The 120,942-nt window shown below is 40.8% G+C and overlaps 5 protein-coding genes across 10 annotated transcripts; 3 read left to right on the top strand and 2 right to left on the bottom strand.

Moving 5' to 3' along the window:
- Nucleotides 1-9,790: 9,790 nt before the first annotated feature.
- LOC133555130 (caveolae-associated protein 2-like) lies at nt 9,791-33,418 on the top strand. Its single transcript, XM_061904643.1, has 6 exons — nt 9,791-10,112; nt 22,721-22,865; nt 22,961-23,058; nt 23,821-24,081; nt 30,307-30,459; nt 30,532-33,418. The coding sequence occupies exons 1-6, from the start codon at nt 9,888-9,890 to the stop codon at nt 30,820-30,822; spliced, it is 1,173 nt and encodes a 390-aa protein (XP_061760627.1). The 5' UTR covers nt 9,791-9,887; the 3' UTR covers nt 30,823-33,418.
- Nucleotides 33,419-36,764: 3,346 nt separating this feature from the next.
- arl11 (ADP-ribosylation factor-like 11) lies at nt 36,765-53,297 on the bottom strand. The gene is made up of 6 exons (XM_061904645.1): nt 52,934-53,297; nt 41,465-41,530; nt 41,284-41,399; nt 41,041-41,218; nt 38,774-39,301; nt 36,765-38,533 (listed from the first exon to the last, which is right to left on the bottom strand). The coding sequence occupies exons 1-5, from the start codon at nt 52,961-52,963 to the stop codon at nt 39,173-39,175; spliced, it is 519 nt and encodes a 172-aa protein (XP_061760629.1). The 5' UTR covers nt 52,964-53,297; the 3' UTR covers nt 36,765-38,533; nt 38,774-39,172.
- A 9-nt stretch (nt 53,298-53,306) lies between these two features.
- eef1b2 (eukaryotic translation elongation factor 1 beta 2) lies at nt 53,307-61,340 on the top strand. Its single transcript, XM_061904644.1, has 7 exons — nt 53,307-53,466; nt 56,654-56,776; nt 56,829-56,964; nt 58,211-58,277; nt 60,767-60,892; nt 61,077-61,144; nt 61,221-61,340. The coding sequence occupies exons 1-7, from the start codon at nt 53,387-53,389 to the stop codon at nt 61,305-61,307; spliced, it is 687 nt and encodes a 228-aa protein (XP_061760628.1). The 5' UTR covers nt 53,307-53,386; the 3' UTR covers nt 61,308-61,340.
- A 1,253-nt stretch (nt 61,341-62,593) lies between these two features.
- zdbf2 (zinc finger, DBF-type containing 2) lies at nt 62,594-95,868 on the top strand. Of its 6 annotated transcripts, XR_009807276.1 has the most exons (11): nt 62,595-62,743; nt 71,750-71,846; nt 75,859-76,016; nt 81,788-82,259; nt 82,380-82,502; nt 82,565-82,866; nt 84,189-84,327; nt 84,391-85,322; nt 85,414-85,448; nt 95,365-95,431; nt 95,521-95,868. XR_009807276.1 is itself a non-coding variant. In XM_061904641.1 (9 exons), exons 2-9 carry the CDS (start codon nt 71,751-71,753, stop codon nt 85,201-85,203), a joined length of 2,037 nt encoding a protein of 678 aa, XP_061760625.1. In that variant the 5' UTR covers nt 62,594-62,743; nt 71,750; the 3' UTR covers nt 85,204-85,782. The 6 variants fall into 6 exon arrangements, 3 of the variants coding, with proteins under 3 accessions (XP_061760625.1, XP_061760623.1, XP_061760624.1); XR_009807277.1 differs by lacking the exons at nt 95,365-95,431; nt 95,521-95,868 and adding an exon at nt 87,722-87,845; XM_061904641.1 differs by lacking the exons at nt 95,365-95,431; nt 95,521-95,868 and having other exon boundaries at nt 62,594-62,743; nt 82,565-82,588; nt 82,655-82,866; nt 84,391-85,782.
- dytn (dystrotelin) lies at nt 87,660-114,181 on the bottom strand. Its single transcript, XM_061904646.1, has 14 exons — nt 114,169-114,181; nt 111,672-111,752; nt 111,401-111,599; nt 108,240-108,325; nt 108,088-108,167; nt 107,945-108,016; nt 100,767-100,930; nt 100,561-100,672; nt 99,226-99,344; nt 99,041-99,167; nt 95,504-95,556; nt 95,281-95,422; nt 88,917-89,319; nt 87,660-88,844 (listed from the first exon to the last, which is right to left on the bottom strand). The coding sequence occupies exons 1-14, from the start codon at nt 114,179-114,181 to the stop codon at nt 88,726-88,728; spliced, it is 1,770 nt and encodes a 589-aa protein (XP_061760630.1). The 3' UTR covers nt 87,660-88,725.
- Nucleotides 114,182-120,942: the final 6,761 nt, after the last annotated feature.

Raw genomic sequence — 120,942 nt, 5'->3', positions numbered from 1 at the left:
AGATAGATAGATAGATAGATAGATAGATAGATAGATAGATAGATAGATAGATAGATAGATAGATAGATAGATAGATAGATAGATAGATAGATAGATAGATAGATAGATGGATGGATGGATAGATAGATAGATAGATAGATAGATAGATAAATAGATAGATAGATAGATAGATAGATAGATAGATAGATAGATAGATAGATAGATAGATAGATAGATAGATAGATAGATAGATAGATAGATAGATAGATAGATAGATAGATAGATAGATAGATAGATAGATAGATAGATAGATAGATGGATAGATAGATAGATAGATAGATAGATAGATAGATAGATAGATAGATAGATAGATGGATAGATAGATAGATAGATAAATGGATGGATGGATAGATAGATAGATGGATAGATAGATAGATAGATAGACAGATAGATAGATAGATCAATGGATTGATAGATAGTACTTTATTGATTATTGATTTATTGACTATTGATTTATTTATTATTTATTTATTGATTCCTTCAAGAGAGTTCCCTCAGTTCCCTCTCACTATGTTAGTGCATGCTGTCAAATTATTTACAAACCCCGTTTCCATACGAATTGGGAAATTGTGTTATATGTAAATATAAACGGAATACAATGATTTGCAAATCATTTTCAACCCATATTCAGTAGAATATGCTACAAAGACAACATATTTGATGATCAAACTGATAAACATTTTTTTTTTGCAAATAATCATTAACTTTACAATTTGATGCCAGCAACATGTGACAAAGAAGTTGGGAAAGGTGGCAATAAATACTGATAAAGTTGAGGAATGCTCATCAAACACTTATTTGGAACATCCCAGAGGTGTGCAGGCTAATTGGGAACAGGTGGGTGCCATGATTGGGTATAAAAACAGCTTCCATGAAATGCTAAGTAATTCACAAACAAGGATGGGGTCACCACTTTGTAAGCAAATTGTCGAACAGTTTTAGAACAACATTTCACAATGAGCTATAGCAAGGAATTTAGGGATTTTACCATCTACGGTCCGTAAAATCATCAAAAAGTTAAGAGTATCTGGAGAAATCACTGCGCGTAAGCAATGATATTACGGACTTTTGATCCCTCAGGCGGTACTGCATCAAAAACCGACACAAGTGTGTTAAGGATATCACCACATGGGCTCAGGAACACTTCATAAAACCACTGTCAGTTACTACAGTTGGTCGCTACATCTGTAAGTGCAAGTTAAAACTCTACTATGCAAACCCAAACCCATTTATCAACAACACCAAAGAACGCCGGGGCGGGCTTGGGTGGGCCCGAGCTCACCTAAGATGGACTGATGCAAAGTGGAAAGGTGTTCTGTGGTCTGACGAGTCCACCTTTCAAATTATATTTGGAAACAGAGGACGTGGTGTCCTCCAGAACAAAGAGGAAAATAACCATTCGGATTGTTATAGGCGCAAAGTTCAAAAGCCAGCATCTGTGATGGTATGGGGGTGTATTAGTGCCCAAGGCCTAGGTAACTTACACATCTTTGAAGGCGCCATTAATGCTGAAAGGTTCGTACAGGTTTTGGAGCAACATATGTTGTCATCCAAGCAACGTTATCATTGACGCTCCTGCTTATTTCAGCAAGACAAATGTTACAACAACGTGGCTTCGTAAAAAAAAAAAAAGAGTGCGGGTACTTTCCTGGCCCGCCTGCAGTCCAGATCTGTCTCCCATCGAAAATGTGTGGTGCATTATGAAGCGGAAAATACGACAGTGGAGACCCCGGACTGGTTCGACAGTCAAAAACTCTACATAAAACCAGAATGGGAAAGAATTCCACTTTCAAAGCTTCAACAATTAGTTTCCTCAGTTCCCAAACATTTATTGAGTGTTGCTAAAAGAAAAGGTGATGTAACACAGTGGTGAACATGCCCTTTCCCAACTACTTTGGCACGTGTTGCAGCCATGAAATTCTAAGTTAATTATTATTTGCAAAAAAAAATAAAGTTTATGAGTTTGAACATCAAATATCTTGTCTTTGTAGTGCATTCAATTAAATATGGGTTGAAAAGGATTTGCAAAACATATATATTTACATTTAACACAATTCCCAACTCATACGGAAACATGGTTTGTAAAATGAGAACATAAACTAGTTTAATAGTTCCATAATTTTGCTATTATGCTCGCAAGTCCTCTATACAACATCAATAACTTATTTAGCTCCTGCTCAGCCTTGTTCTCAAGTCAACATGTTTTTAAAGGTTGGACAGATGTCTTCCTGTGTCGGTCCTTTGTCCCAATACTCTCATATAGACGTCTGCTTCTTTATGATCACTTGGCCAGAACATTAATGTTGTTTTTTTTGCAGAAAAAAGGTACACAAGTATTTCATTGATTGCTGTATGCGTTTTAAATAAAAATTGCAAATAAAGAATACATTTTGAAAAATAGAATAAAGGGCAACGTTGCAAAGGTAAAAACGAAAGCGCTGTGGAAAAGAAAGAGGCTGTAAAAATAAAACAACGAGGCACAATAGGAAGTATTAAGTATAAACTAAACATTGTTTTTTGTTGCTTTGTCAACTACATAGTTTGCTAGTCTAAATTTGTATGGTTTCTTGTGCAGTGCTTGTGTTTATTCTCCTTACCTGAATGTAAGATGTATGATTCAACCCATGCTTCATCATTATAGTCTATTTGTCGTTTATTGTGTAAACATGTTTTTTGTTCCCGCTGCCTTTGTTTACACACAATGTCTACATACTGTGTATAATGTCTCATTGTCACTTAATTTTGTATTTAATTTCCTGCTATTCTGATGTGTGCCAGAACACATGACGAGTGTTGATTTAAAGCAAATCAGGTGAATCATTCCCAAAAGGTGACCAAAGCTACTGGGTCGAACTTATTTACTCTAACAGTATTGTTTGCATATTATATCATGTCTATCTAATAATATTATCTTCCCAGAAACTGCATGTGCATTGATGTCCTCTGTATGCAATAGTGATGAATAAAGTGACAATACAGGTATGTTGTTCTATTGAGCTAAAACAATGTATGGTATGACTGTCAGGAAGTTACCGCTAAGTCTATTGTGCGACTTCCTTTTTGTGAATGCATGCAGTATGAAATACTTTCTGCTGCTCTGTTCTGTACTAGAGTGAACACAGTTACAACAAATAAATAGCACATATATGTCTTTTAATATAAAAAGATAACAACTGTTTCCACAGTCTTCTACAAAGGATCCAATTAAGCCATATCACTTGTTTGAAAGTACAGATAATAAAAAAATATTTAAAAAAAAAACACTTTTATTGACGCTGACCTAAGGTGGCTGCTGTTATAATTAAGTATCAAAAGTACTAAAACTAAAAATTTACTTGAGTATAGAAAAAGTAGCCTATTACGAAAAAGAAAAAGCGTTAACATAAAATTATTAGATAAATGAATTACACAAGTATATATTGTTTTTCAATTACCGACATTTTAAAAAGTCGTTTTAGTTTTCTCTTTCTGTGTGGAGTATGAAATGTTCTTTTGTATGATGTCACAAAACAACAACCAATCACACACATTCTTCTTCTTTTTCCTTGGAATGACTGCCGTGTTTCTTGCAGCCCTTAAGGTAACATGCAGTGATGATGCTCATTGGAAATGTCTTTGAGTAAATGTATCCACTTTATTTAGAAAATATACTAAAGTACTCGTAAAAGTCGGAACTGGAATACATAGTAATATGCAAAACATTAAAAAAAAGACTTAAGTAGTTTACAACACAATCACTCTGTATCTTATGTATGAATAAATAAAGTGTACGAGTAAAGAATGAAACCCGGTTTCTAAAGCAAGTTTTAAAAGATGTGTGGGACTACTTTCTTTCCATATGACTTCATGTAGAAGGCATGAAGGCGAGACATCCCCCAGCTCTGTGTTGTCATGGTAACAGGCGGAAAGATATTTAACTCTTTCCCCGGCCTACTTGACTGTAATAGGTCTTTCCTATCCTACTAAACTATTGAACTTTCTCTCACACAAGGATATGATTTAATACTTCGATTTTCTTCTGCGTCTTAATGGATGGATGGAAATCATCGATTATTTAAACAATCGCAAATGTAACATTTATCTCAAGAATATTTAACCAATCACAATTATAAGATGCATAAAACAGGCAATAAATTGTTTAATAAATGTAGAAATAAACAATTGTATGATATACACTTTTGCGTCTGTGTTGTCATTAATTTTCAGCCATATTGCCGTAATCTTAATTACAGTATAAAAGTGTCACTAATGTGCGGACATAAAATATGCAAATATAACATACATATATCATTGTTCAGGTTTAATTTAGATATGCCTTACAGTAATTAATAAATGAATGACAAACAATACATTAAATCCTTGATAATTAAAAAATTACTAATTTTAGAAATGAAACAAATGAATGAGTACAATATGAGATGACGATATGAATTCAAAAATAATACAATCATACATTAAAATTTCCATCCATCCATTTCTACCACTTGTCTTTTTTGGGGTACCATCTGCACTCGGGCGGGAGGCGGGGTATACCCTGGAAAAGTCACCATCTAATCACAGGGCCAACACATCCATACAGTTTCGACCGCTTGTCCCTTTCGGGCTTGCGGGGGGTGCTGGAGCCTATCTCAGCTGTATTCGGGCGGAAGGCGGCGTACACCCTGGACAAGTCGCCACTCCATCACACGGCCAACACAGATAGACAACATTCGCACTCACATTCACACACTAGGGCCAATTTAGTATCCCCAGGTACATGTCTTTGGAGGTGGTAGGAGGCAGTCATGGGGTGAACATGCAAACTCCACAGAAAAAGACCCTGAGCCCGTAGATCAGACCCAGGATCAAACCCGGGACCCAAACTTGTTTTTGCATTATTTAAAAAAAATAAATTAACGTTTATGACAATCTTTTCCAAAACACAATATAGAATGTGAGATATAACAAGATAATGCATGCATTTATCATTTGTTTTCAAAACGGTTACAGAAAGTGGTACCCCCAAAATTTACTGTGGCACCCAATTTTTGTGACTTGATGGGGTCCCTGGGACCCCATTTTGAAAATTCCTAGCATTAACACCGATGGAGTATTGGTGCGTGCAAAATAGCAGCAGGCGGCTGTGGCCTGCAGGCTGTTTCTAATACTAATCAAATATCATCCCGGGGGCCATAAATAATTCATTGCTTTTCTTGGACTACCCTTGTTTTAAAGCATTTAAAACACATCTAATGTTTTGCTTGCCCTGTATTTTTTTATTCATTCTAGTTCTGCACTTTATTTTTACATTTTCTTCACTCTTAAATTGTCAGAGTTAGTTGGTGACGAACCCCAAGATGCAGAGAAGGAGGCAGGCATGGAGTGAGAAAACATGATTTAATTTAAAACACTAAGACAAAAAACAAACAAAGGGTACAAACAAAAAGCGCGCACGTGGGTGGATAACAAACAAAGAGAGCGAGCATGGGAAGTAGAAAATAAACGGAGCTTAGCATGGAAGCTAGCAAAAAATAAAAAGGGTCTAGCGTGGAAGCTAGCGAGTAGCGAGCAGGAAAACAGAAGTCGTAACGTGTAGCACAAAACAAACTGGAGGCAGGGAACAAAAAAACAGTAAGCTACAAACATCTAACGGATATAGCTTACCGCTACGCTGCAAATACAAGACACGGCAAGACACGACACGACAGGAGCGACAATACAATACAATAATCCAGCCCTGACTGGAAGAACAAAGCAGGTACAAATAGGAGCGGGCTGATTGACACCAGGTGTGGCCAGGTGCCAATCAGCCGCAGCTGAGGAGAATCAGCGCTCAGGGAGAAACACAGGAAACAGACAAAATAAGAGTGCTGACAGGAAACAGTACACACACACACACATGAAACAAAGACAAATGCAGAGGGAAAAAATGAAACATAGACAAACTGTCAGGGACAACCCTGACATAAATGCTGTTAAACATTGACATTTTAATTATGTAAAGCACGTTGAGCAATTGTGTATGAAATGGGGTATATGAACCACAACACACTCAGAGAGCACAGACCACTCCTAAGCCCTCTGTCCCAATTTCAAAATCTTGAATCCAGGCAGTGACCTGTCACCTCCAAAATATAATCCTCTGTTGTTCCTTATCCCATTTTTTATATTTTCTGAAATTCACATAAAAAAGTGCCCATACCTTTTTAGTGATGTTGACAACTCACTAAACCAGTGTTTTTCAACCTTTTTTGAGCCAAGGCACATTTTTTGCGTTGAAATCATGAAAAAGCGAAACTCAAGTTAGAACTAAAACGTTGTTGTCGCAATTGTTGTATATGACTTTAAACCATAACCAAGCATGCATCACTATAGCTCTTGTCTCAAAGTAGGTGGACTGTCTTTGATTGATTGATTGATTGATACTTTTATTCGTAGATTGCACAGTACAATACATATTCCGTACAATTGACCACTAAATGGTAACACCCGAATAAGTTTTTCAACTTGTTTAAGTTGGGGTCCATGTTAATCAAACTTTTTTGCTGTTTTCCTGTGTATTGTGTTTTAGTTCTTGTCTTGCGCTCCAATTTTGGTGGCTTTTTATCTTTTCTTTTTTGGTGTTTACCTGTAGCAGTTTCATGTCTTCCTTTGACCGATATTTCCCGCATCTACTTTGATTTAGCAGTCAGGAATAATTGATTGTTTTTATCCTTTTTTTGTGGGGACATTTTTGATTGTCATGTCATATTCGGATGTACATTATGGACGCTGTCTTTGCTCCACGGTAAGTCTTTGCTGTCGTCCGGCATTCTGTTTTTGTTTACTTTGTAGCCCGTTCAGTTTTAGCTTTGTTCTGCATAGCCATCCCTAAGCTTCAATGCCTTTTCTTAGGGGCACTCACCTTTTTTTTTTTTTTGGTTTAAGTATTAGACACCTTTTTACCTGCACTCTGCCTCCCGCTGTTTCCGACATCTACAAAGGAAATAGCGTGGCGGAGTTGGGAGAGTGGCCGTGCCAGCTATCTGAGGGTTACTGGTTCAATCCCCACCTTCTACCATCCTAGTCACGTCCATTGTGTCCTTGGGCAAGACACTTCACCCTTGCTCCTGATGGGTTCTGGTTAGACCCTTGCATGGCGGCTTCTGCCATCAGTGTGTGAATGTGTGTGTGAACGGGTGAATGTGGAAATAATGTCAAAGCGCTTTGGGCTCCTTAAAAAGAGGTAGAAAAGCGCTATACAAGTACAACCATTTAATTTTACCATTTACCTCAGAAACATTGCTAAACTCGGCCCCCACCACCTCTCTCTGATGCCGAGAGGCTCGGCCACACCTTTGTCTCCTCCAGGCTCGACTACTGCAACGCACTTTTTGTCGGAATCCCCAGCAAGAACATTCAGAAGCTGCAGTACATACAGAATAGTGCTGCTAGGATCCTGATGAGAGTGCAGAAATATGACCATATCACACCAACTCTCAAATCCCTTCACTGGCTTCCTGTTCCACTCAGGATTGAATACAAAGTCTCCTTTACTAAACCACCAGTGCCTCCATGGAAATGCCCCCCTTTACCTAAAAGAACTACTCAACCCCAAATCCTCCACACGACACCTCCACTCCAAACAGGCAAACCTCCTCCAACCTCCAAGGACAAAGCTACGAACTATGGGAGACCGGGCTTTCTGCTGCGCTGCTCCCAGTCTGTGGAACGCTCTCCCTGACCACCTGAGGGCACCACAGACTGTGAATGTTTTTAAAAAAGGTTAAAAATCCTTTTTCTTTAAAAATAAATAAATAAAAATCATTTTTTATAGCTATATGCATACTAGTTCTAGCTATTAGGCTGTTCTAGTTTTTATTTTTATTATATTTTTATCATTATTATTATTATTATTATTTTTTTAATACACTGTAGCACTTTGAGGTTGTTTGCTCAATGTAAAGTGCTTTTTACGAATAAAATATATTATTATTATTATTATTACTGATATAGAAGAGTATTACACGGTTACTCTGCCGAGCTCCAGACAGCACCAACACTCAACAACAACACATCATTTGCAGACCATAGTTATTGGTTTGCAAAAACATTTTTTACCCAAATAGGTGAAATTAGATAATCTCCCACGGCACACCAGACTGTATGGTGGTTGAAAATCACTGAACTAAACAACCCAGCCATTACAATACCCCCTGGCAGAGGTCATGGAACTACCGTCCCTTGCCTAAAATAAAATAAATGTATTTTTCAAGCATTTCTCCCGATTTTTCTAGATTTTAAGGACATCCAGCGGTAGGAAATGGATGGATGGATGTTTTATTTTACGATCGGACTAAAACCGATGTGTCAGTTGTTTCCTGTCCTTTGAAATGACTGGAACGTCCAAGTAGTCCTGTATTGCAGTGGTTCTCAAATGGGGGTACGCGTACCCCTGGGGGTACTTGAAGGTATGCCAAGGGGTACGTGAGATTTTCTAAAAATATTCTAAAAATAGCAACAATTCAAAAATCCTTTGTAAATATATTTATTGAATAATACTTCAACAAAATATGAATGTAAGTTCATAAACTGTGAAAAAAATGCAACAATGCCATATTCAGTGTTGACAGCTAGATTTTTTTGTGGACATGTTCCATAAATATTGATGTTAAAGATTTCTTTTTTTCTGAAAAAATGTTTTGAATCAAGTTGATGAATCCGGGCTTCACGGTGGAAGAGGGGTTAGTGCGTCTGCCTCACAATACGAAGTTCCTGCATCCCTGGGTTCAAATCCAGGCTCGGGATCTTTCTGTGTGGAGTTTGCATGTTCTCGCCGTGAATGCGTGGGTTCCCTCCGGGTACTCCGGCTTCCTCCCACTTCCAAAGACATGCACCTGGGGATAGGTTGATTGGCAACACTAAATTGGCCCTAGTGTGTGAATGTGAGTGTGAATGTTGTCTGTCTATCTGTGTTGGCCCTGCGATGAGGTGGCGACTTGTCCAGGGTGTACCCCGCCTTCCGCCCGATTGTAGCTGAGATAGGCGCCAGCGCCCCCCGCGACCCCAAAAGGGAATAAGCGGTAGAAAATGGAGGGATGGATGGATGGAAGTTGATGAATCCAAATGGATCTCTATTACAATCCCCAAAGAGGGCACTTTAAGTTGATGTTCACTTTTATATGTACAAATCTTTATTTATAATTGAATCACTCGTTTATTTTTCAACGAGTTTTTAGTTATTTTTACATCTTTTTTTCCAAATCGTTCCAGAAAGACCACTACAAATGAGCGATATTTTTGCACTGTTATACAATTTAATAAATCAGAAACTGATGACATAGTGCTGTATTTTACTTCTTTATCTCTTTTTTGAACCAAAAATGCTTTGCTCTGATTAGGGGGTACTTGAATTAAAAAAAAATGTTCACAGGGGGTACATCACTGAAACAAGGTTGAGAACCTCTGCTGTATTGTGTGGGATTTTTGGCCCCATGAAAATAATCTTTACAGGGCCCCCAACACAGCGTCAATATTTTCTGATGCTATTTTACATACAGTTATGCATTTTAATGGTATTTTTGAAAGAAGAATAGTTAATTACTTAGTGTCATTATTTTTTCTGTATTATAATTTCATCCTCATTAGGGGCCCAGAGCCCCTCCATCATGGGCCCCTAGAATCCGTCTCCTTTACCCCCCCTTATCTGCGCCCCTGTGCAGAGCAGCCTGGCAGTGCAGGAGTTAAAGTTATGCATTCCTAGCAGGGACTTAGGGCGGAGCTCAGCTCACACAAACACTCAAAGTTTCCACTGTTTTTCCACACTGCACGACTCTCCTGTCCGGCTGCTACTTCCGAGGATTGAGGACGCCGTTCAGGCCCACAAGACTATGGTGACCACTGACCCCCACGAAAACCAGGACCTGGTGGTCCCTCCCCAGGTCCAGGAGCCGTTGAAAGACCAGCAGAACCCAGAGAAACCGACCTTGGACATGGCTGGATTTGACCTGGAGAAGATGGGCCAGGGTCCTGTCAACCCCATCACGGTCCTCACTTTACTGGACAAGCTGGTCAACATGCTGGACGTCGTGCAGGAGAACCAGCACAAGATGGAGGTGAGTGAAGGGTGGGGCCGCACCGCACACTTGTGGTCCGAACTGTGTAAGGGCAGGGGTGTCCAAACTTTTTCCACAGAGGCCCGCAAACGGAATAATTTAAGCATGCGGGGGCCATTTTGATATTTTTCATTTTCAAACCATAACAAAATATATGGAATTTTTTTTTTAATCCTTAGGGCTCCTGTGGAGCATAGAGCAGGGTTTTGTAACCCTTTTTGAGCCAAGGCCCTTTTTTTTGTGTTGGAAAAATGCGAAGGCACACCACCAGCAGAAATCACTAAAAAACGAAACTCAGTTGACAGTAAAAAGTCGTGGTCGCAATTGTTGGATATGACTTGAATGTTGTCTGTCTATCTGTGTTGGCCCTGCGATGAGGTGGCTACTTGTCCAGGGTGTACGCCGCCTTCCGCCCGATTGTAGCTGAGATAGGCGCCAGCGCCCCCCGCGACCCCAAAAGGGAATAAGCGGTAGAAATGGATGGATGGATGGACTTTAAAGCATTGGTTCTTAACCTTTTTGGAGGTACCGAACCCCACCAGTTTCACATGCGCATTCGTCGAACCCTTTTTTAGTGAAAAATAAAATGTTTTTAAAATTCAAGACAAAGTTATATGTTTCTGGTAACACTTTAGTATGGGGAATATATTTTAAGTGACAAAGACCTAATTTAGAGTTATTTGAACACTAGGGGAACATCCATCCATCCATCTTCTTCCGCTTATCTGAGGTCGGGTCGCGGGGGCAGCAGCCTAAGCAGGGAAGCCCAGACTTCCCTCTCCCCAGCCACTTCGTCTAGCTCTTCCCGGGGGATCCCGAGGCGTTCCCAGGCCAGCCGGGAGACATAGTCTTCCCAACGTGTCCTGGGTCTTCTCCGTGGCCTCCTACCGGTTGGACGTGCCCTCGGGAGGCGTTCAGGTGGCATCCTGACCAGATGCCCGAACCACCTCATCTGGCTCCTCTCGATGTGGAGGAGCAGCGGCTTTACTTTGAGTTCCTCCCGGACGACAGAGCTTCTCACTAGGGGAACATATTCTAAGTAATAAAGACTTAATTTAGAGTTATTCGGTTAGGGCAGGGGTCGGGAACCTTTTTGGCTGAGAGAGCCAAGAAGCCAAATATTTTAAAATGTATTTCCGTTAGAGCCATATAATATATTTTTTTAAACACTGAACACAACAAAACACGTGCATTTTTAAGAAAGACCAACATTTCTGGAGAGGTCTCTTATTCTTTGTAATAACATTGTTATTCTGAAGCTAACTGTGGAGGGGGTGTGGCCTGCGGGCCTGCAGCGAAGCGGGGTGTTGCCAGTACCGGCCTTGAAATCAGCGACAGGTGCGTAGATGGCCCACCTGGGCCTTTTTATCTGATCGCCTGTCGCTATGTCATAAGCAGCAGCCAGGAGGAGAGACGGGCTTGGGGCTAGAGACTTATTGAAAAATTGAATAATATTGTAACCCTGAAACAGGCTCCCATGTCAGTGCTTGGTGGTCTGAAGAACCCCCTGGAGGGCAAGCCCCACACCAACCAATAATAAATAAATGACTTCTTACCAACTTCTTGAACATAAAAATGCATGACAATGTTTTATAATTTGAACATTATTTTTAACACTGTGATTACAAGTGGAATTATTATTTATCGTGTTAAGCAATGTCAGCTCAGATTTATCCGAGAGCCAGATGCAGTCATCAAAAGAGCCACATCTGGCCCGCGAGCCATAGGTTCCCTACCCCTGGGTTAGGGTCAGAGTTAGAGGGTTAGGGTTATAAGGCCATGCCGAATAAGGCATTAATAAGTACTTAATGACTAATTAAGAGCCACTATGTTACTATTTTGCATGTCAATAAGCAACTGATTAATGGTGAATATGTTCCCCATACTAAAGTGTTACCATGTTTTTTTTTTACTGGTGCACAAAATGAACCGTGCATCAACATCACCTTGTTCAAACTACAAAACCAACACAGTGCATAGTCTCATAGCAAATTACACACCTGCGAATCAGTCCGCTGTTGCCGTATCCATAATACGCCGATAGGGAAAAGTTTGTATTTACACGATGAGTCAGGTGGGTTTTGACCTCCGCCGAACCCCTGAGGCCGACTCACCGAACCCCTAGGTTTCGATCGAACCCAGGTTAAGAACCACTGCTTTAAAGCATAACCAAGCATGCATGACTATAGCTCTTGTCTCAGAGTAGGTGTACTGTCACCACCTGTCACATCACACCCTGACTTATGTGGACTTTTTTGATGTTTTCCTGTGTATAGTCTTTGTTTTTGTCTTGCGCTCCTATATTTTGGGGCATTTTCCTGTAGCAGTTTCATGTCTTCCTTTGAGTGATATTTCCCGCATCTACTTTGTTTTAGCAATCAGGAATTTTTCAGTTTTCACCCTGTGATGAGGTGGTGACTTGTCCAGGGTGTACAAAGCCTTTCGCCCGATTGTAGCTGAGATAGCCTCCAGCGTCCCCTGTGACCCCGAATAGAATAACCGGTAGAAAAATGGATGGATTATCCTTCTTTGTGGGGACATTGTTGATTGTCATGTTCGAATGTATTTTGTGGACGCCGTCTTTGCTCCACAGTAAGTCTTTGCTGTCGTCCAGCATTCTGGTTTTGTTGACTTTATAGTTCAGTTTTAGTTTTGTTCCGCATAGCCTTCCCTAAGCTTCAATGCCTTTTCTTACGGGCACTCACCTTTTGTTTTTTTTTTTGTTTAAGCATTAAATACCTTTTTTACCTTCACACTTCCTCCTGCTGTTTCCAACATTTACAAAGCAATTAGCTACTGGCTGCCACCTACTGATATGGGAGAGTATTACACGGTTATTCTAGACAACACCGACACTCAACAACAACACATAATTTGCAGACTACAACTACTGGTTAGCAAAAAAATTTTTTTACCCCAAAAAGGTGACATTAGATCATCTCCCACGGCACCTCAGATCGTATCTCAAGGCACATTAGTGTGCCACGGCACAGTGGTTGAAAAACACTGGCATAGAGGGTCTCAGTCACTAAAATGTTGAAAATAAGTCTTATTATTATTTTTTTTAATTTAATGTTTACAGTAAATCTCTATATCAACTTAAGGTTGATATAAAGTAAAACAAATAAGGTTTTATGACTTTTCTGTCAAAGATAACTTTGTTTTTTATCGTAAAACTGAAATATGCAGTATTTAGATAGATAGTACTTTATTGATTCCTTCAGGAGAGTTAATTTATTTAGCAATTAAAGCCCTCAAAGATCAATAATGCAGGACACCATTGATTTTAATTATTTAATATTTTTGAGTAATCACAGTGAAAAGTTAAATACAATCCTACTAAATATATTTGAGATCCAAAAGGTTCTCCACTCAGAAAGTGATACATTTTTGTTTTTTTTAAATTACTTTTAACACTTAAATTTCAAGATCAACTTCCGATATATCTGTCGATTTTAAGTTTGAACTATTATTTTGTTTGTTTTAGTCTCTTTTGTCAAAACTTTGATGCTTTTATATGGCAACCACACAATATATGCAATTTTTTTTCCACATAAAACATTTTAAAGTGATGATTTTTAAATAATAATTCATTATAACAGATTTTTTTGTCTTTTTTTTTCATGAGCAATGTAAAAAAAAGAAAATAAAGGCAAAAGAGAAAAAAAAACTGCCTCCATGGCAGCTTTGTGTCAACATTGCCACTTTTTTCATTAGATTTCACCTCATTCCACTTTTTTTAAAATATTTTTTGACATTTTTGCAATACTATCAATTTTGCAATTTTTGCAGAATGTGTGGCGGGCCGGTAAAGGATTAGCTGCGGGCTGCAAATGGTTCCGGGCCGCAAATGGTTCCGGGCCGCACTTTGTACACCCATGGTGTAAGGGGTCAACTTTCGCAAATGTAAGCCGCAAAAAGTGGATGAAGAACAAAAAAAACACTTGTTTTTGCTAAAAGTCTTGACAAAACTTCTAGCATGTTTGTTATGTTTTATTGCAGTATTCACTGTCAATTGTCAAGGCCACAGAGCCTAAAGCCACTAAAATGTTTTAAAATGGACATTTTTCACATTTTGTCAATCATTTTAAAGAATATTTTTTTATTATATAGATTGTACACGCCACTGCATATATCAGTGGTTTACAAATGGGGGTTGCATACTCCTGGGGGTACTCAAAGGTATGCCAAGGGGCACGTGAGATTTTTTTTTTTAAAACATTCTAAAAATAGCAACAATTCAAAAATCCTTTATTAATATATGTATTGAATAATACTTCAACAAAATATGAATGTAAGTTCATAAACTGTGAAAAGAAATACAACAATGCAATATTCAGTGTTGACAGCTAGATATTTTATGGACATGTTCCGTAGATATTGATGTTAAAGATTTATTTTTTTGTGAAGAAATGTTTAGAATTAAGTTCATGAATCCAGATGGATCTCTATTACAATCCCCTAAAAGGGCACTTTAAGTTCATGATTAATTCTATGTGTAAAAATCTTTATTTATAATCAAATCACTTGTTTATTTTTCAACAAGTTTTTACTTATTTTTATATATATTTTTTTCCAAATAGTCCAAGAAAGGCGCACTACAAATTAGCAATATTTTGCACTGTTATACAACTTAATAAATCAGAAACTGACGAAATAGTGCTGTATTTTACTTCTTTATCTCTTTTTTTCAACCAAAAATGCTTTGTTCTGATTATGTTTACAGGGGGTACATCACTGAAAAAAGGTTTAGAACCACTGATATATATTGTGTTACATGCATGACTCCACACAAGAAGACATGCATGGCCCATTACTGGGTGGGTTCTATTGCTCATTTAAGGCAACATTTATCAGGAAGGAGACAACTATAGTCTCCATATATCCACTGTGACGTGGGACTAGCGGTTACAACGTCAGCGTCACGGTTTGAATCGCCGTTGGAAAATCTTACTGTGGAGTTTGGAGTCTAACCGTGCTTGTGTAAGTTTTTTTTTCCTCCCTCGTTCTAAAAACATGCATGTTGTGTTCATAGTACAGTGGAAATAGTGTGAGCATGTATGCTACTTTGTATATACAGTACATATCCTGGGATTGGCTATTGACCAGTCCAGGGTATGTTTTACCTCTCACCCAAACTCAGCTGGGATAGGCTTCCGCTTACCTCTGACCCCAATGAGGCCAAGCGGTATAGATTTGTAAAAAGTTCTAAATTTGAATTGATTCATGTCTGCCAAATTCTAAATCGATTCAAGGAATTGAAATTCCAATAACTTTGCTCTGTTTCACAATTATGCTTTTGATTAGTAACCTGACTCTCGCCAGATCCTTGTAGTTCGCTGAGCTCCACACAAGGGTCTGCGCTCGAAGGCATTGCAAACTCTTTCCAGATAGCAAACAATAATGAACCAATCAGGATGGTGTGCTGACATTGATTTTGCTGTTTTGTCGAATCTATTGAATATTAATTATTTAAAAGATGACCAGAGAATGGTTTTGAAGGTATTTAATATTGCAAGGATGTTTTGGCTCTTCTTCCGACCGGGTTTGGATTTCCCATTAGCGTCACGGGTTGATTTCGATGTGAGTGGTTGAAGAAGTTCATCATTCAAGATAACGGACAAGTGGTTTATTTAATTACATACACAGATTTTTATACAAGGCCCCGCCTTCTGGCAATGAGCCAATCAGGATCGCTGGGTGGGATTTCATAGATGTGACATAATGCTAAAGCCATACTTGCCAACCCTCCCGATTTTTTCCGGGAGACTCCCGAATTTCAGCCATTTTCCCGAAATTCTCCCGAGTTCCACCTAGACAACAATATTGGGGCCGTGCCTTAAAGGCACTGTCCTTAGCGTCCTCTAAAACCTATCGTGACGTCCGCTTTTCCTCCATTCAAACAAATACACATACTAGAATGCAAGGTATACTTGATCAACAGCCGTACAGGTCACACTGAGAGTGGCCGTATAAACAACGTTAACACCGTTACAAATATGCGCCACACTGTAAATCCACACCAAACAAGAATGACAAACACATTTCGGGAGAGCATCTGCACCGTAAAACAACAGAACAAATACCCAGAATTCCTTGCAGCACTAACTCTTCCGAGACGCTACAATATACATCGCCGCTACCACCAACCCCTTACGCTTCCCACCCTATCTCCTGAATTCGTAGATCTTAAGGTTTGCAAGTATGGCCGAAGCGACTGTTTGATTTAAACAATGGTGGCACGCACCCCTTGCTACTATTACAACGTTTTTTTCGAATTTATTGAATGTAAATTCTTTAAAAGATAAACAGAGAACTTTTCGCTCTTTCATTATCCAATATGTCGGCTGTTGTTTTTTGGATTTCGCGGCGTGGCTCTCTTCAGCATCACGGGTTGATTTTCATGTGAGTGGTTGAAGTAGCACGTCATTCAAGATAACGGACAAGTGGTTTATACAATGATACATACAATAATAGCAATAATGATACAATAATAATAATAATACAATAATAATAATAACCCTTTAGTGGAGCTCAGCGAACTACGATGATCTGGGGAGAGTCAGGTTACCATATATCCACTGTGATGTTGGACTAGTGGTTACAACGTCAGCGTCTCAGGTTTGAATCGCCATTGCAAAATCTTGGTGTGGAGTTTGGAGTCTAACCTTGCTTGTGTAGGTTTATTTCTCCCCCGTTCTAAAAACATGCATGTTGTGTTCATAGTACAGTGGAAATAGTCCGCAGCTGTGAGTGTGAGCATATATGCTACTTTGTATATACAGTACATATCCTGGGATTGGCTGGTGGCCAGTCCAGGGTGTACCTTACCTCTCACCCAATCTCAGCTTGGATAGGCTCCAGCCTATGATTCATGTCGGCCAAATTCTAAATCGATTCAATGAATTTAAATTCCTATAACTTTTGCTCTACTCCACAGTCATGCTTTAGGTTAGGGGTGTCTAAAGAAATGTTCCAGGGTAATCGCCAAGAGCAGGGGGTGAATATTGTAGCGTCCCGGAAGAGTTAGTGCTGCAAGGGGTTCTGGGTATTTGTTCTGTTGTGTTACGGTGCGGATGTTCTCCCGAAATGTTTTGTCATTCTTGTTTGGTGTGGGTTCACATTGTGGCACATATTTATAAAAGCGTTCAAGTTGTTTATCCGTTTACCCTCAGTGTGACCTGTATGGCTGTTGAGCAAGTATGCATTGCATTCACTTGTGTGTGTAAAAAGCTGTAGATCTTATGTGAATGGGCCGGTACGCAAAGACAGTGCCTTTAAGGTTTATTGGCGCTCTGTACTTCTCCCTACGTCCGTGTACACAGGGGCGTTTTAAAAAGTCATAAAATTTATTTTTGGAAACTTAATACCGATAATTTTGAAAACGATATTACATTTTAAAGCATTTATCGGCCGATATTATCGGACATTTCTAATAAAAACACATCATAATTGGGATGCAAATGATGCATGTGAAAGACGGAGCATTTTTTGGGAAGCTGTTTTTATACCCAATCATGGCACCCACCTGTTCCTAGTTAGCCTGCACACCTGTGGGATGCTCCAAACAAGTGTTTGATGAGCATTCCTCAACTTTATCAGTATTTATTCCCACTTTTCCCCAACTTCTTTGTCACGTGTTGCTGGCATCAAATTCCAAAGTTAATGATAATTTGCAAAAAAAATAAAAAATGTTTATCAGTTTGAAGATTGAATATGTTGTCTTTGTAGCATATTCAACTGAATATGGGTTGAAAATGATTTGCAAATCCTTGTATTCTGTTAATATTTACATCTAATACAATTTCCCAACTCATATGGAAACGGGGTTTGTACACATCTCCCAGTACATTGTTTTTGCCAAAACATAAGCTCTTTGGTGGAGGTAAGAGTGTGTTGTGTTAAAGCGAAGCGCGCTACTTTTGTTTCGCGCGTATCCAAGGCGACCGACACAGACTCAGCGGGTCTCGTCGCACTGCACGACGGGAGATCACCCACCAAAAAAATGTTCAACGCGGAACCAAAAAGCTACTTGATACATTCTCAACCCATCCATCTACAAACCCCATTTCCATATGAGTTGTGAAATTGTGTTAGATGTAAATATAAACGGAATACAATAATTTGCAAATCATTTTTAACCCATATTCAATTGAATATGCTTCAAAGACAACATATTTGATGTTCAAACTGATAAACATTTTTTCTTTTGCAAATAATCATTAACTTTATAATTTGATGCCAGCAACACGTGACAAAGAAGTTGGAAAAGGTGGCCATAAATACTGATAAAGTTGAGGAATGCTCATCAAACACTTATTTGGAACATCCCACAGGTGTGCAGGTTAATTGGGAACAGGTGGGTGCCATGATTGGGTATAAAAACAGCTTCCATGAAATGCTAAGTAATTCACAAACAAGGATGGGGCGAGGGTCACCAATTTGTAAGCAAATTGTTGAACAATTTTAGAACAACATTTCTCAACGAGTTATTGCAAGGAATTTAGGGATTTTACCATCTACGGTCTGTAAAATCATCAAAATGTTCAGACAATCTGGAGAAATACCTGCACGTAAGCGATGATATTACAGACCTTTGATCCCTCAGGCGGTACTGCATCAAAAACCAACATCGGCGTGTAAAGGATATCACCACATGGGCTCAGGAACACTTTATAAAACCACTGTCCGTAACTACAGTTGGTCGCTACATCTGTACATCTGGGCCTGAGCTCATCTAAGATGGACTGATGCAAAGTGGAAAAGTGTTCTGTGGTCTGACGAGTCCACATTTCAAAATATATTTGGAAACTGTGGATTTTGTGTCCTCCGCAACAAAGAGGAAAATAACCATCCGGATTGTTATAGGCGCAACATTGAAAAGCCGGCATCTGTGATGGTATGGGGGTGCATTAGGGCCCAAGGTATGGGTAACTTGCACATCTGTGAAGGCACTATTAATGCTGAATGGTCCATACAGGTTTTGGAACAACGTATGTTGTCATCCAAGCAACGTTATCATGGACGCCACTGCTTTTTTCAGCAAAACAATGCCAGGCCATGTGTTAAAACAGAGTGGCTTCGTAGTAAAAGAGTGCAGGTACTTTCCTGGCCCGCCTGCAGTCCAGACCTATCTCCCATCGAAAATGTGTGGCGCATTATGAAGCGTAAAATACGACAAGACCCCGGACTGTTAAACAACTTAAGCTGTACATCAAACAAGAATGGTTAAGAATTAGACTTTCAAAGCTTCAACAATTAGTTTCCTCAGTTCCCAAATGTTTATTGAGTGTTGTTAAAAGAAAAGGTGATGTAACACAGTGGTGAATATGCCCTTTCCCAACTACTTTGGCACATGTTGCAGCCATGAAATTCTACGTTAATGATTATTTGCAAAAAAAAGTTTATAAGTTTGAACATCAAATATGTTGTCTTTGTAGTGCATTCAACTGAATATGGGTTGAAAAAGATTTGCAAATCATTGTATTCCGTTTATATTTACATCTAACACAATTTCCCAACTCATATGGAAATGGGGTTTGTATTTTTCCACTGCTTGTCTGTCCATGCTGCGGGAAGCTGAAGCCTATGCCAGCTGCATTCGGGTGGAAGGCAGGGGTGGACAAATTGCCATCTAAAACCGTCACACAGAAAATATATTTGAAGCCAGTAAGGCCAAACATCAGTTTGTGAGGTATTTACATTATTAAAAGTTATATTGTTAATCAACTTATCTGAGAAACAACATGTCCCAGATTGATATAAAAAATGACCACTGTAGAGGATACAGCTTCCATTAATGTAAAAATTTGTACATTATTATTTTACACTTGTTTAACTGGATGTTTACATTGTTACTTTAAATACATCAACTGTAAGTTATTTTAAATATTTGCTTGAAACAGTGCATGTTCCTACACAAGCATTTGCACTTATAAATACTTGTTTGCAGTCAAAAATATGATTAGAGCATGTTAGCATTATGTGTTCAATTACAGTAAGTGTGTTTGTTCTAAAAAGCGTTGCCTCATTACGGCAAAATTAAACATTCTGGTGGCCCAAACGTTGCCATTCTGTGGTCACTGTAGGGATGGAGTCCTCAACTGCGACACTATGTTCTGTTAATGAGAAGCTGAGCTTGTTTCATACACGACTCATTTATTCCAGTCATCTCCAATTCAACACACATGAGCTAACTTGGCTTACATTAGCAGGTCTCGTGAGGCAAACACCTCACGTGACCTACGATGGCCTAGGATGGAGAAATAAGGCAATTCTCACAAGACCACCACTTTTTATTCACCGACATTCCCAGAGTAAATGAATGAGTTCCTTGAGCTGCCTGACACTTTATACTTAACTTGCTATCTAATGTACCCATTTTAAACAACCTATTCAACATGTTGAATTTTTAATGCATCTAAAGGATGCAAAAATCATTCAATGATGTGTCTTTTTCTCAAACCAAAAAGTTTTATTTTGGTTTCATCCGACCACATGACATTCTCCCAATCCTCAGCTGTATCATCCGTGTATCCATTTTGGTATTTATATTTTATATAGCGCTTTTCTCTAGTGACTCAAAGCGTTTTACATAGTGAAACCCAATATCTAAGTTACATTTAAACCAGTGTGGGTGGCACTGGGAGCAGGTGGGTAAAGTGCCTTGCCCAAGGACACAACGGCAGTGACTAGAATGGCGGAAGCGGGAATCGAACCCGCAACCCTCAAGTTGCTAGCACGGCCACTCTACCAACCGAGCTATGCCGCCCCAACGTGTCGTGTTTGGAGGAAGAAGAATACTGAGTTGCATCCCAAGAACACCACACCTACTGTGAAGCATGGGGGTGGAAACATCATGCTTTGGGGCTGTTTTTCTGTTAAGGGGACAGGACGATTGATCCGTGTTATGGAAAGAACGAATGGGGCCATGTATCTTGAGATTTTGAGCCAAAACCTCTTTCCATCAGTGAGAGCTTTGAATGGTTGACCAAATACTTATTTTCCACCATAATTTACAAATGAATCCTTTAAAATTCCTACAATGTGAATTCCCGGATTTTTTTTTCACATTCTGTCTCTCACAGTTGAAGTGTACCTATGATGAAAATTACAGACCTCTGTCATCATTTTAAGTGGGAGAACTTGCACAATCGGTGGCTGACTAAATACTTTTTTTCCCCACTGTAGTTGAGAGGGCAAGTTGTGTGTTATGTGAGACCACGGGTGTTAACTTTTTGTGTTGGATATAGATTATTTGCATTTCACAAGGCTGTTTGGATTGGGTCGTTAAAATCGATGCTATGCTCTTGAAAAATATGATTGAAGCAAAATGTATTCCGTCATTCACAGGATGGTCACAGGGTTGAAGGTAACAACAAGATGTTTCCCAGGCCAAATTTCTTAACAAACTTGTGACGTCTCGCTGGCCAGAGTGAAGATGCCGGCGAGTCGCACTTCAATCAATCAATGTATTTTATTTCGGCAATCTTCACATAAAACAAAGAACAACAACAAGAAAAGAAAAAAAAAACACTCATTTGAGCAATGATTGAGCCGAAAGGGTGTAGGTTGAAGCAACGCTTATATAAACCTACCCCATCACAACAAGAACAAGGTTCAAAATATATAAAATCTAAAACATGCTTCACATAAATTACTTTTTTTTTTAAACAATATATAAGCAACATATATGTAGCACACGTCTCATATACACAGTTTAACATTTAAATCAAACATATACATTTGTACATATATATATATTATATATACACAATTTATTTAAATTCCATATAAAGTGGTAATATATACATTTTAATACAACCTATATGTATAATTATGAAATCATAAATTGTATTTATATAAATATTATATATTATTGTCTTTCTAAAACAATGTTTGCTCTTCTTTCTTATATTTACTAATGATAAATGATTTTAAAATCTTTTTAAACTGGTTTATGTTGGTGCTGTGTTTTATTTCATCCTTTAAACAGTTCCATATTTTAACCCCTGCTATTGTTATACTCATTCGGTTCTGCGTTGTTCTACAATATTGGATCTTAAAAAGTAGTTCTCCTCTTAAATTATAATTCCCTTCTCTTTGTAAAAATCTTCTCTGTAACCCTGTTGGAAGTAAATCTTTACTTGCTTTATAAATCATTTGGGCAGTCTTGAGTTGGATGAGATCTGGTAGTTTTAAATCAAATGTTTTTATAAATAATCCATTAGTGTGTTCTCGGGGTCCTGTGTTATGTATCAGTCTGATGGCCCTTTTTTGCATTATGAATAGTGGTTGGATGTTCGTCCTGTATGTATTTCCCCAAACTTCTAGACAGTAACTCAAATATGGTAAAAACAAGTGTACAATAAAGAGTGTGTAATGTTTTTTGATTAAGAATGTGCCTTGTTTTACCCAGGACAGCAATACTTCTCGCCACTTGCCCTGCTCACCGTAGTTTGGACACCCCTGCTTTAGATAATAATCCATATATTGCTCTTACATAGTTCACTAAAACATTATTCTATGAACCTCACGGACACGTTTTCATTACAGAAAATATGTTAATGAAAACCCCAGATAGCCTGACGAATTGAATTTGTTTTTAGGCGCACCAGGTTGAGATGGAGGGCGTGGTCCGAGGGATCCAGGCTGACATGTTCAAACTATCCAAGAATCACACTCACACCTCCAACACCGTCAGCAAACTGCTAGACAAGAGCCGCAAACTTTCCGTCACCATGAAGGAGGTACCTTGAAGTTTACTACATTATGTGCATGCTGGATGCCAGGTTACTATAATTGTCACTCTTTCCAAATTATTATTAATGAATGTATATTTCAGGTACGTGACAAGATGGAACGTCAGGGTGCACAGGTTAAGAAACTGGAGGCCAACCACGCCCACCTGGCCAACAGAAACCTCTTTAAAGTCCTTATCTTTCAGGTTTGTGAGCTCTAATTATTTCACTCTTTGTTATCAACTGGCATTTTGCGGGATGGAACACAACCTCATTTGATCTACCGTGGTGTAAAATGCGATTCTGTGATTAATGGAGTTCCTGTGATGGAATGAGACAATGTGTGCTGTTATTTTCTCTGAAGAAACATTAGTCAATGTAATCTCAAATATTATTTGATAAAACATGAGTTCATGTAATCTCTTATTTTCTATGATGGAACATGGGAATGTGTGGTCTATAACTGGGATTTCTCAGGATGGAGATTACATGATCACTCTTATTTTTTTCAAATGGAACATGAGTTCATGTGGTCTGGCATTTCTCGGGCTGGAACAAAAGATCATTTGATCATCAAGCATTTTCGGGGATGGAACAGGAGCTCACTAGGAACCATAAGCCTGGGTTCTCTCACCAATATTCAACATTCTCCAAAATCCTTACAGTCATGCTAATGCGTGTGTGTAAGCTCGTCTGTGCTTCTTTATCAACATTAAATAATTTAATCGACTTGCATTCCTTGGGATGGACCATGAGATCATGTGGTCTGGCATTCCTTGGGATGGAACCAGGAGATCTCCGAGAAGCATAAGCCTGGGTATTACACACAATCCACATTCTCCAAATTCCATATGGCCATGCTAAAACATGTGTATATTAGCATGTGTGTGCTTCTTTAGCACTTACACCAGAGTGATTAGCAGTTCAGTGTTAAGGTGTGTTTGTGGTGCCTGTGCTGTTCCTTACAGGAGGAGAACGAGATTCCCTCCAGTGTCTTTTTGAAGGATCCTCCACCATTCCCTCGTGATGAGATTCTAGAAGAAGGGGAGGAGCAAGCGCCAGGGGTTGAAGGTGATCAGCCCTCGGAGGGTGGCCTCCATACCATCAACTTATCATCTGACGAGGATGTGGGTCTGGAGGAGGATCTGGAGGAGGAGATGTGGCCTCATGACCTGGAGAACATGGAAAAGTCCAGAGCTGAGAAACTGAAACGCTCCAGTTTGAAGAAGGTAAGACACCCACAGGAAGAATGTGTTATATCGTCTCTTTTAAACCAGGTGTAGGAGCCAAAATTTGGTTTTTAGGAGCAATGTGTGTGTGTGGGGGGGTGTGTCTGCTGGGATGAGAGCGTTTCTGGTCGCATGTGGAATGGTTGTGGCTACACGATTTACCTGACAGGAAGTAATTAAAGGCCTACTGAAACCCACTACTACCCACCACGCAGTCTGATAGTTTATATATCAATGATGAAATATTAACATTGCAACACATGCCAATACGGCCTTTTTAGTTTACTAAATTACAATTTTAAATTTCCTGTGGAGTTTCCTGTTGAAAACGTTGCAGAATGACGCGTGTTTGTGACGTTATCGGTTGGAGACGACATATTAGCCCAGCACCACTTACGGCTAAAAGTCGTCTCTTTTCATCGCGCAATTACACAGTATTTTGGACATCAGTGTTGCTGAATCTTTTGCAATTTGTTCAATTAATAATGGAGACGTCAAATAAGAATGCTGTTGGTGGAAAGCAGTGGATGGCGGCTGCCTTTAGCGCTGAAACACAGCCGGTGTTTCTTTGTTTGTTGTGAAGCTTTAACACAGAGCGGTCAAGCAAATATGTTTCTCGACGTCAACCAGCAAGTTTTTGGATGGGAAAATTGTGATATTAAGTAGGCTCTTACCGGAGACTTGAGTGGATTACGCGACCTCATCCTGCACCTCAAAAAGGCAGCTGTGATCTTGGCTCCTCGGCTTCTCTCAGTGTTCACCGCAGCCATCCGACTTTCAGGTATGACTTTATAATCTCACTAATATAATATTACCCCAATAAGCAGATAAGGGATTTTCCAGAATTATCCTAGTAAATGTGTCTAATACATTTTTTTTTTTAGTGCTTCACTCTAACTTTCCTCATCCACAAATCTTTCATCCTCGCTCAAATTAATGGGGAAATCATCGCTCTCTCGGTCCGAATTGCTTTCACTGCTGGTGGCTCACATTATAAACAATGTGAGGATGTGAGGAGCCCTCACACCGGTGACGTCACGCGCATATCGTCTGCTACTTCCGGTACAGGCAAGGCTTTTTTATTAGCGACCAAAAGTTGCAAACTTTATCGTCGATGTTCTCTACTAAATCCTTTCAGCAAAAATATGGCAATATCACGAAATTATCAAGTATGACACATAGAATAGACCTGCTATCCCCGTTTGAATAAGAAAATCTAATTTCAGTAGGCCTTTAAGGACTTGCATTCACCTGTCAGGGCTGGAAATAGGAAACAGTAGAGAGGCCAGGCTTGGATGCCGTACTTTTGTTTACCGCTTTTATACGCTTTATTACACTCTTCATTTTCTGCCATTACGCTTGATTTTTGTACCGTTCATGCCATCTTATTCCTGTGACATATTACATCAACCTCAAATATATGTCAAAGTTAAGCGCGTAATTCAAACTCGAAACCCATCCCCGTCTCTTAGCGACCACCAGGAAATGTGGTCGCAACATCGGTAATGACAAAATTGGGGCCCGCAAGCCAAATTTGGCCTGCAGAGTGGTTTTGTTTGGCCCTCCAAAATTTAATACATGCATATAGACCTATTTAAAGCTCACATAATCATTTACTGTATGGCATGCTTTCAATGCAAACTACTTTCCTTTCACGGCACTACCTAATATATATGGCATTATGGAGCAAAACTACAGTGTAATATTCAGCCTGGTAAAAATTCTGTATTTAAGGACTATCAAACAAAACATGTTAAAAAATAATATACACATGCATTCATTTGCTACCACTTGTCCCTTTTGGGGTTGCGGGGGGTCGATGCATTCAGGCGATAGGCGGGGTACACCCTGGACAAGTCGCCACTGTGTGGAGTTTGCATGTTTTCCCCGTATCTGTGTGGGTTCCCTCCAGGTACTCCGGCTTCCTCCCACTTCCAAAGACATGCACCTGGGGATAGGTTGATTGGCAACACTAAATTGGCCCTAGTGTGTGAATGTTGTCTGTCTATCTGTGTTGGCCCTGTGATGAGTTGGCGACTTGTCCTGGGTGTACCCCGCCTTCCGCCCGCATGCAGCTGAGATAGGCTCCAGCACCCCCCGCCACCCTCCCAAAAAAAAGAGACAAGCGATAGAAAACGGATGGATGGATGTTTGGATAAGAAAATTTAGGGTTTTGGCACTAGCCGCTAGACGAGATCTGACCAATCTAAGCCCGAGCAAAAACTGATGAATTCTACTTGGATGAGAGATGAAACGTCTTCTAAGACAAACCAAACAGTCCAGTTGTGATGGATTTAATACCCTCACAATACAATGACCTGGACCAATGATAGGCAATGTAGCACGCATTTGCTGTAGTGATGACGGCTCATGGCAATCGTGGATGAAAATAATTTTGTTTTGTCGGAAGAATGACTTGCTATGACTTTGGACCTGTGCTTTCCATAATGTAACCTTTTCTTCGTAATTGGCATAATTCGCAAGTTTAAAGCTAAAGGCAGAGTGGAAACACTACCTGGGCGTGGTAAAAAGAGGATTCTGTGTGTGTACAGTGGTGAAAACCCCCCGGGTAACAGCTGAGGAACTACAACAGGACATTGCAGAGGGGGGAACGCAGGTTTCGTCCCAGACAATAAGGCGAGATGAAGGCCTCCATGCCAGAACTCCCAGGCGCACCCCACTTCTGACTAGCAGGCACAAGAAAAATAGACTCCAGTATGCCAAAAATCATCTGGACAAACCCCAAAGGTTTTGGGAAACTGTTCTATGGAGTGATTAGACAAAAGTGGAACTCTTTGGGCCTATGAATCAACGTTCTGTCTGGAGGAGAAAAAGTGAAGCTTACAAAGAGAAGAACACCTTGTCTACTGTTAAGCATGGTGGGGGGTCAATCATGCTCTGGGGCTGTTTCTCTGCCTCAGGTACTGGGAATCTCCAGCGCGTTCAAGGCATTATGAACTTTATTTCTAATCCTATAGAAAACCTGTGGTGGGACTTGAAGAAGGCAGTTGCAGCAAGCAAGCCCAAGAATATGAATGAACTGGAGGCCTTTGCCCAAGAGGAATGGGCTAAAATACCTGTAGATGGTTGCAAGAAGCTTGTGTCCGGTTATGTATCACGTTTGAAGGATGTAATTACTGCCAAAGGGTGTTCTACTAAGTACTAAAGATGCATGTAACTAGGGGGTTGAATCATTTTGTCAATGAGATATTAAGAAAAATGTCCTTTTTTGGTATTTTGTAAAATACAGTGTTACAATTTACGTTGCATTTGTCTAATTGACACATCTTTATTTGATATGACTATAAACAAAATACGGAATAAATGTCCAACTTGCTAAAACACCAAAATTGTGTGGGGGTTGAATAATTTTGATCACAACTGTACATGAAAATTGACCAACTGGGTGAGATTAACAGAATCACAAAACCTTTTAAATTCACCAGAAGCTGCATATAACCAATCACAGTTAAAATCTCCTGACATAAGTGTAGATTAAACTACCCAAAGCTGTTTTAATGATTTAAGCGCCTCCTTTGAAGCAGATGAAGGCCTGTAACACCCAACCACAGTAATATATCGTGATCTTACTTTTTCTACATCCAAAGCCAAACATTAAATTTGTTTACTGATTGACTGGGAAAGAACGATTGATTGATTGATTGATTGAAACTTTTATTAGTAGATTGCACAGTACAGTACATATTCCGTACAATTGACCACTAAATGGTAACACCCGAATAAGTTTTTCAACTAGTTTAAGTCGGGGTCACGTTAATCAATTCATGGTTTTGAAACATTAAATATTGATTTTCACATAAATAGCTACACCCCCGTCTTTTTTTTTTTGGCATATCGGTGCGGTAAACATTATACCCATTAATACTAATGTCTTTCATTGTAATTTAGTAAGCCAAGTTTCTGAAATCAAAAAATCTGCCCCTATATATTTCACTCAAATTCTGAACATCTTTGGTAGTAAGCCCATCCATCCATTTTCTACCGCTTGTCCCGTTTGGGGTCGCTGGAGCCTATCTCAGCTGCATTCGGGCAGAAGGCGGGGTACACCCTGGACAAGTCGCCACCTCATCGCAGGGCCAACACAGATAGACAGACAACTTTCACACTCACATTCACACACTAGGGCCAATTTAGTGTTGCCAATCAACCTATCCCCAGGTGCATGTCTTTGGAAGTGGGAGGAAGCCGGAGTACCCGTCGGGAACCCACGCAGTCACGGGGAGGACATGCAAACTCCACACCGAAAGATCCCGAGCTCAGGACCTTCGTATTGTGAGGCACATGCACTAACTCCTGTTTCACCGTGCTGCCCTTACATTCAAATGAACATATTTAAAAGCCTACTGAAATGAGATTTCCTTATTTAAACGGGGATAGCAGGTCTATTCTATGTGTCATACTTGATAATTTTGCGATATTGCCATATTTTTGCTGAAAGGATTTAGTAGAGAACATCCACGATAAAGTTTGCAACTTTCGGTGCTAAGAGAAGAGCCCTGCCTCTACCGGAAGTCGCAGACGATGACGTCACATGTTTGATGGCTCATCACATATTCACATTGTTTTTAATGGGAGCCTCCAACAAAAAGAGCTATTCGGACCGAGAAAACGACAATTTCCTCATTAATTTGAGCGAGGATGAAAGATTTGTGTTTGAGGATATTGATGGCGACGGACTAGAAGAAAAAAAATTTTAAAAAGCGATTGCATTGAGACGGATTCATATGTTTTTAGAGACATTTACTAGGATAATTCTGGGAAATCCCTTATCTTTCTATTGTGTTGCTAGTGTTTTAGTGAGTTTAACAGTACCTGATAGTCGGAAGTGTACGTCCACGGCCGGGTGTTGACGCGCAGTGTCTCAGGGAAATCGACGGCAGGTGTATGGGCGGCACAAGCTCAGCTGATATCCGGTAAGAAGCGACTTTTTAACCACAATTTTCTCACCGAAACCTGCTGGTTGACATGTAGTCGGGATCCATGTCCGCTCTGATCCACAGTAAAGTTTCACCTCCGTGAATTTTAAACAAGGAATCACCGTGTGTTTGTGTGGCTAAAGGTTAAAGCTTCCCAACTCCATCTTTCTACTGTGACGTCTCCAATATTAATTGAACAAATTGCAAAAGATTCAGCAACACAGATCTCCAAAATACTGTGTAATTATACTGTTAAAGCAGACGACTTTTAGATGTGTGTGTGTGTGTGTAGCGCTCATATTTTTAACAGCCCGTGACGTCAAGCGTACACGTCGTCATTACGTGACGTTTTCAAGAAAAAACTCCCGGAAAATTTAAAATTGCAATTTAGTAAACTTAAAAAGGATGAGTTTCCTCCGCCGTGTGGCGGGGCTCTCCCTTAGAGATAGGGTGAGAAGCTCTGCCATCCGGGAGGAACTCAACGTAAAGCCGCTCCTCCTTCACATCGAGAGGAGCCAGATGAGGTGGTTCGGGCATTTGGTCAGGATGTCACCCGAACGCCTCCCTAGGGAGGTGTTTAGGGCACGTCCAGCCGGTAGGAGGCCACGGGGAAGACCCAGGACACGTTGGGAAGACTATGTCTACCGACTGGCCTGGGAACGCCTCGGGATCCCCCGGGAAGAGCTAGACGAAGTGGCTGGAGATAGGGGAGTCTGGGCTTCCCTGCTTAGGCTGTCGCCCCCGCGACCCGACCTCGGATAAGCGGAAGATGATGGATGGATGGATAAACTAAAAAGGCCGTATTAGATTAGATAGTACTTTATTTATTCCGTCAGGAGAGTTCCTTCAGGAAAATTACAATTTTCAGCACAATCCCATTCAAGATCAGACAAACATTACAGGGAGACAGAACAGGATCGCTGACGGGTCTGCCGGCTTCCAGCGCCCCTTACAAAAGCATGGCATGTGTTGCAATGTTAATATTTCATCATTGATATATAAACCATCAGACTGCGTGGTGGGTAGTAGTGGGTTTCAGTAGGCCTTTAAGACCAGACAATGTTTCAAAATCAGAGGATGTCTGGGAGCATTGAAGCTCAGGTCCAGGATTTGGTTGCAAATTTTCGGACAAAAGAGCAATCAACAGCCTCTGCTGAGCAATTGATTTACTTTGAATTCTTTGGCATGCTGAAGCCCCTCCAAACAGGGAATTTTAGAGAAACACAGACTTTAACTTTTGACAGCCCTAATATACACACACTTAAATCTTATTGTCGTGTGTGTGCAGGTTGACAGCCTGAAGAAGGCGTTTTCACGACAAAACATTGAGAAAAAGATGACAAAGATTGGAACCAAAATTGTTTCGGCTGAGCAACGAGAGAAGATCAAACAGAAAACATCCAGCCTGAAGGTGTCCCCTCTGACCTTTGGCATCAAAAAGGTATGACCTCACCTGACCTTTTGTGACTTTGGACTCTTCATTTGTTGACCTCTAAACTGTGTGTGTCGCCAGCCTCACAACAACTCTGACTCCCACCCTCCTGAAGAACATGCCGACCAGATGAAGGAGATTGCACTCCCTGAAGAGGACATCCGACTGTCCCCGCCGGGCAGCAATGATCAGGAGGTGACCTTTATAGAGGTCCAAAACCAGGCAGCGCCGGCAGAGCAGCAGGAGGAAGAGCCTTCGTGTGTGAACGTCAGCACGACATCTGAAGGTGTCAGTGAGGAGTATGCTATGTCTACTACACTGCCTCAGGATCAGGAATGCAAGGAAGAGCCTTCAGCAGCACTTGAGAAATAAGAGTTTGTTCACATGTTCTGTCAACGCAATGCTAACATGCACACAACACAGCGTCGTCGTATCCTGCACAAAAACACTGGAGCGAACCTAGTTATAAAGTGGTACCTCGGTTTTCGTATACCCCACATTTTTGTACGATTCGGTTTTTGGCAAAAATGTGGGCTAAGATTGTTGCCGGTTTTCGTATGTGGTGTTTTGTAACTGTATGGCCAAACAATCCGTTTTGACAAGCATGGGCGAACTGGGACAAACATCCATCCATTTTCTACCGCTTGTCCCTTTCGGGGTTGCGGGGGGCGCTGGTGCCTATCTTAGCTACAATCAGGTACACCCTGGACAAGTCGCCACCTCAAACATTTTATAACAATTTGTGCGCATATTCAGTATGTGCCGGCTGCCCCTGCAGACATAACTTGTTTCTGCCTTTAGTTGGTTGTGTCACTATAGCTTTTCTTTTTCTATCTCCGAATGTCTTTGCACCACCTATATTTTAGTGAATTGTGAAGTGAATTATATTTATATAGCGCTTTTCTCAAGTGACTCAAAGCGCTTTACATAGTGACACCCAATATCTAAGTTACATTTAAACCAGTGTGGGTGGCACTGGGAGCAGGTGGGTAAAGTGTCTTGCCCAAGGACACAACGGCAGTAACTAGGATGGCACAAGTGGGAATCGAACCTGCAACCCTCAAGTTGCTGGCACGGCCACTCTACCAACCGAGCTATGCCGGTTTCTTTCGTTCTCTACTTTCTCTATTTCTTCCTCCGCTGCAAATAAAAGTATTGATAGAGGTTAGTGCAGGTGCCTCACAATACGAGGGCCCCGAGTGGTCCTGAGTTCAATCCCCGGCTCGGGATCTTTCTGTGTGGAGTTTGCATGTCCTCCCTGTGAATGCGTGGGTTCCCTCCTGGGTACTCCGGCTTCCTCCCACCTCCAAAGACATGCACCTGGGGATAGGTTGATTGGCAACACTAAATTGAATGTGAGTCTGAATGTTGTCTGTCTATCTGTGTTGGCCCTGCGATGAGGTGGCGACTTGTCCAGGGTGTACGCCGCCTTCCGCCCGAATGTAGCTGAGATAGGCTCCAGCACCCCTCCGCGACCCCCCAAAAAAGAGACAAGCGGTAGAAAATGAAAGGATGGATTGAAATGTCAAAAATGGCTGTTCATGGACCCATTATGAATTGGCACCCTGGGAAAACTCCATGATGGCCAATCCACCCCTGGTAACATTGGGCCACGTGTCATCCCACAAATTCAAGTCTCCAATAATCCACTAGGACAGTGGTTCTCAACCTTTTTTTAGTGATGTACACTCTGTGAACATTTTTTTAATTCAAGTACCCCCTAATCAGAGCAAAGCATTTTTGGTTGAAAACAAGAGATACAAAAGTAAAATACAGCACTATGTCATCAGTTTCTGATTTATTAAATTGTAGAACAGTGCAAAATATTGCTCACTTGTAGTGGTCTTTCTTGAACTATTTGGAAAAAAATATATACAAATAACTAAAAACTGTTTGAAAAATAAACAAGTAATTCAATTATAAATAAAGATTTCTACACATAGAAGTAATCATCAACTTAAAGTGCCCTCTTTGGGGATTGTAATAGAGATCCATCTGGATTCATCAACTTAATTCTAAACATTTTTTCACAAAAAAAAAAAAATCTTTAACATCAATATTTATGGAACATGTCCACAAAAAAATCTAGCAGTCAACACTGAATATTGCATTATTGCATTTCTTTTCACAGTTGATGAACTTACATTCATATTTTGTTGATTTTTGAATTGTTGCTATCTTTAGAACTTTTTAAAAAAATCTCACGTACCTTCAAGTACCCCCAGGGGTACATGTACCCCCATTTGAGAACCACTGCATTAGGGGACCAAAGAAAGTTGTGATTCCCAGCACTTTGAAAAGAAGGTGAGAAACACTAATAAAACCAAAAACTCCACTTCCTTCCATGACCGCTAAGAAGAGTTTTCAATTAAAAGTAATGTTAAATTTGAATTTGTCCATTTCATTCCTCATTTGTTATTGAATTTAACACGGTTTTTGCATGCAAAAGTATAAATATTCTCTATCAAAATTGTTTTGTGTTCATATTTGTGGGTGTTGGGAATGAATTAATTGAATTTACATGACCTTTTTTGGAGAACATTAATTTTGTATACGATTTTGGTTTTGGTCAGATCTTTTGGAGCTAATTACTAAGGAAAACTGAGGTACCACTGTATTCATGCTGTTATTAACTAAAGCACTTTCACATTCTCAGCATTTATACACCTTAAAAAAATACTAATTGAATTGAATATTTTAAATAGATCCAAAAACATATACCCAAAACATTACCACAAGGTTCTGACAACATTCCGTAACAGGTTAGGAAATAAAGATATGTATTGTGTGCTCACTTTTCAATGGCTAGCCATGCACCGCTCACTTTGACAAACCAGTTTGAAGTAGTTTAGTTGGCTTTCACTCACACATTTTAACACTTTTCTTACATGTATAAAAAGCTTTGCAACCAAAGAATATTTAGATTTTATTGTACCTAAAAGACAAAAATAAACCATTGTGACTATCACTTGCACTTTCTTGTGTCTTTTAATTTGAAATTAAAGGCCTACCGAAATGAGATTTTCTTATTTAAACGGGGATAGCAGCTCCATTTTATGTGTCATACTTTATAATTTCACGATGTTGCCATATTTTTGCTGAAAGGATTTAGTAGAGAACATCGACGATAAAGTTTGCAACTTTTGGTCGCTAATAAAAAAGCCTTGCCTGTACCGGAAGTAGCAGACGTTGTGCGTGTGACGTCACGGGTTGTGGAGCTCCTCACAAATCTGAACATTGTTTACAATCATGGCCACCAGCAGCGAGAGCGATTCGGACCGAGAAAGCAACGATTTCCACAGGCATGCTTTCTCCAAGATGAATATAAACATTCACCATATGCAAAATATATGAGTTAATTAATTCACTTCACTGAACTATTGGTGAGCATGTCTGCCTCATAGTCAAGAATTTTGAAGGTTTTAATTATTGTTGGAACATGTTAATGTTAAGTTTTCGCCTTCCACATTCCAAAGACATTCAAGTCAATTGTATACTTTAATGAAAAATCTTATTTTATCTTAAGTGTGTGACATAATTAAAACATTCATCTTATGTTAATTGTACAGTATAATACATATATAAATTTATTTTTTTTGTATGTGTAATAAAATCTAAATGGTGTGGTAATTGTAGAGTGTAAGAAAACATCTTATGTTATTTTGATTGTACAGTTATTGTACAGTTTGAATGTGAGTGTGAATGTTTGTTTGTAAATATGGATTCCATATATACAAACATTCACACCGGCCAATCACAGGACACATTCCATATTATGGAACGTGTCCTGTGATTGGCCGGTGACCAGTCCAGGGTGTTACTCACCTCTTACCCAAAGTCAACTGCAAGAAACTCTAGCTCGGCTGTGATCCTAATGAAGATATGTACTATAGAAAATTGATAGATGAATTCATGTTATCACAGATGGTGGTTTCATGAAATATCAAACAACTACATTAATGATAAATTATATCAGACAGTGTGGTTTTCCTAAAAAAACAAAAGAATGTGGATTTTATTGTCTGTCCTTATGGATTCCATTACAGTCAGTGAAAGTTTTACGTTTACATTTGTTCAGCGCAGAGCAATAAAGTGGGATTTCTGTCTATGTTATCTTTCCATACATCAACTGGCAGCTTAGAAATATGAGAGGTAGAAGAGGAAGAATGTATCGTCCCTCAAACATGACTAAATATCTAGTCAAGGAATGGACTTGCCATTAAAAGTACTGGCAATAACAGTTTTTACTGATGATATACTGTAAGTATGTATGTAATGTATAAACAGGACTTTTTTTTTCCTTAAAAAAAAAAAACAAATTGTGTATTGTTCTTGAGTTAGTTGATGCGCTTGTTCCATTCAGTTATTGCTTTATATAAAAAGTGTGATTGTGCAAAAACAATTTTTACGGCGATGAATCCGACACTTTCTTCTGTATGAAGTCTGCATTATACCCGTGGTTTGTTCTGATGTTAATTTAACAAACAACTTCAGAGGTGGAGGTGCGAGTATTAGCAAAACGTATTTCCTGGGCGCATAACAACAAACGTTACTTTCGTCAACAACAGTAAAGGGAATGTGTATAGTGTGTCATTCAGCCGAATAGAATGTCCAAACAAAAATGTTCACATATTGGTGAATGATTTATTTCCTGTACTTTTTTGATTGAGTACAACTGCAAAATAAGCCACCTTGGGGTCAAAGATGTCCAGATCGGTTAAAGCAGGGGTGTCAAAGTCATATACGGAGTGGGCCAAAATTTTAAACTGAACAAAGCTGCGGGCCAAGGGTTGAACAAATGAACCTTTTAATAGGGACCCAAATAAGTTTTGCATTGAATATTAAACAAGCAAGGCTTATATAACTTTATAGTGACATGCAAAATTGAGTTTCAAATTATAATAATAATAATTAAAAAATATCAATGGCATATCAAATAAAATTTAAATACAAATTGAGTGCCTCTTTTCTATTTGCAGCATTCTGAGGTAAATATCAAAATAAACTTTGTCCACAGGCTAATAATAAATTTGAAAATAAAATAACAATAATGAATGAATCAAACATTCAAGCCTTGAAGTAACAAGAGAAAGTGCATGAATAAATTGTTAATTATTGCTAAGTTTGCTACACTGATTTGCTTGAACAATGAATATGAAACAAGCAATAATTATATAACTTAATAGTGCAAAATCAGCATTCAAAAAACAAAAGAAAAAAAATAAATGGTCAAATAAATACAATTTCAATAAAACATTTAATGCCTCTTTTCTATTTGCAGCCTTCTGAGGTAAATATCAACATTACATTTTTCCACAGGCTAAGAAATCTTAAAATAATAATGAGATGGGTGGGGTTGGTGGTGGGGGGCGGGTTTTGGTCGTAGTCAGTGCTGCAACGGGTTCTGGGTGTTTGTTCAGTTGTGTTTATGTTGTTTTACGGTGCGGATGTTCTCCTGAAATGTGTTAGTCATTCTTGTACGGTGTGGGTTCACAGTGTGGCGCATATTTGTGTTAAAGTTGTTTATACGGCCACCCTCAGTCTGACCTGTATGGCTGTTGAGCAAGTATGCGTTGCATTCACTTAAATGTGTGTACAAGTCGCATATATCATGTGACTTGGCCGGCACACTGTTTGTATGGAGTAAAAGCGGACGTGACAGCATATTGTAGACAACGCTAAAGGCAGTGCCTTTATAGTACCGGCGGGCCAGCTCTAATGTTAATGTGATATTGCCTCAAGGGCCAAATGAAATTGTACGGCGGGCCAAATTTGGCCCGCGGGCCAGAGTTTGACACCCATGGGTTAATGCTAGACCAGCGGGATGCGGAGACAGAGGTGACGGCGAGGCAGGGTTGGGAGAGTAGCCGTGCGCAACCCGAGGGTCCCTGGTTCAATCCCCACCTAGTACCAACCTCGTCACGTCCGTTGTGTCACTTCACCCTTGCTCCTGATGGGTGCTGGTTAGCGCCTTGCATGGCAGCTCCCTCCATCAGTGTGTGAATGTGGAAGTAGTGTCTTTGAGTACCTCGAAGGTAGAAAAGCGCTATACAAGTACAACCCACTTACCATTTACGTGTCTGTGATCATGGACGCGGAGTGTACCCACACACATAACAGTCATAAAGGGACGCTAGGTAACACCTCCAACATACAGGTTACACTCGGAATGGTAATTATCCGGTTCTGTTCTTAAGAACTATCCTGGTGAGTGATTACAAACAGCAGCCAAAATCACAGCCTCCTCAGACAGTGTGTAATGGTAATGCATTCAACACAAACAGATGTGATAAACTCCTAGTAGGCCACAAACATTTTTTTTGATTGATTGAAACTTTTATTAGTAGATTGCACAGTACAGTACATATTCCGTACAATTGACCACTAAATGGTAACACCTGAATAAGTTTTTAAAGGCCTACTGAAACCCACTACTACCGACCACGCAGTCAGATAGTTTATATATCAATGATGAAATATTAACATTGCAACACATGCCAATACGGCCTTTTTAGTTTACTAAATTGCAATTTTAAATTTCCCGCGAGTTTTTTGTTGAAAACGTCGCGGAATGATGACGCGTACGCGTGATGTCACGTGTTGGAGGGGACATATTAGCGAGGCACCAAACACGGCTAAAAGTCGTCTCTGTTCATGGTGTAATTACACAGTATTTTGGACATCTGTGTTGCTGAATTTTTGCAATTTGTTCATTTAATAATTGTCAGGCTTTCCCCTGACAGTTTTTGTATGTTTTGTTTTTTTCCTCTGCATTTGTCTGTTTCCTCTGTGTTTAGTATCTCCTGTCTTTAGTTCCTGTCTAGTGCTCTTATTTTGTCAGCTTCCTGTCTTGTTCCCTGAGTGCTGTGTTCCTCCTCAGCTGCGGCTGATTGGCACCTGGCCACACCGTTGCCAATCAGCCCGCTCCTATTTGTACCTGCTTTGTTTTGTGTCAGTTGCTGGATCATTGTATTGTATTGTCGTTGCCACATGGCACTCTTGTCATGCTACCTGTCGTGTCGTTTTGTTACAGCTACTACCTGTCATGCTACATTTTGTCCTGGTCGTCGTAGCGGTAAGCTGTTTCTGTTAGCATTAATTATTTCCAGTTTTTCCGTTTGCTATCCACTAGCTTCCATGCTAAAGTTCCTTTTTGTTTTCTAGCTTCCAGTGCTAGCTCCCTTAGTTTGTTATTCCGCCCACGTGCGTGCTTTTTGTTTGTTCTTGTTTAGTTTTAATTAAATCATGTTTTCATATTCTATGCCTGCCTCCTTCTCTGCATCATGGGGTTCAACAACAAATACCTCCGACAATAATGGAGACTATGAAGAACTATGCTGTTGGTGGAAAGCGGTGGATTGTAGCTGTCTTTAACACCGAGACACAGTCGGTGTTTCTTTGTTTGTTGTGAAGCAGAGCGGTCAAGTGAACATGTTTTCTCTACGTCAACCAGCATGTCTTTGGATGGGAAAATTGTGATATTAAGTCTTACCGGAGAAATCAGTGGATTATGGGATTTCCTCCTGCAGTAGCTGTCAAAAAAAGGCAGCTGTGAGCTTGGCTCCTCGGCTTCTCTCTGAGACACTTCGTGTTCACCGCAGCCATCCGACCTCGGGGTATGTCTTTAGAATCTCACTAAAACACTATTAAAACAATAAGCAGATAAGGGATCTTCCAGAATCATCCTAGTAAATGTGTCTAATTACATCTGAAACGCTCACACTGCGGCCGCCCGGAGCAGTCGCTTTTTTAAAATGTATTTATCTATTTATTTATTTTTCCTAGTTTTTCACTATCAATATCCTAATTCACGAATCTTTCATCCTCGCTCAAATTAATGGGGGAATTGTCGCTTTCTCGGTCCGAATTGCTCTTACTGCTGGTGGCTCCCATTAAAAACAATGTGAATATGTGTGGAGCCCTGCAACTCGTGACGTCATGCGCACATATTTCCGGTAAAGGCAGGGCTTTTCTATTAGCGACCAAAAGTTGCGAACTTTATCGTCGATGTTCTCTACTAAATCCTTTCAGCAAAAATATGGCAATATCGTGAAATGATCAAGTATGACACAGAATGGACCCGCTATTGTGTGGGGCAGCATAGCTCGGTTGGTAGAGTGGCCGTGCCAGCAACTTGAGAGTTGCAGGTTCGATTCCCGCTTGTGCCATCCTAGTTACTGCCGTTGTGTCCTTGGGCAAGACACTTTACCCACCTGCTCCCAGTGCCACCCACACTGGTTTAAATGTAACTTAGATATTGGGTGTCACTATGTAAAGCGCTTTGAGTCACTTGAGAAAAGCGCTATATAAAAATATAATTCACTTATTCCCATTTAAATAAGAAAATCTCATTTCAGTAGGCCTTTAAACTTGTTTAAGTCCGACTCCACGTACATCAATTCATAGTAATGAATGAATGAATAAGTGACATCCACGTGGCTCTTCCCCCTCTGCTTCAATAAAAAAATAAATGTGATGGTAAATGTTCCTTTATACATTACAATCCCGACATTATGTATTTCATATTTACTGATATTAAAACAATCATTCGCTATAAAATGTGTTATGTGTTCATATTTACGGGTTTATGAAACAGATTCATTTAATTTACATCATTCCCTACAGGAAAATGGACTCTGTTTTTATACGATTCTAACCCTTTGAAACAGATTACTAAAGAAAACCGAAGTTCCATTCTTGACTATCTCCATCAGATGCCATTTTACCTTTTCTTGATAAGTTTGGCGACGGACAAGAATGCCTGACGCAGACCAACTCCTTGCAGTGCGCTGCATGCTTGAATCTGCCATTGCAGGTGAGGGTAGTTGGACATTCCAAGCTGCGTGGAGATCTAATTTTGGGGTGGCAGGGAGGGAAAGGGGGAAAGAATGAAAGACTCAGATGAGCTTACAGTCACATAAAAAAGGGTTACCTGGTCCATATTTCATCATCACAACTGTCACTCAGGATCTAATGCTGGATTTACACTTCCGATATACCGCAAGTGTCCAATTAAATGTATGGCTTACATCCGGCCTCAGTGGAAAAAGTTTAGAGACCAGTGTTGGAAATTATTATATATTACTTTGTTTATTTTTTGTGTTTAGTAGACAATTACTCGCCAGCAATTCAGGTTTTATGTTTCATTTAAAAACATTTGTATTTAAAAGCTAAACAATCTCAGTGTAGTTATTTACAGGACCCAAACGGAACAATGACCTTCGAAACGAGGTGCTTATCGCACACTTTCTCCTAAAGAAGTAACTCATTTTTATTCTTTGATGTTAATAAACAAATTATACTATTTGTCTTGTTTTCCAATGACAAATAATTTCCCTGAAACTCTTATTTCATTTATTTAAATGTGTGACAACTTCTTTAAGGGTTTATAATAATAAGAGTTTGGGCTTGGAACACTTAATTTCATCCAATTTCTACTGCTTAGCGGGTGTGCTGGAGCCTATCCGGGCAGAAGGTGGCGTACACCCTGGACAACTTGCTACCTCATCACAGGGACATCACAGACAACATTCACGCTTACATTTTAATTCATTTCAGTTCAGTTTGAGTTTATTTCAAACATGCAAACAATACAATATAATGCATCACATATTTTCAGTTGTTTCATTACAGCACGTCCGAAAAGGAGTACGAAGAAGCAGAACTTATTTAATCCTATCCCTTTTCATATCATAGCAGTTTTATCCCATTTCCTTGTTCTATTTTTGTAACAATACAATGAATAAATAAATAACAAATGAATAAATATACCATAAGTAAGTAAAAAAATATCAAATACATAAATAATAATGATCTCATTTTAAAAAAAGGGTTCAAAATGTTAATCATAATTGTTCTTCTTTGTACTTGTAGTTTGAACAGTCTCTTGAACTGAATCATATTGATGCTTTGTTTGATTTCTTTGCTTAATCCATTCAATAGTTTAATTCTACAGTCAGATATGCTAATTTTCTTTCTTTCAATCAATCAATCAATCAATGTTTATTTATATAGCCCTAAATCACAAGTGTCTCAAAGGGCTGCACAAGTTTTCTTTCTTTAGTTTTCCTCTAAGACTATGTTCCCCTTTTTTGTTGTGAAGAATTGTTGTACATTCTTGGGTAGCAGGTTTTAATTGTTTAATTTCAATATTTCTGATAAAATAAATAACGGGTTTGTATGTTCTCTATATCCAACATTACGTATTATTGTAATTGATCATTTTTGTAACATTGTTAGTAAATGAAGCGCACATTTGTAGTTATTTCCCCATATTTATACACAATAACTCAGATATGGTAACACTAGTGAGCATTCACACACTAGGGCCAATTTAGTGTTGCTAATCAACCTATCCCCAGGTGCATGATTTAGGAGCTGGGAGGAATTCGGAGTACCCGGATCACAGGGAGAACGTGCAAACTCCACACAGAAAGACCCCGAACCCAGAGATCAAACCCAAGGTTTTCTTATTGTGAGGCGGATGCAATAACCCTTGCTTCACCGTTCTGCCGACACTTCATTCAATTTCCATTATTTCCTATGAAATACAATCCAGACGAATAATCTAGAAGTCATAGTGAGTTTTACCTCTTGTATGGTCATGGCATTTGGTTGATCCGCCTTGTTGGCAAGGACCATCAAAGGAACACCCCGTAACCTTTCGTCACTCAGAACCTTCCGCAATGCCTTCTGGGCCTCCTGCATCCGACTTCGATCACTACTGTCAACCATGAAAACCAGAGCCTTGGAGTCATCCAGGTAGTACCTGAGGAAGACGCAAAATAAGGCAGATTAAGAGGAAATGGACAAAAAAATTAAGTACCAGTTTACCTCCAGTTGGGTATCATGCTCTTTTGTCCTCCGATGTCCCAAATTGTCAACGATGTCCTCTTATCTACATTGAAAGATCCAACGTTGAATCCGATGGTTGGTGTCGTGTCCATCACCTGCCAGGTCACAGTCCGGTGACAGCAGTACAATAAAATACAGAGCCACGGAGGCGGACCCTCACCTGTCCAGTCAGAAGTCGAGCCAGAAAAGTTGTCTTTCCAGAATTATCCAAACCCATCAGGATCACCTAATGCACGGGATTAGCATTTTAGCTTCAACACTTATAGATACAACTACAACTGATGTTCTGCTTTGTAAATGTGTTTATTCCAGGCCTGGGCAATTATTTTGACTCTGGGGCCAAATGTTGAGAAAAAAATGTGTCTGGGGGCCAGTATATCTGATTTTTCGGAACAGTAATACAAAACCTCACAATAATGTCTAATTGAAAGCTAAAAACATTATGACAGAACAGAATTTTTTTTTTTTTTACTGAATGAGACACGCAGAATGTAGATGAAAATAAACAATGCGGGATTTACAATATTAACTATGAAGGATAAAACACTGAATATTGACAACATATGAACGTCACACCCCCTCTTGATTGACATATCTTACAATGAAGCGAAACACAACAAAAATGCAACAAACAGCGAAACATATGAACGCGAAGGGGTAAAACAACAAAAACCTAACTACAATCTGATACATCTGATGTATCACAAAGCTTCAGAAGTTTTTTGTAAAAATCTATTTTCGCGTCTGTCCCTGACACCAGCATTTCAGGCTGGCCGCTCTGGAAACACTCTGCGGAAACGCGCCCCCCCACACTGCTCGGTGCCTCGTCTGAATTGCTGTCACTTACATTATTACCATAGTAACTAATTAGATGACCATAGTAACTAATTTGATGACAATAGTAACTAATTAAATTACCATAGCAACTAATTACATTACCATAGCAACTAATTACATTACCATAATAACTAGGGTTATCATGCAAAAGTGCAGATTCCAACCATTAAAATATTTTGTATAGTTGAAGACTTACGGTCATTAGAAGACATCACTGCACGTCATAGTGGCAGCTACACTTTCCATTTTATACATCTAAAAAAATTATTTGGGAATGTCCGGCAGGCCACCTTGAAAATCTTAACGCGCTGCATGTGGCCCCCGGGCTTTAATTTGCCCAGGTCCATCCATCCATCTTCTTCCGCTTATCCAAGGTCGGGTCGCGGGGTTAGCAGCCTTAGCAGGGAAGCTCAGACTTCCCTCTCCCCAGCCACTTCGTCTAGCTCTTCCCGGGGGATCCCGAGGCGTTCCTAGGCCAGCCGGGAGACAACGTGTCCTGGGTCTTCCCCGTGGCCTCCTACCGGTTGGACGTGTCCTAAACACCTCCCTAGGGAGGCGTTCGGGTGACATCCTGACCAGATGCCAGAACCACCTCATCTGGCTCCTCTCGATGGGGAGGAGCAGCGGCTTTACTTTGAGTTCTACCCGGATGCTTCTCACCCTATCTCTAAGGGAGAGCCCCGCCACACGGAGGAGGAAACTCAGTTCGGCCACTTGTACCCGTGATCTTATCCTTTTGGTCATGACCCAAAACTCATGACCAGGTGACGATGGGAACGTAGATCGACCGGTAAATTGAGAGCTTTGCCTTCCGGCTCAGCTCCTTCTTCACCACAACGGATCGGTACAACGTCCGCATTACTAAAGACGCTGCACCGATCCGCCTGTCAATCTCACGATCCACTCTTCCCTCACTTGTGAACAATACTCCTAGGTACTTGAACTCCTCCACTTGGGGCAGGGTCTCCTCCCCAACCCGGAGATGGCATTCCACCCTTTTCCGGGCGTGAACCATGGACTCAGACTTGGAGGTCCTGATTCTCATTCCGGTTGCTTCACACTCGGCTGCAAACCGATCCAGTGAGAGCTGAAGATCCCGGCCAGATGAAGCCATCAGGACCAAATCATCTGCAAAAAGCAGAGACCTAATCCCGCGGCCCCCAAACCGGAACCCCTCAATGCCTTGACTGTGCCTACAAATTCTGTCAATAAAAGTTATGAACAGAATCGGTGACAAAGGGCAGCTGGAAATGTGTTCGACTTACTTCCGGCAATGCGGACCAAGCTCTGACACTGACTGTACAGGTCTGGTTTATTCTATGTAGTTAGACCGAACATTTCACAACATAACTCTCCACTTCAGGTTTTTCAACATCTGCAATTGCCAAGATTTAATAACTGAATTTTGATAAAAACCTTAGAGGGGGACTGCACTTATTTTTTTGCTTATTGCTCACAATCATTATGAAAGACATGACGAAGGATGGATTCAAAAAAACAAAAACATTTAAAATATTATTTAAACGTAAATAAAAGTCAAGGAGAGCTTCACTTTTCCGCACAAAAAAATCCAATAAATAACCATTCAAAAAGCGCCAACAATACTCAATCTACATTTTGTGATTTGAATATTAACCAAGTATTAGTGATATTGTTATTTACAAGCACTAACGCAAACAAACTATTTATAGCGGTGACGTGATCACTTCCGTGTGCCCTTACGTTTACTTTATCGAGTCGTCTGCTGTTTCCTCGCTTCCCTGCTTCCTGTAAACTGATTGTAGATCATAAATCATGCCTCTCCGCTGGAAAGTAGATGTCTGAGAACATAATCCAACAAATTGGGATACTTTGACAGCCATTTAGGATCATCCATCTTCATGTCTTTCATAATGATTGTGAACGATGGGAAAAATTCCAAAAATAAAGTGAAGTTCCCCTTTAAAACCTTTGACAGATTTGTGTGGGGGGGGGGACAGAGAAAAAAATAAATTTTCATGACTTCAGTTTTAATTTTTTAAATAAAATCAGTTATGATATACAGCACGAGCATGTTCAATATAAAAGTAGTTTTAACCGAATTCTACCAAAGAATATTTAACAAAATAGTTAAGCCTAACCCAAGCACTGATGGCAAAAATGTTTCACGGGTAAAGGTGACAGACACAGCGCTTGTGCAACCTGCTAATAACCAGACAATTAGTTCAAGATGCGGCAAGAAGTGTCTTTAACCGTAAGCATAATTAATAAAAACAGACGACTGTGCATGGGCAATATTTTTTCGGATCAGAACATAATTACTTAAGAAATTATTAATAAGGAAATTAATATTAGGCCAATAGGCTACAAAGTGCCGCCCTATTGCCACAACGAGAAGTGCAAACAGCTCAGTTTACAACATTCATAATGTGACTGTGACGTCATTCCCAGCTCCAACTTCCAAGGTAAATGGAAAATACCAAATAACAGCGTATTGACTAACAATTTATTTCAAAGCTAAGCTTAAATCCAATTATCAATTATAATGCTTTAATTTGGTGGCAAATATTATATATATAATAATAGAAAACAAGCCGGGACATGATTGTTTTTGAGCTTTTAGCCTTAATATTGCTATGAAAAGCTGACATGATGTACAGTATTTCTCACAACAGCATAATGCTATAAGACAGTGGTCCCCAACCACCAGTCCGGGGACCGGTACAAGTCCGTGACGTATTTGCTACCGGGCCGCACAGAAAGAATAATTAATTTAAAAACTACTGCATTTTCTCCAAATCAACTTTTGCCTGTCCCACTAAAAACACCAATAAGCTTATCAATACTTTGTCATGCTACATGGGACAATGTACATTAATGGACATATAAAATGTTAATGTGCCAGATTTCAGCCAAATGCAAATTTTTCATCCATCCATCCTTTCATTTTCTATCGCTTGTTCCTTTCAGGGGTTCGCGGGAGGTGCTGGAGCCTATCTCATGTTCATTTTTTTGCTGTTTTTATCTGCCACACTTAGAAAGGCCGTCGGTGAAAAATAACGCATACATTAAACCGATCCCTGGTGGAAAAAAGGCTGGGGAACCCTGCTATAAGACATCGAAATGTCAGCGTTTCAGTTGTTTTACATTAATATGTATGTTATTTGCTCAATTCAAAGTACATTTGCACTACACAAAAAAGTGCCGAGTTATTTTCAATTAACATTTATACAACATTAAACACCTTCCACATCAGCTGGTACTTTACAAAAGCATCACTAAAGTCTTGTACATGGTATATCCAATTCCATTTTACTCTAAAAAGCTTTGATCCGTGAAGGTTAGGTGTGCCTCACAATACGAAGGTCCTGAGTTCAATCCCGGGCTGTGGATCTTTCTGTATTGAGTTTGCATGTTATCCCCGTGAGTGCGTGGGTTCTTGCCGGGTACCCCGGCTTCCTCCCACCTCCAAAATCATGCACCTGGGGAAAGGTTGATTGCCAACACTAAAATGTGAGTGTGAATGTTGTCCGTCTATCTGTGTTGTTCCTGTGATGAAGTGGTGACTTGTCCAGGGTGTACACTGCCTTCTGTCCGAATGCAGCTCAGATAGGCTCCAGCACCCCCCGCCACCTCGACACAAGCGGTAGAAAATGGATGGATAGATGGATGGGTGTAGGTTAGAACGTAAAAAAATATGTTTGTTGGGATATATTATGTTGGGATATAAGTAAGATAATGAAGGATGAAGTTATTAAGAAATGTTTAATATAGATATGCTTAAAATACGCCGTGAAATTAATCATATGTTCTGAGTTTCAGTTGAAACTGGGTGACAGTTGAGGCCGACCACACACTCCTATCTCCAACATTCTTCACTGGTCACTTGGCTTCATTGCCAAGGTCAGAAGGACAAACACCAGATGTGGGGTCGGAGTCCAGGGAGAAAAAAGCAGAGGAATATTCCACACCTTGAATAAAGACACCTCATTGCATTTCTTTCCATTGTGATACATATTGTAAAGAACGCGAGGGGAAGGGCGCGTCCGGACAGGCCTGTGTGTAAGTCGCCGTGGTGTTGATACTAGGGATAGATAACGCTCAGACAAATTGTATTAGAATTGTATCCAATAGGGAACAAATACTTCTGATGTTAAGTTTACGCATCGTGTCCTTTTTAAAAACCTGGCTCCAGATTAAACGAACAAGTAAACAGTTTACAAAGATAACTTTCATTCATATGTTTAAATCAGGGGTGTCCAAACTTTTTCCACAGAGGGCCGCACACGGAAAAATTCAAGCATTTTGATATCTTTCATTTTCAAACCATAACAAAATATATGGATTTTTTTTTTTTAATCCTTAGGGCTTAATCCTCAGTCACTAAAATGTTAAAAATAAGTCAAATTATTATTATTATTATTTTATGCTTACAGTAAATCGCTATATCAACTTGAGGTTGATATAAAGTAAAACAAATAAGGTTTTATGCCTTTTCTGTTAAAGACAACTTGTTTTTTATAGTAAAACTGAAATATGCAGTATTTAAATAGATAGATATATTTATTGATTCCTTCAGGACAGTTCCTTTATTTAGCAATTAAAGCCCTCAAAGATCAATAATGCAGGACACCATTGATTTTAATTATTTCATATTTTTGAGAAATCACAGTGAAAAGTTAAATGAATCCTACTAAATATATTTGAGATCCGAAAGGTTCCCCACTCACAAAGTGATGCATTTTTATTAGTTTTTTTTTTTAACTTTTAACACTTAAATTTCAAGATCAACTTCCGATAAATCTGTCGATTTTAAGTTTGAACTATTATTTTGTTTGTTTTATGCTCTTTTGTCAAAACTTTGATGCAATATTTTTTCCACATAATACATTGTAAAGTGATAATTTTTAAGTAATAATTCATTATAACATAGATTTTTTTTGTCCTTTTTTTTGAGCAATGGAAAAAAAAAGAAAATGAAGACAAAAGGGAAAATAAAATGCCTGCATGGCAGCTTTGTGTCAACATTGCCACTTTTTCTCATTAGATTTCCCCTCATTCCATCCATCCATCCATCCATCCATCCATCATCTTCCGCTTATCCGAGGTCGGGTCGCGGGGGCAGCAGCCTAAGCAGGGAAGCCCAGACTTCCCTATCTCCAGCCACTTCGTCCAGCTCTTCCCGGGGGATCCCGAGGCGTTCCCAGGCCAGCCGGGAGACATAGTCTTTCCAACGTGTCCTGGGTCTTCCCCGTGGCCTCCTACCAGCTGGACGTGCCCTAAACACATCCCTAGGGAGGCGTTCAGGTGGCATCCTGACCAGATGCCCGAACCACCTCATCTGGCTCCTCTCGATGTGGAGGAGCAGCGGCTTTACGTTGAGTTCCTCCCGGATGGCAGAGCTTCTCACCCTATCTCTAAGGGAGAGCCCCGCCACCCGGCGGAGGAAACTCATTTCGGCCGCTTGTACCCGTGATCTTATCCTTTCGGTCATGACCCAAAGCTCATGACCATAGGTGAGGATGGGAACGTAGATCGACCGGTAAATTGAGAGCTTTGCCTTCCGGCTCAGCTCCTTCTTCACCACAACGGATCGATACAACGTCCGCATTACTGAAGACGCCGCACCGATCCGCCTGTCGATCTCACGATCCACTCTTCCCCCACTCGTGAACAAGACTCCTAGGTACTTGAACTCCTCCACTTGGGGCAGGGTCTCCTCCCCAACCCGGAGATGGCACTCCACCCTTTTCCGGGCGAGAACCATGGACTCGGACTTGGAGGTGCTGATTCTCATTCCAGTCGCTTCACACTCGGCTGCGAACCGATCCAGTGAGAGCTGAAGATCCCGGCCAGATGAAGCCATCAGGACTACATCATCTGCAAAAAGCAGAGACCTAATCCCGTGGCCACCAAACCGGAACCCCTCAACGCCTTGACTGCGCCTAGAAATTCTGTCCATAAAAGTTATGAACAGAATCGGTGACAAAGGACAGCCTTGGCGGAGTCCAACCCTCACTGGAAACGTGTCCGACTTACTGCCAGCAATGCGGACCAAGCTCTGACACTGATCATACAGGGAGCGGACTGCCACAATAAGACATTCCGATACCCCATACTCTCTGAGCACTCCCCACAGGACTTCCCGAGGGACACGGTCGAATGCCTTCTCCAAGTCCACAAAGCACATGTAGACTGGTTGGGCAAACTCCCATGCACCCTCAAGAACCCTGCCGAGAGTATAGAGCTGGTCCACAGTTCCACGACCAGGACGAAAACCACACTGTTCCTCCTGAATCCGAGGTTCGACTATCCGGCGAAGCCTCCTCTCCAGTACACCTGAATAAACCTTACCGGGAAGGCTGAGGAGTGTGATCCCACGATAGTTGGAACACACCCTCCGGTCCCCCTTCTTAAAGAGAGGGACCACCACCCCGGTCTGCCAATCCAGAGGTACCGCCCCCGATGTCCACGCGATGCTGCAGAGTCTTGTCAACCAAGACAGCCCCACAGCATCCAGAGCCTTAAGGAACTCCGGGCGGATCTCATCCACCCCCGGGGCCTTGCCGCCGAGGAGCTTTTTAACTACCTCAGCGACCTCAGCCCCAGAAATAGGAGAGTCCACTACAGATTCCCCAGGCACCGCTTCCTCAAAGAAAGACGTGTTGGTGGGATTGAGGAGGTCTTCGAAGTATTCCCTCCACCGATCCACAACATCCGCAGTCGAAGTCAGCAGAACACCATCCGCACCATACACGGTGTTGATAGTGCACTGCTTCCCCTTCCTGAGGCGCCGTATGGTGGTCCAGAATCGCTTCGAAGCCGTCCGGAAGTCGTTTTCCATGGCTTCCCCGAACTCTTCCCATGTCCGAGTTTTTGCCTCCGCGACCGCTAAAGCTGCACACCGCTTGGCCCGTCGGTACCCGTCCACTGCCTCCGGAGTCCTATGAGCCAAAAGAACCCGATAGGACTCCTTCTTCAGCTTGACGGCATCCCTCACTGCTGGTGTCCACCAACGGGTTCTGGGATTACCGCCACGACAGGCACCAACAACCTTGCGGCCACAGCTCCAATCAGCCGCCTCGACAATAGAGGTTCGGAACATGGTCCACTCGGACTCAATGTCCCGCACCTCCCTCGTGACATGTTCAAAGTTCTCCCGGAGGTGTGAATTGAAACTCTCTCTGACAGGAGACTCTGCCAGACGTTCCCAGCAGACCCTCACAATGCGCTTGGGCCTGCCAGGTCTGTCCGGCATCCTCCCCCACCATCGCAGCCAACTCACCACCAGGTGGTGATCGGTAGAAAGCTCCGCCCCTCTCTTCACCCGAGTGTCCAAAACATAAGGCCGCAAATCCGATGACACAACTACAAAGTCGATCATGGAGCTGCGGCCTAGGGTGTCCTGGTGCCAAGTGCACATATGGACACCCTTATGTTTGAACATGGTGTTTGTTATCGACAAACTGTGACGAGCACAAAAGTCCAATAACAAAACACCACTCGGGTTTAGATCCGGGCGACCATTCTTCCCAATCACGCCTCTCCAGGTTTCACTGTCGTTGCCAACATGAGCGTTGAAGTCTCCCAGTAGGACAAGGGAATCACCCGGAGGAGCACTTTCCAGTACTCCCTCGAGTGTACCCAAAAAGGGTGGGTATTCTGAACTGCTGTTTGGTGCGTAAGCACAAACAACAGTCAGGACCCGTCCCCCCACCCGAAGGCGAAGGGAAGCTACCCTCTCGTCCACTGGGTTGAACTCAAACGTACAGGCTTTGAGCCGGGGGGCAACCAGAATTGCCACCCCAGCCCGTCGCCTCTCACTGCCGGCAACGCCAGAGTGGAAGAGGGTCCAGTCCCTCTCGAGAGAACTGGTTCCAGAGCCCTTGCTGTGCGTCGAGGTGAGTCCGACTATATCCAGCCGGAACTTCTCTACCTCGCGCACTAGCTCAGGCTCCTTCCCCCCCAGTGAGGTGACGTTCCACGTCCCAAGAGCTAGCTTCTGTAGCCGAGGATCGGACCGCCAAGTGCCCTGCCTTCGGCTGCCGCCCAGCTCACAATGCACCCGACCTCTATGGCCCCTCCTATGAGTGGTGTCCACTTTTTTAAAATGTTTTTTTTTAATTTTTGCAATGCTATCAATTTTGCAATTTTTGCAGAATGTGTGGCGGGCCGGTAAAGGATTAGCTGCGGGCCGCAAATGGCCCCCGTGCCGCACTTTGGACACTCCTGGTTTAAATGGAGGAAAACTGACACTTTTTCACCTATTGCCAAGGCATTTCAAAATATTTGTTTCTCGAATTAACTTGTCAAATCAACGTGTGTTGTGTGCTTTGTACAAACCCCGTTTCCATATGAGTTGGGAAGTTGTAAATATACACGGAATACAATTATTTGCGAATTCTTTTCAACCCATATTCAATTGAATGCACTACAAAGACAAGTTATTTGATGTTCGAACTCAAACTATATTTTTTTGGCAAATAATAATTAACTTAGAATTTCATGGCTGCAACACGTGCCAAAGTAGTTGGGAAAGGGCATGTTCACCACTGTGTTACGTCACCTTTTCTTTTAACAACACTCAATAAACGTTTGGGAACTGAGGAAACTAATTGTTGAAACTTTGAAAGTGAATTATTTCCCATTCTTGTTTTATGTATAGCTTCAGTCGTTCAAAAGTCCGGGGTCTCCGCTGTCGTATTTTACGCTACATAAAGTGTCACACATTTTCGATGGAAGACAGATCTGGACTGCAGGCGGGCCAGGAAAGTACTTGCACTCTTTTTTTACGAAGCAACACTGTTCTAACACTTGTCTTGCTGAAAAAAACAGGGGCGTCCATGATAACGTTGCTTGGATGACAACATATGTTGTTCCAAAACCTGTATGGACCATTCAGCATTAATGGTGCCTTCACAGATGTGTAAGTTACCCATGCCTTGGGCACTAATACACCCCCATACCATCACAGATGTGGGCTTTTGAACTTTGCGCCTATAACAATCTGATGGTTATTTTCCTCTTTGTTCTGGAGGACAACACGTCCTCTGTTTCCAAATATAATTTGAAATGTGGACTCGTCAGACCACAGAACACCTTTCCACTTTGCATCAGTCCATCTTAGGTGAGCTTGGGCCCAGCCAAGGCGGCGTTTCAGGATATTGTTGATAAATGGGTTTGGCTTTGCACAGTAGTTTTAACTTGCACTTACAGATGTAGCGACCAACTGTAGTTACTGACAGTGGTTTTATGAAGTGTTCCTGAGCCCATGTGATGATATCTTTTACACACTGATGTCGGTTTTTGACGCAGTACCGCCTCAGGGATCAAAAGTCTGTAATATCATTGCTTATGTGCAGCAATTTCTCCATATTCTCTGAACTTTTTGATGATTTTTACGGACCGTAGATGGTAAAATCCCTAAATTCCTTGCAATAGCTCATTGAGAAATGTTGTTCCAAAACTGTTCGACAATTTGCTTACAAATTGGTGACCCTCACCCCATTCTCGTTTGTGAATTACTGTACTTATGTAATTGGTGGTCATTTCCTCTGTGTTGTGTGTTGTTTATGGGACACGACCAACACCATAGGTTTGTCCACTGCACTTTACTGATAATACAGAATACAATTGTCATCAAAAACTTTGTGCCATTGTCGAGCCCCTCTCCCGTTATCATGGACAAAAAGGGCGGGCGTAGTTACATACAAAGTAAAATAAAAACATACCTGATAATACAGAATACAATAGTCATCAAAAACTTTGTGCCATCGTAGAGCCCCTACACAAATATAATAATGAACAAGAAATGAATTAAAGTTCTTAACAAGACAAACTATTTTCTGTCGTCGCATGGATGCCTACCTCTCCCGTTATCAATCAATCAATCAATCAATCAATCAATGTTTACTTATATAGCCATAAATCACTAGTGTCTCAAAGGGCTGCACAAACCACTACGACATCCTCGGTAGGCCCACGTAAGGGCAAGGAAAAGTCACACCCAGTGGGACATCGGTGACAATAATGACCCAGTGGGACGTCGGTGACAATGATAACTATGAGAACCTTGGAGAGGAGGAAAGCAATGGATGTCGAGCGGGTCTAACATGATACTGTGAAAGTTCAATCCATAATGGATCCAACACAGTCAAGGACATAAAGGGAAGTTGGAAGGCGTGTCCAACGCATATAAAAAGACAGGTGTCGCAGTTATTATTGCAGTAGGAGGGACAACGAGACAATGGTTCCACATTGACAAAACATCAAACAATATTCAGGTATTTACATGTAACTTACATAGTTTGTGTAATTATAACAATAATAAAACATTAGAAAATACATTATTTACAAGACGTAATTGACCCTGTTACACTTAAAATTTCATGGAAGCTGCTTTTACACCCAATCATGGCACCCACATGTTCCCAATTAGCCTGCACACCCGTGGGATGTTCCATTTAAGTGTTTGATGAGCATTCCTCAACTTTATTAGTATTTATTGCCACGTTTCCCAACTTCTTTGGCATCAAATTCTAAAGTTCATGATTATTTGCAACAACAAACAAACATGTTTATTAGTTTGAACATCAAATATGTTGTCTTTGTAGTATACTCAACTGAATATGGGTTGAAAATTATTTGCAAATCATTGTATTCCGTTTATATTTACATCTAACACAGTTTCCCAACTCATGGAAACGGGGTTTGTAGTTCAACCTGTGAGTTACCTGCTTAGTAGTTCAATGTATGTCGACCTACGTGTTACCTGCTCAAAATCAATACGTGTGTTACCTGTCCATATAGTTACCTGTGGACTTTTTGTCTGTCCCTGGCCCATAGCGCCTTTCCTCCTCTTGTCTTTCTGTACTTAAAGCGGAGTCCAGTGGTTTCGTTGCTAAATAACACGGCGTGTGTGGACTGATCGACTTCGGGCATATATCTCATAAAACTGGTTTGACGGCATGTTCTTTATCACGCAATCGGTACACAAACTACATACCACATACACTACATGCTGCACTGAAACAGTATACTGTTCATGTTTGACTACAAACATACTTTTAAAAGTCATGAACATTTTATTAGACTCACTATACAGCGTTTTTAAATTGTTTTTGTAGTTCGAAAGGCGTTAAACAATAAACATCCATCCATCTTTGAGGAGGACCCATGAGAAGGAGGAGCCAGCCTTTCGATATAAAATGGCGGCTCTTCGTCTCCCGGTCCTTTCTTCTTCCCCAAAGAGCAGCACTTTGTCAGCATGGGTTTCGGTGATTTGAAAGCGCCCTCCGGCCTGAAAGTGCTGAACGACTACCTTGCGGACCGCAGCTACATTGAGGGGTCAGTGACGGTTACAAAAAGAAAATGTGTTTTGGAAGAACGGGTTAAAAAAAATAGGACAACTTTCTAGCGGCCCTATCCTGCCTAAGCGTGGCTAACCGGTAGCAGCTAATACAAAAAAGAATAACCTGACATGATAACGTCAGTTTAAAAAGCGCAGATATAAGAAAAAAAATATATTATTGCTATTGCAGCTCTAGGGTTTCGCTAATTGTATCTTGTGATGGCTTAACCGGTCTACTGTGAGCCACATGGTGCTAATGACCAGCGATGACTGTCGACATGCTTGTCGCTCATTTACAAACCCCGTTTCCATATGAGTTGGGAAATTGTCTTCGATGCAAATATAAACTGAATACAATGACTTTCAAATCCTTTTCAACCCATATTCAGTTGAATGCAATATAAAGACAAGATATTTGATCCATCCATTTCTACCGCTTAATCCCTTTTGGGGTCGCTGGCGCCTATCTCAGCTACAATCGGGCGGAAGGCGGGGTACACCCTGGACAAGTCGCCACCTCATCGCAGGGCCAACACATAGACAGACAACATTCACACACTAGGGCCAATTTAGTGTTGCCAATTAACTTGATGTTCAAACTCAAACTTTATTTTTTTTTTGCAAATAATTAATCATAGCTGCGACATGTGCCAAAGTAGTTGGGAAAGGGCATGTTCGCCACTGTGTTACATCACCTTTTCTTATAACACTGAAACGCTTGGGAACTGAGGAAACTAATTGTTGAAGCTTTGAAAGTGGAATTCTTTCTTGTTTTATGTAGAGCTTTAGTCGTTCAACAGTCCAGGGTCTCCCCCGTCGTATTTTATGCTTCATAATGCGCCACACATTTTCCGTGGGAGACAGGTCTGGACTGCAGGCGGGCCAGGAAAGTACCCGCACTCTTTTACTACGAAACCATGCTGTTGTAACACATGGCTTGGCATTGTCTTGTTGAAATAAGCAGGGGGGTCCATGATAACGTTGCTTGAATGACAACATATGTAGTTACAAAACCTGTATGGACCTTTCAGCATTAATGGTGCCTTCACAGATCAATCAATCAATGTTTACTTATATAGCCCTAAATCACTAGTGTCTCAAAGGGCTGCACAAACCACTACGACATCCTCGGTAGGCCCACATAAGGGCAAGGAAAACTCACACCCAGTGGGACGTCGGTGACAATGAAGACTATGAGAACCTTGGAGAGGATGAAAGCAATGGATGTCGAGCGGGTCTAACATGATACTGTGAAAGTTCAATCCATAATGGATCCAACACAGCAGCGAGAGTCCCGTTCACAGCGGAGCCAGCAGGAAACCATCCCAAGCGGAAGCAGATCAGCAGCGCAGGGATGTCCCCAAGCTGATACACAGGCAAGCGGTCTATCCTGGGTCGCGACTCTGGACGAGCGGTCCATCCTGGGTCCCGACTCTGGACAGCCAGTACGTCATCCATGGCCACCGGATCGGACCGGACCCCATCCACAAGGGAGAGTGCGACATAAGAGAAAAAGAAAAGAAACGACAGATCAACTGGTCTAAAAAGGGGGTCTATTTAAAGGCCAGAGTATAAAAATGAGTTTGAAGGTGAGACTTAAATGCTTCTACTGAGGTGGCATCTCGAAATGTGTAAGTTACCCATGCCTTGGGCACTAATACACCACCATACCATCACAGATGCTGGCTTTTTAACTTTGCGCCTATAACAATCCGGATGGTTATTTTCTTCTTTGTTCTGGGGGACACCACGTCCACAGTTTCCAGATATAATCTGAATTGTGGACTCGTCTGACCACAGAACACTTTCCCACTTTGCATCAGTCCATCTTAGATGAGCTCGGGCCCAACGAAGCCAGCGGCGTTCCTTGGTGTTGTTGATAAATGGGTTTTGCTTTGCATAGTACAGTTTTAACTTGCACTTAAAGATGTAGCAACCAACATTAGTTACTGACAGTGGTTTTGTGAAGTGTTCCTGAGCCCATGTAGTGATATCCTTTTAGACATTGTTGTCGGTACCGCCTGAGGGATCAAAGGTCCGTAATATCATCTCTTACGTGCAGGGATTTCTCCAGATTCTCTGAACCTTTTGATGATTTTACGTACCGTAGATGGTAAAATCCCTAAATTCTTTGCAATAGCTCGTTGAAATGTTGCTTTAAAACTGTTCGACAATTTGCTTTCAAATTGGCGACAATCGCCCCCGTCCTTGTTTGTGAATTACTTAGTATTTCAGGGAAGCTGCTTTTATACCCAATCATGGCACCCAACTGTTCCCAATTAGCCTGCACACCTGTGGGATGTTCCAAATAAGTGTTTGAGTATTTCTCAACTTTATCAGTATTTATTGCCACCTTTCCGAACTTCTTCGTCACGTGTTGCTGGCATCAAATTCTAAAGTTGATTATTTGCAAAAAAAAATGTTTATCAGTTTGAACATCAAATATGTTGTCCTTGTAGCATATTCAACTGAATATGGGTTGAAAATGATTTGCAAATCATAGTATTCCGTTTATATTTCCATCTAACACAATTTCCCAACTCATATGGAAACGGGGTATTTATTATACCATATATATAACTATACACGGCATTAAAAGACTTAACATATATTATGCAAGCAGGCTTATTAGGCCTGTAAAAAAACGTGACCTTGCTAAGTAGGAAAAGTATTATACTCATATTACCATGAATTGATTAAAGTGGACCCCGACTTAAAGAAGTTCAAAAACTTATTCGGGTGTTACCATTTAGTAGTCAATTGTACGGAATATGTACTGTAGTGTACAATCTACTAAAAAGTTTCAATCAGTCAAAAAGCAGGGTACACCCTGGACTAGTCGCCACCTCATCGCAGGGCCAACACAGACAGGAAATATAAATAACGAATTAGGAAGTTTTTTTACAGATCATAAATACAAAATACATACAAAAAAGCTCAACATATCAGTTGAATGTCCACTTTCATTGACCACATCAATTATGCCAAGACAGATTCTTCTTAGGGGAGGAGGTTGACTACAGTTTCAGGTAATCCAAGATAGGTCGCCACACATCACAAAACTTATGTAATTTACCAGAAATCTCATCTCAGTTTTTCAATGTGAAGGATTTGCACTAGCTCCGTCTAAATGTTTTAAGTTTTGATCCAATATATGAATTAATACTTATCCTTTCCTCTCAGATGTGTTCCTTCCCAAGCAGATGTTGCCGTCTTTGAGGCGATTGCAACACCACCCCAAGTTGCGCTTTGCCATGCTCTCCGTTGGTACAACCATATGAAGTCATACCAGAGCCAGAAGAACAGGTAAAGACTCGCGCTCAGTTGAGATCTGACTCAAACTCACCTCCTATGTCAGTCTTCCAGGTGTGAAGAAGCCTCTGGGACAGTACGGGCCAGCAGGTGTGGCCGACACCACGACGTGCGCTGCTTCTGCTGCGGTGAAGAATGATGACGACGATGATGACGATATTGATCTGTTTGGCTCTGATGAGGTGAGGTAATGCCCAACAAATAGATTGTATTCACCTGATGTCATGTCCATCTCATTAAACAAGCGAGATTTGAAATTGTGGTCAACCGAGCATCTTGTCAAAGCGTTCTGGGTTGCATTTTGCCTTTCTCTAATGCATATTCCTTGTGTTTGGGGTGTTTTAAGCTGTTTGAACCACTAAAATGGCAAAAAGCATTAGATTATTCAGGGTTTCTCGAAAGCTAATCAAGAAATGGCGAAAGACGTTAAAATTTTACTTAACTATGAAAAGTGTCTCACTCCAGTCCAAGGGTGCAGTCCAACGCACAAGCTTAGAGTTAGAGTACCAATGATTGTCACACACACACTAGGTGTGGTGAAATTTGTCTTCTGCATTCGACCCATCCCCTTGATCACCCCCTGAGAGGTGAGGGGAGCAGTGGGCAGCAGCAGTGCTGCGCCCGGGAATCATTTATGGTGATTTAACCCCCAATTCCAACCCTTGATGCTGAGTGCCAAGCAGGGAGGCAATGGTTCCCATTTTTTTAGTCTTTGGTCTGACTCGGCCGAGGTTTGAACTCCCAACCTGGCGGACACTCTAACCACTAGGCCACTGAGTAGGTTGTTAAAGGTTTAATATACTTTTAATGTTTAATATTTCCTATTTAAGTATTATTTAGAAAATATTTATTTTCTTGTTTTAGGGGTCTTAAAACGCCTTTTTGCAATGAGTCTTTTGTAAATTACCAATTTTTTGATTGCACTGAAGGCAGAAATCCTAAATAAAGCTTTCAGCACGCATCGTTGAGATCTACTTGGCCATGCAGTTACAGTGAGCTGTGATTGACTTGTTTCACAACCAGCCAGGTTTTCAGTGTTTTCTACAATCTTTGCATGGTTAACATAATGGGAAAAGGAAAAACACTGAATCAAGGCTATCAAGTGCTATTCGCAGTTTGTTTATAAGGATGTGTTATCGCAAGATGCAAAGTTAAATCTTTAATTTTTTTTATTACTTTTTTGCTAGTTAGCGGTAATGTCAAAGCTCTTTGGGTATTCGGGTAGTATGCACTCTGTTTGCTGCACAGTAGCCGTGTTGGTTTGGTTGACCACCATTTCGATCATCTCCAGGGACAAAGTTACGTGACTGATTACAAGCTATATTTTGCACTAATAAAAGTTGTGTGAATTTTACAAACTGGTGTTTCTGCTGACAAGATTTTTAAGTTAAATTATGCAGGTTACTTATTTATACATGAATCCTATAGGAAGATGCAGAGGCTGTACGGTTGAAGGAAGAGCGCATTGCGGCCTATGCAGCCAAGAAATCAAAAAGTAAGTTGTTTTTTTTTTCTCTCTCTCAGGCTCTGTCTGCCTATTGCAGTTCAGCATTGATGACTTTTGTTAAATGGACTCTTAATGATGATTCTTTCACCATCTTTCGGCTGATGCGTGATGACACTATAATTATCTGACAAAGAGTTAAGGCTGTTTCTCAATTGTTGTACTTAAACTCAATCTTTCGTGTGTGAAAAGTACAACAAAATGCAGTACACTGTCAGTTCTTGAATGTTGCATATTAATGATAACACTGAGTTCCCACCCTCAATAGTTGGCATCTTTATTATATAGGGGAAGGGGAGGGACTACTATCATGATGGCATAATCGCTGCCTCGTTTGAAGCAGAAGAAACATGCAAGTAGGTATGGGTACGAAAACGCCATATTGGCACTGTTGCTGACAGTAACTGTCAGCAAAAGACTAAAAAACTTAAGTTTGCCTCATGTCACTGATAAATTTAATTTAGATATGGGCAGAGTCAACTGTTGTATACCGTTTTTCACCTGCAGAGCATCAGCACTTAAAGTAGTGTAAAGTCAGTTGAAGAACAAGGAGGAAGGGTGGCACAAGTCACCCTTTTGTCACGCACAAAACAATGGTAATTTTTGCAGACTAATGCCAACTACTTCAAACACTGCCAACACTCTTCTTAAAGGCCTACTGAAATGAGATTTTCTTATTTAAATGGGGATAGCAGGTCCATTCTGTGTCATACCTGATCATTTAGCAATATTGCCATATTTTTGCTGAAAAGATTAAGTAGCGAACATTGACAATAAAGTTCGCAACTTTTGGTCGCTAATAAAAAAGCCTTGCCCCTACCGGAAGTCACAGACTATGTGCGCGTGACATCACTGGTTGTAGGGCTCCTCACATAGTTTACAATGTGAGCCACCAGCAGTAAGAGCAATTTGGACCGAGAAAGCGACAATTTCCCTATTAATCTGAGCGAGGATGAAAGATTTGTTGATGAGGATATTTATAGTAAAGGACTAGAAAAAAAAACAGGAGAGGGCAAGTGAGAGCGATTCAGATGTTTTTAGACACATTTACTAGGGTAATTCTGGAAAATCCCTTATCTGCTATTTTGTTGCTAGTGTTTTAGTGAGATTAAATAGTACCTGAAGTCAGAGGGGTGTGGCTACGGGTATCTTGATGCCAGAGTCTCTGAGGGAACTTACGCAGCTGCATGGACGGCGCAAGCTCCGCTGATCTCCGGTAAGAGGCGACTTTATACCACAATTTTCTCGCCGAAAACTGCCGGTAGAAATGTAGTCGGGATCCATGTTCGCTTGAACGCTATGATCCATAGTAAAGTTTCACCTCTGGGAATTTTAAACAAAGAAACACCGGCTATGTTTGTGTGGCTAAAGGCTAAAGCTTCCCACCTCCATCTTTCTACTTTGACTTCTCCATTATTAATTGAACAAATTGCAAAAGATTCAGCAACACAGATGTCCAGAATACTGAGTAATTATGTGATTAGATCAGACTACTTATAGCTTGGATCGGGCTGGAAAATAATGTCTGCTACAATCCGAGACGTCAAACGCATGCGTCATCATACCGCAACGTTTTCAACACGACACTTAGCGGGAAATTTAAAATTGCAATTTAGTAAACTAAAAAGTCTGTATTGGCATGTGTTTCAATGTTAATATTTCATCATTGATATATAAACTATCAGACTGCTTGGTCTGTAGTAGTGGGTTTCGGTAGGCCTTTAAAACTTCACTTCCAGGCTGGTGCTGACCCATCATTACTGCCCCCTACTGCCCATCCTCTGAATCACAGCTCAGAACCCTACACTCGTATTGCTGCTATGCTGTAAAATCTTGCAGATTATGTACCATTGCTGTTTTTCTGTGATAACTGACAATATGTTGTTTGTAATTTCATATTAGTGCAAATAGTTAAATGTTTTAACTTGTCTACACCCGTGTGGGTAGCTCTCGTGTCTTGCCAAGGACATGAAAGCTGCACTGGCATGGCAGAAGTTGGATTTATAACTAAATTACTATTAAATTATTTAGTAAATTAAAGTACTAAATTACTTGAATTTGTAGATCACAAAAATAGTAGTCTTTGAAAAAAAATTTTTTATGTACCTGCTCAGGCATTTTTTCAAAGGTACTGATCAGGCACTTTTACTGTATAACATGTAAATCATGTCCCTAAATTCTTGCGGAAGGTAGATTGTACATTTTTGATGGTTCTACAATTGTGTGAGGACCGATTGTGGGGTTAGCCAAATCAAGTCCAGTGGTTGCTATTCACCATTTAAAGGGAGATAGTGATGTAAGTTTTGTGATCATATACAGTTAATGTTCAATGATAATGGGTTTGGAACAACACTGCAGTCAAAATGCAATCATCTGGGAAGTGCACAGTGTACTGACAAATATTCAATTTGAGACACAGCCCAAGTCCTGTCCTTGTTCTACGGTCTTTTCTATGGGGAAATTACTGTTTTTCTCTTTAGAACCGGCCGTCATCGCTAAATCCTCTATCCTATTGGATGTTAAGCCATGGGACGACGAGACTGATATGGCGAAGTTGGAGGAGTGTGTTCGCAGTATTCAGATGGATGGACTCCTCTGGGGACAATGTAAGTACAAATTTACATTTAACAGATATGCATTCCGGGCTCTTAACATGATGATTTTTATTTTACCATCTTTCGGCTGAAGCTGTGATGATTCTTACATGATCTGAAAAGCATTGATCTGGTTAGGGTTCATTGAAAGTTAAAAATGGAAAAATAAGTGACCCATTAATTCATTGTCCTCTAGCAAAACTAATACCAGTGGGTTATGGTATCAAGAAGCTTCAGATCAACTGTGTGGTTGAAGATGATAAGGTGAGTGTTTGTTTGCATCTGATGTGACCTGTGTTTGGTATCTGACTGTATGGCCTTTTCTTTTTCATTTTTTTAGGTTGGCACAGATATTCTCGAGGAGCAAATCACTGCGTTTGAGGATTTTGTTCAGTCAATGGATGTTGCTGCCTTTAACAAAATCTGAAAAGGAACTTGGAAAATAAAGTATTGAACGTTTTGCTTTTTGTGTGGCATTTTGTTTAGCTTTTACAATGCTAACGTCTTGTGGCATGTATTTAGGATGCATTGCACTGCTAACAGTGATTTACTGCCTACATAATGTTCCTGTCCAGGTAATGACATGCAGCTCATTCATTTCGGAATTAATCAGGAGTACCGTATTTCCTTGAATTGCCGCTGGGGCGCTAATTAATTCAAAACCTCTTCTCACTCCGGAACTTACCAAAGGCATGCATTAAAAATTTGAATGTGATGTAAGCTTGGCCCTTAAATCCTACTGAATAGCTCTTAATCTTCTTCCCTTTTATGCGATTTCAAATTACCGGTATCGAAATCAGCCTCCATTTTGAAAATGATGACAGGGGAAGTGTCACTCGTGACGTCACAAGTTTGACCAGGCGGTAATACTAAACATGCGCTAATTATTTTGCGAAGCAAGTTTGACCGGGCAGTAATTCAAGGCAATATGGTATATGCTTTTAGTTGGAAAGTGACATTTTTGTTACATCATTGAACTGCATTTAATTACCCCTTATGGTTAGTGTCAAATGGTGGAAGAGGGGTTAGTGCGTCTGCCTCACAATACAAAGGTCCTGAGTAGTCAAGGTTCAATCCCGGGCTCGGGATTTTTCTGTGTGGAGTTTGCATGTTCTCTCCGGGTACTCCGGCTTTCTCCCACTTCCAAAGACATGCACCTGGGAATAGGTTGATTGGCAACACTAAATGGCCCTAGTGCAGTGGTTCTTAACCTGGGTTCGGTGAGTTGGCCTCAGGGGTCAAGACACACCCGGCTCATCGTGTACATAAAAACTTCATATCGGCGTATTATGACTACGGCAACAGCAGAAGTCACACCGATTTGCAGGTGTGTAATTTATGAGTTAATGCACTGTCTTGGTTTTGTTCTTTAAACAAGATGATGGTCATGCACGGTTCATTTTGTGAACTTGTAAAAAAAAACTACGTCTTCAATTTGAAAAAGAAAAACTATTTTATTTTTCACTAAAGAAAGGGTTTGGTGCATGCGCATATGAAACTGGTGGGCTTCGGTACCTCCAACAAGGTTAAGACCCACTGCCCTAGTGTGTGAATGTGAATGTGTTGGCCCTGCGATCAGGTGGCGACTTGTCCAGGGTGTATGCCGCCTTCAGCCCGATTGTAGCTGAGATAGGCACCAGCGACCCAAAAGGGAATAAGCGGTAGAAATGGATGGATGGGTTAGTTTCAAACATGGAGCATTTGTTGCCCAACTTCGTGTTAATGAACGTCTGTGTAGTTCTCCTCTTGGCCTGTTAGTGGTAGCAGGTCACAGAATCGCGTGTCAAGTCGCCGAAGAAGAGAGACCGGAAACAGACAGCGCGCGGCGGAAAATGGTGTTGTACTCTCTGAAAGTAAAACAAGGTAAAAGCCTATTTATTTATTTTTCCTCACGAATGGCGACTAAGCGATGGCGTGTTGCTACAACAAACAAGGCACACCAGCCGACTACTACAAGGGTTCGGCACGCATTGAACCACGTCACGTGGTTGCCCCGGGTTAACTTGGCTGTAAGGAACCGACTTAAAGTTGAGATTTATGTTGCGCCGCACGTCCTACACGCCAGCCTTGTTGGACAGTCAGACTAACTCGGAGAAATATGGCTTTGACTCACCTGTCACTGGTCGTGCAGTGGCAGTAGTGCGCTGTTATTTTGTCAAATTCTTCACCGACTTATCAATTTTTATTGCAGACCTTAAGATCCATTAAACATATAAAAACACAATACAAAACCAAAACAAAACACTATAACAAAAACAAAACAAAAAGAAACATAAAGCCCAAATGTCAGTTTCTAACATACAAACATGTGTGCCAATGGTTCCACAGTCCAGATCATGGGTGTCAAACTCTGGCCCGCCATGTAATTTAATTTGGCCCTTGAGGCAATTTCCAATTAACATTAGAGTTGGCTTGGTACACCGCATTCACCGCTAATACTCATACTTGCCAACCCGGGAGACTCCCGAACTTCAGTGCCCCTCCCGAAAATCTCACGGGGCAACAATTCTCTCGAATTTCTCCCGATTTCTACCCGTACAACAATATTGGGGGCATGCCTTAAAGGCACTGCCTTTAGCGTCTTCTACAACCTGTCGTCATGTCCGGTTTTCCTCCTTACAAACAGCGTGCCGGCCCATTCACATAATATATGCGGCTTTTACACACACAAGTGAATGCATCGCATACTTATTCAAAAGCCATACAGGTCACACCAAGGGTGGCCGTTGTTGAGACGCATTTTTAGTGCCGTCTCACCCGGGCCGGGAGCAGGAACACAATTCGTGGAGGCAGGAGTTGAGTCAAGTAGAAGTATTTTATTGAACGCAGTCTGCAGAGAGCGGATATCGTATAGTACACTTGAACAGTAGTACCAGTAAAACCCAAAGCGATCTCATGACAGTTTGCTGTGCATCAGCTTATATACTGTGCCAGTAGTTATCTGATTGGTCAGTCTACTGACTGACGTCTGTTGCTATGTGTCTCGTGTCTAGGAATAATTATGCTGAACTACTCTTGGTTTCCTGTTATGTTCGTTGTTGCTCAAGTATCTGTTTCCTGTATGTGCAGTGTTTGGCACACTGAGTCAAATTGAGGTCAGGACGTTTCCTGTTTTGTTTGGTACACTTTGTACTGTGAGACATGTAGCCTTGTACACTCATTACCGTATAAACAACTGTTACAAATATGCGCCACACTCTGGATCCACACCAAACAAGAATGACAAACACATTTTCGGGAGAACATCCGCACCGTAACACAACATAAACACAACAGTACAAATACCCAGAACCCCTTGCAGCACTAACTCTTCCGGGACGCTACAATATACACCGCTTGCTACCAACAACCGTGTGTTGCAAACTGAGCAGTAAAAAGGCCTGAATGGTTGATTTATTCATTGTTACTTTATTTTCAAATGTATTCGCCTGTGGAAAAAGTTAATGTTGATATTTACCTCAAAAGGCTGCAAATAGAAAAGAGGCATTCAATTTTTAATAACATTTTTTTTTGTATACCATTGATGTTTTTTCGTGTGTTTTTAAAGTTGATTTTGCACTATTAAGTTATATAAGCGTTGCTTTTTCCATATTCAGTGTTAAAGCAAATCAGTGTAGCAAACTGAGCAATAATTAAGGTTTTTTTCATGCACTTTCTCTTGCTACTTCAAGGCTTGAATGTTTGATTGATTCATTATTATTTTATTTTCAAATTCATTATTAGCCTGCGGAAAGAGTTTGTTTTGATATTTACCTCAGACAGCTGCAAATAGAATAGAGGCATTCAATTTTTATTTAAATTTTATTTGATATGCCATTGATATCTTTTATTTGTAACTAGATTTTGCATGTCACTATAAAATTATATAAGCCTTGCTTGTTCAATAGTCAATGCAAAACTTGTTTGGGTCCCTATTAAAAGGTTCATTTTTTCAACCTTGGCCTGCGGTTTTTGTTAAGTCTTAAATTTTGGCCCACTCTGTATTTGAGTTTGACACCCCTGGTCCAGATGATCAATTGAGGAAAATGACCAAAATTGCCGTTATGACCGTTCCTGTTGTGTGAATGTCAACAGTTGCACAGGTAAGTTAATTCCTTTTTTTTAACCATCTAGTTCAAAAACGTAACTCAAGATTACCCTAAACTAACAATTGCTGGTCATTTTGGTTTCATATAAAGTAATTTTAGTTCATGAAAAGATGTTCAATGTAAATATGCAGAGTTTACAAGTATTTTAGTTTGGTTGCCACACCCGAGCTCCAAACAATCTACAACTACAAAAACGAAAATAGCGTTTATTCAAATAAAGGTGAAAGTAGACGTTGGTCAACTATCAGGAACAGGGCATTCTACTCGCTGGCATGTTTCTTAAACAAAACAAAAAAAACCCTGCTAAAACGATGTCGTAGTTAACGTAAAAGAGACAAGAATGAACTCACCAACAGTGTCCACATTTGAATAAATTATCTAACAGAACTGCAACCAGTGTTCCTTAACACAGTGATTATGTCACATAAAGTTGCGTAGCAACGCTGAGAAAGTGGGCACCCCAACACTAACAAACATCTGGCTTGCACTGGCGCTTCTTGGAATTCCCAGGAAAAGCTTCATACAATCATTATAAGCAACCTGCAGCTTCTGAAAGCTTTTCTGCTTATACTTTAGCCACAGGGGGGCAGAATACAATGGAGTGTAATAGGCTCTGATTAAGTTGATCTTTACATAATTTGTACAATAATATTTCTTTCTCAGCATGTTGGCTTGGGCATATAGCATACGCCGCTGTTTGTATAGGTCATCATCTTCACCCATATGTGGTCCTCTCCAAGGTTCTCATAGTCATCATTGTCACCGACGTCCCACTGGGGGTGAGTTTTCCTTGCCCTTTATGTGGGCCTACCGAGGATGTCGTAGTGGTTTGTGCAGCCCTTTGAGACACTAGTGATTTAGGGCTATATAAATAATCATTGATTGATTGATTGATAATGATGTGCCCCAGATACTTAGTTTTACGACACACACTCAGCACCTGTCCTGACAGATAGAATATAGGAAAAGAGAGATCCTTGTCTTCTCTAGTTCTACATTTCATGATGAGACTCTTCTTTGCATTATATTTCACATCATATTTTACACCATAATCTGTACATATATTCAGCAGCTGTTGAAAGCCAGCACTGCTAGAAGACAGGATGGCTAAATCATCCGCATACATCAGATGATTAACCGCAGTATGACCAAGTACACATTTTGTTCTACAGGTATTGAGCTGGACAGATAGGTCATTCATATACAGACTGAGGAGGGCAGGGGAGAGAATTCCCCCCTGGCGTACCCTGGTCCCAACCTTAAATGTTGCTGAGCATTTATCGCCCCATCTGATCTGCATGCTCTGATTAGCATACCAATATGACAGAATTCTGATACTACAGTGTTTCCCACAGGTCAGGCATCTATTTGTGGTGGTGTGGTCGGGCGGCGGCGGCGATGACCAAGAAGAACGCGGAGTTGGAATATAATTACAACACTTTATGTATATATTTATATACATATTTATATAATATGTAACTACAATCTCCATTCACAGACAGAGTCCCATGGCTTTTATGAGCGTTTGAGCGAGTTAAAAGCCGTAAAAAAATAAAAAAATAAGTAATTATTTGTGGCGGCCGTAATTCTTTCGTGGCGGGCCGCCACAAATAAATGAATGTGTGGGAAACCCTGTACTATCAGGCACGCCCATCTTTTTCAGTTTTAAAAACAGTTTCTGATGGTAGTGACCACGGATAAGAACATGTCCTGCTGTGTCTTTGAGTTTGATGGATATAAGAAGAAGGAATTGGCTCATTCAGGTGACTCCACCTGTTTATCCTCACTTCATGATCCTCCTGATCGTGAGGTTCACGCTTAAAACCTTCTATAAAAATAATGAATACTTCTTTGTATTTACATTCAGACATTTCAGTTCACGCAGAATTGTCTTTGGTTTGCTTTTGGGTTTAACCCGACGACCGTCAAGCAGTGGTTCTCAAACCTTTTTTCAGGGATGTAACCCCTGTCAAAATTTTTTTTATTCAAGTAATCAGAGCAAAGCATTTTTGGTTGGGAAAAAAAGAGATAAAGAAGTAAAATAAAGCACAATGTCATCAGTTTTTGATTTATTAAATTTTATAACAGTGCAAAATATTGCTCTTTTGTAGTGGTCTTTCTCTAACTATTTGGAAAAAAAGATATAAAAATAACTAAAAACCTGTTGAAAAATAAACAAGTGATTCAATTATAAATAAAGATTTTTACACATAGAAGTAATCATCAACTTAAAGTGCCCTCTTTGAGGATTGTACAAACCCTGTTTCCATATGAGTTGGGAAATTGTGTTAGATGTAAATATAAACGGAATAGAATGATTTGCAAATCCTTTTCAACCCATTTTTAATTGAATGCACTACAAAGACAAGATATTTGATGTTCAAAGTCCATCCATCCATTTTCTGCCGCTTATTCCCTTTTGGGGTCGCGGGGGGCGCTGGCGCCTATCTCAGCTACAATCTGGCGGAAGGCGGTGTACACCCTGGACAAGTCGCAACGTCATCGCAGGGCCAACACAGATAGACAGACAACACTCACACTCACATTCACACACTAGGGCCAATTTAGTGTTGCCAATCAACCTATCCCCAGGTGCATGTCTTTGGAAGTGGGAGGAAGCCGGGGTACCCGGATGGAACCCACGCATTCACGGGGAGGACATGCAAACTCCACACAGAAAGATCCCGAGCCCGGGATTGAACCCAGGACTGCAGGACCTTCGTATTGTGAGGCAGACGCACTAACCCCTCCGTGAAGCCCATGTTCAAAGTCTTAAACTTTATTTTTTCTTGCAAATAAGAATTAACTTAAAATGTCATGGCTGCAACATGTGCCAAAGTAGTTGGGAAAGGGCATGTTTACCACTGTGTTACATCACCTTTTCTTTTAACAACACTCAATAAACGTTTGGGAACTGAGAAAAACTAATTGTTGAAGCTTTGAAAGTGGAATTCTTTTTTGTTCTTGTTTTATGTAGAGCTTTTGTCGTTCAACACTCCGGGTCTCCGCTGTCATATTTTACGCTTCATAATGCGCCACATATTTTTGATGGGAGACAGGTCTGGACTGCAGGCGGGCCAGGAAAGTATCTTCACTCTTTTACTACGAAACCACACTGTTGTAACACGTGGCTTGGCATTGTCTTGCTGAAATAAGTAGGGGCGTCCATGATAACGTTGCTTGGATGACAACATAGGTTGCTCCAAAACCTGTATGGACCGTTCAGCATTAATTGTGCCTTTACAGATGTGTAAGTTACCCATGCCTTGGGCACTAATGCACCCCCATACCATCACAGATGCTGGCTTTTGAACTTTGCGCCTATAATAATGCGGATGGTTATTTTCCTCTTTGTTCCGGAGGACACCACGTCCACAGTTTCCAAGTATAATTTGAAATGTGGACTCGTCAGACAACAGAACACTTTGCCACTTTGCATCAGTCCATCTTTGATGAGCTCGGGCTCAGCGGCGTTCCTTGGTGTTGTTGATAAATGGGTTTTGCTACGCATAGTAGAGTTTTAACTTGCACTTACAGATGTAGCAACCAACTGTAGTTACTGACAGCGTTTTTATGAAGTGTTCCTGAGCCCTTGTGGTGATATCCTTTACACACTGATGTCGGTTTTTGATGCAGTACCGCCTGAGGGATCGAAAGTCCGTAATATCATCGCTTACGTGCAGTGATTTCTCCAGATTCTCTGAACCTTTTGATGATTTTACAGACCGTAGATGGTAAAATCCCTAAATTCCTTGCAATAGCTCGTTGAGATATGTTGTTCTAAAACTGTTCGACAATTTGCTTACAAATTGGTGACAATCGCCCCATCCTTGTTTGTGAATTACTTAGCATTTCATAGAAGCTGCTTTTATACCCAATCATGGCACCCACCTGTTCCCAATTAGCCTGCACACCTGTGGGATGTTCCAAATAAGTGTTTAATGAGCATTTCTCAACTTTTTCAGTATTTATGGCAACCTTTCCCAACTTCTTTGTCACGTGTTGCTGGCATCAAATTCTAAAGTTAATGATTATTTGCCCCCCCAAAAAATGTTTATCAGTTTGAACATCGAATATGTTGTCTTTGTAGCATATTTAACTGAATATAGGTTGAAAATGATTAGCAAATCATTGTAATCTGTTCATATTTACATCTAACACAATTTCCCAATTCATATGGAAACGGGGTTTGTAATAGAGATCCATCTGGATTCATGAACTTAATTCTAAACATTTCTTCACAAAAAAGAAATCTTTAACATCAATATTAATGGAAAATGTCCACAAAAAATCTAGCTGTCAACACGGAATATTGCATTGTTGCATTTCTTTTCACAGTTTGTGAACTTACATTCATATTTTGTTGAAGTATTATTCAATAAATATATTTATAATGAATCTTGGAATTGTTGCTATTTTTAGAATATTTAAAAAAAATCTCACGGACCCCTTGGCATACCTTGAAGTACCCCCAGGGGTATGCGTACCCCTATATGAGAACCACTGGACTACCAGACCTATATGTGAGTGACATTAAGTCAGCTACAGTTAAAACCAACACATATTTGCTGCTAAAATAACATGTGGTTTAATCATAGTGACAGTCTGTATACAACCCCTAGCAAAAACTATGAAATCGCTAGTCTCAGTGGATTTTCGTTTAGTTTGAATTAGTGGAAAAAAGCACACAGATTAGGGGTGGGCAATTATTTTTTACCGGGGGCCGCATGACCAACCCGAGCACTGCTGGAGGGCCACATCGACAATATTTCAATTAAATTTTGCTCAATATTATTTTTGATATACCGTAAGATAAATAATTATAATAATAATTAATAATAATAATTTCATTTAACTGAACGTTATACAAAAGCAGATTGTTTTTTATGTCTTTGTTTTTAACACTGTCTTACACAACACTTCCTGATGCATAATACAATGCAACAATGTCAATTTCTGCACAGGGTTAATTTCTGTCACTTTATCCTGCATCCTCTTTAAAAGTCCAACATTTTTACCATTTGTTGTCACACCTGCCAGCTTGCCCCATTTCAGTCCTAACATGTCCAAACACGCATTTACCTCAGTGAACAAGTCATTACCTGTGGTTGTCCCTTTTAATTGACTGCATGGCTGCCAGCTCCTCCGTGATTTGAAAGTCTGCCGTTATCCCACATAAGAAGATGAACAGCTGGGCGGTGTCGCGTACATCACAGCTCTCATCCAAAGCCAGCGAAAAACAGTCAAAGTCGGCCGTTCTGTTTTTCAGCTGAAGCTCCAAGTTTCCAGCGATGGTTTTAACCCACCTCGTTACAGTGCGTTGGGAGAGTGACACATTCTCAAATGCGCCCCTCTTCTCCGGGCATATCAGCGCAACAGAGTCCAATAAGCACTCCTTAATAAATTCTGTCAGACAACGCCTTACTTTGTCTGGCGATTTTTTGAGAAATTATGAAACTGGTCCTGACGGTTGCATCTCCGGGGTTGTGTAATTTGGCAAACAGTCCTTGTTTGGTTTGCCGCTTTACCATTAACGCATCAGCCTCCCTTGCGCGCTCCTCATCAGACAGATTCCGGTATTGTTCCTCATGCTTCGTCGTGTAAGTGGCGATTCAAATTATATTCTTTAAACACAGCAACCTGTGTACCACAAATTAAGCACAAAGCTTTACCTTTAATTTCTGTAAAGAAATACTTGGCAGTCCATGTGTTGTTGAAAACACGGCATTCGTCATCAACTTTTCTTCTTTCAGGTGACATCTCGGTGGTAACCTGGCATCACTTTCCCTGTGCACCTTTACTCACAGGTTACACACGGACATACGTCCATAAATAACACTTTTCAAAATAAAAGCAGTAAAGTTGTATTGCACGCATGACATAAATTTTTTTAAAATGTATTTTGAAATTTGTGATTGCCACTGTTCTCAGTCACTCACAATCAGGCACACGCATACATGCACACGGAAGTAATTCAAATAACGCTTTTCAAAACAAAAGCAGCACCGTTGTATTGCACACTTCGACATAGATACTTTTAAAAATGTATTTTGTAATTTATGATTGGCCTCACGCGGGTTGGACAGGGACACACAAAGGGCCGGATGTGGCCCGCGGGCCGCAGAATGCCCAGGACTGCCCTAGATTAATCTACTTGTGGTGGTGGAGGCGTGGTCAATAAGGGTGTGGGAAAAAATCGTTTCGAATATCGATTGCGATTCTCACGTTGTGCGATTCAGAATCGATTTTAATTTTTAAAAAATCGATTTAAATTTTTTTACTATTATTATTTTTTTTTCATCAATCCAACAAAACAATACACAGCAATACCATAACAATGCAATCCGATTCCAAAACCAAACCTCACCCAGCAACACTCCGAACTGCAATAAACAGAGCAATTGAGAGGAGACACAAACAATTAAATTAACATCTGGTGATTTCATAATGTTTTCCAGGAGTTGTATAATCATGCAACAGGAATAAATTGACTAAGGATTTCAAATAGAGATAATCTATTCCAAAAGTTCAGATCAAAACTGAAGCAACTTTGTCCCATAAAAAATACTGCAAATACAATTAAACTGTTTCAGACACCCAAAACATAAAACACAAATATGTTTATAGATAAAAAAATACAATGTACTGATTAAAATCCTTATTACCCATATTTTAAAATGCAAAAGTTGACAGGTGTATATGTCATAAAATGAAAATGCAATTTTTTAAGCACAATGTTTAGTGACAGATGATGACATGACGTTTTGAACATATATCACAGGATGTGGGCGGAGTCTCAGCAAGGGCCGTCCAGATGCCCCCCCTGCAAACAAGGATACTGCACCTACTGCCAAGTCCTTTACAGCGACCTGGATCAGGTGACATATGATTTATCACTCTGTTACATCAGCTATGTTGCGTTTGTTTAGATGTCAACTCTGTTTGAAGCATAAACACGCAAACATTTGAAAATTTGTCTCAAATGAAAAGTTTTTAAAGGTCATTGTGTTAGTGCCAGCTTTTTCTTGTAAATCCTGAAAAGGGTGGTCTGGGTGGCATAAATGTGAATTTGCCGTTACGCAATCCTACCTGAGAATTTGTAACCTAGTACATGACAACTCGCAAGGTCTGTGCTTAGAACATTTATCGAGCAAAGTCTACGTTGTACACAGCTAATATTTTTAGTTGCAATAGTCACACAGTTTGCTCTACCATTTTGTTAGGTATGGTGTGCCCCCTCTAGGGCAAGTCAGGGCTATTGTATATCCAAGCATCCATTCATTTTCTACCGCGTATTCCTCTCGGGAGGTGCTGGAGCCTATCCCAGATGTATTCAGGCGAAAGGCGGGATATTCCCTGGAAAAGTGAACAGCTCATCGCAGGGCTGAAACCACTGAACAAAAATAGAAACACAGCGGTTTTCTTTTTGCCACATTTTTCATGAGCTGAACTCGAAAACCTAAAGTTTTCTAATATACATAATATGCCAATCAGCAACATGCTCACTAACACAGATTTAGACAAAGTTATCAACAATATATGGGAGAAATAGAAGTTTTCTGTACATAGTATAGGGATGTTCCGATCAGAAATTTATGCTACCGATACCGATCATCCTTAAGTAAGATTGTCCGATAGCAAAATCGATACCAATCACATTTACCGAATTTTCTGGACAATAGAGCACATCAGTATTTTAGCCGCACCCACTAAATTTTAGGGTGGAAAAATATTAGCCGCACAAGACTATAAGCCGCAGATACGTGTATGTTGCGAAATGAGTTAATTACACAGCAAGATTCTGTAAATGTTTATTTACATACCCTAACTGTTTCCAAATGGTGTCTGTAACACAGCCGTTGGAACGGCTAATCAAACACAACAGAAGTCATTATCATGGACATACAAACTGCAGACGCTAGCCTTCACATCAGCTAAACAGACTCAGTAACTCCACACTCATGTCTTGGTGAGTTTACTGAGGAATTTGTGAAATAGGAAAACAATACAAAAAGAATGCTGTTGTAAGCTAATAATACTAACACAGACCCTTGTAAACGTGTTAGCATATTAGCTAATGCTAACGAAGCTAGTGTCATTACATTAGGTTAGCACGTACTTCCTCAGACATCACACATGGGAAGTTTTTTTGTAAGTATTAACAGTTTTAGTTATACTGCAAGACTTACAAACATTGCATGGCGTTATGAATGAAGAATCCATTCGAGTAGATACGCTTTGGACAGCTAGAAGACTCAAAGATTGATTGATTGATTGAAACTTTTATTAGTAGATTGCACAGTATAGTACATATTCCGTACAATTGACCACTAAATGGTAACACCCGAATTAGTTTTTCAACTTGTCTAAGTCGGGGTCCACGTTAGTCAATTTATGGTAATGGAACATCACTTCCGGTTGAAAGCACTACTGGTAAATGGAAGGACACAACAGCATCTGCAGTGAGGAAACTCGTCCAAAAGATGAGGCCATAGCATACAAAATAAAACAAACTCAAAGTGTTTTTGCTTTTTTTTTTAAATTTAATTTTATTATGGCCATCAGCGCAGAAAAATCCATATATTAGCCGCTACGTCTATAAGACGCAGAGTTCAAAGTGTAGGAAAAAAAGTAGCGGCTTGTAGTCCGGAATTTACTTTATTAACTGTACATTTTTCACTTTGTTTATGGTGAGTACAGTTGACAGTCTTTTATCAATATATCCATCCATTTTCTACCGCTTGTCTCTTTCTGGATCATGGGGGGCGCTGGAGCCGACCTCAGCTGCATTCGAGCGGAAGGCGGTTTACATCCTCGACAAGTCTCATCGCAGGGCCAACACAGATAGACACACAACATTCACACTCACATTCACACACTAAGGCCAGTTAAGTGTTGCCAATCAACCTATCCCCAGTTGCATGTCTTTGGAGGTACCCGGAGGGAATCCACGCAGTCAGAGAACATGCAAACTGCACACAAAGATCCTGAGCTCAGGACCTTCATATTGTGAGGCACATGCACTAACCCCTGTTCCACCTTGCTTCCAATAGTGCACAATAAGTAAACATAATTTAAAAACTACTACTTATTACTCTATGAAATCCTGTGCCCATATACTTATTCTCTGAAATGTAAACATTAACAAAAACAACTAAACAAATATTTAGAGAAAAAAAAAAAGGAGTCCTATTGGCCCTTTTAGCTAGTTGGACTTCAGAGGTAGCGGACAGGTACCAACAGGCCAAGCGGTGTACGGCTTTAGTGGTTGCATGGGCAAATACGCGGACATGGGAGGAGTACAGAGACGCCACGGAGAATGACTTCCGAACGGCTTTGAAGCAATTCTGGACCACCATCTACCGTTTCAGGGGGGAAGCAGTGCACTGTCAACACTGTGTAAGGAGAGGTGGTGTGCTGCTGACCTCAACTGGGGATGTTGTGGATTAGTGAAAGAAATACTTTGATGACCTCCCCAATCCCAGCTACACATTTTCCAATGGGGAAGCAGTGCCTGGGGAATCTTTGGTGGGCTTTCCTATTTCTGTGGCAGAGGTTGCTGAGGTAGTTAGGCAGCTCCTCTCTGGTAGGGCCCTGGGGTTGGATAAGATCCGCCCAGAGTGCGGTGGGGCTGTCGTGGTTGACAAGACTCTGCAGCATTGCGTGGACATCGGGGGTGGTGCCGCTGGATTGGCAGACTGGGATGGTGGTTCCTCTATTTCACAACGGTCAGAATGCTCCCTGGACGCCTCCCTGTGGAGGTATTTAGGCCGTGTACGACCAGTAGTTCGCCAAGGGGAAGACCCAGTACACGGTGGAGAGACTATGTCTCCCAGCTGACCTGAGAACACCAAGGGATCACTCGGGAAGAGCTACACAAAGTGGCTGAGGAGAGGAAAGTCTGGGTTTTTTTGCTTAGGCTTTTTCCCCTGCTACTGGATTTTGAATAAGCGGAAGAAGATGGATGGAAATAAAAAATATTCATCTAATCATTCCAGTTCATATACTGATATTATCCTTGGTGTCGACATACTCGACACCACCAATTCATGGATTGATTTTCCCTCTTACGTGTCATATACTTCTGGCTGCGACAATGCTGAGACAGCAACAGTTGATACATATATTATCTTCTCTCTAGACTCGTATTAATGTACTTGTTAATTTCATGTTAATAGCTGCCTACTTTCTGCCGCTGTGCTGTTCCATCTAGCCTTTTCAAGAATATCGATGCTGATCGTTTATATTTTGTTAACTGTATATAGCCCCAATTCACAAAAAGTTATCTGAAATATCTTAAGAATACTTTTATATAAAACATGCGTGGCGCAGTGGGGAGAGTGGCCGTGCGCAACCCGAGCGTCCCTGGTTCAATTCCCACCTAGTACCAACCTCGTCACGTCCGTTGTGTCCTGAGCAAGACAATTCACCCTTGCTCCTGATGGGTGCTGGTTAGCGCCTTGCATGGCAGCTCCATCCATCAGTGTGTGAATGTGTGTGTGAATGGGTAAATGTGGAAGTAGTGTCAAAGCGCTTTGAGTACCTTGAAGGTAGAAAAGCGCTATACAGGTACAACCCATAACCCATTTAAACATTTTTTGATAAACAATACTGTTGTCATATTTTGTTGATCTAAATTAATTAAATTTTTAAGATCATGCATGTCGACAGCACATAATTTTTGTATCTACATGTTCATTTTCATCACCTGATCTCTGTATCACGTGTGGAGAAGCGATCACATATATGAAATGACCCCTCTTCATTTGGATATTGTGGCTTTTTTTTTGCAGTAAACTGTGTTGTTTCAAGTATGAATTTGGATCACTTTGTCATAGGCATATTCTGTATATTATTATTAATATATTTACAATTTACTCTTATTTTCAGCATCTATCCAGTCTCAGACACCTGGATTGTGTTGGAGCGTCCTCCAGGGCGTCTCGCAGTATTTCCTTCTCTGACAGCCGCTCCGGCAGTGAGACTCTACTGGAACGTTTCCTGCAGGATGTCTTGTTGCACCACCCACACTGCTACAACGATACCAGGTAAGAAATCCTAAACACTAAACCATACACACTATTCCAGGGGTGCCCACACTTTTTCTGCAGGCGAGCTACTTTTCAATTGACCAACTCGAGGAGATCTACCTCATTTATATATATCATTTATATTTATTTATTTATGAAAGAGACATTTTTGTAAACAAGTTAAATGTGTTTAATGATAATACAAGCATGTGTAACACATATGGATGTCTGTCTTTCACGAAGACAAGAATAGAAGTTGGTGTATTACCTGATTCTGATGACTTGCACTGATTGGAATCAGACAGTAGTGATGATAACGCCCACATTTTTGAATGGAAGAGAAAAAAAGTCCTCCTTTCTGTACAATACCACATGAAAGTGGTTGGTATTTGGCATCTTATTTATCCAGCTTCCATACACTTTACAAGAAAAACATTGGCGGTCGCTCGGAAAGCTGGCGTGCACAAGCGATTGCCTATGCACGCCAGCTTTCCGAGACTCTTATTTTGTTAGCGCAGGCAGCATGAAGCAGGGCTTTTATTGTGAAGATAGGAAATGTGCAGTCGGCCTTTAGAGTTTTGACGGGAGGTATGGCGCGAGAGTCTGTTGAAATAAAAAGTGTTTCTCGCCTTCCTCTCGGTCATTTTTTCATAATAAGGATCTCGCAGCAGCCAGCGTCATCTCACAAGACCTTCGGGTGCCGTGAATGTCAATCAAGTGACGTCTTGGTGAAGATTGATAATCGCAAAATTTTAGGTCTAGTTTTTTAAAAGCCTGGCCGGTGATCGACTGACACATCCTGTGCGGTCGTCCGGTAGCTCGCAATCGACGTAATGGGCACCCCTGCACTATTCTTATGGCTCACTATTTTGCATGCTGACTGAGAAGACTTTGTTGTGCATTTAATGCCCATAGTTGTAAATGTTCCTATTGTTAGAAACCCCCTTGACAATAATGCACACTAACTTCTGGTCCAAAGTGCGGTCTGTCGCTCATTTGTTGACACGTTTTTAATGGGCCTGTGGAACATTGTAGAAATAAGATATGCACAAAACTAGAAAATCACTCGAAGAGCGCATACTTCTGTCAGGCCCTATCTTCCAATAGTAAGAGTCATAAAATATATCCTAGAATTCAGACCGACTAAGTAAGTAATTCCAATAAATACACAGGTAATTAACATAGTACATTTTGTGCAGTGTAGTTTGACATCATTGTTTGTTGCGATAGATCCAATAAATTCACCAAGATGATCAACAGCTTGTCTTTTTTTGGGGGCCATGTACCATTATGATATTGTACCATCGCCTTAATACCATGATAATATCGTACCGTGACATTTTTATATCGTTACATACTAGTAGGTACGCAGATTTGTTTCAGGAAGTCCGAAATGCGGAGCTATGGAAATGTGTTTAGAAAAGATATTCCGGTAATGCATAAAATGACCAAAGTACAGTAAATTTTGAACATATTACCTAATGTTATGAACGTGTCTGATACTATTATTTATATACACTTGCTGTTTGTATATAAAATGTTGATGGAGGGTTTTGAAGTTGTTTTAGACCACAACAGTGACTCCCATTCATCTTATTTTGGAAGCGTTTTTTATCCTCTTTAGAATCCCAAAAGAAAATGTACCTGGGGTTAGGCTGATACACTAAAATGTCCCTAGTGTGTGAATGTGAGTGTGAATGCTTCGTTGTCTATCTGTGTTGGCCTTGCGATGAGATGGCGATTTGTCCAGGGTGTACCCCACCTTACGCCCCAATGCAGCTGGGAAAGGCTACAAATCCCACCCTCCCTCTGTGGTAGAAAAATAAATGGATGGATGGATGTGTTCTTGTCACTAATAATGATAGTAAACAATTAGCAAAATTCCCGCAAAAAGTGCAGTTCTCCTTTAAAATAAATTGTCGGATGAAAAAAAAAAAATCAAATTATGCTGACAATTTAATTCACTAGGTTTCCATGCACTAAATCAGTCTGTTTCTCAAATAGTTCATTTTTTTTGTATTTTCACACCTATGTGTGAAGTCCTTTCCTTCAATGTGACTATTGATCATACGTTGTGTGCCTCCTCTCCTGTAAACTGGGGGGGCGCTTATTTCCTTTTAGCGTGGATAAATATATTGCTTTTCCAGTTTTCCTATGACGCCACACTAGCCTACATGGCTCTTTTACAAGTTACCAACTTAGCTCTGTGGTATGTGATGTCCGCTGCTAATATTGGCACAGATTACAAATATTACGTCTCTAATGACTATGCTGATGTTAAAGGCCTACTGAAAAATCAGATTTTCTTATTTAAACGGGGATAGCAGGTCCATTCTATGTGTCACACTTGATCATTTCGCGATATTGCCGTATTTTTGCTGAAAGGATTTAGTAGATAACATCGAGGATAAAGTTCTCAACTTTTGGTCGCTAATAAAAAAGCCTTGCCTTTACCGGAAGTCGCAGACGATGACGTCACCTGTGTGACAGCTCCCCACATCATCACATTGTTTAGAATGGGAGCGTCCAGCAGCAAGCGCTATTCGGACCGAGAAAACGACAATTTCCCCATTAATTTGAGCGAGGATGAAAGATTCTTGGATGAGGATCTTAAAAGCGAAAGACTAAAAATAAAAATAGATAAATAAAGTTAAAAAAAAAAGGTGATTGCATTCGAAGCGATTCAGATGTTTTTAGACACATTTACTAGGATAATTCTGGGGAATCCATTATTTTCTATTGTGTTGCTAGTGTTTTAGTGAGATTAAATAGTACCTGATAGTCGGAGGGGTGTGTCCACGGGTGTCTTGACGCCAGTCTCTGAGGGAAGTCACGGCAGCTGCATGGACGACGCAAGCTCCGCTGATCTCCGGTAAGAGGCGACTTTTTACCACAATTTTCTCACCGAAACCTGCCGGTTGACAAGTGGTCGGGAACCATGTTCGCTTGAACGCTCTGATCCATAGTAAAGCTTCACTTCAAACAAGGAAACACCGTGTGTTTGTGTGGCTAAAGGCTAAAGCTTCCTATCTCCATCTTTCTACTTTGACTTCTCCATTATTAATTGAACAAATTGCAAAAGATTCAGTAACACAGATTTCCAGAATACTGTGTAATTGCGCGATGAAAAGAGACAACTTTTAGCTGCAAGTGGTGCTGCGCTAATATGTCCCCTCCAACTGGAGACGTCACGCGCACGCGTCATCATTCCGCGACGTTTTTAACAAAAAATCCGCGGGAAATTTTAAATTGTAATTTAGTAAACTAAACCAGCCTTGTTGGCATGTGTTGCAATGTTAAAGTTTTTCATCATTGATATATAAACTATTAGACTGCGTGGTCGGTAGTAGTGGGTTTCAGTAGGCCTTTAAATGGCAGACAGCATCAAAAAATTATCTTAGATTGCGCTACAAATACGACACTACTAAGAATGTATCAGAGCAGATGCAGAACCAGAGCAAAGAAAGACCGGCAGGAGTTTTTTCGAAGGAATTTTCAGACAGAATATCATGGAAACAAAACTTTTTATAATGTCTGAGTTCATTCATAAGGCTCTGTGTATTGATTGAATGAGTTTAAAATCCGAAGGAAAGACCATTAGTTTCCAGGCCGATACTGTTCCAGATGAAAGTTGCTATTGTTCTAGACTATCTTGCCAGTTATGCGGAATACAGAGTTGTGTGTCATTAAAAAACATTTTGCTGAAATGTGTTTCAATTCGTTTTGTTTTTTGACCACGAACTGGACAATTGAGCATTTCGTTTGCTTACTCTGTCTTTTTATTTATATAATACACACCACACACATACATTGGTAGCTGTCAACACTCTGGCTTCTGGTCCATCACTTAAGTACGTCTGTGTGCAACATAAACACAAATAACAATTCCTATTGTTATTTGTTATCAAATGCACACCCACATAACATGCTCATTGATTTATATGATATACTTAATATAATATATCAAGCAATAGGTGTGTTCTATGCACATGCATGTCATATATAAATATTATTTCCAGCTGATTGTAATTGTAATGAATAGTAACACAGTGATGGATCTGTGTGATCTTTTCAAGAAGATGATCTAATTACATTTCACATTGCCCTGCACACCTATTTGACTTCTTAAGACTTAAAAGAAGGTGTTGATAGAAGACTTCCCTGCTCTGAGATGTTACAGTACATCATGATGGAGGTTTTCAACCTATTGTGCTAATTTAGATGACAATTATAATGCATTTTTTCACATCTTTATTTCCACAAATATCATAAATACCAGTATCAATAAGGGTATCGTACTGATAAAATATTAACAATATACATCCCTAACCAGAAGTTAGTATTTCTTTTTCAAGCAGTGAATTTTTCAGCACTGTTTTATACACTTAATTTTTTTCCACTGAATTTTAAAATACAGAATTTTCAAACACTTACATTTTGCCAACAAATTGTTTTTCAATCAACTTGTCAGCATAGTATGATGTAAAAAAATTCAATTCACAATTTAGTTACGTAAATTTTGTGTAAAAAAAACGCTTTCGTTATAAAGACGCAAATTACCTCCATATAATAATTAAAGCTACCTCTTGCTCATTTTTATATTTGTATTCTCTTTTATTATTATGTAATTTATTATTTTTATCAATTATATAATATATTGAATATATATATATTGTACTGACATACTTGCACCTAAAATATTGATCCCATCACGCCAGTATTGATCCGATACTAATACCCACCTTGGTATTAATACTACCAGTATGTAGATCGATACGCCTAGTGCTAATGCAAATGAGGGATTTAAAAAGATGATTGCTGATGTTGTTTAAATTATTTACTATGACCGACTACTGACTTACATACAGAACTTGCTTAAGTTGTATTTTCCAAAGTCATTCAGCCCTATTTCAAAGTATACTTTTTATCAAGTTTCCCCAACCTCAAGCCACTAATTCTCACGAGCCACTTGTTTCTTTCTCAGTCCGGGCTCTGGCATGGTTGCACATACGTCATTTGCGTCCGTGTATTTTGGTGCATGCCAAGACAATAAGGGGCACTATAATCATCTTTATCATCCGGCATTGTATGGAAAATGAAATTAAATCTACTTGACTTTCTTGGGAATGCTTTGAGATAACTTCTGTTTTGAATTAGCGCTGTATACAGTATGCCGATCAAAATATGTTTATGCTCCAAGGGCAGCACGTTGAAACAGGGATTAGTACGTGTGCATCACAATACAAAGGTTCTGGGTTTGATCCCCGGGCTCGGGGTCTTTCTGTGTGGATTTTGCATCTTATACCCGTGACTGCGTAGGTCCCCTCCGGGTACTCCGGCTTCCTCCTACCTCCAAAGAGATGCACCGGGGGATAGGTTGATTGGCAACACTAAATTGGCCCTAGTGTGTGAATGTGAGTGTGAATGTTGTCCGTCTATCTGTGTTGGCCCTGCGTGGGGTGGCGATTTGTCCAGGGTTTACCCCGCCGACTGCCTGAATGCAGCTGAGATAGGCTCCAGCACCCCCCTAAGAACCCGGAAGGGAAACGCGGTAGAAAATGGATGGATGGACGTTTATGCTCCTATTGTTGTTGTCATCTAGTGCTGCATAAAAACATTAAATAAATCAATATAGGATTACAGAAAACACTTCTAATAAAGAAAATCTTTACATTTTCTATCAGTTGTCAAATAAAAATATTTCTGTGGAATGCTCTAAGGATTTGCTCTAAGGATTTGTTGTTGACATGATTAATTATTTTATTTTTCTGTGTATTTGTGTCGATAAGGCCATCAGATGCAGACCTTCCGTCAGTCTCCAACCCTCTTTTGCCAAGGGAGGTGTTCGATGAAGTGTGTTTGTCTGATGACGACAGCTGGACGTTGGGTACCCGGGAGCACCTGCCCAGCTCAGACAATGTGTCTGATCACATGACTAATCCAGAAAAAGATCCTGGTCCTAGTAGCCTGTTAGAGAAAAGAGGGCACAGACATTCTTCACCAGCACAAGAGCAGAATTACGCAATGAGCGTTACCTCAGGGCATACACATCCGTCTAAACATCAGGCTAAGCCACCTGTGCACCGGAAGGCACACAGGAAAACTGACAGGAGGAAAAACCCTTCACCCAAGGATGCAGATGCAGGTACATGGTCCCTCTCTGTCCCTGTGCCACAGCATTGGCAAAGCTGGCAGAAGCAACAGTTGGCAGCTAACAGTGTGCCTCTGCACACTGACCTTCTGGACCAAACTATTGAAGAGGTTTGTTTGCAAGTTTTTGTTGTCCTTTTTGATAATATGAAATAGATTGTCCGAGTTCTCTGTTTGAGCTGCTGTTCACCTTTGCATAAATTCAACTAACGTGTTTGGTTCGGCGTCTAGGTGATCCAAACATACTGTCATGGAGACTGTTTGATCACCTGTCCTCAAGAGGAGACGGAGAGCTTTCACATTAGTCCGCCTCAGTCTCTTCAAACACACTCGGACTGGGACTCACCTGTACAGGTGAGAAGGACTAAAAGGACTGAGTCAGGTCTTCATGTTTTAAGGCTACAATGCGTTTGTAGATGCAGTCCCATGTCCAGACGCAGGTGAGGGACTTCAGCCATCTGACTGATGTCCAGGTAGACCTGACAGACCAGTTGTACTCCCACCAGCTCGACTCCGTCCTCCGCAGTGAACAACGTGCGGCCCAAGTATTTTGTGGTGTACCAGGAGAAGAAACGATACCACAGCATTTGCCCGAATCCTTCAGAGGGAAGACATGGACCCAGATTGAAGCGGAAGATGAGAAGAAGGTGGACGAGCTGGTCCTGCAGTTCAGACAAGGTCGTTTTGTCTGCTGCTTCGACAGCGAGTCACTAGCAAGGTCACATGATTTTTATGAGCTGCTCAGTAAAAAATGCACTATGTGACTGATCCACATTTTAAAGTACCGCTACATGCTGATAGTGTAAACTGTGGATTTTTAATATTATGCTAACTATAAACTAACAATGTTTTTATATGTTTACTGTATTATAAATGACATGCTAGCAGTGTAAATAAATCTACAGAACATGCTAAATATATGCATAATAATAACTGTATTTTAAACTTTTTTTAAGCATGTGTTTCTCTAGGTTTACAAATTTGGGCTGGGAGTTTCCCCATTGTCAAATTAAATGTGATCGCTCCTCCACACGTGATACAGAGAACAGATGATAAATAGTAAACATGCGTATGACAGAAATTACATGATGTATGTAAATAATATTGAAATATTTATTTGTACAAAACTACTTCTGTTTGGATGTAACTGAACACAATTAAAATAAAATTCACTTGATCTTTTTGGGGGGCAAGGGTGGCTAATAATATAATGGTAGGGGAAGCACTGATACAATAGGGCAAAAAAGTATTTAGTCAGCCAGCGATTGTGCAGGTTCTCCCGCTTAAAATGATGACAAAGGTCTGTAATTTTCATCATAGGTACACTTCAACTGTGAGACAGAATGTTTAAAAAAAAATCCAACAATTCACATTGTAGGAATTTTAAATAATTGGTGGAATATAAGTATTTGACATTATATTTATACCAAAAAGTTCTATTTTGGTTTCATCTGACCACATGACATTCTCCCAGTCCTCTGCTGTATCATCCATTTATCTATTTTGGTATAAACTCAACTCGTCGTGTTTGGAGGAAGAAGAATACTGCGTTGCATCCCAAGAACACCAGACCTACTGTGAAGCATGGGTGTGGAAACATCATGCTTTGGGGCTGTTTTTCTGCTAAGGGGACAGGACGATTGATTCTTGTTAAGGAAAGAATGAATGGGGCCATGTATCGTGAGATTTTGAGCCAAAACCTTTTTCCATCAGTGAGAGCTTTGAATGGTCGACCAAATACTTATTTTCTACCATAATTTACAAACGCATTCTTTAAAATTCCTAGAATGTGAATTCCTGGAATTTTTTTTCACATTCTGTCTCACAGTTGAAGTGTACCTATGATGAAAATTTCAGACCTCTGTCATTATTTTAAGTGGGAGAACTTGCACAATCGGTGGCTAACTAAATACTTTTTTGCCCCACTGTACATTCTACTACAATCATGTGTAACAAAGCATTAACAATTTAGCGATAAGACTGTAATGTATTGAAATAAAGCTGATTTACTGACTCAGCTGCTTGCTGATACCTTTTAAGGGTTGGCACCGGACGCAAACACAGGAGTAGGCGTGGTCATACGGAAGCAGTGTCAAACATGGTTTTCCTTCCTCTGCTGAACACCGATGAGGAGGAAGTCAGAAAGAGGCGGTGCTTTCGGATGGCGTCCAGGTGTCAAGTGAGTAACACTGAAACATCATAAATGGTTTTGGTGAATGAAATGTGTTCATCTTTTCCTCAGGTGGTCAAAGTGAGTCACAGCACTCAGACCATTCACTTTGTTGTCCCCACTGTCAATCAACCAGCCACGCAGGCCACTCCCAAATCAGTGCCTCTCCTTGGAGCAGAAAGAACTCCTGAGGTGCAATGTAAGCGTCTTCCGCCTTCGTACTCCCCCATCATCACGCCTCTGCAGGCGAGTACCTCCCTGGTCCACCTTCTCTGTTCTCCGACATTTCCCGCCCCCCTCCACACATCTGCTGCAGGGTCCGCCCCTAAACGCAGCAGGAGAAGGCAGCGTCCACTAGACTTTCAGAGCTCGAATGTCAAATATAAACCTTTTCCAGTGTGCTTCTATGATCACCGTAGCAATCGAATCATAAAGAACCCTCCCAAAGGTTTTGTTGGAACTAAAAGTTCCCCCCTCTCTGGGCCCTTGCCGTCATGTGTTCGTCAGCTGTTCCGAAGTCTGAGCCCGGACCTGAACGCTGAGAGATTGTCACGGGAAGTTGAATCTTCCAGGGCCAAAAGTCACAGGTTATTAGATACCACCTCCTCCATCAGCGGTCGTGTTGCCATGAGCACGCTCAGTACGGACTCAGCACAGACCCTTAAACGCAAAACAGTTAAGAGGCAAGCCATGGCGGCCACACTTGTGAATCCCGGCAGGTCAAAGCGGGAAAAAATGGCTATGGAACAAAGGCCAAGACTCCCCAAGAAGAGTATCCGAATTCAGAAGAGAACACGTGGTCTCCATCACATGTCCTCAACACAGCCACACCTCCGACGAGGACGGTCTCAGAGAGGGAGGGGCTGTGACAAGACTGCTAAGTAGCACAGCTGACATCAAAAATGTGTCTGGGTTAATACTTTAAATCAGGGGTAGGGAACCTATGGCTTTAGAGCCAGATGTGGCTCTTTTGATGACTGCACCTGGCTCTCAGATAAATCACGGTAAGTAATGAATAATTCCGCTGGTAATCACAGTGTCAAAAATAACGTTCAAAATATAAAACATTCTCATGCATTTTATCCATCCATCCAGTTTCTCTCACACCAGTTCAACAAGTCGCATTAATGGTAAGAAGTATTTTATTTATTGTTGGTTAGCTTCAGAATAACAATTTTGTTAAAAATAATAAGATACTTATTATACTCTAAAAATGTTGATCTTACTGAAAAATGCACTCATTGTTGTATTCAGTCTTAAAAATTGTTTTATATGGCTTGTATGGCTCTCTCAGCCAAAAAGGTTCCCGACCCCTGCTTTAAATGATTCTCTGGTCTTGCATCACACATTTACTCCACTTAAGTCAGGTGTGGCCAGAGTCCATCCAGCTTATACACGGCATATTCTTCATATTTATACTGTATTTTAAATACTAAATTAAAAAGGGCCTATCATCACAACTGACTTGATTGTATTTGATTTCAGTTACGACACAAGTTATCATGCAGTAAACGTAAGATAACGTAATACAATTGACCTGGATCAGGATTGTAATGACATGTTCCATACCTCATTTCAGAAATTTCCTGAACCTTTGCTGAAAATCCCCCCATAACTTTTTAATGATAGTGGATGAAATGAAAGGAATGAACCCTCTTGCCAGTCATCCACTCTTTTTGTCTCTGTGGGTGGTGGCGGGTAGGCCCGCGTACACACACAGAACAAGAGGCTTGTAAAGTGAATGCAAGCTAACATAATAGAACTCCATCCATCCATTTCTTACCGCTTATTCCCTTTGGGGTCGCTGGTGCCTATCTCAACTACAATCAGGCGGAAGGGGGGGCCACCCTGGACAAGTTGCCACCTCATCGCAGGGCAACACAGATAGACAGACAACATTCACACTCACATTCACACACTAGGGCCAATTTAGTGTTGCCAATCAACCTATCCCCAGGTGTATGTCTTTGGAAGTGGGAGGAAGCCGGAGTACCCGGGGAGAACATGCAAACTCCACACAGAAAGATCCCGAGCCCGGGATTGAACCCTGACTACTCAGGACCTTCGTATTGTGAGGCAGACGCACTAACCCCTCTTCCACCGTGCTGAACGGGATAAATTCATTGTTCTTTATCCCATTTCAGACATTTTCTAAAACTTTCATCAAAATCCGCCCATAACTTTTTGAATAATGTTGCAAAAAACAAACGAAACAAACCCCAACGATTGCATAACCAATGTAACGTGCCAGTGTAACGTGCCCATAGGTGTAAAGGTGAGTGTGAATGTCAGTATATAATTGTACTGTATGTATCCTTTGATTGACTAGAGATCCATCCAGAGTGTACCTCACCTCTTACCCGAAATCAGCTGTGATAGACCCTTAAGAGCTTATGTTTTAAAATTTGCGTAGATATTGTACTAAAAATTGCACATTTATTTTTTACATCTAAATCAACATGGAATTGATACACATCCCCATTTACAGAAGCAAACCCTGTTTAAAATAGCCATGTACTTGCCACCTGGGCTTCACGGTGGAAGAGGGGTTAGTGCGTCTGCCTCACAATACGAAAGGTCCTGCAGTCCTGTGTGGAGTTTGCATGTTCTCCCCGTGAATGCGTGGGTTCCCTCTGGGTACTTCGGCTTCCTCCCACTTCCAAAGACATGCACCTGGGGATAGGTTGATTGGCAACACTAAATCGGCCCTAGTGTGTGAATGTGAGTGTGAATGTTGTCTGTCTATCTGTGTTGGCCCTGCGATGAGGTGGCGACTTGTCCAGGGTGTATGCCGCCTTCCGCCCGATTGTAGCTGAGATAGGTGCCAGCGCCCCCCGCCACCGCAAAAGGGAATAAGCGGTAGAACATGGATGGATGGATGTACCTGAAATTCTGAAATCCCACACTCTGCCCAATCGGAATTCATAGACAAGGAATATGAGGTGCTTCTTGCTGAAGTGAAGACGTGCCGAAATCTGGCATTTTGAGCTAACAAAAGAGAGTTGATTGGGATAAAGTGGGTGAGGCTGTCAATGTCACCGATGTCCCACTGGGTCATCATTGTCACCGACGTCCCACTGGATGTGAGTTTTCCTTGCCCTTATGTGGGCCTACCGAGGATGTTGTAGTGGTTTGTGTTGTGGTTTTGTGCAGCCCTTTGAGACACTAGTGATTTAGGGCTATATAAATGAACATTGATTGATTGATTGAATGCTGTGGAATCAGAACCACACAAAAGAACAAGTAATAAATATGTGGTACTATATCAGGAAGAAATTGAAGAAGATCTATGTTTCATGTTAAAAAAATGTAAATATTTTCAATTTAAATACAACAGCATATCAAAAAGGGTAGGAAAGACTTTGACTCTTGTTTGACTACGCGATTTATTATTGCAACATAGGAGAGGCACTTGCAGTAGCAGTCACGTGGAACAAAGTCAGCCATTCCTCCACTGTCTCTGGTGCCATTGTTCCGCAACCACAAGCTGCTGCTAATATCCTTCCAACTGGCCAAGTTGTGCGGGAGTCCATCCATCCATCCGGGGGGTGCTGGCGCCTATCTCAGCTAAAATCGGGCGGAAGGCAGGGTACACCCTGGACAAGTCGCCACCTCATCGCAGGGCCAACACAGATAGACAACATTCACACTCACATTCACACACTAGGGCCAATTTAGTGTTGCCAATCAACCTATCCCCAGGTGCATGTCTTTGGAGGTGGGAGGAAGCCGGAGTACCCGGAGGGAACCCACGCATTCACGGGGAGAACATGCAAACTCCACACAGAAAGATCCCGAGCCTGGATTTGAACCACGCACTAACCCCTCTGCCACCGTGAAGCCCTGTGCGGGAGTCACAGGAACATATTGTGACAGCAATATGTGGCAAAATGATCACCTAGAGAAATTCATAGGATGTCTTCCCTAATATGAATATGAAACATTAAATGCATTGGTTAAAAAGTGAATTTTATCTTCAAGCTTTTACAATGTTGAAATCAAATGTCAGCAAAGCTTGAACAACCACCTTTGTGTGTTGCCGAAGCATCCATAGCATGTAGAATTTGTGTTCATGAGCCATTAAGTTGGCATGAGACATCACACATTTCCACATTCAGTTCACCCTTAGTAGGTCGCAACTTTGAGGCATTGCCTGGTTTTTGTTTGTACACTTATTCAATACGTAAATGGATAAGGGGGTTGACAAAAGATTAGTGGATTGACAATGGTGCGATGTCTATTATGTCTTTAACCCATTTTGCTGCACAAGAACTTCACCCCTGAAAGTTTCTTCCTTGTGAAACATTAAGTTCCTAAAATTTTCGCTGAAGTGTGATAGATTCCCTCCACTCTGAACAGGGTTACCATTCAAAAGGGATTTGTAATAAATATATTTCAAAAGAGACATCAGTTCAACATAAAATCTATAGTGTGGGGCTGGACTTGTCTCACTGTGTCCACTAGGCAGCGTAACGAGTCTCCAACCAGGTTTGCAGCCTCAATAAGCTCCGCCCCCTTCTCATCACCTGGTCAAAGGAAATGAAAAACATCTTGTGATTGAAGATGGAGTTTTTTTATAAGCTAGCCTTGTTTCTCACCTGACTGTTTGTCTTTCCTCCTGCATGGCCATAAGAAACTTCTCAGTCTGTCAGCCGTTTCCTGCAGCAGCTCTTCTGGATCACATGATTCACATTCAACCATACACGTGTCCTCCTGCAAAGGCTCCACGTTCTTTGCGATCTCCTGTTGTACTGATTGACAAAGAAGGCGTTCACCTGCTGACTCCGCCTCCTCATAGTGGATGTCATGTGACCAAGGTATTTTCTGGTTAGTTGATATCGTTTCTTCATTTTCACTCCACTGGTTATCCGTCTTCAATAGGAATTCCTTTTTCAGATCTGTGTCTGTGCCCCTGTCTGCTTCAGATGAAGTCAACATCTTTTCTATAGTTTCCATCTTGTCCTGCTGTGGGACATAATTGGCTTCCTTCTTGATCTGGGCCTGAAAAATACAAATGATTGGTTCCTAATGATGTACCGCCACACAAACCCTCCAAGAGAGCTTCCTGTTAAAACAGGGCAAAAATCATGACTGTGTCTTAGTTCTTAGTTGCTCTACTTGCGTACTTACTAGTACACTTAGGGCCGGATCTAATAAGATCCCAAATAACAAGTTCTAAATAGCATGACCAACCATAAAATTGTGTGTACTATTAGTGGGTGTGTAGAGGATCATCTACCAAGACTCCGTGCCCAATTGAGACCTAGTGAATAAGTGATACAGACGCCCTATTTACATTTGGTGTTTGGTGTACTACTACCATGGAGACAGTCATTTTTCTCCACATCCATCGCATCATCCAACAACCTGTGGTGTTTGATACATGCAGCTATAGAAGCGCGCCTTCAGTAAAATGTACAACGGAAGGTGCATTCTGGGAGATGCCAGCACTAACTGAAATGGTGCGCTGAAATGATACAGTATATACCAGGCGTGCCCTAACCTTTTGCCTCCAAGGGCCAAAGTGAAAATGTGCCAATGAGCGCACACGCACTTTTAGTGTCCAGTTCCAGGTCTTATATGGCTGTCAAAGTGTCCCAACTTGTCGAAATAACTACTCACACTTCTTCTGTGCAGGTGAGATGCATGATTTATCATCTGGAATAAATTTACAGGGAGCAAGGAAACAAGGAAGCAGATTATCAGTCAATGTTTTAGACATAGGGACACCGGGAAGTGATCACAGTGCTCTAAATAGTTTGTCTGCGTTAGCATTTCTAATAGTTGTGATGATCCGTGGCCCAGATCATGTTTTGTTATGTTCTGTTAGTTTTGGACTCCCTTAGTTCCTGTTTTTTTCACCTCTGGGTTTGTTTTTGTCATGATCCGTGATCAGAGTCATGTTTTGTTTAGTTAATTTCTGTTAGTTCTAGACGCCTTTTGTTCTTGTTTGTGCACCGGTGGGTTTGTTTAGTCACCATGGAAACTTATGATTTTCGCCTGCCTTTTACGTTCACCTGTTGTTCATTAGAGACTCTATTTAAGCCTGCCTGCGTGGCTTCATTATTTGCTATACGCAGCTGTTACGTGCCATGTTCCTGTGTCCTACTCCTGTGTTTCCTGTGCTAAGTTGCCTTAGCTTCCCGTGCGATCGGGACATTTTTCTTTTGTTTGTTTTGTCTTTTTTAAACAATCATGTCCTACCTCACGCTGTCGTCCCGAGCCATCCGTTCTGGATTCCGGGAGAACATACCCCACCCGACCGACGAGAATGTCACAGTTTTTGGTTTCCATGGGGATCAATTGAGTTCACCTGCCTCCGGTTAGTGGTCGGCACGCTCACCTACTGTCGACCACTAACCAGAGAGCTATTTATTCGCATTGCTTGCCACACTCTGCCTGGCTTCATTGTTTGCTGCATGCAACAGGTTACGTTGGTATTTTTTGGCTCCTAGTTTATGATTCCTGCGCTAAGTGGTTATCTCAGCTTCCCGTGCGATCAGCACGTTTTCCTTTTGCTTGTTTTCTGTTTTTGGTACGTGTTTGATTGACGAAGATTAAATGATGTTACTACCTGCACGCCTTGTCCGGAGTGGTCCATCTGCATCTTGGGAGAACAAACCCTGCAGTAAGATGCGACCCAATCGTAAAAATAATATCACTAGTAATTGGTTAATATTCAAGTCCCGAAATATAAATTGAGTATTGTTGGTGCTATTTGAATTTTTATTTATCGTATTTTATGAGCGGAATAGTGGAGCTCCCATTGGCTCATATGTGTGTTTATTTACGTTTATTTAATATTTGCAATGCATTTAAAAAAAATAAAGATAAACCTCCGTCATGTCAACAACATTCCACTTATTGTGGAATGTTGCCTATCTTTCACAATCCTTATGTGAGATAAGCACACATTGTCCTTTTTTTAGTGTATCCAAACTCATAAATAAATGCTAACAATGGAGATAATGGGAGTCATTACATCATCACGCCTATTCCGCCTGTAAAGCGCTTCAAAAACCTCCATCAATGTACTATATACAAACTTTAAGTATATATTTGTAATGTAGTAGCAGGCACATTGTATTGCACATTAAATATTTACGTATGTCATTTTAAGTATACGGCAGCACATTAATTTCACAGATGCATCAAAATGTTCGCTATTTTCTTGCACAACACCAACAACTAACCATGGGAGACTTTATGAGAGCCAACATTGACTACATTGGGACAGATTATGATCCGGAACTTTATATTTTTGAGTATGAATATAAGGAGAATGGGCTAAAATAATCACTTATGTACAATGTCTGCTCTGATGGGATGTTCACACCTGGTTTGGAAAGGTGGGTGCAAACAAGCGTCTTTTCATCTCTTTCTTGCGATCTCTGGGTATAAGTTAAATTTTAAAGTTGACCAGCTTCTCGGTTTATGATCACAATCTTCTACTACAGTGTTTTTCAACCTTTTTTGAGCCAAGGCACATTTTTTGCGTTGGAAAAACCCAGAGGCCCACCACCAGCAGAAATCACTAAAAAATGAAACTCAGTTGACAGTAAAAAGTCGTCGTCACAATTGTTGGATATAACTTTAAAGAATAACCAAGCATGCATCACTATAGCTCTTGTCTCAAAGTAGGTGTACTGTCACCACGTGTCACATCACGCACTAACTTATTTTGTATTTTCTGCAGTTTTCCTGTGTGTAGTGTTTTACTTCTTGTCTTGTGCTTCTATTTTTTTGGGGTATTTTCCTGTAGCGGTTTCATGTCTTCCTTTGAGCGATATTTCCCGCATCTACTTTGTTTTAGCAATCAAGAATATTTCAGTTGTTTTTACCCTGTGATGAGGTGGCGACTTGTCCAGGGTGTACGCCGCCTTCCGCTCTATTGTAGCTGAGATAGGCTCCAAGGCCCCCCGTAACCCCGGTAGAAAATGGATGGATTATCCTTCTTTGTGGGGACATTGTTGATTGTCATGTACGGATGTACTTTGTGGACGCCGTCTTTGCTCCGCAGTAAGTCTTTGCTGTCGTCCAGCATTCTGGTTTTGTTTAATTTGTAGTTCAGTTTTAGTTTTGTTCCGCATAGCCTTCCCTAAGCTTCAATGCTCTTTCTTAGGGGCACTCACCTTTTGAGAGTTATTAGAGAGTTCCGGTCGGACGGTTTTCCACGGGACACATTTCCGGTGTTGTTATTGCACTAGGGAGCCACGGATGAGACGCACTAGTGTAATACCAAGTTTTTGTTCAATTCTCAATGGGCTTTGACTTAAAGTTGGACTTAAGTTTAATTGCTTTGTAGACACACTGCGATTAGGTCTAAGTTCAATGTGTTCTTCATGGTGATTTTAAAACCACACCAATATTTTCTTCAGAATTTTCTGAAACTTCAAGTGTTTTGTCAAGAGGATTATTTGTGGTATTTAAATTTTCAGAATGTGATTGTTCTATTTTGGGCCAAAGTAAAACAAAGAAAACAACTTCAAGTTGTCGTAGTTATATTTTAAAATTATTATACCGTGATTTTCCCCGTCCGGCCCGCGTGGGAATACATTTTTCTCCACTCGGCCCCTGAGCTAACATGAGTTTGACACCCCTGCTATACAGGTATTTGCCTCTCTATTCGAACAATTAGATTTACGAACTCTGTTCCACTGTATCACTAATACTTAGAGGGTTTATTGGCGCAATACATGACTCCCATTAGCCGCCTTGTACTTGCCGTATATTACAAATAAGAATGAATAAAAAGACAGACCTTCTTCTCTTACACATAAATTGTGAAATTCCAAAAAGAGTGCGAGTCATTCAACAGCTCAAAAATTGGATTGTTATACAGAGATGACTACTATTTTTACCGGAAAAGGGTTGAATGCCATCTTCGGGTTTGGGGAGGAGACCCTGCCCCAAGTGGAGGAGTTCAAGTACCTAGGAGTTTTGTTCACGAGTGAGGGAAGAATGGAGCGTGAGATCGACAGGCGGATCGGTGCGGCGTCTTCAGTAATGCGGACGTTGTACCGATCCGTTGTAATGAAGAAGGAGCTGAGCCGGAAGGCAAAGCTCTCAATTTACCGGTCGATCTACGTTCCCATCCTCACCTATGGTCATGAGCTTTGGGTCATGACCGAAAGGATAAGATCACGAATACAAGCGGCCGAACTGAGTTTCCTCCGCCGTGTGGCTAGGCTCTCCCTTAGAGATAGGGTGAGAAGCTCTGCCATCCGGGAGGAACTCAAAGTAAAGCAGCTGCTCCTCCACATCGAGAGGAGCCAGATGAGGTGGTTCGGGCATCTGGTCAGGATGCCACCCGAACGCCTCCATAGGGAGGTGTTTAGGGCACGTCCAACCGGTAGGAGGCCACGGGGAAGACCCAGGACACGTTGGGAAGAGTATGTCTCCCGGCTGGCCTGGGAACGCCTCGGGATCCCCCGGGAAGAGCTAGACGAAGTGGCTGGGAAGAGGGAAGTCTGGGTTTCCCTGCTTAGGCTGCTGCCCCCGCGCCCCGATCACGGATAAGCGGTAGAAGATGGATGGATGGACCTGGGCAAATTAAAGCCCGGGGGCCACATGCAGCGCGTTAAGATTTTCAAATCATTTTTATAGATGTATAAAATGGAAAGTGTAGCTGCCATTATGATGTCTTCTAATGACCGTAAGTCTTCAACTATACAAAATATTTTAATGGTTGGAATCTGCACTTTTGTAAGATATACTAGTTACTATGGTAATGTAATTAGTTGCTATGGTAATCTAATTAGTTGCTATGGTAATTTAATTAGTTACTATTGTCATCAAATTAGTTACTATGGTCATCTAATTAGTTACTATGGTAATAATGTAAGTGACAGCAATTCAGACGAGGCACCGAGTAGTGTGGGGGGGAGCGTTTCCGCAGAGTGTTTCCAGAGCGGCCAGCCTGAAATGCTGGTGTCAGGGACAGACGCGAAAAGAGATTTTTACCAAAAACTTTTGAAGCTTTGTGATACATCAGATGTATCAGATTGTAGTTTTTTTTTTTTTACCCTTCGCGTTCATATTTCGCTGTTTGTTGCATTTTCGTTGTGTTTTGCTTCATTTTAAGATATGTCAATCAAGAGGGGGTGTGAAGTTCATATGTTGTCAATATTCAGTGTTTTATCCTTCATAGTTAATATTGTAAATCCCACATTGTTTATTTTCATCTACAGTCTGTGTGTTTCATTCAGTAAAAAAAAATAAAAAATCTGTTGGGTCATAACGTTTTTAGCTTTCAACTAGACATTATTGTGAGGTTTTGTATTAGTGTTCCGAAAAATCAGATATACTGGCCCCCAGACACATTTTTTTCTCAACATTTGGCCCCAGAGTCAAAATAATTGCCCAGGCCTGCAATAAACACATAGATGGATACTATTTTTATTTCTGACAGTCCAAATATGTTGACACAGGCATGAAAGATTGTGTCTCTCCATTGTCAATAGCACCCTTTTAATTAACTACAAAGCCCACTGCCATTTGTGCGTACCTTTGCCGGTTTGAACATATCTTCCACATGTGCTAAAACAGTGCTAATAGATCAGCTATTAAGTTTGCATGTGTTTTAATACATGCAAATCTTTACTAGATTAGGCTCGGAGTACATACAGTAAGTGTGTTCACACAGTTAAGTATGTTAGATTTTGAGTACTTAGATGTTAAACTCAAAACAAAAGTGTGAGTACTGAGCAGTATGCACTGATGGAGACGACTACTCTCAATAGTTGCCATCTTAGCTACTTAGCGTAAGGGGAAAGACTAACTTGAAAAAATTGCCAATGAGTAGCAACACGTAGAATTAGTAAGTAGTGGTAAGGATGCTCGTACAGTCATGGATTTGGGAGAGTACTACACACTCAGGAAAAAGTACACAGTGTACACGGTACACTTATTGAAGTGTCCTGACGCGAGTATTCCCATTTAAGACACCGCCAATGAGTTTACGTGAGTGAGCATCACCTGCAGATGGCAATTGTGTTCTCGGACTGCTTCCATGGTGATCTCCATCTCCGTGCACCTTTCTTCCAGCACACTGTGTTCTGATTGAACAGCGAGACGCCACACCTTCATCTCCTCTTCTAACAGCCTTCAACAAGTAACCAATACAAAAAACCACCTGATGATGACTTACTATATTCTGGCTTCTGATTGGTGCTGGTTTTCTCACCTCTTGTCTCTGTTGAGGTCTCGGACTTCAGCCAGCAAAGTGGACACCTCCGACTGGTTGGAACATGAAACATCTGAGCGCCACAAGTACACTGGGAAAATAAGTATTTGATCTCTGCTAATTGACTAAGTTTACGTTTGCAACTTCATGAACAATGCACGATTTTTAAGCTATCTTTATTGTAACATTTTGGCGGACATGTCCGTCATACAGTTGGACTGTATGTTCGATTGTGTGATTTGTGATGGGTTTAGGCGTTTTGGCCCGGAAATGACTTTGTGTTCTTTAGTCTGATGTAAGCAGTCTTGTAAAAAAATGAGTTACAAACAGCAACAGTGAGTTAATTTAAAGGCCTACTACCGACCACGCAGTCTGATAGTTTATATATTAATGATGAAATATTAACATTGCAACACATGCCAATACGGCCTTTTTAGTTTACTAAATTGCAATTTTAAATTTCCCGCGAGGTATCCTGTTGAAAACGTCGCGGAATGATGACGCTTATGTTAGTCTTTCTCCTTATGCTAAGTAGTTAAGATGGCAACTATTGAGAGTAGTCGTCTCCATCAGTGCATACTGCTCAGTACTCACCCTTTTAAATGGGTTGTACTTGTATAGCGCTTTTCTACCTTCAAGGTACTCAAAGCGCTTTGACACTACTTCCACATTCACCCGTTCACACACTGATGGAGGGAGCTGCCATGCAAGGCGCCAACCAGCACCCATCAGGAGCAAGGGTGAAGTGTTTTGCTCAGGACACAACGGACGTGACGAGGTTGGTACTAGGTGGGATTTGAACCAGGGACCCTCGGGTTGCGCACGGCCACTCTTCCACTGCGCCACGCCGTCCCAAGTGTTTTGAGTTAAAAATCCAAGAACTGAAATCTAACATACTTCACTGTGTGAACACACTTACTGTATGTACTCCGAGCCTAATCTAGTAAAGGTTTGCATGTATTAAAAGACATGCAAACTTAATAGCTGATCTATTAGCACTGTTTTAGCACATGTGGAAGATATGTTCAAACTGGCAAAGGTACGCACAAATGGCGGTGGGCTTTGTAGTTAATTATGTGACGTTATTGGTTGGAGCGGACATATTATCCCAGCACCACTCACGGCTAAAAGTCGTCTTCTTTAATCGCATAACTACACAGTATTTTGGACATCTGTGTTGCTGAATCTTTCGCAATTTGTTCAATTAATAATGGAGACTATAAAGAAGAATGCTGTTGGTGGAAAGCGGTGGATTGTAGCTGCCTTTAGCAACCAAAAAAAAACCGGTGTTTCTTTGTTTGTTGTGAAGCTTTAATATGGAACAAAGCGGTCAAGCGGACATGTTTCTCTACCACATGTCAACCGGCAGGTTTTGGTGAGAAAATTGTGATATTAAGTCGGCTCTTACCGGAGACATGAGCGGGGCTTGCGTCCTCCTGCAGCAGAGCTGTCAAAGAGACAGCTGTGACTTTCTTGGCTCCTCCATGGCTTCCATCAGAGACATTGGCGGTCACCACACCCCTCCGACTTTCAGGTATGACCATATAATCTCACTAAAACACTAGTAACACAATAAGCAGATAAGGGATTTTCCAGATTTATCCTAGTAAATGTGTCTAATAACATCTGAATCGCTCCCACTGCCGTCGCCTTTTTTATTTATTTATTTTTTCTAGTGCTTCACTCTAAATTTCCTCATCCACAAAATCTTTCATCCTCGCTCAAATTAATGGGGAAATTGTCGCTTTCTCGGTCCGAATCGCTCTTGCTGCTGGTGGCTATGATTATAAATAATGTGAGGATGTGAGGAGCTCTACAACCAGTGACGTCACGCGCACATCGTGTACTACTTCCAGTACAGGCAAGGTTTTTTTTATTAGCGACCTAAAGTTGCAAAATTTATCGTCGATGTTCTCTACTAAATCTTTTCAGCAAAATTATGGCAATATGTATGACACATAGAATGGACCTGCTATCCCCCCTTTAAATAAGAAAATCTCATTTCAGTAGGCCTTTAAACTGCCACATTGGCTCGCGTCAGCAATGTGGTGGTCTTGTAGTTGTGCTACTTCTAGTTACTGTACTTGTAGTTCTTTGCAGGATAACAGCCGTAACTTGAGAGGAAATTTGTTTTTACTTTAAAAAAAAAAACTCAAGTCATCTACTTATTCAGGGGTCAAGCCTCCTTAACAATAGCAGCGCACTTCCAGCCTTCACAATAACAGAGCTGTGCGCAACATCTGGTCTGTATTGCACCAAAAATGTAAATATTTTTGCCTTTATTTAACAGACGATTTAATCGAGTTTTTTTGTTGTGTAAAACACAAAATAGATGTTAGAAGTAAAAAACAGAATACAAAAACATTAATGAAAGAAACAGACTTTGGGGGAAAAACAAGATTTTGAAAAAACAAAAATGGTTTCATAGGGTCCTACATCAGTGGTTCTCAAATGGAGGTACGCATAACCCTGGGGGTACTTGAAGGTATGCCAAGGGGTATGCCAGATTTTTCAAAAATATTCTAAAAATAGCAAGAATTCAAAAATCCTTTATAAATATATTTATTGTTGACAGCTAGATTTTTTTGTGGACATGTTCCATAAATATTGATGTTAAAGATTTATTTTTTTGTGAAGAAATATTTAGAATTAAGTTAATGAATCCAAATGGATCTCTATTACAATCCCCAAAGAGGGCACTTTAAGTTGATGATTACTTCTATCTTTAGAAATCTTTATTTATAACTGAATCACTTGTTTATTTTTCAACTAGTTTGTCGTTATTTTTTTAATCTTTTTTTCCAAATAGTTCAAAAAAGACCACTACAAATGAGCAATATTTTGCACTGTTGTACAATTTAATAAATCAGAAACTAATGACATAGTGCTATATTTTACACCTTTATTTCTTTTTTTTCAACCAAAAATGATTTGCTCTGATTAGGGGGTACTTGAATTAAAAATTTTTTCACATGCGGTACATCACTGAAAAAAGGTTGAGAACCACTGCCCTACATCATGTGAAGTGCACATAAAAGGAAAACACCCACCAGCACCTCGACTTCGTCAGGCGCAATTTAGTATTTGACCTGTACAGTATTACTTGTATTCAATATTGTTGTAACACCAGTGGTAAGCAAATATTTTCATAGTTTAATGTTTTTTTCCGTTTTTTTAACAAAAATTTTTATTACAAAACCTTGATTTTATTGAGGTCAGTACACAGTCATAGCCATATATGCAATGGTTATAATAATTGGCATAGTAATGTTTTTCTGTGTTTTTGACTTTGAAACCTTGGTTTTCTCATTTGCGGTTTTAGTCAGGAATTTTAATTTCGGTGCATCCCTAAACTTTACTGTGTGTACTGTTATTTTCATTATGTTTCTGTGTTACAATCAATGTACCATAAAATTATATATTGTTGACATCTTTATAAGCGTACACTTTGTAAATCAACAATTGGTCAAGGATCAAATACTTATTTGTAATATGGACTAACTGTATTTGGGGGTGGATGGGGGGGTCATAGGTCACCTGTTCTATCAGCATGTCTTCAGTCTGCAGTGATATTGATGAAGAGGAGTGAGGATGCACTGAGGAATCGTTGGAGGTTCTACTCTTACATTCTTCCGTGGTGTTGGTCCAGTGTGGGGGCAGATGACTGGGACATGTGATTGTAAGCTTTTACCGTCAAATTGACGTGATGAAAGATGTCTCACCTGCGTTGATTCCCCTGCAGGCCTCTGCTCCTGTCAGTTCCTCTTTGACTAAATCGCCGTGGTGACAGGAAGTGACCAGCACAGCGTGCCATGTAGGAAAGAGACTCTTGCCAGGTGGGCTAACAGGAAGAGAGTTTGTATTAAAATCAGATTTTTTTTTTCCCCACTTCAAGTCCGTCTCACCCATACTCGCCGACCCTCCCGGATTTTCCGGGAGACTCCCGGAATTCAACGTCTCTCCCAAAACCTCCCGGAAGAAATTTTCTCCCGAAATTCAGCAGGAGCTGGAGGCCACGCCCCCCCCCCAGCTCAAACATGCACAGTTCGAATCTTAAAAAGGAGGATTGCAGGCGGATCTGACGGCATTTAAAGTCATTTTTAAAAACGACTGTTAATCTTCCTCCTTTTCGACCGGACGACCGCGGAGAGTTAAAGTAGGAACACTCCGGAGGCATAAGTTCATTAAGAGGGGCGGAGTCACCGGCTCTCAGCCATGTGTCCGTCACACAGAGGAAGTCAAGTCCGCGGGAAGTGAAGGAATCCTTCAGGATAAATGTTTTGTTTGTCAAAGATCTTGTGTTTACAAGACCGAACCTGGCGGGGGCCAGCACGTCCAAGGGCGCAGCTAATCCAGGTGGGGCCCGACACACAGCCCGCAGGTGGCGGGGCAGAGGAGCCACGAAGCGGGAAAGGAAGGCAGGAATCCGGCCAGGTGAAAAAGCTGACTGGGACGTCGAAAAACCAACGTCAAAGTTGATCATATCAGTGGGAGAGGGGCGAAGAGCCAACAGTTTTTGGCGGTCATACACAAGCAGTGAGCTGACAGAGACGGAAATAGACGCAAACAACACAAACACGAACAGAGCTGACAGCGAGAGACGGCAGGGCAAACAAAGCACATACTGGCGCCGTCTTCTGGAAACTCAGAAGTGACGTTACTCAAATAGTGAAAGGTAAGTGTTTTTTTTGTTTTTTTTAGTAACCAGCAAGCACAGTACAGTTAGTAAAAACAACTGTTTTTATTACTGTGTATTTGATAGGTGCCGTCTGAAATTCAGATATTTATTTAATTTATATATACAATAAAATACATATATATAGCTAGAATTCACTGAAAGTTAAGTATTTCATACATATATATCCATCCATCCATCCATTTTCTACCGCTTATTCCCTTTCGGGGTCGCGGGGGGCGCTGGCGCCTATATATGAAATATATATGAAATACTCGAGTTGGTGAATTGGCTGTAAATATACACCCTTCGCCTCTTAACCACCCCCCATCCCCCACCTTCCGAAATCGGAGGTCTGACGGTTGGCAAGTATGAGTCTCACCTGTGTACAGAACTCAGTGACTGGGTGGTGACTCTTGTGTTTGCGTGTGTGTCGCTCAGACAGGAAGCAGCTCTGACACAGATGGAAGTTGACACACCTCATGCAGCGATACCTGAACACACACACACACACACACACACACACACACACACACATGCTCTGTCTTCACACTGCTCTGCTTCTTCTGATAGGACAACGCCACTCACCTGAGTCCGCTGATGGGAAATGTCTTGCAAATGTGACAGCGGACGTTGTGAACAACCTTCTGACTCACGGAGAGACGAAACAGGACAGGTAACCATAGTAACAGATGAGGCTCACTCTGCAGCCATGAAGACACGTGTTCCCTTCTTACGGTGTGGGTCAGCACCTGTTCAGGTGTATTTGTAACAATCATTCATCCAGCAACAACTTTGACTTAGACTTCCTTTTATTGTCATTCAAATTTGAACTTTACAGTACAGATAAGAATGGAATTTTGTTGCATTAGCTCATAGTAGAGCATTATAAAAGAGCAATGTAGGGTTATTGTCACCGCCTGCTGCCATCTTGTGGTTTGTGTTCAGTTTGCAATTGTTGGTGCAGCAGACCTGGTTCTTATTGTTTGTCTTCTTCCTAGAGTTCCTGTGTTTCCCTGTGGGCGGAGTTGTGAGACGTGCACAGCTGTGTCCAATCATCCCGACACTATTTAAGCAGCACCTCTATAACTGGATGGCACTCGGCAATTCCAGTCCGTTGACTAAAGACTCCTAGACCCCTTGTATTTTTGCCCAATACCTTCTAGACCAGGGGTCACTAACACGGTGCCCGCGGGCACCAAGTAGCCCATAAGGACCAGATGAGTAGCCCGCTGGCCTGTTCTAAAAATAGCTCAAATAGCAGCGCTTACCAGTGAGCTGCCTCTATTTTTTAAATTGTATCTATTTACTAGCAGCTGGTCTCGCTTTGCTCGACATTTTTAATTTTAAGAGAGACAAAACTCAAACAGAATTTGAAAATCCAAGAAAATATTTTAAAGACTTGGTCTTCACTTGTTTGAATAAATTTATTTATTTTTTTTACTTTGCTTCTTATAACTTTCAAAAAGACAATTTTAGAGAAAAAAATACAACCTTAAAATTATTTTATGATTTTTAAACACATACCTTTTCTACCTTTTAAATTCCTTCTTCTTCTTTCCTGACAATTTAAATCAATGTTGAAGTATTTTTTTTTATTATTGTAAAGAATAGTAAATACATTTTAATTTAATTCTTCATTTTAGCTTCTGTTTTTTCGACAAAAAATATTTGTGAAATATTTCTTCAAACTTATTGTGATTAAAATTCCCAAAAAATATTCTGGCAAATCTAGAAAATCTGTAGAATCAAATGTAAATCTTATTTCAAAGTCTTTTTGAATTTCTTTTAAAATTTTTGTTCTGGGAAATATAGAAGAAATAGTGATTCGTCTTTCTTAGAAATATAGCTTGGTCCAATTTGTTATGTATTCTAACAAAGTGCAGATTGGATTTTAACAGATTTAAAAGATGTCATCAAAATTCTAAAATTGATCTTAATCAGGAAAAATTACTAATGATGTTCCATAAATTCTTTTTTTTTAATTTTTTCAAAACAATTCGAATTAGCTAGTTTTTCTCCTTTTTTTTTTGGTTGAATTTTGAATTTTAAAGAGTCGAAATTGAAGATAAACTATGTTTCAAAATTTTATTTTCATTTTTTTGTGTGTTTTCTCCTCTTAAACCGTTCAATTAAGTGTTTTTTTCATCATTTATTCTCTACATAAAAGGAAAAAAAATGACGACGGAATGACAGGCTGATATACCCATTTTTTTTAATATATATATATATATAGATTTATTTATTAAAGGTAAATTGAGCAAATTGGCTATTTCTGGCAATTTATTTAAGTGTGTATCAAACTGGTAGCCCTTCGCATTAATCAGTACCCAATAAGTAGCTCTTGGTTTCAAAAAGGTTGGTGACCCCTGTTCTAGACTATTTCCTGTGCCATCCAGTAGTTTGCACCTCTTGCAACTTTGACCCTAGTTTTAGTTAGTTTTTAGTTTAGCTTTAGTTCTTTTTATCACGCCTTTTGTAACATTCAAGTTTTGGAATATTGTTGTGATTTACTTACCATTTTGTGAAGTAAAGAACTAATTACTCTCAATTCCATCTGCATCCTTGGGTTCCTCTGTTCCACTGTAAATTAGACTGTGACAGTTATAGCTGTCATCTAAGTGGTTCCAAAGGAATATGAAATATATATTAAAAGTGTATAGCGATTCACTATGTGCATGGTCCATTGTACTTCCCGGAACTCAAACAACTGTAGAGGCCTTTTTGGATTATATTTGTGAAAGTCAAGGTTGTCAGCTTTTTGGAGGTATTGGGATAATGATTTGGTGATATACTTGTATCACGGTAATCCAAGTGTCATTACGCTTATCCAAGAACAGTGTCACTGCAGCTCCCGAAGACCAGATTGAGTGTTTTTTTATTTTATTTTTATTATTTTTTTTAACGAACTAGCATACTCACAAATCTCATAGGGGTGATGAAAGGTTGGTCAGCGCCTGAGAGCTGCACCCTTCCTCCATAACCCCGCACTCCCTTCCCTCTGTTGCTAGATATCTTGAGATGTATTCTTCAGTATTCTTCTTCCTCCAAACACGACAAGTTGAGTTTATACCAAAATAGATACATGGATGATACAGCAGAGGATTGGGAGAATGTCATGTGGTCAGATGAAACCAATATAGAAGTTTTTGGTATAAACTCAACTCGTCGTGTTTGGAGGAAGAAGAATACTGAGTTGCATCCCAAGAACACCACACCTACTGTGAAGCATGGGGGTGGAAACATCATGCTTTGGGGCTGTTTTTCTGCTAAGGGGACAGGAAGATTGATCCGTGTTAAGGAAAGAATGAATGGGGCCATGTATCATGAGATTTTGAGCCAAAACCTCCTTCAATCAGTGAGAGCTTTGAATGGTTGACCAAATACTTATTTTCCACCATAATTTACAAATAAAATCTTTAAATTCCTACAATGTAAATTCCCGGATTTTTTTTTCACATTCTGTCTCTCACAGTTGAAGTGTACCTATGATGAAAATTACAGACCTCTGTCATCATTTTAAGTGGGAGAACTTGCACAATCGGTGGCTGACTAAATACTTTTTTGCCCCACTGTATATTTTAATTTTAAATCCATACTGATGGTTGTTTCACAGCATATTGTGAAAATACAATTGAAAAAGAAAACTCCAACATAACCAAAGTGAAAATAAAAAAAGAGCAAAACATTTATATTTTTATGTAGTTTGTGCAGCCCTTTGAGACACTTGTGATTTAGGGATATATAAATAAACATTGATTGATTGATAAAGGTTTGAATATGAAAAATTCTATTTTGTTACCTACTCTTCTAAGAGAAAGTGGATAAAGGTATATATAACTTCTCAGAATGTCTATGTTGGATTACTTTAAAGGCCTACTGAAATGAGATTTTCTTATTTAAACGGGGATAGCAGGTCCATTCTATGTGTCATACTTGATCATTTCGTGATATTGCCATATTTTTGCTGAAAGGATTTAGTAGAGAACATCCACGATAAAGTTTGCAACTTGAGAAAAGCCCTGCCTCTACCGGAAGTCGCAGACGATGACGTCACGTTGATGGCTCCTCACATATTCACATTGATTTTAATGGGAGCCTCCAACAAAAACAGCTATTCAGACCGAGAAAACGACAATTTCCCCATTAATTTGAGCGAGGATGAAAGATTTGTGTTTAAGGATATTGATAGCGATGGACTAGAAAGAAAAAAAAATCTATCTAAAAAAAACAAAAACGATTGCAATCGCGTTGCATTGAGACGGATTCATATGTTTTTAGAGACATTTACTAGGATAATTCTGGGAAATCCCTTATCTTTCTATTGTGTTGCTAGTGTTTTAGTGAGTTTAACAGTACCTGATAGTCGGAAGTGTACGTCCACGGCCGGGTGTTGACGCGCAGTGTTTCAGGGGAAGTCGACGGCAGCTGTACGGGCGTCACAAGCTCAGCTGACATTTTAACCACCATTATCTCACCGAAACCTGCTTGTTCACATGTGGTCGGGATCCATGTCCGCTCTGATCCATAGTAAAGTTTCACCTCCGAGAATTTTAAACAAGGAATCACCGTGTGTTTGTGTGGCTAAAGCAGGGGTGCCCATTACGTCGATCGCGAGCTACCAGTCGATCGCTGGGGGTGTGTCAGTCGATCTCGAGCCAGGCTTTTAAAAAAATTAGACCTAAAAATTTGTGATCATCAATCTTCACCAAGACATCACTTAAATGACATTCACGGTACCGGAGGGTCTTGTGAGATGACACTGGCTGCTGCAAGATCATTATTATGAAAATATGACCGAGAGGAAGGCGAGAAACACTTTTTATTTCAACAGACTCTCGCGCCGTACCTTCCGTCAAAACTCTAAAGGCCGACTGCCCATTTCCTATCTGAGCCCTGCTTCATGCTGCCTGCGCTAACTAAATACAGAGTCTCGGAAAACTGGCGTGCACAAGCGATCCCTCAGAAAGCTGGCGTGCACATCACTTGTGCACGCCGGCTTTCCGAGACTCTTATTTTGTTAGCGCAGGCAGCATGAAGCAGGGCTTTTATTGTGAAGATAGGAAATGTGCATTCGGCCTTTAGAGTTTTGACGGAAGGGACGGCGCGAAAGTCTGTTGAAATAAAAAGTGTTTCTCGCCTTCCTCTCTGTCATTTTTTCATAATAATGAACTGGCAGCAGCCAGCGTCATCTCACAAGACCCTCGGGTGCCGTGAATGTCAATCAAGCAAGCTACGGAATTTGCCGCCAATGTTTTTCTTGTAAAGTGTATGGAAGCTGGATGAATTAGATGCCAAAAACCAACCATTTTCATGTGGTGTTGTACAGAAAGGACAACTTTTTTTCTCCTCCATTTGAAAATGTGGGCGTTATCATCATTACTGTCTGATTCCAATCAATGCAAGTCATCAGAATTAGGTAATACACCAACTTATATTCTTGTCTTCGTGAAAGAAAGACATCTATATGTGTTACACATGCTTGTATTATCATTAAACACATTTAACTTGTTTACAAAAATGTCTCTTTCATAAATAAATAAATATAAATGATATATATAAATGAGGTAGATCCCCTCGAGTTGGTCAATTGAAAAGTAGCTCGCCTGCAGAAAAAGTGTGGGCACCCCTGGGCTAAAGGCTAAAGCTTCCCAACTCCGTCTTCCCACTTTGACATCTCCAATATTAATTGAACAAATTGCAAAAGATTCAGCAACACAGATGTCCAAAATACTGTGTAATTATGCCGTTAAAGCAGACGACTTTTAGCTGTGTGTGTGCGCGCAGCGCCAGGGGCGTCACTAGACCTAATACTGTACTGGGGCACAAATAATTCATGTGAGCGTGCAAAGCGCGCAAGCAAAAACATTTTTTAGCACTTATTTATCATGAAATATGAATAAATAGTGCTTTAAACTATGAAATCATATCAGATTATGTTGTATGGATCTTTGATTAACCACCTGAAATTAACTAATGCATTTGACCTACTTGTGCACTTTTTTACTCCAGACTTCTAAATTGCTACTGGTAAAAGCAAAAAGGAAGAGCAATCATTCTTTTTTAAATACATATTGCAGTAATCATCTGCAAATTTAAGATCTACAAAAGTAAAACAAAAAATAAAGCACCCCAACATCTCAGGGTTCTTTTATGTTATATAATTTCCATTTATGGCAATGTGGCTAATCCTATTTCAGATACACAAAACTATAGAATATACACAAAACAATAAAGCCACAGTAGTAGAATAAATGAACAACTGTTGTGTGTCTGTTCAGGGAATCATTCTCTGAGAAGTAAACTGTAACGTCTCGTTTTCATTTTTGCAAAGTGGTCAATCACTCTGGACAGACATGGAAATATTACAGTAACTGTTATACAGTTGACCAGTGGTCCCCAACTGCTGGGTCGTGACATAAAAGTGGATTGTGTGTCATTTTCAGTGAGTCGCACTCAGATGTGTGCATGGAAAAAAAAAAAGTTTAGGGAGAAAAAAATCAAATTGTGGCAACAAAACCAGATATTTTTAGCCATTTTTCTAGTGACTATTAGTGAGTATTTTAGCAAAAGGCAAACCGACTAACAAGTTGGAGGAGGACTCAGGACAGACATGGAAATATATTTTTTAAAAATCTAAATGGGGCAACAAAACCCGATATTTTCAGCCATCTTTCTGAAAACAAATACAGAAATGTTACTATTTTTTCTGGAAACAAAACCAGATGCTTTAGCCGTAGCCATTTTTCTGGTGACAAAACAAGATTATTTTAGTCAAAGTCACACCGATTAACAAGACAATTCTACTGTGCTATTTTTCTGTGAAATAAACTTGAATGATTTTAAAATTTGGCTCACGACTTGATGATATGGAAAAAAAAATGTTCTTCCTGAAGATAAACCATTTGAGAAGCACTCAACTCACACATGCTTACTCCAAATCATCATTGATGCAGAACCAGCAGACAATAACCAACATTATGTTTCATGTGGATTGGAAATTCCCCCGACAGCTCGTACAGCAAATGAATATGTTTGTCTTGATACAAGGAATAACGTTAGCTAACTTAGCATCAACTTAAGACAACGATGTTGCCTAGCTAGCTAGGACTTCACTTACATCTCTCATTCCTGCTGCGGGCGAATAACTATCTTAAATCCATCTAGGAGTTACAGTTTGAGTCGAATCTAAATCAAAATGATGTAATTAACAAATTGTTGTTGGCTAATGTTACCTACCTCATGCAGTGATTCTCATCCTCTCTCTCAACTGAAGTCTCATCCACACGCGAATAAATTACCATATTAATTAGCCATGTGCTCATTGTTATGTGGAGTGAATACAGTAGCAATCAATTACCATACTAAGTAGTATGTGCGCTGTTGTCTATGTTATGTAGACTTAAAACTCTGAAGCGTTTTTTTTTTAATTGGTGAAATTTGTACTGGGGCACTGCAGATCAACAGTGGGGCACGTGCCCCAGTGAAATATGTCTGTCGACGCCCCTGCGCAGCGCTCATATTCATAACAGCCCGTGACCTCACACGTACACGTTTTCAAGACGAAACTCCTGGGAAATTTAAAATTGTAATTTAGTAAACTAAAAAGGCCGTATCGGCATGTGTTGCAATGTTAATATTTCATCATTGATATATAAACTATCAGACTGCGTGGTGGGTAGTAGTGGGTTTCAGTAGGCCTTTAAGTCCTGCTATTAAAAATAAAAGAATGTGGAAATAGAAAAAGGTTATCATTGTTTGCTCACCCCATGAAAACACGACTTGATCGCCTCATCAACGTCACCAAACATGCCTTCCTCCTGGACTACTGCAGGAACCTCACAGGCAGTATAACACTCACATAAATAAAAGTACATTCACCTTCACTTAGTACTTAGTTACTTTGTACCTGGCTCACATCCTCCAATACCGCTCTGAGCGAAGACCTGCTGATGGACCCAGAATCATTTGTTGCTGCGCACACCAAACCTGCACACACAACGTGGAACCAAACAATTCAATGATGCACATTTCATTATAAATATTTCAACACTTTTTCACCTCTGTATTTCAGCAGCAGAGTTTCAGCCGATAAACAGAGGAGAGCAACGTAAAGAGAAAGTGTTGCAATCTGACCCGACTCATTCCTAAAACACACAAGTACAATTTAAGCAAGTACAGGCAGTAGACATACATGCTTGTAAAGTTGCATTATTGATTGATGAATAAATAATACTTTATCAATATATGCACAATTATCATGTTCATTAATATTGTAATGTCAGCTACAATCGGGCGGAAGGCGGGGTACACCCTGGACAAGTGTCATGATCCACGACTTGGATCATGTCATGTTCTGTTTTTGTTCCGTTTGTATATCACATCCTGTTATTTGACGTCCTTAGTTCCTGGTGGCACTTCCTGTTTTGTTCCGTTGTCATAGTTACCCATTTAGTGTCACCTGCCTTCTGTTTGTCACGTGCACCTGATTTGTGATTATCTCCTTATTTAAGACTGCCTCTGTTTGCCATTCGCTCTCGGACTCTTATTTGCTTCCATGCAACAGGTGACATCGCTCTTCCCGCATTGTGGTAATTACTTTTGTATACTTTAGCTTCCACGTTATTCTGTTGTTTGTTCCTAACTCATGCTAGCGCTTTCTGTTGGTTTTGTTTGTAGTGCCTTCGTGCAAGTGTTTTTGTTCCTAATCTGGTTTTGTAGTTATAAATAAATCATCATTCCTACCTTCACGCTGTGTTCCATCTCCGCTGCACCCACGAGAGAACGCAACCACACCACGATGCCAGCAAAGCGTCATAATGCGCCAACACAGATAGGGGTCGGGAACCTTTTTGGCTGAGAGAGCCATGAAAGCCATCCATCCATCTTCTTCCGCTTATCCGAGGTCGGGTCGCGGGGGCAACAGCCTAAGCAGGGAAACCCAGACTTCCCTCTCCCCAGCCACTTCGTCTAGCTCTTCCCGGGGGATCCCGAGGCGTTCCCAGGCCAGCCGGGAGACATAGTCTTCCCAACGTGTCCTGGGTCTTCCCCGTGGCCTCCTACCGGTTGGACGTGCCCTAAACACCTCCCTAGGGAGGCGTACGGGTGGCATCCTGACCAGATGCCCGAACCACCTCATCTGGCTCCTCTCGATGTGGAGGAGCAGCAGCTTTACTTTGAGTCCCTCCCGGATGGCAGAGCTTCTCACCCTATCTCTAAGGGAGAGCCCCGCCACCCGGCGGAGGAAACTCATTTCGGCCGCTTGTACCCGTGATCTTATCCTTTCGGTCATGACCCAAAGCTCATGACCATAGGTGAGGATGGGAACGTAGATCGACCGGTAAATTGAGAGCTTTGCCTTCCGGCTCAGCTCCTTCTTCACCACAACAGATCGGTACAACGTCCGCATTACTGAAGACGCCGCACCGATCCGCCTGTCGATCTCACGATCCACACTTCCCTCACTCGTGAACAAGACTCCTAGGTACTTGAACTCCTCCACTTGGGGCAGGGTCTCCTCCCCAACCCGGAGATGGCATTCCACCCTTTTCCGGGCTTGGAGGTGCTGATTCTCATTCCGGTCGCTTCACACTCGGCTGCGAACCGATCCAGTGAGAGCTGAAGATCCCGGTCAGATGAAGCCATCAGGAACACATCATCTGCAAAAAGCAGAGACCTAATCCCGCGGTCACCAAACCGGAACCCCTCAACGCCTTGACTGCGCCTAGAAATTCTGTCCATAAAAGTTATGAACAGAATCGGTGACAAAGGACAGCCTTGGCGGAGTCCAACCCTCACTGGAAACGTGTCCGACTTACTGCCAGCAATGCGGACCAAGCTCTGACACTGATCATACAGGGAGCGGACTGCCACAATAAGACAGTCCGGTACCCCATACTCTCTGAGCACTCCCCACAGGACTTCCCGAGGGACACGGTCGAATGCCTTCTCCAAGTCCACGAAGCACATGTAGACTGGTTGGGCAAACTCCCATGCAGCCTCAAGAACCCTCCGGAGAGTATAGAGCTGGTCCACAGTTCCACGACCAGGACGAAAACCACACTGTTCCTCCTGAATCCGAGGTTCGACTATCCGGCGTAGCCTCCTCTCCAGTACACCTGAATAAACCTGAATAAGCCATGAAAGCCGAATATTTCAAAATGTATTTCCGTGAGACCCATCTAATATTTTTTTTTAACACTGAATACAACTAAATGCGTGCATTTTTAAGTAAGACCAATTTTTTTGGGGAGTATAATAAGACTCTTATTCTTTTTAATAACGTTGTTATTCTAAAATTAACCAATAATAAATATAATACTTCTTACCATTAATGCGACATCTTGGACAGGTGCGGTAGAAAACAGATGGTTGGACTAAAATGCATGAGAATGTTTTATAATTTCAACGTTATTTTTAACACTGTGATTACCAGTGGAATTATTAATTACTTACCATATTGTTGTTTTGTTCCATTTTTGTATCACTCTCTGTCATCTGAGTCCTTAGTTCCTGTTTTGTTCTGTCACCATGGCAGCTTTTTAGTTCACCTGCCCCTTGCTTGCCACGCACACCTGTTTGCTACTGATTACTGCGGTATTTCAGACTGCCCCTTTTGTTAGTTAATTCTCGGATCCTAGTTTGCTTTCACGCAACAAGTGACGACTTCTATGTTTCTACTCACTAGCTTTTACGCCATTCTGTATTATTCCTAGCTCTCATGCTAGTTGTTTTTGTTTTCTATTTTTGTGCCTCCGTGCCAAGTGTAGTGTATCTGTTCGTTTCCCTAGCTCCCATGCTAGCGCCATTTGTTTGCTTTATCTGCCTAGCACCAGTTTTGTTGTTCTAGCCTGTTTTATAAGTTAAATAAATACTTTGTTGCTTACCTTACGCTAAGTTCTTGCCCGACGCATCCACGAAAGAACAAATCCGTGCTTAATGTCTCACATTAAGCAATTATAGGTAAATAAGCGGTAGAAAATCAATGGATGAATGGATAATATTGTAATAATATGTTTAAGTATACATGGATGTATTTGTACAATAAATTGAACATTTTAAATGTTTGTTATTTGATAATTGTAAGATAGATGCATTTTGTGACCAACCACCATGTGAAGTACAACCATGCAGTTTTACTTCACACCAAAAGTCCTAGATTTTGTGTGACGTAATGCATGATGACAGTTTGTTTGACTATAGAGTATAACATCTCTTTCCACCTGTCAAACATCCTGAACATCAAACTGCATATCTGCTCAGACGCCTCCAGCATCACATGACTCGACAATTCCACCGACGTGTTGCAGAACATCCTCTTTAGGTTCTGAGTTACTTCCTGCTTGCTGAGCATGCACTCCCGCATAGGTGTGCTCCCCAAGTTGAGTGCTGCTGTGATGTGTTGAAGCAAAACAACATCCACTGCAAGGACAATCAGTAAAAAATAATCAACACACAGACAAAACACCAAAAGTCAAATACAAAGCAACAAACTGTGACAGATGTTCTGTAGACTTTGAAGTTTCATGGCCACGCGGTAGACGGACGGACCAATCTGATCCAAGCCCTCAAGACCTGAAACTAAAAACAAGCCAGCAATCAAATGGCCTATTAGTAAGAGCAGGGGTGTCAAACTCAAATACAGAGTGGGCCAAAATTTCAAACGGAACAAAGCCGCGGGCCAAGGCTGAACAAATGAACCTTTTAAGAGGGATCCAAACAAGTTTTGTATTGAATATTGAACAAGCAAGGCTTATATAACTTTATAGTGACATGCCGAGTCGAGTTTAGAATTATCCATCCATCCATTTTCTACCGCTTGTCCCTTCTGGGGTCGCTGGAGCCAACCTCAGCTGCATTCGGGTGGAAGGCAGGTGTACACCCTGGACAAGTCGCCACCTCATCGCAGGGCCAACACAGATAGACAGACAACATTCACACTCACATACACACACTAGGGCCAATTTAGTGTTGCCAATCAACCTATCAATAATAATTAAAAAATATCAATGGCATATGAAATAAAATTTAAATAAAAATTGGGGTGCCGGGTTTGGTGGTAGCGGGGGTGTACATTGTGGCGTTCAGGAAGAGTTAGTGCTGCATGGGGTTCTGGGTATTAAGTGTGTTACGGTGCAGATGTTCTCCCTAAATGTGTTTGCCATTCTTGTTTGGTGTGGCTTCACAGTGTGGCGCATATTTGTAACAGTGTTAAAGTCGTTTATACGGCCACCCTCAGTGTGGCCTGTATGGCTGTTGACCAAGTATGCCTTGCATTCATTCGTGTGTGTTAAAGCCGCAGATATTATGTGACTGGGCCGGCACGTTGTTTGTATGGCGGAAATGCAGACGTGACCACAGGTTGTAGAGGACGCTAAAGGCAGTGCCTTTGAGGCACGCCCCCAATATTGTTGTCCGGGTGGAAATTGGGAGAAATTCGGAAGAATTGTTGCCCCGGGAGATTTTCGGAAGGGGCAGTGAAATTCGGGAGTCTCTCGGGTAAATCGTGAGGGTTGGCAAATGCGTTGTTATAGCGGCACCGCCCCTGTATAATTCCGGCGGGCCAGCTCTAATCCTAATTTGATATTGCCTCAAGGGCCAAATGAAATTACACTGGCCAGAGTTTGATACCCATGGGTTAGACCAGTGGTAGGGAACCTATGGCTCTAGAGCCAGATGTGGCTCTTTTGATGACTGCATCTGGCTCTCGGATAAATCTGAGCTGACACTGCTTAACACGATAAGTAATGATTAATTCCACTTGTAATCAAAATGTTAAAAATAACGTTAAAAATGTTAAACATGGTCATGCATTTGAATCCATCCATCCTTTTTCTACCGCACTTGTTCAAGAAATTGCATGATTTATTTATTATAGGGCTTGCCCTCCTGAGGGTTCTTCAGACCACCAGGCACCGACATGAAAGTCTGTTTCAGGGTTACGATATTTTTTTATTTTTCAATAAGTCTCTCAGTTGCTTTCCAGCAATTGTCTTTTTCTCAAAACGTTCTCGCTCGCGCTCTGGCTCCAGCTCCGACCCTGTCTCTCCTCCCGGCTGCTGCTTATAACAGAGCGACTGGTGATTAGATAACAAGCCCCAAGTGGGCCATCTACGCACCTGTCGCTGATTTCGAGGCCGGCCTTAGCACACCCCGCTTCGCTGCAGGCCCGCAGGCCACGCTCCTCCACAGTTACTTTCAGAATATCAACGTTATTACAAAGAATACGAGACCTATTATACTCTAGTAATGGTGGTCTTACTTAAAAATGCACGCGTTTAGTTGTGTTCAGTGTTTAAAAAAAAAATGATATGGCTCTTACGGAAATACATTTTAAAATATTTGGATTCTTGGCTCTCTCAGCCAAAAAGGTTCCCGACCCCTGGGTTAGAGTGTCCACCCTGAGATCGGTAGGTCGTGACTTCAGACCCCGGCCGAGTCATTCCAAAGACTATAAAAATGGGACCCATTACCTCCCTGCTTGGCACTCAGCATCAAGGGTTGGAATTGGGGGTTAAATCACCATAAATGATTCCCGGGCGCGGCACTGCTGCTGCGCACTGCTCCCCTCACTTCCCAGGGGGTGATCAAGGGTGATGGGTCAAATGCAGGGAATAATTTCGCCACACCTAGTATGTGTGTGACAATCATTGGTACTTTAACTTTAAATGTACATGTAATTTTGAAACAGCAGAAAAAATGAAAGATTAAAAAAAAAAAAATAGACAGAACATTTTTTGAAAAGCAGAAAGCCACATACTGGAACTATTATTAGAGTTCTGTAGTTCACATAGAAAGGCGAGAGAAACATACTGAAGATTTTACCGGATATAAAATAGGAAATATTTTTTACCAAGCAGAACTATAATTACTGAAACTTTTAGCAGAAACAAAATAAAATAAAAATCCTCATAAAAAGCAGGAAGAAACACACTGAAACTTCTCGTAGAAATAGAATAAAAAATGATGATGAAAATGAACTTACTGAAACCGTCAACATCCATGATAAGTATCTATCTGAAAAGAAAATACTAAATTAGTAAAACATGATTTTAAACTCACATCACAACATATTTCTTGTGGTTATTTTCTGAGGAAAACTACATTAGTTTAACTTGCATTGAATAATAATTTATATTTCTGATCGTTTCTCATTTTAAGAAGTATAATTTATTGAAATGGTTTAATCAGTAGAGCAGAGACTCACCTGCAGCCACATGAGCACCAAAATGAAACTGTTACATGTTTCATGAGACATTAGAGCTGCTGCTCACCTGTTGGCTGTCGACCAATCATCAGACAGAATGGGGATTACGTCACGCACGGGTGGAAAGGAGAGCTGGGATTCACGGTTCTTTGAACCGAGCCGATGTTCTGTCAAAATGCATAAAAAAGAGCTGCCCAACGCTACTAAGCATGCACACGCATGCGCATCAACGCTAAAGTTGTCTGTGAACAAAATAATCAAAATGAACTACCTTGAGTGGACTTACCTTGTGTGGACTTTGGCCCAATCCCAATACACCCCCTCACCCTACTTTTTGGCCCGACCCCTACATTTTGCACGTTCCCGTGACTGTAGTGGTGTCCCAGTGACTCTTTGCATGTAGGGTGAGTGGGCATAACGAGGAGTGGGAGGTATAACTCTAGCCCAGGGGTCCCCGAATTTATCTACTCAGGGCCGTATTGGGTTAAAAAAATTCGGCCAGAGGCTGGGCTGGGCTGTGTGTGTGTGTGTGTGTGTGTGTGTGTGTGTGTGTGTATTCATATATATATATATATCTATATATATATATATATATATAAACAAGTAAGCATGCGCTAACTATTTTAAAACCTCTTCTCAGTCCGGCACTTACCAAATGCATGCAGCAAAAATTTGAGTGTGATGTAAGGTGGGACCTTAAATCCTACTGAATAGCTTTTAATCTTCTTCCCTTTATGCGATTTCAAATTACCGGTATTGAAATCAGCCTCCTTCATTTTGAAAATGATGGCAGGGGAAGTGTCACTTGAATTTCCTTGAATTGCCGCAGGGCATATAGTATGCGCCTGTCTTGATTTACTGCCGGGTCAAACTCGCTTCGCAAAATAATTAGCGCATGCTTAGTATTACCGCCTGGTCAAACTAGTGACGTCACGAGTGACACTTCCCCTGTCATCATTTTCTAAATGGAGAAGGCTGATTTCAATACTGGTAATTTGAAATCGCATAAAGGGAAGAAGATTTAGAGCTATTTAGTCGGATTTAAGGTCCAAGCTTACATCACACTCACATTTTTACTGCATGCCTTTGGTAAGTGCCGGAGTGAGAAGAGGTTTTAAAATAATTAGCGCATGCTTACTTTTACCGCATGCCTTTGGTAAGCGCAGGACTGAGAAGAGGTTTTAAATTAATTAGCGCCTCGGCGGCAATTCAAGGAAATACGGTATATATATATATATATATATATATATATATATATATATATATATATACATATAATCTTTTAGTCAATTAGTGCGTGAGGGGGAAAAATAATAAATAAAAAATAAAAAAAATAAAATATATATATATATATATATATATTTTTTTTTAAATAAAATAAAATAAAAAAAAAATATATTTATATATTTTATTTTATTTATTTTTTATTTTATTTATTTATTTTTTTTCCCCTCACGCACTAATTGACTAAAAGATTTCATATATATATATATATATATATATATATATATATATATATATATATATATATATATTGCCACACCCCGCCTCGGGTGAAGGTAATGTAACCTTTGCAAACCGGACTTCAAATCAAGGATGGCAAGGCACGCAGTTGGCAACAGTTTACAAACATTTATTGAAAACCCCCAAAAATGTCAAGAGGTGAACAAAAAAAGGGAGACAAAGCACCCACTATCTCAGTAGATGTTTGATGCATGTAGAGCGAAACTCTTGCTCAGGACAAAGAACCTCCTCTGGCTGTGACAGACAGCAGACTGCAGAAAAGTGGCATTTTCCCCACTTAAATAGCCCATAGCCCCGCCCACTAGCTGGGACCGATTGGACAGGGGAAATTAAGAAAACAGTTCTTTTGTAAATTACACCATATATAACCATCACATGTCTAAGAAATATTCACATTGTACTTTTGTATTTGTAAAGCAGTCATTTACGTAAACATTGTATTCAGGCTTAGACAACACAACTTTCAAATGTCCAGTGTCCCTCAGCAACACCCAGCTACTGACAATCATGGTTCAGCCCAAAGTAGGCCTAATTAGTCAAAGCAGGTGTGCTCAGCTACATAAAGCCTTCAGCCCCACCCTGACTCTTTTAGCCACACATGCAGAGCCATGGTGAGTGACAGCTTACAATTTGTTTGTTGAGCATGCTTTCCACTGACTAAAAAAAAATGTGGATGGTTTGAGAGGAAGCCAAAGGTCAAACAGTGACAGACAGTGTGGGGTCGAACTGTCACACACATATATAAATATATATATACATATATATATGTATATATATATATTCCTCACGTACTAATTGACTAAAAGAGCGCGCACTCAAAGCCCGCTTACCTGACACTGCGGCGCGATGGCTTAAGTGGTAGAAAATGGATGGATGTATGGAAAAACCTTATCCAAGAATAACTGGAGTTTAATTAAGACAAAATGAATGTGATCATACAAAGTAGGTTTTCATGAAGGATTGCTATTGCTGCTTCAGATACAAATACAGAAAGGTAAAATACACTCACAATACTTGATTTGTTTTGTTAAAAGCAAATTAAACCAAAAAGTATTTAATAACAACTTTATCAAATACTTTTTTTTTTTTTTTTACGTCGTGGTGTAGTGGGAGAGTGGCCGTGCGCAACCCGAGGGTCACTGGTTCAAATCCCACCTAGAACCAACCTCGTCACGTCCGTTGTGTCCTGAGCAAGACACTTCACCCTTGCTCCTGATGGGTGCTGGTTGGCGCCTTGCATGGCAGCTCCCTCCATCAGTGTGTGAATGTGTGTGTGAATGGGTAAATGTGGAAGTAGTGTCGAAGCGCTTTGAGTACCTTGAAGGTAGAAAAGCGCTATACAAGTACAACCCATTTATCATTTATCATTTTTGGACCCATTTATCATATCATTATATCATTATGATAACGTTTTGATGAAAGCAAATAACTCTCTTCTTTTTCCTGTTACTCTAATCCAAGGGTGTCCAAACTTTTTCCACTGAGGGCCGCAGACTGGAAAATCAAAGTATGCGGGGGCCATTTTGATATTTTTCTTTTTTACCATATTTCCTTGAATTGCCGCAGGGCATATAGTATGCGCCTGCCTTGAATTACTGCCGGGTCACACTCGCTTCGCAAAATAATTAGCGCATACTTAGTATTACCACCTGGTCAAACTCGTGACGTCAAGAGTGACACTTCTCCTGTCATCATTTTCAAAATGGAGGAGGCTGATTTCAATACCGGTAATTTGAAATCGCATAAAGGGAAGAAGATTAAGAGCTATTTAGTAGGATTTAAGGTCCCAGCTTACATCACACTCAAATTTTTACTGCATGCCTTTGGTAAGTGCCGGAGTGAGAAGAGGTTTTAAAATAATAAGCGCATGCTTACTTTTACCGCATGCTTTTGGTAAGCGCAGGAGTGAGAAGAGGTTTTAAATTAATTAGCGCCTCGGCGGCAATTCAAGGAAATACGGTAAAAGCAGTACAATGGTTATTTTTTTACCTTTATGGCTTTCCTTAAGTTTGGTCCCCCGTCTCCGGAAGGGTCTCAGTCATAAAAATGTTAGAAATAAGTCATAAATTATTATTTTTTTCATTCAACACTTGAATCTCGAGATCAACTTCTTGTCTGTCGGTCGTTATAAAAAAAATTGTAATTTAGTTTTTTATTTTTATGGCCTTTATGTCAAAACCCTTATTTATATGGCAAACACACAAACTATGCAACATTTTTCCTCCAAAACATTTCAAAGTGGAATATTTGACGGGAAGTAATTGGAACCCTAAATAGGTCAATAATTCATAACAATAAAAAAAAGAATAAGTGTTGAAAATAAGCCAAATGTATTTTTATACTTTTTTTACTTTTAACGCTTAAGTCTGTAGATCTCTTGGTTAGAAGATTTTATCTTTTTTTTTCAGACTTTTTTGTTTGTTTGATGCCCTTTTTGTGAAAGAAATCTTTGTTTCGTACAATATGCAATATTATCCCCCTAAAATATTTGACAGTGAAATTGTTCCAGTGAAGTAATTGGAGCCTTCAGCAGGTCAATAACAGTCCGCATGGCAGCTTTGTGTTATTAGTGTCAACACTGCAACTTTTTCTTATTACATGTCAGTGTTTACTCTTTTATTACACTCTTTTATGTTTTAAATTTTTCTAGTATTTTTTAGAATGGGCCGGGGGCCATTAACAATTTAGATGGGGGCCACAAATGGCCCTCGGGCCGCACTTTGGACACACCTGCTCTAATCCATCCATCCATCCATCTATTTTAGGGGTCGTGGGGGGTGCTGGAGCCTACCTCAATTGCATTCGGGCGGAAGGCGGGCTGCACCCTGGACAAGTCGCCACCTCATCGCAGTGTTACTGTAATTTGCAACCAAAATCAACAATAATTAGAGCTGCACATATGTATGTGTTGTGGCGTATATTTTTCTGGTTGCATGTTTGTGTGTAAGCCTGCAGTGTGTCTCTGTTCCGCGGTCTTGATCTTGTGCAGTCACTAGTCCAAAGTCAACAACAACAGGTGTGTGTCCATGAGAGACCGGAAGGGAGTTTTTTTGTGTCTTCACTGCACTGTCCTTTGGGAGAGTTTCGAAGCCAGGGAAACAATCCAAGTTAGAATGATTTGTATACGAATGAAAATAAAATTAGATTTTCACTCTAAATTGTCTATGACTGGTCCTCAAAAACTGCGGGGTAGACAGTCCGATGTTATCCACAGTTCTTCCCTGCATCCTCCAATCATTTGTGACAGCTTTGGGGTACTTTGAAGACTGCCATCAAAAACTTCCAATTTGTCGACAAACCAGAGCAACGCTTACTCCAATCAGCAGATGTCCTGTTGTCATTATTCCGAATAGGTGGATATCTTCACGTCCTCGACTGAAGGCTCGCCAAGCACGCGGCACTCCTTCTTCTCCCAAGAGTCCGTCGTGTGTCCAGCAACAACCGCTCCGTCACGACAAGCAGGTTCCCCCAAACCCAAAATCTTGTCAATTCCGTTGAGGCCAGTTAATTAGTCCCAATGTTTTGATTTAAAGAGCGGTGCAAAAAGAGGCAACAAAAAGGTTAAGACAAGATAAAGAAGCAAGCAGGAGAGATAAGGAAGAGGAAAGGGCAGCGTCCACCCTTAATGAGTCCCAGAGAGTAAATCTTTCTATTCTTTTCTAACCTGATTCTAAATTATGGCAGGCTTTATCTAATATGTACAATAAGTGTAAACTGTTGTTGGAGTGCAATAGGAAAAGCCCATGTGTTTAATACAAACTTTAATTTTAATTCCAATCTTTTAGAATTGACCCTTCCCAAAGTGGAGGACTTCAAGTACCTAGGAGTCTTGTTCAAGGGTGGGGGAAGAGTGGATCGTGAGATCGACAGGCGGATCGGTGCGGCGTCTTCAGTAATGCGGACGTTGTACCGATCCGTTGTGGTGAAGAAAGAGCTGAGCCGGAAGGCAAAGCTCTCAATTTACCGGTCAATCTACGTTCCCATCCTCACCTATGGTCATGAGCTTTGGGTCATGACCGAAAGGATAAGATCACGGGTACAAGCGGCCGAAATGAGTTTCCTCCACTGTGTGGCGAGGCTCTCCCTTAGAGGTAGGGTGAGAAGCTGAAAGGAGCTGAAAGTAAAGCCGCTGCTCCTCCACATCGAGAGGAGCCAGATGAGGGGGTTCGGGCATCTGGTCAGGATGTCACCCGAATGCCTCCCTAGGGAGGTGTTTAGGGCACGTCCAACCGGTAGGAAGCAACGGGGAAGACCCAGGACACATTGGGAAGACTGTCTCCCGGCTGGCCTGGGAACGCCTCGGGATCCCCTGGGAAGAGCTAGACGAAATGACTGGGGAGAAGGAAGTCTGGGCTTCCCTGCTTAGGTTGCTTCCCCCGCAACCCGACTTTGGATAAGCGGAAGAAGATGGATGGATGGATGTTTTAGAATTGTTCTTTGGGTGCAAAAAGAAACACGTTTAATAAGTTTTACCATAAATATTCTCTTAAAATGAAGCGAATAATGACATTGTTTGCCTTAATTAAACCCTTTGAGCTTTGAATCTGCCTGTCTTGTCTGCTTTTGGGTCCGCCAGCTTGTTAAATCGTGACACCCTCAAAGAAACACACAAATGGTATTACAGGGTTAAAACTCTTTCAGTGGGAGCACTGTTGTTGATCCAACACTAGTCTTGTCCATGTCTAGTATTAGTTTTGTCGTTGCAGTTCTCAAAACAGATCTTTGCCTAATTTTGTTCTAAAATTTGGCAAGCCGGATTAATAAAACGAATGGGTCGGCTGTAGTTTGCCCATCCCTGCACTAGAACCTATAACTAAACAAAACACTTCCTCAAATCATACTTGCCAACCCTCCCGGATTTTCCGGGAGATTCCCGAAATTCAGCACCTCTCCCGAAAACCTCCCGGCACAATTTTTTTTCCAGAAAATCTCCCGAAATTCAGGCGGAGCTGGAGGCCACGCCCCGTCCAGCTCCATGAGAACCTGACTCAGTAATGTTGTGACCCTCTTAAAAAGGACGATACTGCCATTTAC

The sequence above is a fragment of the Nerophis ophidion genome, linkage group LG06 (assembly GCF_033978795.1).
Source record: "Nerophis ophidion isolate RoL-2023_Sa linkage group LG06, RoL_Noph_v1.0, whole genome shotgun sequence".
NCBI lineage: Eukaryota > Metazoa > Chordata > Actinopteri > Syngnathiformes > Syngnathidae > Nerophis > Nerophis ophidion.
Note: the sequence above shows the minus strand (reverse complement) of the source record. Positions and strands in the feature narration are given on the sequence as shown.

Excerpts from the sequence above, each read along its gene's own strand:
- LOC133555130 (XM_061904643.1), top strand. The coding sequence starts at position 9,888 with ATGGTGACCACTGACCCCCACGAAAACCAGGACCTGGTGGTCCCTCCC. Across the intron at positions 22,866-22,960 it reads CGTCACCATGAAGGAGGTAC|GTGACAAGATGGAACGTCAG; the intron begins CTTGAAGTTTAC and ends TATTTCAGGTAC. Across the intron at positions 24,082-30,306 it reads AACGCTCCAGTTTGAAGAAG|GTTGACAGCCTGAAGAAGGC; the intron begins GTAAGACACCCA and ends GTGTGTGTGCAG.
- arl11 (XM_061904645.1), bottom strand. The coding sequence starts at position 52,963 with ATGGGCCAGGGACAGACAAAAAGTCCACAG. Across the intron at positions 41,400-41,464 it reads CTCGACTTCTGACTGGACAG|GTGATGGACACGACACCAAC; the intron begins GTGAGGGTCCGC and ends GTGACCTGGCAG. Across the intron at positions 41,219-41,283 it reads AGCATGATACCCAACTGGAG|GTACTACCTGGATGACTCCA; the intron begins GTAAACTGGTAC and ends CGTCTTCCTCAG.
- eef1b2 (XM_061904644.1), top strand. The coding sequence starts at position 53,387 with ATGGGTTTCGGTGATTTGAAAGCGCCCTCCGGCCTGAAAGTGCTGAAC. Across the intron at positions 56,777-56,828 it reads TACCAGAGCCAGAAGAACAG|TCTTCCAGGTGTGAAGAAGC; the intron begins GTAAAGACTCGC and ends CTCCTATGTCAG. Across the intron at positions 56,965-58,210 it reads ATCTGTTTGGCTCTGATGAG|GAAGATGCAGAGGCTGTACG; the intron begins GTGAGGTAATGC and ends TGAATCCTATAG.
- zdbf2 (XM_061904639.1), top strand. The coding sequence starts at position 71,751 with ATGTGGGCGGAGTCTCAGCAAGGGCCGTCCAGATGCCCCCCCTGCAAA. Across the intron at positions 71,847-75,858 it reads TTTACAGCGACCTGGATCAG|CATCTATCCAGTCTCAGACA; the intron begins GTGACATATGAT and ends TCTTATTTTCAG. Across the intron at positions 76,017-81,787 it reads CACTGCTACAACGATACCAG|GCCATCAGATGCAGACCTTC; the intron begins GTAAGAAATCCT and ends TGTGTCGATAAG.
- dytn (XM_061904646.1), bottom strand. Across the intron at positions 108,168-108,239 it reads TCTGCTGCTGAAATACAGAG|GTTTGGTGTGCGCAGCAACA; the intron begins GTGAAAAAGTGT and ends TTGTGTGTGCAG. Across the intron at positions 99,168-99,225 it reads CTGCAGGGGAATCAACGCAG|TCATCTGCCCCCACACTGGA; the intron begins GTGAGACATCTT and ends CACATGTCCCAG.